Source organism: Camelus dromedarius, chromosome 31 (assembly GCF_036321535.1).
Source record: "Camelus dromedarius isolate mCamDro1 chromosome 31, mCamDro1.pat, whole genome shotgun sequence".
NCBI classification, from domain to species: domain Eukaryota; kingdom Metazoa; phylum Chordata; class Mammalia; order Artiodactyla; family Camelidae; genus Camelus; species Camelus dromedarius.
In genome coordinates this window covers 9,830,075-9,972,332 of record NC_087466.1, presented here as the reverse complement: position 1 = coordinate 9,972,332, position 142,258 = coordinate 9,830,075, and the positions used below count along the sequence as shown (strand labels likewise).

At 45.5% G+C, this 142,258-nt stretch overlaps 6 protein-coding genes across 15 annotated transcripts in view; 2 read left to right on the top strand and 4 right to left on the bottom strand.

Moving 5' to 3' along the window:
- Window positions 1–15,067, bottom strand: part of ACACB (acetyl-CoA carboxylase beta) — a 110,570-nt gene extending 95,503 nt beyond the window's left edge. The window contains exon 1 of the mRNA XM_010999146.3: window positions 14,930–15,067. The gene's annotated coding sequence lies outside the window, so the exon portion shown is untranslated. The remainder of the gene's footprint in view (window positions 1–14,929) is intronic.
- Window positions 10,220–21,706, bottom strand: UNG (uracil DNA glycosylase). Its single transcript, XM_010999145.3, has 7 exons — window positions 21,506–21,706; window positions 20,623–20,829; window positions 19,880–19,975; window positions 16,729–16,826; window positions 15,972–16,060; window positions 14,930–15,108; window positions 10,220–11,388 (listed from the first exon to the last, which is right to left on the bottom strand). The coding sequence occupies exons 1-7, from the start codon at window positions 21,632–21,634 to the stop codon at window positions 11,248–11,250; spliced, it is 939 nt and encodes a 312-aa protein (XP_010997447.2). The 5' UTR covers window positions 21,635–21,706; the 3' UTR covers window positions 10,220–11,247.
- Window positions 21,707–23,940: 2,234 nt separating this feature from the next.
- Window positions 23,941–26,908, top strand: ALKBH2 (alkB homolog 2, alpha-ketoglutarate dependent dioxygenase). Of its 5 annotated transcripts, none has more exons than XM_031442907.2 (4): window positions 23,941–23,989; window positions 24,550–24,987; window positions 25,394–25,592; window positions 26,584–26,908. In XM_031442907.2, exons 2-4 carry the CDS (start codon window positions 24,711–24,713, stop codon window positions 26,888–26,890), a joined length of 783 nt encoding a protein of 260 aa, XP_031298767.2. In that variant the 5' UTR covers window positions 23,941–23,989; window positions 24,550–24,710; the 3' UTR covers window positions 26,891–26,908. The 5 variants fall into 5 exon arrangements, with proteins under 5 accessions (XP_031298767.2, XP_064337211.1, XP_010997445.3 ...); XM_064481141.1 differs by having other exon boundaries at window positions 23,961–23,989; window positions 24,689–24,987; XM_010999143.3 differs by having other exon boundaries at window positions 23,973–24,133; window positions 24,689–24,987.
- A 952-nt stretch (window positions 26,909–27,860) lies between these two features.
- USP30 (ubiquitin specific peptidase 30) lies at window positions 27,861–54,746 on the bottom strand. 2 transcript variants are annotated; one of them, XM_031442904.2, is made up of 13 exons: window positions 54,527–54,746; window positions 51,271–51,380; window positions 49,947–50,129; window positions 47,090–47,193; window positions 43,801–43,899; window positions 43,168–43,213; window positions 41,952–42,046; window positions 33,555–33,614; window positions 32,973–33,059; window positions 32,263–32,343; window positions 31,950–32,169; window positions 30,208–30,328; window positions 27,861–29,467 (listed from the first exon to the last, which is right to left on the bottom strand). In XM_031442904.2, the coding sequence occupies exons 1-13, from the start codon at window positions 54,607–54,609 to the stop codon at window positions 29,203–29,205; spliced, it is 1,554 nt and encodes a 517-aa protein (XP_031298764.1). In that variant the 5' UTR covers window positions 54,610–54,746; the 3' UTR covers window positions 27,861–29,202. The 2 variants fall into 2 exon arrangements, with proteins under 2 accessions (XP_031298764.1, XP_031298765.1); XM_031442905.2 differs by having other exon boundaries at window positions 43,168–43,210.
- An 8,182-nt stretch (window positions 54,747–62,928) lies between these two features.
- SVOP (SV2 related protein) lies at window positions 62,929–123,794 on the top strand. Its single transcript, XM_010999141.3, has 16 exons — window positions 62,929–63,172; window positions 76,888–77,048; window positions 79,236–79,321; window positions 80,405–80,503; window positions 83,213–83,284; window positions 92,098–92,222; window positions 100,309–100,372; window positions 102,281–102,406; window positions 104,284–104,412; window positions 106,765–106,838; window positions 109,858–109,934; window positions 113,730–113,837; window positions 116,406–116,517; window positions 117,409–117,490; window positions 120,792–120,881; window positions 122,188–123,794. The coding sequence occupies exons 1-16, from the start codon at window positions 63,138–63,140 to the stop codon at window positions 122,392–122,394; spliced, it is 1,647 nt and encodes a 548-aa protein (XP_010997443.1). The 5' UTR covers window positions 62,929–63,137; the 3' UTR covers window positions 122,395–123,794.
- A 2,599-nt stretch (window positions 123,795–126,393) lies between these two features.
- On the bottom strand, window positions 126,394–142,000 carry DAO (D-amino acid oxidase). Of its 5 annotated transcripts, XM_064481137.1 has the most exons (12): window positions 141,810–141,939; window positions 140,202–140,306; window positions 137,816–138,018; window positions 136,615–136,729; window positions 135,266–135,342; window positions 134,560–134,625; window positions 133,140–133,194; window positions 131,784–131,888; window positions 130,821–130,903; window positions 129,536–129,653; window positions 128,778–128,876; window positions 126,394–127,664 (listed from the first exon to the last, which is right to left on the bottom strand). In XM_064481137.1, the coding sequence occupies exons 3-12, from the start codon at window positions 138,007–138,009 to the stop codon at window positions 127,533–127,535; spliced, it is 1,044 nt and encodes a 347-aa protein (XP_064337207.1). In that variant the 5' UTR covers window positions 138,010–138,018; window positions 140,202–140,306; window positions 141,810–141,939; the 3' UTR covers window positions 126,394–127,532. The 5 variants fall into 5 exon arrangements, with proteins under 5 accessions (XP_064337207.1, XP_010997439.3, XP_010997442.3 ...); XM_010999137.3 differs by lacking the exon at window positions 140,202–140,306; XM_010999140.3 differs by lacking the exons at window positions 140,202–140,306; window positions 141,810–141,939 and adding an exon at window positions 141,715–141,767.
- Window positions 142,001–142,258: the final 258 nt, after the last annotated feature.

Here is a 142,258-nt window from a genome sequence, read left to right as displayed (position 1 = left end):
TTCGAGTCAATGGCCAAGCCTGTTTCTTCATCCAATTACTTTACCATATGATTGAGAAAATTAAATGAAATCACATGCAGATGAGCTTCTACCATGGTGGCTTGCTCAAAACAGGCACCTAATAAATCTTATTTTTAGAATTGTTTTTGGGGGGAGGTAATTAGGTTTAATTAATTAATTTTTCATGGAGATACTGAGCATTTAACCCAGGACCCTGTAGAGGCCAAGCACATGCTCCATCACTGAGCTATACCCTCCAACCAATAATATTTTTTTAATGAAATTTCTTCCTCTCAAAAAGACTAGAAACACTTCCCCTCCTGCTCCACACACACAGGAGAGCTGTTTCTGGTGGTTCAGTTCTCCCTGGATATTCTGTTGATGGCATAGTATTTTTCTAGAAACCAGAGCCCCCCTCTTCGTCACCCCAAATGCCACTAAACTGAGAGGGACACGAGGACACAGGAAGTACAGGATTGAGAAGCAAAGTATTGATCTCTTGGTCCGCTCCATTCACCAATATTTGCATTTCCAAACATACTTCAAAAATTTAAAAACTGGTTCCCACTGAGATGACCAGCAAGGTAATTTTTGTTTGTGAGACCCAGAGTAAAAATGTCAGAGGACTCCAAATAGGGAAAGAGGCTGTCCCCAGCTGGAACACGTTCCAGTTTTTTCTCAGCTGAGTCACCACCAGCCAGCACACCAGGAACCTCCTCCAAGTAGCCCAGAGCCTCCACAAGTTTTTTCCTTGTACGCCTCGAAGGTTTGACAAGGATGAAAAGCCACTGTCACACACACATACACGAGAAAGTTGGCTTCTCCAATCCAAAACTCTAAGACTTTTTATCCTGGGAACAAACTGAAGCAGAAGGGGAATTTCAAGATGGAAAGAATGTCCTGTCTAATAATGGAAACATCCTAACAGCATGCTGAAGTCTAAAAAATAAAATTCACACTCCCTGACCTTGCCCTGCTGGACCCAAATCACAAACAAGATAGTGGCTTTCATGGGCTTATTTTATAACTTGGGGTTCCCGGGACAACATTGTGCATAACTGAGTATCCTGTGTTTCCAAAAGCCCTCAGCAGATACTCCTCTCCTTGCCTCGGAAGGGAATAATTTTTCGGCCAGAATTCTAATGTGCTCCCATGCAAGCCACACAGAACTGGCCGGGCAGTGGGAGTACACAGCAGATGGGCTCTCTCTGCTGACATCTGAGTGGAAGCACTAGTGTTAGAGCAGGCAGATAGCTAGATATGAGCAGAGAAAGGGGGACACAGACCAAATGGCAGGAACTGGGCAGAAAGGAGGGGCACAGGCCAAATGCAGGAAACCACACATCATGTGAGCAGCAGGGATCCCTGGGCAGAGAAAGAAAAGCTGGAATCATGGAAACAGCCTAAATGTCCATCAACAGGTGACTGGATAAAGAAGATGTGGTATATTTATACAATGAATACTACTCAGCCATAAAAACCGACAACATAATGCCATTTGCAGCAACATGGATGCTCCTGGACAATGTCATTCTAAGTGAAGTAAGCCAGAAAGAGAAAGAAAAATACCATATGAGGTCGCTCATATGTGGAATCTAAAAAACAAAAACAAAAACAAAAACAAACAAACAAAAACAAAGCGTAAATAAAGGACAGAAATAAACTCACAGACAGAGAATACAGACTTGTGATTACCAGGGGGGTGGAGGATGGGAAGGGATAGACTGGGATTTCAAAATTGTAGAATAGACTACACTGTATAGCACAGGGAAATATACACAAAATGTTATGATAACTCACAGAGAAAAAAATGTGACAATGAGTGTGTATATGTCCATGAATAACTGAAAAATTGTGCTGAACACTGGAATTTGACACAACATTGTAAAATGATTATAAATCAATAAAAAATGTTAAAAAAAAAAAAGAAAAGAAAAGCTGGAATCTTTGGGCTGATAAGGGGCCACACCTTTTGGCTTGGAGACCAACAAAGGTCAGAAAAGGCAGGAATTTCCAGTGACCGAATGTAACCTTTTACTCATCATGCCCTCATTTCAATAAAATTAGCCTTGCAGATCAGAAGTACCCATCATGCACTGACGCCATGACACTTCCGATCCAGACTAAATGAGGACAAAAATCCCTCCTCCCTTTGGGAAGGTGGAGTTGGATGATAATCAGGGAATACGATCTCAAACCCTTCCCTCCCCAATGAATATTCCGCCCATTCATTTTTACACCCTATGTAACTAACTTGCCAAAGAAACTCAGGGCAGCTGCTCACCTGAGCCTGCCCGCTCTCCCCTGAGAGTGTACTATCCATCCTTTAATAAATCCTCACTTTACCTTTTTAACCTCTAAGTCTTGTCTCTGAATTCTCTCTGGGACGGGACAAGAACCTAGAACACCAGTTGCACCTATCAGCGACATCTTTGGCGAGCTGCAGCCAGGAGATTGCAGATCTGGTAAACCAAGGCCTCTCGCCTCCCTTGCGCTTGAGAGGCACTAACTCTTTCTCTCTCTATTACTCTCTTATCATCTGTCACTTCTAGGGCGCTCGCCACTAAAACCAGTCTCTCCGGTAAGGGGATCGTGGACTAAAGATGCGATAGTTCTGTTCTGATAGTTCTGTTCTTCATCTACAGCAAAACAATTTTCTATGCCGCATTCTCTAGGCACACAGTTAAGAGCTTAATACTACCCCCTCCCCGAGGCTATCCTTGTCTCCTCTCCCTGCCTCCACCTCGCTACACTTTCTGGTCTTTCTCTGCCAAAGGGAGGAGGGATGGGTGCATGATGGGTACTTCTGATCTGCAAGGCTAATTTTATTGAAATGAGGGCATAATGAGTAAAAGGTTACATTCGGTCACTGGAAATTCCTGCCTTTTCTGACCTTTCTTTGTTGGTCTCCAAGCCAAAAGGTGTGGCCCCTTATCAGCCCAAAGATTCCAGCTTTTCTTTCTCTGCCCGGGGATCCCTGCTGCTCACATGATGTGTGGTTTCCTGCATTTGGCCTGTGCCCCTCCTTTCTGCCCAATTCCTGCCATTTGGTCTGTGTCCCCCTTTCTCTGCTCATATCTAGCTATCTGCCTGCTCTAACACTAGAACAGAGGTCCAAAAGCTATGGCCCATGTTGGCTGTTTTCCTATGGCTCCTGAACCAAGAGTGGTTTTTACAGTTGTCAAATGTTTGGGGAAAAAAGAATCAAAAGATTTCATGACACTCACAAATCATATTAAATTCCAATCTCAGTGTCCATAAAGTTTTATTGGAACACGGCCACATCGTTCATTTACGTTTTGTAACTGGCTGCTTTCTCTCCAACGAAGAGTTGAGTATTTCCCAGAGACGGGACAATTGCAAAGCCTGAAATATTTACTATTTGACCCTTTACATAAAAACTATGCTGACTCCTGACCTAAAAAGCCAAGGTCACCTTTGTGAATATTAGTAAGAGGAAACCTCAGCTGAAATTGGAGTCGGGAAGGCCTGTAGAGGGCGCTCTCACACCCTAGCCCTCCTCATCAATTACCCGAAACAGGAAGACATCAATTACGGATCCCAGCCGGAAGAGACGTACCTTGCACTTGAAGTGCAAGTACTTTACTACTCCAGCAGGAGGAAGATTTTCTTCCTGCCCAGCAGCAAGCCCAGCCCATGGAAACGGCCGCAGCTCAGCCAGTGAGAAGCTGTCATCACCTGAACCCCCGCTTTCCCCCAGTGAACTTTCATTTTTCTCTTGTTGACGATTTCCTTGTCCCACTCTCCTTTCTTCTATTTTGTGCAAACCCTTGGAGCATCTCTCTCCTTGCTAGGTGAGATGCTGTCCCATTCATCATTTAACAAGGCCAGTTCGATCGTCAAATATACGCGGTTGAATTTTGTGGTTTCTTTTAACAGTTTGGTGGCAGGGAGGGGATCCAAAGCAAACTTCTGATGACATTTGAGGACAGTGAGAAACCCTCTGAGTTAATTGCCTTTGGAGTGTGTATCTCTAAATAAACTTGCTTTCACTTAAAAAAAAAATCAGCCTAGAAAGCAAAGATTTTGTATTTTATCACAATGACTTCCTGTGCTCTTTGTCATCATGTCCCTGATTACTTATGAAAACTGAATTTTCTTAATAGTAAAAGAACTAAAATTTTGCTAATAGTTGTATAATCGTCTATAATTTGCCTGTTTATAATCTTTTGTTGTCACTTTGGTTAAATCGATAACTAGTGTTTCACAGTGACCTGTGATCCTATTTAGGCACGTGTTTTAAAACCTTTTTTGATATTTTTTTTTTCCACAAAACTTCCCCAAATCAAATTCTAAATGAAGTCTTTTTGACCTGGGAGAAACTTTGGGATTTTTCCACAGGGCCTCTGGAGCATTCCAAAATATTCATTAAGCTAATTAGATTTATTGGGTATGTTAAATTACATGAGAAGCATTGTCAAATAAATAGCATTAAGTCAGGGCGGGGAGGGTGTAGCTCAAGTGATAGAGCACATGCTTAGTATGCATGAGGTCCTGGGTTCAAACCCCAGTACCTCCATGAAAAATGAATTAAACCCAATCACCTCCTTCCTACCAAAAGGAACAACAAAAATACAACAACAAAAGATTCTGATTTTAAAAAAGAAAGAAAGAAATAGTACTAAGCTTCTTTATGTTGTATTTCTATAGGTGTATAAGTGTTCCAGAAATTATGTGAAATTCCCAGAAATCTGACAGGTTCTGGTATAATGTTATCACTTGTCACTCTAATTATTAACTTAAAATGTTGAATGAAGTCCTCTAGGACCCCAATCAGAAATGGGCAACAAATAAATGACCTTCTTACTGCTAATCTGTTACCTTCTGAAATTACTGTCATCAGAATTAAGACTCACACTAAAAGGACTAACCCTGAGTCTCTGGGGAAGGTCCTGGCTGATTCTCACGCAAAGGCAGCAGTAACAGAATCTATAAAGATTGCAGCACATGTGGATGAAGTCATTCTGCTTTTGAAAAAAATGATTCCTCATTGCCAGACTGTTGCCATCCTGATGTCCATGTAATGTGGCAACAATTTGCTCCTGAATCAGAGAAATTAAAGCAGGTAAACAATGGCTGTAAGTTAAATGAATCGTCAGGGCTATGGGAAACCCAAGACCACTGCTTGGTTCTTTCTGGATTCCTCGCAAGTCCCCCTCCCCTTTTTTACATTCTTTCATGCACCATAATGCATTTAATTTGGGGGGGCGGGAGGGGAAGAAATGAGGTGTTTTTTTTTTAATGGAAGTACTGGGGGTTGAACCCAGGACCTGGTGCATGCTAAGCATGCACTCCACCACTGAGCTATACCCTACCCCTCCACCATATGCACTTAATATGACTCAAATTATGAATCAGCGTTGGTGGGGAGACAGCTGTAAAACTGCAAAAGCAGCTACCAATGATGTCTCATCTGCCAGGTCTGTAATCCTAGAAAAATTATTCTTGTTTTCAGAGGCCCCAGACTCGTGAATACTTGCAGCTGGACTTCATTCAGCAGCCACCTGGCGTGGGTTATCAGGTTATCAATATGTTCTTGTTATTGTGTGTGTGTGTGTTTTGAAGGGGTGGAAGCCTTCCCTTGCCACAGAGCTGATGACCTCATGGTGGCCAAGAAACTGTTAGAAAATGTTTCCCACGTGGGATACACCTTCCACAGTCTCTAGTGATTGAGGCACCCAGTTCACTGGGCAAATCACATGGACCTTAACAAAAACTTTGCATATTTCGTGGAGTTACCACTATCACTCTCCGTCATCAGGCAAGGTCAAAAGAACTAATGGAAAAACTGGGTTCGGACAGAACAAGAATAATATGGGACTGAACGAACTGAAGAGGATGATTACAATTTTTATGGCTCTGTGTTTAAAATAAGGCTGGTTCTTTAATGTTTTTCCAGGTTGAAAGAAATCTTTTCTCTTAAGCCATCAACAATTTGGTAAAGTGTATCTTTGCAACAAAGGTAGAAGCATTTCTCCTCTTTCTTCCTACTTGATGGCTCAAAGGTTCTGAAACTCTTATTAAATAATCTTGCCTTTTCATAACAAGGTATTATTTACATAGGCTCAAAGGAGTCTGTTCTCCTTATAAGAGGATGATCAATGTACCTGGCTCCTGCATCCTTAGATCCACAGCTGATAAAAGGGGAATCTACTTCAGTGTTGTAGAAGCCTAATTGCTTCTATTGAAATGAACCATTCTTTAGTAGAACAATCTCTTCACAGCACGTACCTGGGACACAAATACCCCTAGACACTCTGCAAACTGGGTATTTTGTTTACTGGAAAAGACATCCTCAAAAGGGCACTTTCCAGCCTTACTAACTGTTGTGCTGCCAAACTCCAGGGAGTGAACTCTTGGATTCACGGATCACACCTAAAAAAAAATACCCTAATCCAACTGTTCCTACACATCAACTGGTGACCTGAAACTACAGATTTCCAGGAATTGAGGCAGACAGCACCTGACAGAAGGTTTTCCCAAGATGTCTGGACCAGGCACGTATATCTTCCAACCTCTGCTCACTCTCTCTCTGCAAGATAATGCCCTTATTTGCATCTCTCAGTCTGTTGCAATTTTTGGATCTGTCATCAGAAACCTCGATTTGCCCAAGACAGTAATGAGCCCTCGTTCACCCTATAATTTCGATAAAATCCCAAATGCCACTGTGTGTTTTCATTGTTCCAAGGGCCCATTTTATAAAGTGACAATACTAACCCCACCTAATCTTGTTTCTTGTTTCAGTCTAACCCAGCCCTGGGATGGGAAAATGAGATCTCTCGAGTCTCTATAGAAGAAACTCTGTGCGACAGCCCATGTAAATTGGGCCATTTGTCAGCTTACTGACCCACCCATCAATTTAGACAGACTTTTGATATGTAATAATACTGTCGGAGCCTTGGTTGAATGATGCTAATGTCTCTATACCAGTGAACGGGTCCATAGATACAGTCGCTTGTGCAGGAGCCTGAAGCACACCTCCTGGCTACATCCTTAGACGTGGAGGTCTTACTAATGGCCTTTATGCTTGGGCAGCTCATTGCCTCCACAGCTGGAGAATAAAAGAACAGTGTGTTGTTTTCACTGTTGTGTTCTCTCTCCATAACAAAGCAGAAGCCTCCCACTGGTCCATCCCACTTAACCTCTACAACTGCCTTAAATAAGAACTTCCAGGAGGCGTATGTGATGCTGGGTTTGCCTTCACAGGGAGAGCTTTCCTTCCGCGAATGGGAGTTAAGTGCCAATGAACACGTGATCAGAAATCTCTTCCTAACGTGATAAGAGTTGGCCAATTCCACAGCCAGAGAGGTTTTAGCTCAGCAACGATCCTTTGACTCATTGGCTGAAACAGTTTGGCATAATCGTATATCCCTTGATTATCTGCTTGCTGAGCAAGGAAGTCTCCGAAATAGAGAGCACCGCCTGCTGCGTGTGGATAACGGCCTTGGGAGGACTCGGAACCCAACTGCAGAAAATTAGGGAACAAATACATTGGCTATAACAAATTTCACCTGACAATCCAGTCGTCTGTTTAGCCAGTTACCCTTAGGTCTGGGTTTAGAACTATCATACAAAGTGGGTGGGGGTTGTTTGTAATTCTGCTTTGCATACTTGTTGAGTTCTGTACCTGCTGTTTGATGGACCTTGGGGAAAATGACGTGCTTGACAGGTGATGCTAGCTCAGCACTTCAAGGATGACTTCCAACATTCACAACCTTGACAAAGTATAAACCTGGAAATAAGAAAGGCCTGAGAGTTCTCCTTACTGCCCTCCCTTGTTACTCAAATGTGGTCTTGGGCAGTTTCTGGTCTGTGTACTTTCCCCCAAGGCAAGGCCCTTCCTGGCACTGAGGGACGAAGGCTACTGAATTCAGTAACCCATCTCTGCATCAGCGATGCTTTTGGAGAAAAGTCCTGAACAAAAGGGTAACCATGAAAATTCATAAAAGGAAACAACTAAAATTGGAACTGGCAGGTCTGTAGAGGTAGCTCTCATGCCTTCCGGTAACTGACTCTGGCCTATTACCCCAAACAGAAAGACTGTCAGTCACAGACCCCAATCAGAAGAGTTTACCATACTTTACCACTCCTGCAGGAAGATTTTCTTCCCGCCCAGCAACAAGTCCATCCCATAGAAACAGCCCGGCTCAGCCAACAAGAGGCCTTTGTCACTTGAACCTACTTTCCTCCAATGAGCTTTCATGTTTCTTTTGATGATTTCCTGGTCCCACCTTCCTTTCTTTAAATGCCTTCCATTTTGCACCGCTCCTCAGCTATCTCCCTGCTTGCCAGATGAGTTGCTGCCTGACTTATGAGTCTTAATGAACACAATCAGATCTTCAGATTTACTCAGTTGAATTTTTGAACACCTTTTATTCATTTTTGCATACCCAGAAACCCAGTGCTATTATCATAGCAAACCTGAAAACGTGAAAAAGTTACAACTACACAGCTGAAAGTTCACCAAAATTAAACTTTTTTTCTTAAAAATAAAAATCAAGTGATCAAATCTGTATGGGGGGAGTGGCCATAGACCATATAAGATGCTGTTTCTGTGTGTTCTGTTCAAAGCGTGACTATGAGACTGGATGGAAGAGGGCAGGGCACAGCCATTCAAGGAATGCCACAGCAATTAACATCAAAATGGTGTAAGATTCAACCCCCAGTAGGCCTTGAGGCTCAGGGTGCTGAGACTTAACTTCTAGCAGATCCTGAGCTTCATTATATGCCTACTATACTATATTAACATGGTGGATAACACGCCCACAGGCACCATGGCAGTCCCAAGGCTAGCCACAAAAGGTCAAAGAGAGGACAATGGCCAACTTCCTGGGAATCCCAGCCCCTTCCCCTTAGACTGGTCCTTCCACTTATTAGCACATGAAGCCACCAAGCCTGTAAAAACCAGCAACACGGCGTCTCGTGGCCGCCCCTCTCTCTCCCTCTTCAGAGAAGGCCCACACTCTGTCTATGGAGTGTGTACCTACTTTTAATCTGAGCACCCAACCCCCACACCTCGTGGCCTTTCTCTTGCCTTTCAATGTGTCTCTCTGAATAAATCTACCTCTACTCAACTGTGGCTCGCTCTTGAATTCTTTCCTGGGCGAAGCCAAGGACCCACGCCTGGCGGGGCACATCCCAGGGGCTCAACCAAAGCCTGGGACACAGCCCTTCTCGTGCCCCACATCTGTTTTCCTGTGTCAACTACACTTCCAAGGTTCAATATAATTTTTTAAAATTTAGTTTGCCTTTTGCAGAGAGCTTGCTGCTGCCTCCCTACTCACAGCAGTGCACTGGGAGACACCTTCAACCCCAACTGATACCCTTGGATAAGGAAGTCCCTTGAATGCTTAGGGGCGGACCCCAAAGTTACCAGAGGGCAAATTGCAAATGCATCTTCATGCTTATTTTGCATAATGTGGGATCAGAAACCCTTCTTTTCATTCAAATACTCCCCCCAAAAAAGAGAAACCCTTCTTTTCAGACATAAATGAGTGCCCAGAGGAGGAACAATATTCCAGCCAAAGTTTCCAAATCTCTGCCCCGTAAGAAATGTGCTGGACTAGACGTTCTCGCTGGGTGTGTTCTTCGTCGCCCACTTGGACAAGACCCGGCGTTACTGAGTCTTCCTGGGCTTTTCGCTTCCCTCATCAGACAGCTGGGGACTCCATCTTTCATCCAGTAGCTGGGCTACTGGAGCCAAGCGAGTGCTGGCTGGTCAGTGGGCCATCAGGGCGTCTTCCCAGTGCCCTGGCCTTAAGCTTCCAGTCCAGATTCCCAGGCAAGAGTCTGGAAACACCTGCTGAGGGGGAAGATGCTCGCGCACTGCCACAGGGCTTGGCAGGACACGCAGCCATGAGGGACGTGCCAAGATCCTGGGATAAATGTTTCCCAGTCCGAGAGGCTCCTTTAGGGTCTCAGCAGACCCTGCCCTCCTCTAGCCACCTCCTACCCCACAGCGATTGGGGTGCGGTTTGGGGCCCAGTTCAGAGCACACCCACTCCTGCTCGCACCCCACCGGGGAACCGGGCCCAGGGCTCACGTATGCAGTGCAGAGGGGCCGAGGCGGGAGGAAGGGCGGTGCTGAGGAGGCCCTTCCGGCCCACAACGGTTGTCATTATGACTGAGGCCGCCCCGGCCCCTGAGCAGCCCGAGGGCACCCACGTTTGCCCCCGCCCAGAGGGACAAGGCACCAAAATAAACTTAAACAATCTTTTATTATCAAACTCACGCGGTTGGTCAGTCCTTTAACCCAGCTAATAGCAAAACAGCCTCTCTAACAGGATCTAGGGTGGAGAACACTTAAGATGGTCTCTTAAGAAAAATAAAAAATATATACACATATTTGCCTAAGTATTTTTTTAAAAAGCAAAATTCACCATGGTTGTTAAAAAAAAAAAATCCCAAAGTGGTTTCAGTCCCAAAACAAAAAGCCAACCCCCTGCCGCAGCACCGTCAGTCTATACTGCCTTGAAAACCTCAATTCAGGATGCACCTAGGGAAAAAATATTTCCTCTTAAAAAAAAAAAAAAAACCCTTTCTCCTCCTTCCTCTTCAACTTTCACAGCTTATTCGTAGAATAACAACATAAACAAGACCCAGCTCACTTTCCCCAGCCTCCGCCTGTTGGTGAAGTTTCACACCACGGGCTGTTCCTTGGCAATGTTCACTTCAAGTGCAGTCAGGAAATTGAACCCTAATTTTCAGGAACTTGCAAAACATCCTGAGGCTTCCTGAGGGCGCCGTGAAAGATCACGGGGAAGGTGTACCTGACGAAGACTGGAACAGCAGGCTGGGCAGAGGGCCTTTCCAAATAAAGACACCTAACATCTTAAAACCTAGAGTCTAACCTACCAGCTAAGAACAAGTAGCAGCTGGCTCTACCAAAAAGGTGCTTGTCTCCCTGCTTTGACTGAAAGTAATACTGAAGGGGAGGCCAGTCCAGAGGATTTGACCCCTTCTCCCTTCTAAGAACTCTGATCCACAAATAGCGTATTCCAGCCAGAGGTCACAGGGGGATCGTTGCTGTTTCTGGCTGGATAAAGCTGCCACTCCGAGCAGCCTGGTTCAAGGCTGCTATCCGCTCACCGTGTTCCCTTGTGTGGGTGGGTGCTTAAGAATTATGACGGAAATTGTTTTTTCAATTCGACTTCGTAAAGGACAGGTACTTTTAACGCAGCTTCCAGAAAACGGCTCGGAGATCCTGAACCCCGCCAGAGATCAGGGTCACAGATCCTTCCAATTGATGGGCCCTTTGCCGGACTTCCGCAGCAGCTCGTTGGTTTTAGAGAAGTGTCTGCATCCAAAGAACCCTCTGTGCACTGAAAACGGGGAAGGGTGCGCGGTCTGCAGCACATGGTGCCGCTTCTGAAAGAGAAGGGTGGGGAAGAATGAAACCGTGGGGGCACTTTGGAGACTTGTCAAAAACGACTCCAGCTGGGGCACTTGACGACAGCTTCTGCCACTCCTCAGTGCTAGCTCTGAATTCTCCCGTTTTCTGAAGTGTCTGCGTGCGGCATCCACACAGGTCGGTGTGTTCACTCCTTTGCTGGCAGAGTCGCCACCTGTGCCAGGCTCCAAAGATGCAGAGGGCCTGTCTCTGCCTTCACCACGGCCCCTCAGTGGAACCTGTAAGTACCCAGGTCTTCTGACCCAGCAGTGCCCCTGCTAAGACAGCAGTTGCTAAGGGACAGCACGATGCGCAAATCTACACAAAGACGCGGGGACAAGAAGGTGCAGGGCAGCCCGGTTCACATCAGGTAAAACTGAACATAAATACAGTGTTATGCAGCTGAGTATAAATATTTCCCTAAGGTTCTGACAATGCAATACCACAGAGCTACTAGAAGAACAAGGTCAAGCTATGCATGCTGATACGGAAGACTTCTAAAATATATCAAGTGGGAAAAAAAACAAGGAAAAGTGGTAGTTGTGTTAAATAAAAAAATTTTTTGGCGGGGGGATAATACCCAAGATCTAAGACGCTATTTTATAGTAGCTCCTTTAGTGGAAACAGTGGCGTGGAAGGCATGTACTTTCATTTTGTACCTTTCTATGCTGTCTGAGTTGTCACACCACAAAAATGGAATACTTAAAAAAAAAGTTTAATGTCGACCATACTTAACTGAGCAGGAATATTCTGGACCATTTTTGTTTTCTTCTCTATTCTTTTCTGCATTTAAGTAAAAATCCTCCAACAAGGAATTCAAATAGTTGTTTTTCAAGCCATCCCTGTCCTCAAGGAGCTAGGTCTAGGAGGGGCCAGGTGGCTTGGGTTCAAGTCCCGGCCCTGCCACGCAGGAGCTGTACAGGGGGAAGCCGCTGAACCTCCCTGAGCCGGACTTCACTTTTCACCTGCGGCCTGGCAGTAATGAGAAGAAAGGCTGGGCCGCGCGGACACCAGCATCACGGGAAGGAACGCAGGCCGGCTGGTCAGCACACGGTCCTGCACGCAGGACTGGCCCCTGAGAACGGGCCGGGAAGGGAAGGGAGATACCTCCCGGTGCTGGGACAGAGGCGGGATGTCTGAAGAAGGCAGGCAGGGGAGTGGGGCGCGGGGGACAAGTTCAGGTGGTTCAGGGGCCTGGAGTTCCCAGTAGATATAAGTTGAGCTGAGAGGCAGGCCAGGGCCACCCTGAGACCCCAGCTGTCAGCCCAGGTCAAGGCCGTCCAGGGAGAAGGCATGTGAATGCCCCAGGCAAGACGAAGATGGGGCTGGACCGAGGTGAAGTGGGACAGGTGGGGAGGGTCTGAGAGACAGCAGAGAGGAAAGGCTGTGAGTGACTGGTTGGAGGAAGGGGGAAGAGGGGTACAAGGCGGAGGAGGGGGAGGGGAGAGGAAGGGAGGCGGGGGAGGGGAGATCAGGAACCAAATGATTTCTGGTTGCACAACTGGGGAGATGGCGGTTTTTTTAACCACAGGTAGTCCAGAGGGGCAAGATTAGTCAGGGATGGATGAGGACAGGAGCATCTCACTTGGAAAATACTGCTTATGACGTGCTTCCAGGTCCCTAGGAAGGAGGCAGCTGAATACATGGACCTACTGCTCGGGAGACACCCCACGTTGGAGATGGGCGATGCGGTTTTAATGATCAAGCTACTTTAATGCCTGTTTACTTTCAAACCAAACCATGTTTAACAATAGTAAAGATTACACATATAATGAGAAAGAGCTCTGCTGACCGTAGACCTCCCCGAAGCACAGACTGGCAATTCCCCCCATACAGTTCATTCCCTAGACATCAGATCTCAGCGGTGAGCTCATTCACACCAGACCGTATTCCTGCTGGTCCCCCTTCCCTAAAAGACAGACCCCCGAAAACACCTTGTTCATTCACACAGAACCTTTACGGAGAAAGGAGCTTTTTCATCTGACTTATATGCTTTTTGCTGTTTGCTTGTGTGTGAGTGAATCAGGACACTGGAAGGAAGGGGGAGGGTATAGCTCAAGTAGTGGAGCATATGCTTAGCATGCACAAGGTCTTGGGTTCAACTCCCAGTATCTCCTCTAAACATAAATAAGTTAACCTAATTACCTCCTCCAAAAAAAAAAAAAAAAAAAAAGACACTGGAAGGAGATGTCAGACACTAGAAACCAGCGCTAACCCAAGGCAAGGAAGACACTGAACAGATGGGGACTAGGATGGGAGATGTCTCACCATGTACCTTAATATTCTTTATTTTTTACTCATGTGACTCTCCTGAGTCACATGAGTGAAAAAAAACTAAATTACAAAATAATGACAAAACTCCATTTAAAAGAAAATGGAGTAGACAACTGACCTGGGAGTAAAGTCTATACATAGACCTGCACTGGCTTGGCGGCCTGGACTCCTGACACCCTCCCCCCGTGGCCAGCATGGGGCGCAGGGCCGCAGGCCCGCCCAGGTGAGCAGGCTGCTAGGATCCCAGTCTGAAGCTCCAAGGCAGGCACCAACCTTGGCTCTGTCATTCTCTGCCACTTTGGGCAAGAGACCTCATCCCCTGGAGCCCTGGTACAAAGCAGGGTCAGTGTATCCCCACCCTCCCAGCCTTTGTGAGAAACCAGGTAAGAATCCAGGTGAAGACGGCCGGACTTGGCGAAGGGGAGGGGTTCAGCATGTTTGCACGTTTCTTACACCCCACAAACTACGGCCTCAGTTAACCCCTTTACTTCACTCACTGAACTTCACTCATTGAACTCATTCACTCTGATTTCTTCCCCCACCCCACCCTGTCAATGCCCAATTCGGTGTCTCCCAGCAGCCCAAGCAGAACGCTCCTGGCCACCTCCCTGCCTCCCTCTCAGGTCCCTCCTCCCCTCCACCAGCATCCCAGGCATATAGGCAGGCAATTCTGGAAACAGTAGAGAAGGATGGATAAGGAACACAAGAAGGATGGAGAAGGGACAAGTTGGGGGAGGATGCGGGTAGGGCAGGGACTGAAGAACTGGGGTGGTGGTGTCGGGGGTCGGCAGGAAGAGCTCCAGTTTAATAATCATCACTGGTGGTGTTTTCATGGTGGGGTGGGGAAGCTAAATTTGTGATTCAGTGGAATTCTTCATGTCTTCTGTATACAGTCACACTTCTTGGAAACAAGAAACTTACCTCATTCTTCACTGACTGCATGTCCATTATGTGAATGGAACCTGGGGACCCTGTGTATCTTCCTAGGCAGACGGCAAGTTGATGCCAGGATTACTAACTGCATTTAATCAGAGGTTGGCCAGCTGCTTCCCTCATGAACAACTAATCATTTTGTCTGAGTTCTGTTCAATTTTCAATGGGAAACCTAATCCTAATGATCATAGTCTGATGGGAAAATGAGCTTCATGTTAAGACCTGGACCACATTAATGAGGATGCCTAGAATTCTCTAACCTGGCTTAACCTGTTTAAAAAAACAAAAACCAGAAAACAAAAAACCACATACCCGATCAATGGCACTGCCTTTCTTCTGGGCATAAGAGCCCCAGAGCAGGAAGACTAGGCCGCTGGAGTTCTGATTAAGCCAGGACACAACTGCATCGGTGAACTGCTCCCAACCTCTCTCCTTGTGAGAGTTGGCCTGGTGAGCCCGGACGGTGAGGACGGCATTGAGCAGGAGGACACCTGCCAAAACACAGATGGGAAATGGGTTAAGAGGAAGCAGAAGCAAGTCAGCCCAAACCCTGGACGATTGTTCAACATCTGATGCAACCACCCCTGTGATGCAGTCATGGGCCACTGTCTGAGATCAGGACCTGGACAGAGAGAGCATTGCCACACACCTGGCAGGTGCCTCTGGGCAAGATTCATTCTCGCCATTCTCACCTCTGCACTTTTCAATACCTTCTGCATTTGCAACAGCAAATGTGCATTACACCCGTCATCGGAAAGACCCACTTAAAAAAAATATATCCTAAGGGATAGGAAATAATCCCAGAAAAAGAACATAAGGAGGCCAAGACGTTTCACTAAAGCAAAAATAGGACTGCAAGACACGGGGAGGGTATAGCTTAGTGGTAGAGCACGTGCTTAGGGTGCGGAAGGAACTGGGTTCAATCCCCAGTACCTCCATTAAAAAAAAGAACTGCAAGAAAAGAGAGTAAATATTCTTTCCTTATCCTGATTATAGCTTGTTAAAAAAGAAAAAGTCTTTTTTAAAAACACAGATAGGTGTTAAACACACAACACAACCTGTATGACAAAACGAGAAAACTGAGGCCACCCTCTGAATGGTCAGAGTTGGGTTAAGTAAGTGGGCAAAAGGCAAAGATGAATGAAACCAGCTTTTCCCTTTCATGTTATAATTAAAACATGAAATAAAACACTGGCTGCTGGATAGAACCAAGATACATTTTTTGACTGACATAATTTATCCATTTTATTAGGGCTCTCTCGTCCTTCACGGGTATCTTTTACAAATATAAGCAAGCTGGACAGAAAAGACTGTTGAAACCCATCCAAAACCCACCTAGCAGGGGTTGGTTTACCTTGCTTGGCCCATCCAGATAAATCTCCGTGACCAGGATGAACGAAACCATCTATGTCAGCAGACAACTCTTTATAAATGTTTTCCAAACTGAAAGCAAGCCGGAAAGAAAAAACAAAAACAAAAACAAAAACAAAAAGAAAAACAAAAACAAAAACCACAGAATCTGAGGCACAATTCTCAAAAGTCCAGGCACCGACAGCACACATGTGAATTACATACAGCCTGCAAAGCCAGCCCCTGGAGGGGACCATGGGACAAACCACATTGACTCATGAGGAAACTGCCATTCCTTGTGACAGGTACACTGCCAGACACCTTTGCTTTGGTTTGTGCTTGGATTTAAGAGAACTTAAGAAAATCTAAGTAAATCAGCCCAGGAGTTATCACCCCCACCCCCAGTGATGGGTTTACAGTTTATATCTTTAATGTTTATTATATTTGTAATTCATAAAATCCTCCAAAGCAAGGGTTCTCAACCAGGGGTGACTCTGCCCCCCAAAGGGCTTCTGGAAATGTCTGAAGACATCTTTCATTGTCACAGCTAGCACTGCTGGCATCTAGAGGCCAGGGTAGTGCTAACCATCCCATGATACCCAGGTCAGCCCCACACCATGGAGACCCAGCCCCAAACATCAGAAGTGCCAAGTCCAAGAAATCCTGCTCCAAGGGCTAGAGAAGTCCCATCAACAGGCGTATCTGGAACTTACAAAGCAAATGTCACAATGGGAGTCAAGCCATCTGAAAAGCAACCGTACCTGGGCGGGGGCGGAACGGGTCTTTGGACACTAAAGCAGAGGCCATGAGCTTGATTGGGTCCGTGATACGGATCCTGTCCCAGGATGACAACCTTCACCTGCGAATACAAGTTGGCAAGGATCAAATCCTGAAGCACAGGCAGCCTGAACGAATACCCGGCTGGCCAGTAACTCCTACAAAGGCACACTGGGGACGAGAGCAGCACCCCCTCCTGACCCAACTAAGAATGCCCCCCAGAAGGGAGTACGTGATATGGCACCCTGACTTTACATCACCAAATTATCACTCCCTCAGGCACCTGCCCCACAGCCCCCCTTCTCTGACCCGGGCATTTGAAACAGGTCGGGGTCAACTTTGCTTTTTTTCCCTTCATCTTCCCAATTACAAAAGGCAATACCCCTTTGTCACGAGCACAACCATCCGGAAACAGCAAGTGGTTTACTCATCTCCTGGTCCTCCCTACCCAGCCCTGGCCCACACATTTGTCATCACCTATATAATCAGGGTCATTGTACTCGTTACCCTACAGTTTTGTGTTTTTCACATCACACATCGTGGGCATCCTTTCAGTCAGTGGAGCCCTCAATCGCTGACTGGCAGTCAGCCATTTCCCAGTTTTTTCCATCACAAAAAAATAATGCAGTCCACAACCTACCACGTGTATCTTTACCTACTGTTGCTTTTATGTCTATGGAATAGATTTGTAACAGTGGAGATGCTGGTCAAAGGCTAAGCGAGTTTTAAATTATCGTGAATATATACGCCAAATTGCTTTTCAATGAGTTAAAGAAATTCAAATTCCTCACCAGCAGCACACGAAGGTGCCTGTTCCCCTGCACAGGCAGACAGCGGAGATGCTGCGGGTTTGGTTCCAGACCATCTCGTAAGCAAACATGGCAATAAAGCAAGTCACATGAATTTTTTGGTTTCCTAGTGCCCGCACTGTACAGTAGTCTATTGAGTGTGCAACTGCATTATGTCTAAAAAAGACACAAATCTTAATTTAAAAATGCTGTGTTGCTAAAAGATGCTAACCATCACCTGACAACACACGGTTGCCACAAACCCTCAATTTGGAAAAAAACGCAGTGTCTGCGGGGTGCAATAAAACCAGGTCTGCCTGCATCCACTTAAAGGGATGGGACCGGAAGAGAATGAGGTCACTGTCACGGGCAGTGTTAAAACACAGCTGGGCCTTTTGATGTGGTGCTGATCCCTTCTTCATCCCCATGCTTCTGCTGTGTTCCTGCTTAGACTCTTCCACTACAGCTGACACACTTTATCCTTCAAAATCCAGTTTCAGACGTTCCCACAATCAGGCAGGTGTTGTGCGCCTCTCAGTTCCGACACTGATGTTCACACTGCCCCCAGCACATTCCCCATCATGAAGCTACCTGTCCCGGCAGGGAAGCTCTCCGGTTCTGGTCCTTGATGAGGGCCTCGGGGGATCCAGGTGGTCCCAGACCCTCCAAATGCTCATCTGCAAAGAAGCCCCACTGGGCCATCGGATCCACAGGAATTCCAGGCTCTTCTGATTCTCCCATTTTTATGAACTTGACCATTGATATTCCAAACAGGACACAGTTCAAACAAGGAGCAAACTCCTACTGAATTTAATAGGATTTAGTTTTGTTTTGTTTTGTTTTTTTTAACTTGATAAATAAGGAGCTGTGCTCAAAGTGCTCGCTTGAAAATGGAAATTGTGAAGGCTGCTGAGTGTTAGGTGAGGCAGCCTCATTATGCCATGTCACTCTTCTGATTTAATAGATCCTTATTACATCACAGGACTCTTGCCTTCGGCTTACCAAATCAGTAAGGGAAAAAGGACAATAACAGGATGGAACACCTCCAATGCAAGCAGATAGGAAAGGTTCAGAGGAAACCCACAACACAAAGGCAGTTGGGGACAGGCTTCAAGGAGGTGCTACAGACAGAACTAGTTGGTTTTCAAAATACAGATGAGGCAAGAGGGTTGCCACTCTGTCTGACTCCCAAGTAGGAGAACGGGGAGTTGGGGTGAGGCTGGGAAGGAACGTGGCCACGTTCACACTCAGCTTTCATAGTTTGTACTGTGCGAAGCCACAGACAAGACTCTCAAGAGGAGTCTGATGTGACCAGAGCCACCAGTGAGCAGCCATGTGTAAAATAACCAAAAGGGATTTTTGTTTACGTTAAGGTAAGTCATTTTTTAATTTTAAACTGAAGTATAGTTGATTTACAATGTTGTGTTTGTTTCTGGGCTCAGCATAGCAATTCAAATATACATGTGTATGTTCCTTTTCAGATTCTTTTCCATTGTAGGTTATTACAAGGTAATGAATATAGTTCCCTGTGCTATATATACAGTAGGACCTTGTTGTTTATCTACTTTATAAATAGTAGTTTGTATCTGCAAATCCCAAACTCCTAATTTATCCCTCCCTCTCTTTGCCCCTTCGGTAACCATAAGTTTGTCTTCTACGTCTGTGTTTCTGTTTTTGTAAACAAGTTCATTTGTGCCATTTTTGTTTAGATTCCACATATAAGTGATATCATATGATATTTGTATTTCTCTGACTTACTTCACTTAGCATGATCATCTCTAGGTCTATCCATGTTGCTGCAAATGGCATTATTTCATTCTTTTTAATGGCTGAGTAGTATTTCATTGTGTATATAGACAAACTACAGCTTTACAAAGGGATTTGTTAACAGGAGATTTGTTCAGGCCAGAAGCCAAGAGCTTGACAGCATCAACTATAAAAGACGGTGTGGTCAGACAGCAAGAAAACTGAGCTCCAAGTCAAGGTGGGGTTGCCAACAACCAGCTGAAGAAGACTAAACTGCCTCATGCCTCAGATTCCTCACCGTCACAATAATACCTCACACTGGCCTGGGATCGGTTTCAGGATACAATAAAATACAAGAGGTAAGAGCATAAAGACACACAGTCTATGTACACACATTTCTTTTTTTGTGGCATAAACAGCACAAAAAGTTAAAGAGAGCACATAGAGGCTAAAATACAGCCTGCCAAATCTCAGGATTCCAGCATTTTATTTATTGCTGATTTATGAACAGTGGCCTTAGCTCCTGTGTCCCTAACTAAGAAACACCATTTCAGTCCTATTTCCCTCTGAGTCAAGAAATTCATCCACAATTTGTACTTACATCTCTTATGTCACACATTTGGGTCCATGTGAAGACTTGGTGCGCGGGTGGATAGACAGTGTGATGTTTTCTTTCTTCTGCAACAAATCCCATAAGCTGATTGAAAGATAAACTAGATTTAAACTCAAACTCTCACTGGAAAGCATAAGAATTCAATAAGAAAGCTTCTAATGCAAGCTATTCGAAGACCTATTACCGAGCTCTTTGCCATATTTTAGACCTAAATTCTGCGGAAAAACAACTTTGGGGTGGGTCGAAGTTGATTGGCCTCGCCGCTTTGGTTTCCTGTGGGTGCTAACCCCTCTCTTTTTTTAAAGGCCAGGTTTCATTCAGTCTGGTTTGTGGTTTCACTGGGCCACTCTTTCCTGGAGAGCAGACTAACTACACAGGTTAAAAGAAGCTAGAATATCATTTTATAGTCTTTTAAAAAACTTAAACTGTGCAGATTCAAAACACAACGGCTGAGGGAGGAGGGTATATAGCTCAAAAGGTAGAGCGTATGCTTAGCACGCACAAGGTCCTAGGTTCAATCTCTGGTACCTCCTCTAAAGATAAATAAAATAAATAACTCCTCCCCCCAAAAATTAAAAAAAACAAAAACAAAAAACCCCACTACCGATGTATTTTACTCTCAGCGTAAAAAGGACGTCGAAGGAGGGAAAATGGGAGTTCACGAAAGCAGTATCCCATTAGCTTGGGCGGCTATATTAACAAGACAAAGTGCCCGCAGCCTCCACGTTTACCTTTATAAAATATGGTTTCCCGAACTCTCCGCTGAGGGGCTTCTTCCAGCTCTCACCAAAACCCACGGGCACATTGCGAGCTGCGAGTCTGAGCAGCGCGGCGGCCTTGTTCCTCTGGATGCGGACCAACTGCTCGGGGCTCAGCGGCGACGAGGGCGGCGTGCCGGGCTCCTCCTGCTCGGCCCGGGTCTTCTTGGCGGGGCTGGCCTGCAAGTGGTCCCAGCAGAGGCGAGTCACGAGCTGCAGCGGGCCTCTCCCAGGGGCCCGCAGCTTCCGCCCCCAAGCCAGCGGCCCAGGGAAGAGGACGCCCATTCCTGGGGTTTCTAGGCCCACTCGGCAGGTCCGCGTAAAACCGGACTCGGGGAATCCAGGGCTGACCCCAGTCCGGCACTAGCAGGCCGCTGCCCCAAATTCCGAGTTTGGGACCAAAACAGGGCAGGGAGAAGAGCTGTGAGCAAGACCCTGGCGTCTCCTGAGGGGTTGGCGGGGAGGGAAGCACAACACCCAGTCGCCCCGCCCCGCAGGTCCCGCCACTAGCGTCCCCACGTGGTCTTTTCGCGGCAAAAACCCTCCCCCCGAGGACCCGCCCCCTCCTTCCCCTGATTGGAGAGCGCGCCCAGGAGCGCGGCCCCCTCGCCTCTGATTGGTGCCGTGGGCCCCAAGACTTGCCCCCATTGGCTGACCCCTCAGCATGGCCGCCAACAAGGCGCGCGGCGGCTGTTTTGAACACATGGAGGCCACAGGGTATTCAGTCAGCGGAAAATTCCTGCAAGCCCTCGGTCGCGCGGGGTCCGCCACGCGCCTCACTCGCCTCACCCTCACCCTCCTCGCTCTCCCCTCCCCCCAATCCCTGGCCCCACAAGCGGTCTCCTCCGCGCCTCACCGCCGCATCCCCGGTCTCAGCTACCGCCGCTACGCCGGTCCCCGGGTCGGCCGGCTCAGGGCTGCAGGCACGCCGCTTCCTAGCGGGGCTTGGGGAGAAGAAGGAGTAGAGCGTCTTCTGGCCGATCATCCCGGAGCCGAGGAGGGAGCGAACGCGCGCAGCCAGGAGACCCGCGAAGTTGGCGCCAGCCGCAGCAGTCAGCAATTGGCGCCAAGCGGCCCGCGCATGCTCCGACAGGGGGTCTGGGTTGGGGGGCGGTGAAGGACCTAGTGCGCATGTGCGGGAGGGGCTCCTGCGTGACCGCCCTGGGGCGTAGAGGGCCTTGAAACAGTCTTGGAGGGGGCAGGGTTCCTTAAGTCAGTTCACTAATTTATTTACTCTTTCATTCATTAGTCTCACCCATCATACCTCTGCCTGGCCCTTCCACCTCTCAGAAGTAAAAAGAAGATAAAACTACCCGCCCCCCAGTGTTGTTGTGGGGCTGAAATTAGCGTTAAAATAGTATTTGTTTTGCTTTTAGAAACATCCAATTTTCACAACCTATGTTACTGTCGACTAACCAAGGCCAAGAGGCCTAACCTGTTAAGGTTTGGGGAAGACTTTAATAGAAGTCATGAAGGTTAAGCTCCAAACAGGTCATCCTGGGAAGGTCTCCACCCGACCCCCTAACAGACCCGGAATTCGTCTCTTTCCCTCCCAACCTCCCTCCCCACATCCAGACGATCAACAGGTCCTCTTGGTTCTATCTTCAAAAATATCTCCAAAATAAAGCCCGAATTCAAATGCTGCTCTCAGCCTCCTGGCTACAATCCTAGCGGGTCTCTTCTGAAGGAATAATCTTTTTTGAAATGTAAATTATACCTTAAAATCCACCAAATATGCTTAGAATAAAATCCCTGTTTCTTACCCTGCTGGCTAGGCTGCTTCCCCCTCTCACGAAAGCCCCACTACTGTGACATGACCGAGTCTGGGAGTCTGGCTCCCAGCAGATTCACGGGACACACCCAGCCTGTCACTTGTATGGTCTTTGCACCTTGCATGCGCTGTCTCCCTGCCTGGAAAACTTCAGGTCTCAGCTGGAAACCCTTCCTCTGCAGGGCCTTCTCCTCCTGCCTCACTTTCTAGCAGGATGCTCTATTCATACCTTCTGTACTATCTAAAATTACCTTATTTATTCTTTCCTTGTTTATTTCTGTGTCCATCTCCAAAATGTAACCTGGGTGAGGGCAGAGACTTTATCCTTGTCACTGTTCTCTTCCAGCACCTAGGACAAGGAGCTTGATGTATTAGGAAAGATGCTCCTAATTTTAAATTATGTTTTTAAATAATAAAATAAAAGCCACTTTGAAAAACAGTTTGGCAGTTTGGTATAAAGTGAAAATACATTTACCATGTGCCCTGTGATACCACACCTATGTATTTACCTAAGTGAAATTAAAATCTATATTCACACAAGAGCTTGTACATGAATGGATATAGTGACTTTATTTGTATTTTCCCCAAACCGGAAACAACGCAAATCCCCTCCCCCTACCCCCACCCCACCCCACCCCCACCCCCGCCCCGCAGCCGCAAGTGAGTGAACAAACTGCAGGGCATGAGTACAATGGCCAATAAAAAGGAATAAACAACTGATGGGAACAACATGGATACATCTTGAAAGTGTTAGGCAGAGTGAAAGAAGCCAGACACAAAAGGATGTATATTGTCTCATTCCACTTATAAGAAATTACGGAAAAGGCAAAACTACAGGGACAGAAAACACAGCCGTGGTTGCCAGGGGCTGGGAAAGGGAAGGAGAGTTAGTATCTAGGAGGTTTGGGGGAGTTTTATGGGATGATGGAACTGTTCTGGATCTTGATTGTGATGGTGGTCACACAACTGTGTACCTTTGTCAAAATATGCAGGGCTATATGCTAAGAAGATTCAAAACAAAGCCCTGTGCCTCTGGGAGTTTTCGTTCCATCTGGGGAGAGAGCAAACAAAAATTGGTATTAATAGAAGCTGACATTTGTTTGGGGCATAGAAGCACTTCTCACACATCCTCCCATTTAATTCTGATGGTGCTCTCATGGCACAGATTTTGTAGTCTCCGTCGTACAGAAGAGGCAATGCAAGCCCAGAGAGGTTAAGTGACCTGCAGGAGCCACACAGCTCAAGTGGAGGAGACAGAAATGGAAGTTACAGGGTCTGGTTGCAGAATCTGTGTTCCTACCTGCGACAATATTCTGGTGGCCCAACTCCCTGTCAGGACAGCAAATTAATCCCTAGGGAGAGGGGACACCGAACAACAGCTCCCAAACCACCCGTGATCCTCCCTGGAGGCCGAACAAATAACGTTACACTGAAACACCGTGGTGCTTGCAACGCGCCAGAGGGTCAACAGGTGGCGCCCGGCGGCCGCCCGCCGTCTTATTTTGCAAATTTGCCTGCATTTTCTCCGGTTCGCGGCTGAATCTACCCGGAAGCAGTTCTGTGGTCGGGGTAAGTGTTTTCTCTTTCCCTCCAGCCCTTTCTAGAGTGTGTCTGCAGGATTCGGAGCTTCTCGGGTGCTGAGATTTGGAAGAGAACCTTCTCCACCCCTACCATACGTGTTACAATTCTTTTCTATCAGAACTCGGCGTGCGTGTGTGTGACCACGTTTAATCGTTAATACATTTAGATTCCGAATCATATCCCTTTAAGGCTCTCAGTACTTACCTATTTAACTTACTTGTTTTAATACTTACCTATTTTAATAGGGCCGATCCGTTATCCATCCCCCCTCCTTTGCAGGGTGGAAGGGAGACACGTGCTTTTCTGGGTGACTTTGGGCAAACCCCTCCCCCTATCAGGGTGTCAGTTTCCCCATGTGTAAAGTGAGGGTGTCGACTGTAGTTTACAAGTTTGCCAGCGGCATGCGAATTCTTTAAAAATTCTGATGTTTGGGGGTGGAGGGCAGGCCCCTGGGTTTTGCAAGCTAGTCTGCTGATTCTGATACCTATGCAGGTGGGGGTGATCTTCCCCGGGGATCCTTCCCGCCTTAACGTCCTCTTACTTTCTAGTAGAAGGTGCTAAACTTTAAAATGGAAACTTAAAAACAGGAGGAATGCCGCTGTGGGACCACTTTGCAGAGTAGGCTTCAGCAGTTGGGACGGAATCCAAGCAATCTCTCTCTCTCTCCTGCTGACCACTGGCTCCCAGGTCTTTGCTTGGTGAAAACAGGATGGACAGATTCCTGGTGAAAGGGGCTGTCAGGGGCCTTACGGGAGAGAGCGAAGGAGAGCAGACCAGAGGAGGCCCAGCAGGGGTGGGAGAAGAGGAGGGAAACAGCAGGAAAAAGCCCAGGAGAGCAGCCCCGGGGAATGGAGTCGACTCCGCACGCCCCAACTGGAGGCACATTCGAGCCGAGGGCCTGGACTGCGATTACACGGTCCTGTTTGGCAAAGAGGAAGCAGATGAGATTTTCCAAGAGTTGGAGAAAGAAGTGGAGTATTTTACAGGTAAGCAGAGGATGGCAGGGTGTGTGTGTGTGTGGAAAGCTTACTTGATAAAACTATTGGCCATGTTTAGGGAAATCTGAAGCCAGGAGCCACGTATTACTGATGAATTTGTTAATTGACTCAGCATGTATTCTGGGCACCTCTGGGCCAAGCACCTTGCTGGGTGCTTGGGATACAGAGGGATTGCCTGTCCACTGAGAGCCGTTTCTCTAGGTGTAGGACAAGAATCACTGTCCTCACGGGAACATTTTGGGGGAGCCACAATGATTTTTGAGGAGGGGGTCCTCGGTCAGGGTTCTCTACGTTTTTCCTGTTTTACTTTCTTTCATGAATACTCAGGGAACCAGTGTCGGGGGACGCTCACCTCCCTGGATTTCTAAGGAGCTGCTGTGTTTTGCCTGCACAGGTGCACTGGCCAGGGTCCAGGTGTTTGGGAAGTGGCACAACGTGCCCAGGAAGCAGGCGACTTACGGCGACATTGGGCTGACCTACACCTTTTCAGGCCTTACTCTGTCTCCGAAGCCCTGGATCCCCATCCTAGAGCGCGTCCGGGATTGCGTTTCTTTGGTGACTGGGCAGACCTTCAACTTTGTGCTTGTCAACAGGTGACCCCCTTACCATTTTTAACATTTTTCTTTAGGACGGTGGACTGAATTTTATAAATCTTCTGTCTCTTCCCAAAGAGACAGAAATACATCGTATTTTGCTCATTTGCGCAGCAAACAGTTCTTTAGTTAGGGGCACAGTAGTGGAAAAGAGCAATTGTTCTTTACAGAGCCTGGGCTGCTGACCAGGTGAAAGAGATAATTTCACCCAGTGGTAAATGTCCTGAAGAAAATTAAACAGACTGATCTAAGAATGGCTGGGAGGAAGCGGTCTGGGTTTCGGCCGTGTTTCTCAACGGCAGCACTGTTGATGCTTTGGGCTAGATAATTCTGTTGTCCTGGGGCCGACCTGTGTGTTGTAGAATGCTGGAGACATCCCTGGTCTCCACCCACCAGGTGCCAGTAGCACCTTTCCCTTTGGTTGTAGCAAAAAGAATGTCTCCAGACATCGCCTAGTGCCCCCTGGGGGCAGAATCGCCCTATTTGAGAACTCTGGGTTTAGGGGACGGTGGTTAGAGGAGGGTTCACCGAGGGAGTGACTAAACAGAAGAGTTTGTGTGAGCCACACAGGCATCTGGAGGGAGAGCAAAGGGAGCTTGGAGTGTCTGTGGTGTGGAAATCCCACTGATGGGGCCGGAAAGCAGTGACTGAAGGAAAGAGGGGAAGGGGATGAGCTCAGAAGTGGGCAGGGGCCAGACTGTGCGAGGAGTAAGGGTTTCAGTCTAGTGTAGGGAGAAGCCATCTCATTCGATAAAGGGTTGCCTGTACGAAGCAGAACTCTCACACATGTGTTTGGCTTCTCTTGCTGTGCTGTTTCACAGCGTGTGAACAGACTGGGCTTCGGGCTGGGCTCAGCCCTTGCAGAAACACGGCCAAGCCCCGTGCTCGGGGCCCCGTTTCCCGCTGTAGGAAGATAAGGACTCTGCGGGGTGGGCGGGCGAGTTTCCCCCAGGGGGCCGTTCGGTGAACTCTGCCTGGTTCCTCACCGCAGGTACAAAGACGGCTGTGACCACATCGGTGAGCACAGGGACGATGAGCGAGAACTGGCCCCTGGGAGCCCCATCGCCTCTGTCTCCTTCGGGGCATGCAGAGACTTCTTTTTCCGACACAAGGATTCCCGAGGGAAGCACCCCTGCCGGAGGCTCAGCGTGGTCAGGCTTCAACTGGCCCACGGAAGCTTACTCATGATGAACCCCCCGACCAACACCCACTGGTATCACAGTCTCCCGGTCCGCAAGAAGGTTCTGGCTCCCCGGGTCAATTTGACATTTCGGAGAATCCTGCCTGCTACCAAGTAAAAAACGTTTTTAACAGTTGGTACTTCTGTTTGCATCTTCCGTCTCTCCTCCCAGGAGGGAGCTGGCGTCTCCTTTACCACCAGGGAATTTGGGAATAATAACCCAAGTGCAGGGCTTATCCTCACAATGCAGAATTCAGAAAGAGGATGTTGGTATCAAATCGGTGAATTAGGACAGAATACCGGTTGCTTTTTTTTTCCCTAGCAAAACGATTCTTTTATTGCTATAATACACAGCAGATACAAAAGGTGCCTTTAGCAAATACATAAATCAGCAGTTGTTATGCCAGAAACTACTAGTGTAATGTACGTTTTCGCAAAAGGAAGCAACTCTGTAAATAACTTAAAACCGGAAATAAGATGACTTGGCTGCTACTTAACTGCCTAATAATTTACAAAATGAGGAAGTCAGGAGAAGAGACTTTGCATGGATATCATTCACATTTACAGCTGAGGCTCTGCCCCTGACCTGTGACCAGAGATCTGACAAGGAGACGTCCAGAGGATGAGGCACCCAGCATCTCTTTAATGGCAGATTTCAAAGAGGAGGCAGTGGCGGGACAGTGGTACCCAGAGCTACAGCTTTGCAAGGCAGCTGGAGGTCACGCAGTCGAGCACTTGTTCCCCCGGACTCACACACAACCTGCCACCAACAGATCAGAAGCTCCACGCCTCTCCTCTCACCCTGACGTTCGCGGCCTCGAGAACCTTCACAGGACAGTCTGTTGGGAGCGAGTGCTCTGGGTCCTCGGGACGCACGCCGGCCGGTGGGACGGTGGTCCCCTGGGCCTCTGGCGCTTACGCCTGACCCTAAGGCACTGTCTGCAGGCGTCCGCCAGCTCGCGCCCACCAGGGACAGAGCAGTTCTTAGCCTTACCCCTAGTGACCTTTCGGATGCGTCTGATTCCAGATCTTATCTCTGAAGAGTCTGTCTAAATTTAGTATCTTTTTTTTTAAATAAAAAATCTCGCTAAAACACAGACCGCTGTGATGTCAAAATTCTTTTGGCCCTGGGCTGCATCCGTGAGACTTACCTGGAGGGGGAGGAGACGCTCAGTAGTCTTTTTGTGTGAGGCTGCCGGAACTGAATGCACTGGGAGTGTGGACCTGCGACAGAGCGACAGTACTAGGTATTAGCTGGAGTTCTATGTTTAAACGGTGTTTTTCTAAAACTTCTTTCTTGTTCTTTGTGGGAAGGCCTGGAACTCCGATGGTCGTCGAGTTTAACTCTTCACTTTACAGACGAGGAAACTGAGGTCCAGAGAGGCTGCAGCCCTGGGGCCAGGGCCCTCTGTTCTGAATCTGGCTCTCAGAGGGAGGCCAGGATTGTCTTTGTGGCCCAGCCCCTGCTGGCCCCGCCTGTAAACCTTAAGAGCTCTGCGTGGGCGGTGAATACATGGATGAGAATCACTGTCCATGGGGGATCTGTGTGTGAGAAAGGGTTTCCCACGGAGCAGAGGAGTCGTAAGCGAGACAGGAGGCCGCTGAGTTCCGGCTGTTCACATGCCCGATGGGACGCGGTACCCGCATCTCCAAGTCCGCTGTACGAAAAACAGGAGCAGCCAGAAAGCGGTTCACCGGTCACTGACCAAGCGGTGAGAGGCCCTCCTCGAGGGGCAGATTTGGAAATGAGCTTTTACTATATACGAAGAATTGAAAGGTTATAAAAAGACATACAAAAAGGAGGGAAGGCGGTAGGCTTTAGGCATCTTTAACTCTTCTTTCGCTCTCTGTTCAGTTAACTTTGGGAGGAACAGAGCTTTCCAAAAACTTGTTTCTGTGACTCTCTGACAATGTGGATTTTTCCAGAAGGCATGTGCTACAAAAGCGATTGAAAAGTGAAAGGCACTTTTTCTTCGAAATTGTTGCCTTTAATAATTTCACTAATTCAACCATTTTTACGGGCCAGCTTATTAAAAGTAAGAGATCTATGCTGAAACATCAGGGGCTCAGACAAAGTTAACTCCCCTCTGAGAACACCTAACACAGCGGGGTACAAAAAAGGGGCTTCCAGAGTCTGGTTTCTTTAATTACCTGTATCAGTTGAGTAACGAGACGCTCTATACAGAAGGACTGCCTTCCTAACAGGGCAACAGTGCCCTCCAGCGCACACCAGCGGGCAGTGTGGGGAGCCGGATTGGGTTTGAATCGGGGCCTCTGGCTCCCGTGTGAAACCTGCTCTAAGAACACACCAGGAGGCTGGAGGAGTCTAGTGGAGCTGCGTACAGTACACACACTCGCAGGCACACGCACACGCACAGACACACACAGTTGGACAGTGCCATCAGCTCTAGCTTTGGGGCTGGCGCAGGCTCATTCTTCGGACTTGTACTCCCGCCCCTGGTGCTGCATCTTGGAGAGAACGCGCTCGTAAAACAGCAGGTATGCACTGGACGACAGGACCTCCTGCAGGCTGGCCTTGCGGACGGTGTCGTCAGAAACCCACAGCCACTGGTTGCTGGTGGACAGAGGGCTCTTGGCCGAGGGCGGGGACCGCCGGTAGGTCACGAAGTGTCCGGAGTGCATGTCTCCGTGGTGCACGACAACCGCCATCAGCTGGAAGAGGTACGTGGAGGAGCTGGACGGGAGGAACAGACGCCAGGCATTTACCAGTACGGCAGGGCGGCTTACGGGCAACAGCAAAAAAGGACAGGAATCCTAGAGGTCCGACAGGAGGGGGCTGAAACAGTGGTACATCCGTACAACGCAATACTGCTCAATACTAGGGGGAGGGTGTAGCTCAGCGGTAGAGCACATGCCCAGCAGGCACAAGGTCCGGGGTTCAACCCCCAGCACCTCCATTTAAAAATAAGTAAATAAATAAACCTAATTACCTCCCCCCATTAAAAAAAGTACTGTACAGCTCGTAAAATACACACGTACGTTTACTGGCATGGTGAACTGTCCATCCTGCGAGTATGTGTATGCTGTGGGGTACACACACACACACACACACACACAACTTTGCAGAGTGGAAGGCCTTAGAGATTTCACTGGTGATCTCTAGGTGGTATCCCAAGAAATTTTAAGTTTTCTTCTTTATACTTTATTTACACATACTTTCATATACACGTGTAAACACATAACACTGAAATGTTATGTACCCTTTTTTAAACTGAAGTACAGTCAGTTTACAATGTCATGTCGATTTCTGGTGTACAGCAAAATATTTCAGTCGCACATATACATACATATATTCGTTTTCTTAATTCTTTTTCATTACAGGCCATTACCAGGTATTGAGTATCGTTCCCTGTGCTAATTCCTATTTGTAAAGTGGTCAGTGAATGAAGCACGTACTCCTGGAGAGCGACTCACCTGTAGTCGGGAACGGCTGGGAGAGGGAAGGGCACCGGGCTTGGCAGGGTGGGCAAGAAAGGCGGGGAGCAGGCGCCATTCATGAAAATCTGTGTTTTGCAGCCCCCAGGCTGGTTCCGACCTGCAAGAGAAAAAGGCCCGAGGCAACTGAAATGAGCAGTGGCTTTGGGGAAACAAAGCATGGCTCCGATTAGCTTGAAGTTTTAACTCCCCAATGATGCTGCAGAGAAAAAACAGATAGTTTATTTTGTATTATGTTGATTCATAAAACTTCCTACCTTTTGGTCCCTGCCTGTTTTAACCCCGAACAGGAAAATGTACCCAGCTCCTGGTCTACGGCTCACCTGGACAGCTCTGAGAGTCTTGGAGATGCCTGGCCCTGTCTGCTAAAGACACGCATCACAGTCAAGCAGTAGCCAACTTACTGGCATTTTGCCCTAAACCCAGGGTTCTCAACCTTGACGCCATGTACATTTGGGGCTGGAGGTCGAGTGGCATCCCTGTCCAAGCACCAGGATGAGGTGCAGTAGCTCCTCCTCTCCCAGCTGTGACAACCAAAAAGGTCCTTAGCCATTGCCCAGTGTCCCCTGGGGGGCAAAACTCCCTGTTGAAAACCACGGATGGAAACATTCTCTCCTCTTTGTCAGCTCCCAAGGAACAACAGCTGTCAACAGCATTGAGACATGTTCATGGATGTAGATAAGATAATTAAGGAGATAGTTACATCTCTTTTCCTTTCAAGGGTCAAATTTGGGGGCCTTTAAGTACTAAGTACTTCACTGTTGGCCTCTTGGACCACAATGCTCTGAACATGGGCAGACCTGCACCCGCCCCGGCAGGAGGAGGAAGCCAGAGTGAAGAGGTCCATGATTTAAAACTCTTCCCTGAGCCCTCTTCCCACCCAGGCTGTTCCTGACATTAATCTACTGATCTGTAGAGAAAGGATGACACTTGGTCACCCCATGAATGATGTCCGGCCAGGCCACACAACTGTGCACGTAAGAAAGGAGGGTGCTAGGGAGGGGAAAATCCGGGGTGCGGGGAAGACTCTTGGTTTGATGGTGAGCGGTACACAGGTGGTGAGTTCAGGCCTGAAGCCTTGGAAGTCGGTGGATTCTCTTTACCTACAAAGAACTCAACACACTACATACGCACCTTTACAAGATCACCCAACACTCCCCTCGAGTGCCAGTTCCCACATCTGCTGTTTGCCCCTGGACCAGTCACTCAGCCTCTGGGAGCCTCGATTTTATCTTCAGTGAGACTGAGGGTGATAACAGCTACCTGGCTTCAGTGGGACCCAATTCAGTAACCCCAAGGGAGGACCGTAATGAGATCAGATAAGTGAGCAATTCAGTAAAGAAGTATCAACCCAAACGAGATGTTCGGGGGTCCTCAGCCAGGACACTGGCCCCCCACGTTTCCGTATAAATAAGCTGACTGTGTTGCGGGAGAGAAAAGAGAAGAAATGCACTGGAGGGAGGTAAGCCAAATACTGTTTAGTCAGAAGACCAGAAAGCAATCTTCGACTTTCCGGCCAATACTTTGCCACCTGTTTTAAAAATCAGACATCTCACTACATCATTTTAACTCTTTTACCAAACTTTCCCTTGCCCACCCCGACCCCGCTGTTCTCAAGAACGGAAGCCACCATGGGACAAGCCCTGCCCTGGTGGCACAGGGGACCCAGAAGCTTCCCTGCTCTGCTGCAGATCTTGGCCGTGTCGACCCCTCAGGCGCACCTGGTCTGGGGGCCGCCGGCCCGTCCTGCAGGTCCAGCGAGGGCCCCGCGTCGTCGCGTGGCTGGGGGCTGCGGGGACCCGGCTTGTGTCCGAGGAGGCGGTATTTGTAGATGTCCATCATCAGGAACTCGTTGAACTGCACGTGCTCGTGCCGCTTCAGGGGCGCGCCGTGGCTGGACCAGCTCAGCCGCTGGAGGTGGATGCACAGGCACTGGGGGAGCTGCGGGAAGGAGAGAGGCCGGGAGGAGCCGCATGTCGGCAGCGGGACAGGGAGCTTGGGGGCCAAGCCAGCCGGCCTGAGGCAAGGGCTCACCTTCCCTAGTTTCAGCTGTTTGACAAAAGTGGTCCTTTGGTGTTCCACCTTCTCCCCGCTCAATGTCCCTTGCGCTTCAATCTGAAATAGAGGAAACCTCTCTGTGTAGGATTTCTGGAGCCAGGAGCTCCAGGGGGAGCTGCAGGTCAGGCTGGTGTCCCATTGCACTCACCTGACCCTGACTCCTCCCTGTGGGAAGAACTCCGCTGCCCAACTGTGTGCCAGCTGTGTTCACTGTTTTAGTCGTTAACAGGGACAGTGGAGGCAAAAGATAAAGGAAGAGGCCCCACTGAAACTCTGAACTATCATGTCATCTACTTTGCTCTGGGTCTTCAAAAACTGTGCTCTGCAGTTCCTCTTAATTCAGAGGATGAAATTCCATTGCCTGGGGGAGTCAGGCAGGTCACTGCGCTAAGGCAGGTGTGAGACAGGTGGGCGTGGAGGGGACTGGAGAATACTGGAGTGGGCATGTCCCACCACAAAGTGCAGCATTCTGATTTGTTCTTTAAACATTTCATGGATGAAACAAAACTCATCTGGGGGACTTAGTCCGTGGGCCACCAATTTCCTAACCAAGTTAGGCAGAAATGGCTGTGGCTGAAGAGAGCCTCTGGGTAGTGTCACAAGAGCCCAGGGCCAAGCGCGTGGGAGGCGCAGTGCTGGGACACACGGGCCAGCTCGGGAGGTGGCATCTGGGGTTAAAGCCATACCTTCGTACAGTTGTCACAGACGACGTCCCGCACTGATTCCGACGAGATGAAGTGGTGAAGGCAGTGGTCCAGGGTCAGTGGATGACCCTACAGCACAAGAAGAACATTCAGGATTACAGTTCTGGGAGAAGTACTCTGAAACTGCTAACAGGGAGAACTGCAGAGCTCCATTCTACCTGGGTAGGCAGTAAAGCTTCACCGACACGAGTGGGTGCTTCCTGAACAACACGAAGCTCAGAGCAACCGAGATTTGCTATTATGAGTGGATGTTCAAGGCTTTGAGGACCTAACACTGCAGAAAATTATGGGCTTCCACACTCTTTAGATATGTCTGAACTTGAGTTAATGTGTGTATGTGTGTGTGTGCTCAAAAAAGCCAAAATTTCTGCAGCCAGGAAGAAACCGGCCACCTTTTTCTCCCCTCAAACCAAGCCATGCTTCCACAGATTAAAACTAGGACAGGTTCAACCAGCCAAGTGTCTGAGTAACGTGTACTACTGAGCTACGCAAAATGTCTCAAAGCCCTTTCTGATTCAAATGTTTCCAAAACAGACCCCAGATCAAGCACAGATCAGTACGTACCCATGTGGCAGCTGGAATACTTAGTGAAAGGCTATCAAAGGTATCAAATCGAACGGGACTCTGAAACACATATTGCAGAAAATCCAGAAAGGACTTAGGTTCAATTCAAAGCGTTACAGGTGGGAAGACACATGCCTACAAAACAGTTTAATATTTAGATGCCCCATATTAACACACTAAAACATAAAGTACTTACCTAGAAGCAAATTCTACTAAAAACAACTTTGTAAACATAAGAAGCACAGTAATACTAAAGGACAGCTTGGAAACATTGTACAGTAAATACATGCCTCAGCAGTTTGGGGATTTTATCCTAAGGAAATAACCATGGATAACATAACTACCAGGATGTTCATCACAGCATCATTCATCATGGCAAAACGTGAGTGGGTACAACTTCTAGGGAACAATTAGATAAATTGTATCATGTCCATGTGGAATGGAATACTATATTAAAAATGGTGTAGAAGAATACATGATTATATGGAAAGAAGTGCATGTTATGTTATTAATTGCAAAACAAAATGATAAAATAAGGTGAAGAGTTCCTGCTCTTGATGATGGCAGAGTAGCCTGGCCAGACTAACTCTCCTTGAGATGATCGTTGTAAGATGTGGCCCAGATCAAAACACTCTCAACGACTGGAGGGCTAAAGAGCAGGGAGAAACTGAAAAGAAGTCAGCTCTTGGAAAGATAGGAACTCTGTGCGTGAGATTTCCACTGTGTGGCTTTTTTGCCTGAGGGTATGCCCCCCCCACCGCCCCCCCCCCAATCCATGCAGTTCAGTGTTGGGTGGGACAAAGCAGCAGTCTTACAAGGTTGAGGGATCAGAAGGCAGTTCAGGGCTGGTACAGAGGCTTGAGGAAATTCCAGAAAGAGAGGAGCTAAGAGAGGATAAGCCCTAAAGTCTATGTATAAACCCCACCCAACTCCATGGCTGAGCCCTGAACCACACAGACACAGAGGAGATGCCAGGGAATCTGGCCAAAAGCGGCAGCTGGAGGCTGAAAACACTGAGCAGAGATTCTGCGGCCCAGGGCTGGGGAGATGGAGTTCGGAGTTTGGGCTCACCCAAGTCAACTGCCTGCTAGAACAGAATTCATTATTTCTCAGAGAAACATACCAGAATCCAGAGTCTTTACTACAATGTCAATATGCAATAAAAAAAAAAAATGACTAGACGTACAATACAAAGAAGGAAGTGTGACCCGGGGCGCAGGGAAGAGGAGATGGTGATCTGGATGGTGAAATCCGCACAAGGACCTTTAAAGGAGGATTATAATGTGTTCAGGGATGTAAAGGAAGAGCTATTTAGATCTGGGGGAGGACTAACGGAGAATGTCAGCAGAGAAATGGAAATTATAAAGAACCAAATGCAAATTATACAACTAAAAGGAACAACAACTAAAAGGAAGAATTCACTAGGCAAACAAATTCAAGATGGAAAAGAGAGTTAAACTTGAAGATAGGTCAAGAGAAATGATCTAAATTGAAGGACATGGAGGAAAAACACTGAAGGAAAAAGAACCAAGCCTCAGTGACCTGTGGGACAATATCAAATGGACTAACAAGTGAAGAACGGGGCATACATTAAAAAAAAAAAATTAGCAGCCAAAAAATACACAAACTCGGTGAAAAACATAAATGTACAGACTTAAATTCAGCAAATTCCAAGCAAATACAAAGAAAACTGTAGCTATGCACCGCACGTACAAACTACTGAAACCCCAAAACAGAGAAAATCTTGTAAGCAGCCAGAGAAAGTAATGACACTTTACATACAGAAGAAAGAATGCTTAGCATTAGAAACACTGGAGGCCAGAAGACAACAGAATAGTGTCTTTAAAGAGATGGATTTAAAATAAACCAAACCTAAACAGCAACACTGTCAACCCAAAATTCTATATGCAGCTGAACTATTCTCCAAAAAAAAAAAAAAAAAAGGGCAAAACAGGAACATTTTCATATAAATGGTATCTAAGTGAATTTGTTAATAGACCTGCAAGATACTAAAGGAATATTTCTAGACTGAAGGAAAAAAACATCAAATGGACTTAGAGCTACAGGAAGCACCGAGGTATACTGAAAGTGGTAAATATAAAAATTTTTTCTTTTGAACACATGTAGCTGTTTAAAGCTAAAACTATGACAGTGTTGTGGGGTTTATATACGAGAAAAGCGAGCAGAAAGGATAGGGTACCAGAACCATACTTTTGTAAGGTTCCTTTATTTTACACAAAGGAATATGATATTAACTCAAAACAGACTGTGATAAGTTAAAATTGCAATAAAATGAAGTTTATCCCAGAAACACAAAGCTAGTTTAACATTAGAAATGTCAATCACATTAGAAAAATCAATCACTGTAATTCACCACATTAACAGAATAAAAGAAAAATTTTATTCTGATCATCTGATCATTTTTATGCCCGATCATCTCAATATATGCAGAGAAAGCATGACAAAATCCAATCATTATTCATGACAAAAACTCTCACAAAGTAGGAATAGAAGAGAATTTTCTCAGTGTGATAAAATGGGTATATGAAAACTCAAAGCTAATATTGTACCTAATTATGCAACACCAAATATTTGCTTCTTAAGATTTGAAACAAGGCAAGGATGCCTAGCACCACTCCTACTGAACTTTGTACCGGAGATCTTAGCCAGGGTAATAAAACAAGAAAAAGAAATAAAAGGCACAAAGATTGGCAAGGAAGAAATGAAACTGTCTCTATTTACAAACAACATGATTATTTACACACATATTCTAAGGAATCTACAACAAAACTTCTAGAACTAGTAAATTTTTGCATTATCTCAAGATACAGGGTCAATATACAATTATATTTCTATATACTAGTGGCAAATAGCTGGAGAATAATGTTTAAATTCCACTTAAAACAGAAAAATAAGAGAGATGAATGGGCAACTTACAGATTAAAAGATATTTAAGACAAATGAATTGTAATGGATGGACCACATATATTTTTAAAAACTTTTTAAATTGCAGTATAATTTACAATGTTGTGTTAGTTTCAGGTGTACAGCAAATGATTCAGTTTTCAGATTCTTTTCCATTATGGGTTTTTACAAGATATTGAATATAGTTCCCTGTGCTGTACTGCAAGCCCTTGTTGTTTATCTATTTTTTATATAGTACCGTGTATATGTTAATCCCAGACTCCTAATTTATTCCTCCCCCCAGCCCTCACTTTCGCCTTTGATAACCATAAATTTGTTTTCTATGTCCGAGTCTATTTCTGTTTTGTAAATAAGTTCATTTGTATCATTTTTTTAGATTCCACATGTAAGTGATATCATATGATATTTGTCCCTCTCTATCTGACTTACTTCACTTTATAATCTCTAGGTCCATCCATGTTGCTGCAAATGGCAGTTTCATTCCTTTTTATGGCTGAGTAATATTCCATTGCATATATGTATATGACAACTTCTTTATCCATTCATTTGTTGATGGGACATTTAGGTTGCTTCAATGTCTTGGCTGTTGTGGATAGTGCTGCTGTGAACATTGGGGTGCACGTATCTTTTCAAATTAGAGTTTTCTCTGGATGTATGCCCAGGGGTGGGGTTGCAGGATCATATGGTAACTCTATTTTTAGTTTTTTAAGGAATCTCCATACTGTTCTCCATAGGGATTACACCAATTTACCTCCCCACCAACAGTGTAGGAGGGTTCCTTTTTCTCCACACCCTCTCCAGCACTTATTATTTGTACACTTTTTAATGATGACCATTCTACCTTTTAATGATATCTCTTTGTAGTTTTGATTTGCTTTTCTCTAATAATTAGAGCTACTGAACATCTTTACATGAGCCTATTGGCCATCTGTATGTTTTCTTTGGAGAAATGTCTATTTAGGGTCTTCTGTCCACTTTTTGATTGGGTTGTTTGTTTTTTTGATATTAAGCTGTATGGGTTGTTTGTATATTTTTGGAAATTAATCCTTTGTTGGTAGCATTGCTTGCAAATATTTTCTCTCAGGCCATAGGTTGTCTTTTCACTTTGTTTAGGGTTTCCTTTGCTGTGCAAAAGCTTTAAAGTTTAACTAGGTCCCATTTGTTTATTTTTGTTTTTATTTCCATTACTCTAGGAGAAAGATCCAAAAAAACACCACTGCAACTTATATCAGAGTGTTCTGCCTATGTTTTCCTCTAGGAGTTTTATAGTATCTGGTCTTACATTTAGGACTTTAATCCATTTTGAGTTCATTTTTGTATATGGTGTTAGAGAATGTTCTAATTTCATTCTTTCACATGTAGCTGTCTGGCTTTCCCAGCACCACTCATTGAAGAGACTGTCTTTTCCCTATTGTACTTTCTGGCCTCCTTTGTTGTAGATTAATTAATCCTAAGAACACAGGTTTATTTCTGGGCTCTCTATCCTGTTCCATTGATCTTTATGTGTTTTTGTGCCAGTACCATACTGGTTTTTGTTTGTTTGTTTGTTTTTGGATTTTTTTTTAAAAATGGACGTACTGAGGATTGAACCCAGGACTTTGTGTATGCCGAACATGCACTCCACCACTGAGCTATTACCCTCCCTGCCCCGTGCCATACTGTTTTGATTACTGTAGTTTTGCAGTGTAATCTGGAATCCAGGAGCATGATTCCTCCAGCTCTGTTCTTTCTCAAGATTGTTTTGGCTATCTGGGGTCTTTTGTGTTTCCATACAAATTTTAAATTCTTTTGTTTTCATTCTGTGAAAAATGCCATTGGTAATTTGATAGGGATTGCACTGAATCTATAGATTGTCTTGGATAGCACGATCATTTTAACAATAGTGATTCTTCCAATACAGAAAAACAGTGTATCTTTTCATCTGTTTGTGTCATCTTCAATTTCTTTCACCAGTGTCATAGTTTTCAGAGTAGAGGTTTTTTGCCTCCTTAGGTAGATCTATCCCTAAGTATTTTATTGTCATGTATGGACCATATTTTAAAAAAAAAAAAAGATTCAACATCATTAGTCATCAGGGTAATGCCAATTAAAACCATAATGAGATACCATTTTACACACTACAGGATGGCTAAAAATAAAAAGTCAGATAATACTTATTGGTGAGGATGTAGAAAAGTTGGAAACCTCATTCACTGCTGGCAGGAATGGAAAATGGAAAATAGTCTGGCTGCTTCTAAGAGGGTTAAACACAGAGTCACCATCTGAGCTAGCAATTCTACTCCTAGGGAGATACTCAAGAGGAATGAAAACATGTTTACACAAAAACTTGAGCATAAATGTTTGTAGCAGTGTTATACATAATAACCAAAAAGGGGAAACAACTCAAATGTACATCAACTGATGAATGGATAAGCAAAATGTGATGTATCCATACAATGAAATAGTATTTGGTAATGAACAGGAAGGAAGTGTTGACATAGACTACAACCTGGAGGAACCCTGAAAACACTATGCTGAGAGAAAGAAGCTAGTCTCAAAGCACCATGTAGTATATGATTACATTTATATGAAATGTCTAGAAGAGGCAAATATTTAGAAATAGAAAGTAGATTAGTGGCCTCTAGACACAGCCCTACCCACTAGAGGTCCGGGACCAAGCTTCACCCAGCAGTGGGCAGGCACTGGCTCCTCCTGCCAGGAAACCTGCATAAGCCTCTAGTCCAGCCTCATCCACCAGGGGCAGATACTAGAAATAAGAAAACAATAATTCCAAAGCCTGTGGAAGGAATCCACAAGCACATAGAAAGACAGACGATATAAGGTGGCAAAGGAGTATTTCCCAGGCCAAGGCACAAGAGAAAATCCCAGAAGAAGTTAAGTGATGAGGAGATAGGTGATTTATCTGAGAAAGAGTTTAAAGTAACAATGGCCAAAATGTTCAGAGAACCCAAGAGGTGTATAGATGCACAGAGTGAAGTTTTGGAAAGAGTTGGAAAATACAAAGAATACCCAAACAGAGCTGAAGAATAAAATCACTGAAATGAACAATACACTAGAAGGAACCAAGAATAGACTAAATGAGGCAGAAGAATGGATCAGTAAGCTAGAAGACAGATTAGTGGAAATCACTACTTCAGAACAGAAAAAAGAATAGAAAGAAACGAGGATAATTTAAAGGAACTCTGCAACAACATAAAGCACACTAATATTTGCATTATAGGGGTCTTAGAAAGAGAAGAGAGAGAGAAAGGACCTGAGAAAATTTTTGAAGAGATAATAATCGAAAACTTCCCCAACTTGGGAAAGGAAACAGTCACCCAAGTCCTGGAAGTGCAGAGTACCACACAGAATTAACCCAAAGAGGAACATACCAAGGCACATAGTTAACAAATTGACAACAATTAAGGATAAGGAGAAAATATTAAAATTAGAAGAGAAAAGCAACGAATAACATACAAGGGAACTCCCAAAAGGTTATCAGCTGATTTTTCAGCAGAAACTCTACAGCCCAGAAGGGAGTGGCACGATATATTTAAAGTGATGCAAGGGGGAAACTGACAACCAAGAATATTCTATCCAGCAAGGCTCTCGTTCAGACTTGATGGAGAAATCAAAAGCTTCACAGATGAACAAAAGCTAAAAGATTTCAGCACCACCAAACCACCTTTACAACAAATGTTAAAGGAACTTCTCTAGTCATCAAACCATAAGAAAAGAGAACAAAAAGAAGAGAGAAAATAAAGAGACTTACAAAAGATTGCTTTGGCTGTTCAGCGTCGTGGTTCCTTATAAATTTTGGAATTGTTTGTTCTAGTTCTGTGAGGAATGTTGTGAGTATTTTGATGGGGGTTGCATTGGATCTGTGGATTGCTTTGGGGCAGTGTGGACATTTTGATGGTGTTGATTCTTCCAATCCAAGAGCACAAGAAATCTTTCCATTTCTTTGTGTCATTTTGGTTTTCAGAGTATAGGTAACCTCCTTGGTTTAGTTTATTTCTAGGTATTTTGTTGTTTTTGACGTAATGGAAATGTCTCTGCCAGTTATAAAATTCTGGTTTTTGAAGAGAAAAAAAAAAGTGAATGAAGGGCCACAAATGGAAAAATAGCTTTCTTTTTTATGAGTGAGTTGTATTCCATTTTATGTGTGTATATATATATATATATATATATATATATATATATACTGCATCTCCATTATCTATTCAACTATTGATGTGCACTTAGGATGCTTCCATATATTGGCAATTTATAAATAATGTTGCTGTTAATAGCAGGGTGTATGTATCTTTTTGAGTTAATTCTTATTTTGTGGTTGGCTTTATTCCTTTGATAACTATGTAAGTTTAAAAAGCTAAAGCTCTAAATGTTCTTAGAAACAATGAACAGTACATATATGTAAATTTAAAAATATATGTGCAGTTAAAAAAAATGACCTATCAAGCCATGAAAGACATAGAAGAAACTTAAAAAGACATTATTACTAAATGAAAGAAGCCAGTCTGAAAAGGCTACAAACTGTACTACTCCAACCAAATGACATTCTGAAAAAGGCAAAGCTACAGAAACAATAAAAAGATCGTGGTTTCCAGGAGTTTGGGAGAGGGAGGGAGGGAGGGATGAATAGATGGCGCACAAGGGATTTTTAAAGCAATATAATTATTCTGTGTGATACTGTAGTGGTGGCTACATGCCATTATGCATTTGTCAAAACCCACAGTATGTACAACATCAAGAGTGAACCCTAATGCAAACTATGGACTTTGGTTGATAATAATGTGCCTGTGTTGGTTCATCGATTGTACCAAATATGCCACAGTGATGAGGGATGTTGAGGGTAGGGGAGTATCTATGTGTGAGTGGGGAGGGCTATGTGGGAACTCTGTATTTTCTGCTCGGTTCTACTGTGAACCTGAAACTGCTCTAAAAGAATAAAATCTATTTAAAAAAAAAAAAGTAGATTAGCAGCTGCCAGGGGCTGACAGTGTGGGGGAAATGGGGATGGACTGCTAATGGGTACAGAGTTGAGTTTTTGGTGGGGAGGGTGATGAAAAATAGTCTAAAACTGACTGAGGTGCCATTTGAACAATCCTCTATTTTTGCATCAAGGTAGAGAATTTCCATAACAAAAAATTATTTTAAAAAAATCTCAAAAGCCAAGGTGGGGGTGGGGGTGGCGGAACCATGCACAGAAAACAAAACTGGAAAAAAAAAAACAAACCAAAAAACCCAGCCCTAGAATCTGCTGCATTCACCGTGGGTACAGACCCCACCTTAGGATGCAAGACCCTGCCAGTCCCCGTCTGCTGCTCTTGCTGCAAAAGATACCGTTTGCGGATCAACTGGAATGTCAGCGCTGACCAAAGCAAGGCAGTCAGTCTACTAAGCGTACAGAGCCCAGAAAAATCACAAACCCCAAACACCAATCTTCACGAAACCTCGCCAGAAAATATCAAGTATCGCTATTATACGTACCTGGTGTTCACAGTGCTTGCAGACCATGTTACTAGTAAGTCTTCCGTGAAAAGGGTGCTGAGACTTCCAGTGATTAGATGTGGGATGAGGAGCGCCTGGAACACAGAACACCTTTTGACACGCCACCTCTAGCCCTTTGGCCCCAACCTCAAAATCCACCCTCCTTTTGAGTATGTGGCAGAAACGCCCTCTTAAGAAAAAAAAAAAAGTTCCTGAAAAGGAAATTGAAAGACCTCTCCTCATTGACTTCCATCAAAAAGACAACCCGTTCCCTTCACAGGAGAATTTGCACAGGTCTTTACATGTGGTTTCTGTATAATGGGTAAAGCCACATTTTAAAAAGGAAATTTGTTTGATGACGTCTTTCTACCAACATTTGCTTCAAATGTCTGAGACGTCACAAGATATACACCATAGGTGAACATTCCATGAAGGGAGATAAACTTCTGAAATCATTAGAATAAGCAAGTTCAGAAAAACTAGGCTTTTGGGGGATAGGGTGGGTGTGAGTGGAATAAACATGGCAGCGTGTATGCTGGTGAGAACCACAAGCTGCAGGTCAGGCCTGCCCAGGCTGGGTCCTGGCTTTGCTTCTCATGAGCCACTTGACCTGGAAAATCCCTTCATCTCTGTAAGCCTCAGTTCACTGGAAATGAGGAGAACTGTGACCCCATTATCCCTCACACCATCAACTTCACAGAGCTGTTGTGAGGCTTAAATGAGATATTTCAGGGCCTGGCACATGGTATGGGCCCAAAAGATAATCGTTCTTATCACTACTGGCGCCCAAAGGAACTGACATGTCATTTTTTTTTTAAGTCTTAAGAAAACAGTGTCTTTCTAAGGAGGATGGGGATCATTTGCAGTGACAGTGGCCAAAGTGGAAATGCTGAGAACGTGGCAGTTTCAGCCTCAGGAAGTTCCTCATAGGACCGATTCAAGAAAGAAAAGAGAAAACCCTTGTTGCAGGGAGAAGTAAGTCCGTTTCAGAGGAAGCTGAGCAGGGGGCCGGGGTGTTGATCGAACAATTCAAGATGTTCACCAGGGGAATAGTTTAAAGCTGTTGCCAAAACACAAGCTCCTTTCAAGTCCACACACTTCAAGTCAGAATAGATGGCACCAGGAGAAACGTAATTTTTTAAAAACATAAAGCAGATGACTGTCATATCTGAAAAGTACACATCTCATGGGTTAGAGTTCAATGGAAAGTGACTACCTCTGGTGCGGCAGGTTATCTGTCTGGGAGTAATTTCAGGTTGCTGCTGTAGAGAAAGAAAAAGAAACAGACTGAAACCCCGACTGCCGTCCCCCTGATCACCCTCACCCCACTCCTAACCAGTTTCTCACCAGTTTCTATGCCAACTGCACCACTCAGAATCAACTTTAAACCAAGCTTCCTGAAAGTCGCCTTAATTACGCTCTCTGGTTCATTAGTGTACCTATTTCATCACCAGATCTAATCGAAACACATTTCCTCTCTGGAATATTTTCCCCCTTTACTAGTTAACTTTTATCAACTCCCTAACACTTACAAAGTGCCCGGAAAATGAGATTCCCTTGGCATTCCTATGGTTCCTCATTCCTTTGTATTCAACAGGGGAAAAAATACATTTTTTCCTCCCAAGGCCAAGACAGATTGCAGCAACGAATCATTTTAAAGGGACTTGATTCCCACCCCCTCCACCAAAGTCACCAACCGCCAAGGGGGAAGTTTCAGGCACCCATTACTGGTTTTTATTGAATCTTACTTTTGAGTTTATAAAGTTGTACAAAAATTACACCAGCGTTCCTGATACCTATTAAACATGCATACACCACCTTACATGCATCGAAGATGTTAATGGTTTACCTCCAGGGAGTGCACGTCAAACAAATGTGTGACCCGGGGCTGGCGGTCCCGTTCATCCTCCAGTGACGAGGTGATGACATGGAACAGTTCGTGAGCGTCCTGTCAAAGGGCAGAGCAGGCTTCAGACAGGCCCGAGGAGCCTGGGGCAGCATCAGAACCCCCCCCACACACCCCCATGTGGATGACCAGGAAGACCCCTAGGGTTAATGTGGACAGGATTTGCCTTCACCTGCTCGGGGCCCCAGTGCATTAAATGGACACAGTTACATCCTAGACATTTTTGCAAAGAAAGACCCTTGACTGAGAGGCCCAAGGGGAGAGAGAAGGAAAGAAAGCTGGGGGGCTTGGGGGGCAGCCTTCACGCCAGATCTGAGCCATCTCAGGGCCTGTTTTAGCTTTACTGGGGTGGCCTAACTCCCTCTCCCCTCGATGACTTTTCTTTTTTTTAATCGCCTCCTCCTCATCCTTCAAGGTCCTCCTGAGGGGGAACCTCCCTCACCAGCCCTCCCTGTCAGCAATAGTCCTGCAGGCTCTGCCTCCAATTCACCCCCAGTTCTGAGGTCTCTCCATTTCCCCTGCTGCAGTCGCAGCCAGCCGGCCCAGGCCTGGGTGCCTGCAGCAGCCTCCCCGCAGTCCTCTCTGTTTCTGTCCTGCTCCCCTGCAGTGCCCCCTGTACACAGCAACCACCACTGTCTACACGTAAGTCAGATCAAAGCAGCCCCCTGTTCAGAGCTCCTCAGGGCTCCCCACCGCACACAGAGCAGAAGCCCAGCTCCTGCCCTCAGCCTCCCAGGCCCCGCACAACCTGCCCCCTGAACCTCCTCTCCTCCTCTGCTCTCCCCGCCCGGGCCTGAGCCCTGTGGGCCTCTCTGACATTCTCCAAATGCTGCGTCCCTGCAGCTGCTCAAAGCTTTCGCCCTGGCTCGCTCCACTGTCCGGAACCCTCCGCCCCTGGACCTCCCTCCTTTCGGGCTTCAGGTCTCAGCTGAAACCTCAGGTCTCCAGAGAAGCCGTCCCCATTTAGAGGAACCCCCGCATCGCGCTCTCTCATCCCCCACCCTCAGTCCTCCTGACACCTCATCAGCTCACCACGCTTATTTTCTCCTCAGCACATCTTGAAATTACCTGCTGGCTGGAGCCCCCCGACCCTCATAGGACAGGCGCTCCGGGGGCATAGGAACCCTGCAAGTCATGTTGGCTGCTACGGCCGAACACCCTCCACTGGCCCTTCGTGGGGCAGGCATTCAACAAACATTTTCTGCACATACAAATGAATCCCCTCCAAGACTATGACTGGCAGTTAGCAAGAGTGAAGGAGACTCAAAGATAAGTAAGGCAAGGCTCTGCCCTCGGGGGCAGCGGCAGACATGGCGGCCCAGCTGTCATCCACGAGCCCCGGACATGGAGCCTGAGGGAGGACCAGCTCTTCCTGACAGCCAAGGCATCCGGGCTGGCCCTTGAAGCCTGGGCAGTTGTTCTCCAGGGAGAAAAATCCCAAGACAGGATGGAGACAGATCCAAAACCTCTTCAGTCACCATCAGCCCTGTAAGTACCTGACCTTGAGAAAAGGATCAGGATCACAGAAGAGGGCGGAACTAAAGAGCACTCACCCTACCGCCAGACTGGCTCTGCCACTCAAACAGCCGTGTGACTGTGGGCCAGTCACCTCACGTCTCTGAACCAGTGTTCTCACCCGTGAAATGGGGGAGACTAACAGTAACTCCATGCAGGGCTGTTGGGAGGATTCAATCAGATAATTCACATACTTGGCCCAGAGCATCCCCAGCTCTGGCTTTAGACACCGAGAGTGGACGTGTGCTGCTGATTGACTAGATCGTGAATAGTGAAGAAGTGGACAAGGCCCCGTGCTTGTCCAGACGCTCTGGATGACTCCAAAGAGGAAAAGAACCACAGGCACACGTGCTTTCTCTTTCCCACGCACACTCCAGCGCTACGTGGCTCAGTGACAGCGATGGGCCAAAGACGCTGGAAATAGTCCCCAGCAGAAACTAGGACTTAAGTGTGTCCTTGACAGAAGAGCAGGACTTTGAGAAGGTATCTGACGTCCTCAGGGACTAAATCTCAGTCACTCTCTCAGTTTAGAGAAACATAAACTGTAGCTAAATAATTCCAGTTGCCAGAGGAGGAGTTACTTAAAAAAGTAACTTCTAAATGGAAAAACATTTCAACATATAGTGGATTAATGCAGAAGCATTGTGAGGAAGTAGAGATACTGGCGGCATCAGGGTCAAAAAGTAACACGTGTAAAACACGGCTTCAGATCAAAGTGGACACAGAGAGCATCTTTAAAGATAAGGAGAGCGAGGAAGCCTTCCCACCTCGCTTTGCAGAGTTTTAAAATGCCTCTCGCTTCAGCCCCACAGTTTTGGGAGCCCAAAGGCTCTGGTCCAGGGGCTGGATGGTGGAGGCAGAAGCAGCCCTTACCAACCCGGAAATGGTGGGGGGAGGATGTACCCCCAGAAGTGAACATCACCGGGAGCTAAAGTTTTGGTCCCTAGAACTTTACTCTCTCAGCCTCAGCCTCGTCCTCTGGGGAAGGGCAGAAGGGTGGCCAGAGTCAAGAAAGACAATAAGGCTGTAGTTGTGGAAAAAGGGGGTGGGAGTAGCTGGAGGAAGGCCGTGGGGCTGCATGAGGCAGCTGATCAAGGTTTGGGGCCACTTAAAGAAGGTATGGTCTAAAAAAGGATCTCACATGAACCTCTGAGCCTCTAAGGTGAAGCCACCTGCCTCTCTCAAAGGACCCAGATGTCCCCATCATCCGCTGAAATGCAAAGTCACTCCAGAACTAAAAAGCTTTCGGCCCTTTGGCAACTGTATGTTTACACCCTATCCTGCAAACCTTCCATCAGGAGAGGAGGAATGAAGTTCATGGCCTGGTCCCAGGACACCAGGGCTGTCTGAAACGGCACAGACATGTCCACGCAGGCCAGGCAACTGCAATAACTCATGTTGACTCTTCTGGCCACAGCATTACAGCTGTTCTCTTTCTCTTTTAAATAATTTTTATTTCCTGTTTTCCCCCATTGTCTTTAATTAAACCTTTTAAGCACATTTCTTTTTTGGGGGGGTAGTTAATTAGGTTTATTTATTTATTCTAATGGAGGTACTGGGGATTAAGGATGTCGTGCACGCTAAGAACCAGCCCTAGCACAGAGCTGTACCCTCCTCGGCCAATGGAGCTGTTGCCTAGCCAGCATGGCGAGCTCAGGCCCCAGCTCATCAGAGGGAAGGATTCTCCAAGCAAACCTGTTTCGAATGTTGTGTTCACCTGTTCTTCAAATGAGGAGATCTGCCATCTGTACATTCTTAAGACGTCCAACAAGCAGCTCGCATCCAAGACCTCATCATCAGTAACTTCTTGGCAGGATAAAGCTGGAAACGAAGAAGGCAGCATGGTCACTATGTGAACCAGCAGAACAGCTGACCAGAACACCCTCACAGCATGTCAAAGCTGGTTCAACGTCTAAGGACTGTAAAATGCACCTTGGAATTATGTATCTTTCATTGTTCTTCCCCGCAGCCTTACCCCATGCTTAGTATGCTATCAGACACTCTGCGTTTGTTGAATGAATGTAATGTTTCACGAGGCTGCAGTGTTTAAACAAAGTAATTGACCTTCAGATATCTGAATTACTATCATCAATAATTTACTGTTGTAAGATTCATACTGAATAAAATGATTTTCACTCGCAACTCAGGGACGAGAGGGCCCTTAAACATTCATCTGGTCCGACGCCACACTCGCTGCCTAACCACCCGCCACGGGGCTCTTTCCCATGGCCGGAAGGCCTTCACTTGTATTTATTTGCATTTCAGTTTCTGATTCTCATAGCAAAGCATCAAGCTCTAAGAGGCAGCCTGAAAGGGTCTTTTGAGTGGTTCATTTTTCAATCAAAGTAGAATCAAGCCTCATAAGTAAATATAAAAGTTTGACGGACTTATAAATTTATATTACAATTCCATCTGGATCAGGGGTGGGCCAACTTTTTCTACAGTGTCAGATCGTAAACATTTTAGGCTTTGTAGGTCTTCGTAGCAACTACTCAACTCTGCCACTGCAGCGCAAAAGCAGCCACAGATATATGTAAACAAGTGGGCATGGCTGTGTTTCAATAAAACTTTATTCACAAAAACAGGTGGTGGGCCAAATTTGGCCCAAGGGCCATAATTTGCTGATTCCTGATCTTGACCATCCTCCTTCCCAAAGCATATTATGATGGGCCAGTATATGACACCGGCCCAGTACTACTAGTGCACGGGAGATAAAAATTCAGGAGCCGGGTTTCTAGGAGTTCCGTGACTCTCCAGATAAACTAAGCGGGCCAGTTTCTTCCCTTTGAGCTGCTGTCAGTGAACTGGAGACTGCTTTGAATATTTCAGGCTCTGATCCTGGAAGTTCTGAACACCGCCTGCCCCACCCCTGTCAGAACACGGCTGGTGAAAAGGGGGGTGACCTGGGGAGAAGCAGCAGCAAAGGGGCTCTGAAGCTCAGCTTATCAGGGCAAATATACCCCCAGGTCAGACCTTTACCTCCAGAACAAAGGTAGCCTGGCAGGAGAGGCACCTCCCCTTCCTTCTTCCTCCTACACCTTGAGCTGCCCTTCTGGCTTTTTCCTTCCCAAGGAAAATTTTCAGGTCTCCTTTAGCCCAATTTTGCCTAAAATGCTATGGGGCAATGTGGCAACGTCTACTAATTTTCATGTCCTACAATCCAGCAGTTCAATTTTCTCAGGCTCCCCCTAGCTTATGCGCGTACACAGGGAAACCTTCACTGCAGCCTGCTTATCTGACGGCACCAGAAGCAAATGGCTAAGTAAACCGGCGTGTCTCAACATTGTGGACACTGTGCAGCTGCCAAAGTGACTGAGGTGTGCAAATCACATAGCTGATAAGGGACTGACATCCAAATGTATCAGGAACTCCTAGAATGACTGCTTAATCATTCTCCTGTTGGATAAACACATTCTTTCTTTTATCGCCCCATTACAACTAGGTGTTGGAGATCTTTGTGCATACAGCTGGCTCACCATATCCACTGGTTCCATATCCTCGGATTCAACCAACCAAGAATTCAAAATACTCGGGAAAAAAAAAAATTCCAGAAAGTTCCCAAAAACAAAACTTGAGTTTACCACGCACGATATTTACACAGCATTGACATTCTATCAGGTATTATAAGTAAAGCAGAGATGACTTAAAGTTTATGCAATGATGTGTGTAGGTTTCACTCTGCCATTTATAAAAGGGACTTGAGCATCCGCAGATTCTGGTATCTGTATGCACAGGTGAGAGGGGGTGCCCAGATGTCATGGGGGGAGAACCAGCTCTACAGTCAGAAAAGGTGGTTTAAAAATGAAGTTAGATGGGTGGCTTCTTAAAACCTTTACCAAGGACGTGCATATGGTGGCTCTCCAAGCTCGGGGCCGGTGTGCGGCTGTTCCCAATCTTGTTTGCCCTCGGAACGCCAATTCGGGCTAGTGTGAACCACGGTCCACCGAATCACTAGGTCAAATGGCTCTGGACATGTTGCAAGCTGTTACTCTGTGGTTCCAAACTGCTTTCCAGAAAGGCTGCCCCAAGTTACACAACCATCTGCATGTACGGACCTATCACCCAACAGGTCAGGATTGTTGGATTTGTTTTTTCAATGCCTGCTGACAGGCCAAAAAAATTGGTACCTCACTGTTACGTTATTTATATTTCTTCAATGACGGCCAAATTGAATATATGAGTATTTTGATTTTGTTTGTTAGATACACTCTGCATCTATCTAAATACACATTTGTATTATTTCCTTTGCGAATTACTGTATTTCCTAGGCTTAAGATTTTTTTTTTAACTTTAATGTTTTTGAAACCAGAGGACTTCCTACCATCAAAAATGCTTAAATGGCAGGGGATTTCTTTTCTTCCCTAAAAAGCTGCTCCTAAGCTGATAATTTTTTAAATAAATGATTACATCTTTGATTTTAAAAAACACCTGTTTGTATCTATTGACCCTTTAATGTGTTTTTCATCATGGTCTGTATGGTCTTTTCCTATACAAAGGCTGTCATCCCCTGGCCTGTCATCTGCGCTGCTGCTTTGAAAATGCACACAGTCCCCTTTAAATTCCCAGCGAGGTACCTTTCAGGAGGCGCAGCAGTGTTAAGGACAAACACTGGTGCTGGGCGGGGTCCTTCTGACCCCGAGCGTACTGGGTGGTGAACTCTTCCAGCCACTTAATGAAAGTGGGGCAGGCGGACAAGCCCTGCAGCAGGGAGTTCATGAAGCAGGTGTTCCCCAAGTTGACCAGGCCAGGCACCAGCCCTAGAAAAGTTGGGGGCAGAAGAGAACAGCACATCACCTTGGACCACCTCTTTTTTCCTCTCCCATTTGGGACCCAGAGTTCCTGCACCGCGGCCTGGGATCTGAAATCCCAGTCTCAGAAGTCCTCATCCACAGCGATCAGGGGGCCGGGGCTTCTATCCCAGCCGAGGCCCGGTCCTAGTATTGCTCCTGCGGGAGACTGTAAGCCACAGAAGGGCAGGTCCGGGCCCCGTGTGACTTTAGAAACTTTATCAGAGTGTCTGGCACAGCCTGGTTTACAGTGAATGTGCAGAAACACTTAGTAACTTCTCTCTCTCTTTCCCTCCCTCTGTCTCTCTCCTCTGTTAAGAAAGCAGTGTTTCTCCCAGCAGAAGGAAACCATTGTTCTGTTCCTGCTTCCCAGGACAATGATTCTGTTCTTCTCATCAGTAGAAAAGAACACCACTACTGCCGTTCTGATCACTCCTTCTGCAAAGAGATCAACAAAATCTGACACATTTCCCTCTTCTGCTGAAATTAAAACCAACTAACAAAACTCTTTCATTATGAAAGTTCTCAAACATGCACAAGAGAAGAGAGGGTATACAATGAACCCCAATTACAACCATCCCCAGATTTAACAATGATCAACATTTTGCTATGTCTGTCTCTTTTATTTATTTACTTATTTGCTTGGGCTGAATTTTCATCAATATGAGTAGAGCAACATTTATAAAAGCAAGCTTTTTTTTTTAAATCAGGAAATAGATCTTTGTGTTAATGAAGAAACTAACTTGAAACACTGACTAGTGACTAGCAGCTGTTCGGCGAAGGCACAAGTGCATCGCACAATTAGTCAGCTGCACTACTGAAAAACACAATGGCCGTATTAATGAGAACACTCAAGACAATTAAGTCACTTGAAATTTTTCTTTACAAAGCATGTCTCAAACTCAAGACTTTAGAGGGTGTGAAATGTAAATTGTTTTACTACAGGGTATGAAAGAATGAGTCATTAAAATTAACTTCTATTTAAAAGAAAAGTACTATTCACAAAATTGAAGATATAAGAGAACCAAAAATGCCCTGCCCTTTTGGGACTGTTTTTGGATAACAAGGGTTTGGGTCAGGTCTACAGACCATGACGCAAAGGTCTCCTTACCTTTTCTACGCTTCTTTCTTTCTGTAATGGGACCCCAAATCACGTATATCCCCGCTGCCAGGGCAGCGGCAATCCCGCCGATGACACCCCAGTTCTTCATGACTTTATATCTAAAAAAGAAAGATAAGTTTACTGTCTCCCCTCATCACAAATGCAATGTTACACAGAACTATATTCAATAGCTTGTAACAGCCTATAATGAAAATGTATAGCTCAGTGGGTAGAATGCATGCTTAAGATGCACGAGGTCAGGGGTTCAATCCCCAGCATCTCTGTTAAATTAAACAACAACAATAACAATAATAATAATAAATTAATAAAACCTAATTACTCCTCACCAAAAAACCCAAAAGAATAAATTAAATAAACAATAAATAAAATTAAAAAAAAAGAAAAAGAACACAAAAAGGAAATTATATATATGTATAACTGAATCACTATGCCGTGCACCAGAAGATAACACAACATTGTAAATTGACTATATTTCAATTAAAAACATTTTTCAAAAGACAGCAATTACAGATTGTGCTAAGAAAACATTTGCTTAAGGGTGAAGGTTAAATGAGATAACCTGTATACAAGAACAACAACAAAAATTGAAAATCAGGAAAATAAGGTGGATAGTCGATCACATGAAGAAATTATTATTCATGTTTTAAATAACTGATAATAGTTATTTGTAAAGTATGTTTTCTTTTCTTTAAGTGGAGGTACTGGGGATTGAGCCCAGGACCTCAAGCATGCTAAGCATGTCCTCTACCAATGAGCTATACTCTCCTCACCTATGTGTGTTTTCTTTTTAATTTGTATATAATAAAATACATGCAGGTGGAAAAAACAAAACAAAACAAATGCAATATGTGTATATATAGGTGCAGGTATACAGGGAATGGTGTTTTATCAAAATAAACCACTGGCTCACCAAATGTCTAGCTTTCAAATTAAAGTAACATACAGTATAGAATTATATCTCAAAAATCAGCACATTTGGACATTAGGATTTAAAACCTAAGTCAGAGCACAACCTCCCAAAAGCCCCATTTCACTCAGAGGAGAAGCCAGGGCTTTCCTCCTGCTCTGCCTCTCACTCCGCTGCCAAACTGGCCGCCATCAGGGCCATGCTCCCACCCCAGGGCCTTTGCACTGCTGCTCCCTCTGCTTTGGATGCTATTCCCCGAGGTCACACTGCTGGGCTTGCTCTCCCACCTCCCCTTCACTCCTAACAAACTACTGGAACCTGAACTCCTGGTCCATTTTACCCAGTTCTACTTTTTCTTTTTACCGTAGCACTTACCACCTTCTACCAGAACATTCACTTATTCACCACGTTTATTGTTGGTCTCCCTCAACTGAAATACAAAGTCCCAGGGCAGGGATCTTTGTTTTACACACTAACACATCCCAAGGGTTCAGATCGTGCCTGGCACACACTAAGACACATAGTAGATTCTTGATAATATGTATTGAATGATTGGGACTTGGAGAAATATAGAAATGGATTTATCTTTTAGATTATTAAATGGGGCGGGGAGATATACAACAGTATAAAAGGTCCTCTAAACATTTATTAAGTTACAAATTTCTTAATTTGAGTCTTGACTTGAACACTGAAGTTATTCTTTTACTACAAATAAAGAAATTTCACCAGCAATTTATTTTTTAAAATTTTTCCGGGTGGGTGGTGGTAATTAGGTTTATTTATTCATTTATTTTGTAATGGAGGTACTGAGGATTGAACCCAGGACCTTGTGCATGCTAAGCACGCACTCTACCACTGAGCTACACTCTTCCCCTCACCAGCAACTTAAAACATTGTCTTTACACAGTTAATGTATCTCCACTAAGGCAAACAGTAACATGTATGTACATACATATATGTGTAATATATACCTGAACATGTGTTGGATATGTATATATGTGTGTGTCTATAATATATTAGTACTGCTTCCATTTTTATAGAAAAGGAAACTAAGAGATGTAGCCAACTTTGTCAAAGTGCGTGAGGGAGTGTGGATCTGAATTTATGCCTATAGGGCTCTCAAGTCTGTGCTTAAAACCTTGAAGCTCATGGGGAAACTGAAAGACAGAATGTTAAAGGGATGGGAGAGAGGACTTGCCCAGGTTCTAAGCAGGGCGAGGACAAAAACCCCAGGGGTACATGGTGACTCTGGAGATCCCACAAGGAGCATAGTGGGGCCTGGGAGTGAAAAAAACCTGGCTTCTCCCCTCAGCTCTGCTGTCAGGTCATCTGTAGGGCCACAGGCAAGGCCATGTCAAGACACATTTCCCATCTACAGAACAAGGCCACTGGACAGGACAGCCATTGAGGACTTCCAGCCCTGGCATAATAAGCTCTTCAGACCTGCCCCAGTTACACGGGGAGGAAATGACCTAAGCAACGGGTCTCAGTCATTTAGGGTCAGTAAGGGGGAGGGGGTGCGCGCAGTACTCAGCTCTGAAGCCTGGAGCCCATGGGAGGATGAATAGAAGGGAAATAGGTACTCTGACAGGACTGGGGACCTACACCACTGGGGGTCCTAGCAGGACTGGGAGCTTTAAGAGGTTAAGAGATCCTGATTGGTTTAGGGGCCCTTGCAAGATAAGGAGTCATGAATAAGATTAGGGACACATACAAACTAAGGGACCCCTGGCATAACTAGAGGGTGGGGAAGGAATAGGGGTTCTGAAAAAATTATGGGGGTAGGAGGAGCGCTAACATGGCCAGGGCATTTTGCAAGGTCTGAGAAACATGGCAGGACTCGGGAGCTTGACAAGATTGGGGAACCCTAGCAGGCCAGGAACTGACATTACTGGGGAGTCCTGAAGGGTTGGAGGGTATCCTGAAAGAATTAAGGGGTCCTGGAAGGACTGCGAGGCACTGAGAGCTTCAAGAGGCACTGGCAGAATTTGGGGCCTTGATAAGCCTGAGGGCCCCTGGAAGTTCTGGGGACAATGACAGGATTGGGGGAGGCACTGGCAGGCAGAGGAGGGAGGTACAGGGGGCACTGATAAAATTGGAGGAGCCAGCAGAACTGGGGAGTGCGGACAGAACTGGCCTTGCCTAAGACCTGGAAGCCCTAGAGGCCCGTCGCTCCGCCCGCCCCAAGGCCTGGGCCTCCAACCCCTGCGGACGCAGAAGCCTCCAGAATGCTCACCCTAGCCCTGGGGACTCTGACTAGGGCGTGAAAGGGCCGCCCAAGGCCAGCCTAAGCACCCGGGTCCCGGCCTCCCCCCCGCCCCGCCCCCCGAAGCTCACCTGACGGCCGCCCCGGTCCGCAGGAAGCGCTGGATGGCCCTGTCCGCCGCGGTCATCGCCGCCTCCGCCCGGGAGCTCAGCATCGCGGCTGCGCGGGAGGCCCGCCGCCGCCGCCCCCGCCGCTACCACCGCGGCTGGACCCAGCGTTCCGAGGGCTCCCGAGGCGGCGGAACCCGCGGCCAACGTTCCAGCTCCTCCGGGGAAGGCAGGCCGAGGACGGGCTCCGGGGAGAAACGGAAGTGACTGCCACCGGAGGACTAGAGCCGACGGACCTCAGACTTGTTCTTCCTTTTCCCCCTTAGCAACGGGCGTCGGCGTCGGTTGCTAAGGGAGGCCTTGCGGCCGGGGGCCGCTTGGTTTTTTAGCTTTGCTTCGGCTCCGTTCGTAAATACAGATGTCCCACTTCCAGAAGGGATCCTGGGTCATTTTTATTTTTCAGTGTGAATAGGGTGATCCCCTCCTGAAAGCAGGGTCACGACTTGGCCACCGTTAGTTATTATTGCCTTCGGACAGTATTATTGTCTTATTATGGTTTTAGGTCGCAGAGGAAGGAACTTTAATGAGCATGTGGCCCATCTGAGGCATCTATAGAGCAATTGAGGCTTTAATAATAACAGCCACCAAATTTATTGTTTACTTAGGTGCATTGCTAGGTATGCATTATTCGTATTCATTTTTTTTTTTAAATTGAGGTATAGCCAGTTTATACTGTGTCAATTTCTGGTGTACAGCATCGTATTCATTCTTCACTCTAACCCTAACATTACCCACATTTTACATCCCAGGAAACACGGGAAGTTTAGACAGGTAATAAGTCTTTTGACACAGCTTGTAAGTGGTGGAAACAAGATTGGCAGGCAAGTCTGCGTGTCTCCAGAATAGCACTGTCCAATAGAAATATATGGAAGGCCAACGTTTTAAATTTTCCAGTAGCCACATTAAAGTAAAAAAAGGTGAAATTAATTTTATCAATATCTTTTACTTGACCCCAATATGTCCAAAATATTGTCATTTATATGTAAAAGTTATTAATGAGCTAATTTACATTCTTCTTTTGTACTAAATGCCTCTCAGTTTGAACCAGACATTTTTCATGTACTCAATAGCCACATGTGGCCAGTGGCTACCACAATGGACAGTATTAGAGCCAGAGAGAATCTGCCCTTCCATTTAACCAATTACCCCAACTCCAGAGCAAGCAATTGCAACTGCTTTAGTAAAGAAATGTTTTAGCTCAGTAGTTCTCAAAAGGTTTTGGTCTCAGGACCCTTTTACATGCTGACAAATTCTAGAGAGCTTTTGTTCATATAGGTTATTTCTAACTATACTTATACTCCTAAAAATTAAAATTGAGAAATAATTTGAGGGTTTTAAAAATTGAAGTATAACTTAAACAGTAAAATTTACCTATTTTTAGGGTACAGTTCTATGAACTCTGGCAAATGTATAGTCATGTAAACACCAACACAATAAAGATATAGAATAATCACCCCATGCCAAAAAAAAAGTGTTATTTCCTACCCCTTTGTAGTCAGCTCCTCCACCTACTCCAAGCCCCAGGAAACCACTGATCAAGACTGAGAAAAAAAATTAAAATTTTAAATCCAAGAGTACCAAAGCATACATCCCATTAGACATCAGAGCCATGACCTCATCACACACTGTGTAGCCTCTGGAAAATTCTCGGGTCCCAGTGCTAAAAGCTTCTCCCCAGCAGTGCTTGTCAGAAACACTTACAGGCAAGTGTTTCAATGCCACAGCTGCAATGAATAACAGATATGGCAAACAATAGAGTAACAAAAAGTTTAAAAGGGAAGGCCGAGGAATGAGACAGCCTCAGGGGCTTTGAACAACTCCAGTATATTTCTGGGTGTCTAGAAGGATACACACGTGAGTGAGGTTGTGCACATGCTCAGGAAAGACCTGAGAGGTGCTACGTTCTCACTCCTGGCTGATCTTGACATTCTGTACAAGCAGGGAGTGAAGGCTAAGGCAGAGTTTCCCGTTGCCTGGCTGAGTGTTGCAGATGTGTCCTAACACACACACACACACACACACACACACACACACACACACACACACACACACACACACACACACACACAGAGCCCCTTGGCAAAGACTGAGAGATTTTCATTTCCAGGCATTTAAGAAAATCTGTACTCAGTCATTAGCTGGTCACTATCTGAGTAGCTACTTCAGTGACCACACTTACAGACCACTGACTGAACTTACAGATTAGTTCAAAAAAGTCACAAAACAAACAACTACAATGAGCAGCAATAACAACAAATCCCAAGGAGGAGGGAGGAATTTGATTTCCAAATTGTATTAAAAGGTCCAGTTTTCAACAAAAAGTTATGATCCTTGCAAATCATCAAGAAAACATGGTCCACACACAGGGAAAAAAAAAAAAAAACAACAATCAATAGAAACTGTCCCTGAGGAAGCCCAGATATTGGACTTACTAGATAAAGATTTTGAATCTATTTTAAATATGCTCAAAGAGCTAAAGGAAGCCAGGTATAAAGAACTAAAGAAAAGAATCAGGACAATATCTCACCAAATAGAGAATACTAATAAAAAGCTAGAAATTATAAAAACAAAGTCAAATAGAAATTCTGGAGTTGAAAATAACTGAAATAAAAAATTCACTAAAAGGATTCAACAGCAGATTTGAGTGGGCAGAAGAAAGAATCAATGAACATGAAAATAGATCAACTGAGGGAGGATTTGATTTCCAAATTATATTAAAATATCTAGTTTTCAACAAAAAGTTATGAGACTTGCAAATCATCAAGAAAACACAGTCTACACACAGAAAAAAAAATCAATAGGCTTTTCAGATTCTTTTCCATTATATCTTATTACAAGAAACTGAATATAGTTCCCTGTGCTATACAGTAGGTCCTTGTTGTTTATCTATTTTATATATAGTAATGTGTATCCATAAGCAGTTTTTTTAAAAATAATATTGAAATTATGTATTAGTCCAAACTAGACTGTTATAAATGAAATGACAGTGGTAATCTCCAGGACAACCACTAAAAAAAACCCCTCAAAACTACATAATAAAAGAAATGACACAGGAAATAAATTGGTATACAACAAAACATATATTTAACACAAAACAAGGCAGTAATGGAGAAACCGAGGAACAAAATAGATGTATGATGTACTGAAAACAGATAATACAATGGCAGTGTAAATTCTACATGATCTGTGATAACATTAAATTTAAAAGGATTAAACTCTAATTTAAAGCTAACAGTTGGAAGATTGAATAAAAAATTACATGATTCAACTATATGCTGTCTACAAGAAGGTGATTTTAGATTCAGAGATGCAAACAGGTTGAAAGCAAAAGGATGGGAAATGCAAACATTAACGAAAAGAGAGCTGGAGCGACCATGATAATATGAGACAAGATAGACTTTAAGACAAAAATTATTCCTAGAGACCATCAATGATAAGAGAGTCAATCCATCAAGAAGATATAACAATTATAAGCATAGGTGCACTTAACACCAGAGCCTCAAAATACAGAAAGAAGAAATGGACAGAACTGAAGGGAGAAACAGAATTCAAGAATAATAGTTGGAGACTTCAATACCCCACTTTCAATCATGCATAGAACAACGAGACAGAAGATCAGCAAAGAAAGAGAAGACTTGAGCAACCCTATAAACCAACTAGATCTAACAAAAGTCCACAGAACACTCCACCAAACAACAGTAGACTACACCTTCTTCTCAAGTGCACGTGAAACATTCCCCCAGGTAGACCATATATTAGACCACAAAACAAGTCTCAATAAATTTTTTAAAAGATTGAGATCGTATGAAGTATATTCTCTGACCGCAATGGAATGAAACTAGAAATAAATGACAGGAAGGAATTTGGGTGATTCATAAATGTGTGGAAATTAATGAAAGCAGCTCTTTCGTCCCGTTCCTGTTTGCCCATTTCTGTTCCCCTGTAACCTTGAAAGAACCTAATTACAGGCATGAGCTCACTAGACAATTTAACAAAACTGCTGACTTAGGCTCTCCTGAATGCACACCGTGCCTTGCCTCACCTGTTGGTTCTTTTCCTAGATTAAAAGACGTGAGAATGAAGAATTAAGTAGTTAAAGAATGACTAACTCTCTACCCACAATGGTCCCCTAAGCAATCTTGTAGGCAGATCAGGTGGGGAAGGTAACATGTGAAGAGAAAGTCAGCAGTCTGTATGCAATGGAGAATTAAGAAGAATCCAATCTCCTGCATTGATGGTTCACTGAGATCATTTCCCCATTTGTCCCTTTAAAAACTGTTATGGCTGAGCAGACCCTTCGGACTTGGTCTTGGGAAAAGTCGACCTTCTCTCCAGATTACCTGCTTTTCTGATTAAAGCACCTTTTCTTTCTATTGACACTTGCCTCTTGATTATTGGCTTTTAACTGGCGAGCAGTTGAACCTAAGTTTGGTCACATTAAGACATTCCTAAATAATCAATAGGTAAGAGAAGAATTGACATGAGAAGTTAAAAAAAAAATACTTTGAAAAAATGAAAATGAAAGCATAAATCACAAGTCACGATGGTGTCTTAAGAGAAGACCAGCCCGTCTTAGACGGCTACTCAGACACTTTGAATTGCTCCTGCTTGATAACCTCTCCCCTAGTTCTGGACAGATTTACTGTCTGCTGATTCACCTCAACCTCTTGCTTATTTCATATGCCTCTGGAAACACATCATCTCAGTGATCATGGTTTTATCAGGAGAGTTTCAGAGTTTGTTTTTGAGCCACCTGCACACGTGTTCTCTCTGCTCTCTCTACAGTCACAGATTTGACATCTTGTGTTTCATGGCAGAATGGGACATGTGACCAAGGGACTCTTTGCAGTTGCATGCCTTTACATATTTAAATAAGAACTTAACTGCCTAGCCAAGACTCCCCTTTCTGCTGGCTCCTGTGGCCAGGTCACAAGGTACTTAACACCTTCCAGCACAAAGCCAGGAACCTGGGAGTAACTCTGGGTGGAGGTGCCTTCCCACTAGCACGGCAGAGCAGGGATCTACCACCAAAACTTTGTCTTTCTTTTTCAGTTTTTCATTCAATTTCAGTTCCAAAGGGGAAAAAAAAAAGACAAATCTCTTTTTGAATTTAAATCCATGGGCTTCCTTTTAAAAATTAAGTGTTATTTTTATAACTAGTAGAATATTGTCCTGATAAAAATAGGATTTAGAACATAGTTGATTGGAGAATGCTTTTTATATTTGGTATTTCAGGCTAAGGGGCATCCTCTATTCCAGCCTCTATTTTAAAATGTTCACTTTTGTTTTAGGAATCTGGGGGTGGGGGAAATCATGATGCATTACTCCGATGTGAAATAAAACCCATCTGTTGCGGGGGAGAGTATAGTTTAGTGGTAGAGCGCATACTTAGCATGCATCACGTCTTGAGTTCAATCCCCAGAACCTCCCTTAAAATAAATAAACCTAATTACCTCCTCACCCCACCCCAAGAAAAAAACCCACCTGGCTTTTGGCATGCCCCCATTTCCCTGACAGATGGATAATGTGCCTAGCTGGAAGCAACTGCCTTTATAATATTCCTATCTGTTCAAGGATGTCTCAAAAGATCAGAGGTATAAACAAACATGGGCCATGGTTTTTTTTGCCTGATAATCTCAGTCAGATATAACTTTAGAAGTATGGGCCCCAGCCAGCAACATAAGTCTCACCTGGGAACCTGTTAGAAACAAACTTGCAGGTTTCACCCCTGACCTGTGGGTGGATCCCAGCTATGTATGCATGAATAAGCCTTCTGGGGGATGCTGACCCACATTAAAAGGTGAAAAACTCTGCTTTAGGAAACTATAACCCTATTTCTAAGAAAGAAAAGACAACACTATAGCAATTAATGAATTCCTTAGGATTTTTTTCAATGCCTATTACATACTAAGTACTGTTCTTCCAGTTTTCAGGGGGTATACCTCAATGAGTCTCCAGAGAGCAAGCAGGGAGTATAAATGGGCAAAGTTTGCTCTGGGTGGACTGCAACCTGGACACCTCTTTGAGGCTCCAGTTGCTAGTGGCCAGAGAGAAAGGCAGACCCATTGGAAGAATGTTGTCTCACCCTTTGCCCAAGAAGCTGATAATCCTATGTGAAATTTCTCTATTTAAATGTTGAAAAAATTGGAAGCCAATTTTAAATGTAATAAAAAAAAGAACTTTATTGAGATAGTCACATAGCATACAATTCACCCTTTCTAAGTGTACAATTTATTGTGTTTTAGTATAGTCACAAAATTGTGACAGTATCAGCATACCTAATTTTAGAACATTTTTGTCCCCCCCCAAAAGAAATCTCACATGCGTTTGCAGTCAATCCCTATTCCCTGCTCCCCACTCTCAGTCCTAGGCAATGACTAATCAACTTTCTGTCTCCATAGATTTGCCTATTCCGGATATTTTACATAAATGAAATTATATAATATGTGGCTCTCTGTGTGCAGATTGTTTCATTTAGCACTGTTTTTAAGGTTCAGTCATGTGACAGCAGAAATCAGTACTTCATTCCTTTTTATGGCTGAATAATATTCCACTGTATGGATAGGCCACATTTTGTTTACCCACTCATCCGTTGATGGACATTTGGATTGTTTCCACTTTTTGCTATAATGAACAAGGATGCAATGAGTATTCATGTACAAATTTTCATGTGTGTGTTTTCATTACTCTTGAATATACACTTAGGAGTGGAATTGCTGGCTCACGCAGTAACTCTGTGTAAATTTTTGAGGAACTGCTAAACTGTTTTCAGCAGCAGCCGCATCACTTTACAGTCCCACCAGCAGTGTATGAGGGTTCCAATTTCTCCATATCCTCACCAACACTATTGTCTGTCTTTTTGAGTCTAGCCATTCTGGTGGGTGTGAAGTGGTATCTCATTGTGGTTTCGATTTGCATATCCCTAATGACTAGTAACATTATGCATCTTTTCAATTGCATATTGGCTATTTATATAACTTTTTTGAAGAAATGCCTACTCATATCATTTGCCCATTTTTTAAACTGGGTTATTTGTCTTTTTATCATTGAGTTGTAAGAGTCCTTTACATATTTTGAATGTAAGTCTCTTATTCGTTATATGATTTTCAAATACTTTCTCTCATTCCGTGGGTTGTATTTTCACTTTCTTGATGGTATCATTTGCAGCATAAAAGCTTTTAACTTTGATATAGTCCAATGTATCTTTTTTTTTTTGTTGTTGTTACTTCTGCTTTTCATGTTGTGTCTACAAAACCATTGCCTAACTTAAGGTCATGAAGAATTACTCCTATGAGTCTTATGCTTTTATCTAAGAGTTTTATAGTTTTAAATCTTGCACTTCAAAGTATTCTTGTAAACCTTTAGGCTACTCAAAAATCTTTATGTTGGATCTGGCTTGTGGTTGTAGAGTAACCGACTGTCAAAGTTTGCTTGGGACTCAGCACTGTCTAGGACATGGAACTTTCAGCATTAAAACTCAAGTCGGATACTTTACCAATAGACCTCCAACTTGCCAACTCTGATATAAATCATTATCTGTACTGTCCATGGCTTAAAATAGATAGTGAATCTCCTCATTTGAATGAAAGATGTTTGTTTTCAGTTTAATGAGCATTTATGAGTGCCCACAATGCAAAGCCCCAGGGTTGAGTGTAGTGGGGAATATTAAGTTCCAATTTCAGTGTCCATAAATAAAGTTTTATTGTTTCAGGCCCTTGGGGGCACATAAGCAAACCTTTATGGAGCTTAAGTTCTAAAGAGGAGCAGACATTCTAGTGGAAGGGGAATGGGGGAGTCATTGAGCTAGATGAAGAGGATTTTGAAGGAAGGGATTTGATTTTGTTAATCTTTGATTCCCCAGGACTGCAGAAATCACTCAACAACGCTTGTTGAATGAGTGAATGAATGATTTTGGCTTTCTCCTACTCAACGTATAGTTTTTTTCTTGATTCATTTCACAAGAGACCTTTAGCTCTGTGATGACAGCGTCATGTCTAACTTGTTCTCTGTCATATTCCCATTGCCTATTACAGTGCCTGGCACACAGTAGGTGCACAATAAACAATGTTTCAATGCATGAATACATTTAAATTTTTTCATTTCCTGCGTTTATAACAACAGCCTGGGTTTCAAGAATATTATGCTCGTAAGAACCTTAATGAATCCCTACAAATAAACATTTAGAGAGGCGTCGTCAACCAAAAGAGTGCTCACTGGTACCTGCAGAGCCATTTCCCAGGCTGGTGTGCCCTATAGGCACCCCAGTAAAACACCACCGGCCACAGAGAGCCTATAAATTCCTCTAACCAGAAGGGCTCTCCCCGCCCCCTCTCCCCGCGCAGCTTGCTCTGCCCTCCGCCTCCTCTTCTCCGCCCACTCTCGCCGCGGTCTCCTGGCGGCGGCGGCTTTGTCTTGTGGGCTGGTCCCTGGCGGCTCCCTCCCCCGAACAGCTGCCACCGAGGGAGGAAGCGGCGCGGGAGCTGTCCAGCACCCCGGTGCTGAAACCCCGAGCGCTCGTCATCCACCACCACCATGTAAGGGCCATGAAAAGGGCTCGTCCTGGCGCAGCGCGGACATGGAGGAGGACTTATTCCAGCTAAGGCAGCTGCCGTGAGTATCCTGGGGGCGAATGAGAGGCAGACAGGCGTTCCTTTAAAAAAATGAAAACCTGCAGGGGGGCATCTCTGCATGACTTCTTGAATTTAAAGAGAACTGTTTCAGAGAAGAGAATTAGGCCTGGAGGAGACAAGCCATTTTCCTACCCCACCAGCTCTGCCTCTGTATCTCTGACTCAGTTCGATTTTTCAGATCCGTCAGAATCTTATGGGGACCTACCCGTGTTATGTTTTCTCTTTGAATTGCTCTCAATCCTAAAGGGATTTCGAGGTCTGTGTTTTAAGAAAGCGTTAGCTGCTGTTTTGAAATGTGGACTGAATTGATGGGTCCATGCAATGACATCGGTCCTTTCCAGTCCTTCTCCTATGCTGTGAAATCCCTAATTTTTTTTTTTTTTTCTGCAAGGTCTTTTAGAACAGAATGATACTGATACTGCAAACTGGTTTCTAAAAAGCTGGGATTCCTTCCTAGAGAGGAGGCTTGGGCAAAGTCTTGTTTACGAAGTGTGTGAATGGAGAACTGTGCATCATCGCTGAAACCTCTTGCCTTCTTCTGAATGAAAGGCTATTGTAACAGCTAGCTAGAGTGAGACTCACTGTCAACCGCTATCCTTGGGAACTCAGGAATACACTTCTTAGAGGACTGGAATTTTTCAGGGATGTCAAATGTGCTCTGAAAATCTTGCGAGAATGCAATCAAGCAATGGAAAGGACAGGGGCCTTGTAGAGGAGCTTACACATTTCTCCCACCACAAGCTGATAGTGATTTTGTTAAGCAAATTCCAAGAATTGAGATGGGACATTAAAAAGAACATTAATGGGGATTTTTTGTTCTAATTTTTAGAAGCACTAGCCATTTGGATGGTAAAAGTAGACACCATTTGGAATTTTTGGAAAGAATACATTATTGTTAGAATGTGTGTATTTTCTTGACTTAATTTTTTTTTCTCTCTAAGCCACTGAGGCATTTTCCCTAGTGACTTTTAGTGTGACTGATACAGCTCTCTGAGGCTCTGAGTACTGAAGGATATTGTAATGTTTACTTCTCAATCAGTGTAAAATTAATTTTCATTAAAATGTTTAATTAATTAAATGTTTACTTTTAAGCTTTTATTAATTGATCAACAAATAGCATATCTTATGTAATACAGCATGTATTCTCACAAATGCTGAAGAATGATCAGCTATGCTATCTAGAGTTTGATCTATGACTACATAAAAATGTACAAATCTGAGTGCAAATCTCCCAAGGAAAACATACCACTTTCATTGAAAATAAATACCACATTCAAAAACCAACCTATTATCTCAAAATAAAAAATAACTCAGAAACTAAAATATGAAATATGAGACTCAGTACAAGAATACAACACATTTTGGAACTGAAACTGGGATAAATTTTCAAATGATGTCAGAACATGTAAACTTGGCAAATTATTCAAAGATTCATGTATACTTAATCTACATGAATATAGTGACAATTCTTTCCTTAATTAAAAGAGAGTAAGACTATTAAGAGGTTTTTACTTAAGTTTTTAAATTAATTTAGTTTTTATACAAGTCTATAATATATACATAGGGTAAATAAATTTCAAAAGGAAGCACAAGAATAAAAGTAAGTCTCCCTTCCCAAACCCCAGTGTAAATTTCTTGATTATTTTTTCTGATATTTTATACACATAAATAAATATAGTATCTATTACAGAGGACAAATTGTGTACTGGTTAAGAGCACTGGCTCTTGAGTAAGACAGACTTGGGTTCAAATCCTGATTCTGCTGCTTCCTGGCTGTGTTACTTTGAGCAAGTGACTTAACCTTTTTGAGACTCAGTTTGCCCAGCCATAAAATAGGAATCATAATAATATTTGATTCATAGGGTTACTGGGGAGATCAAATGAGATAACATATGCTAAATGCCTGGCAGATACAAAGAACTCAACATACGTTAACTATTATTCTTATTTCATCTGAAAAATAATTTATGAAAACAAAATATGTATGCTCCTCATGCTGGATGCCTCAAAAAATGTAGTCTCCAAAAGCCAAATTACATTTGAAGGATGTCAAAATTAATCATGAAACGTGCTGACCTCAATTTATTAAAAACAGTAAAATAAAATCAACAGCTGTGTGACTCTGAGTGGGTTACAAATCACGACTTGGGTATTTTTTAAGCCATGCTTTGTATGTATATTATTCAGAGATTGCTGGCAGCAGATTTCCTGAGAGCAATATGTTTTTTTTTAAAAAAAAATCAGTGTGCCTTGCAGAGAGTTGACAAAAGTGGACTTTGAAACAGGCTCAGTCCTGTGGGAAGCCAAGTGTTAATAGGTTATAAGCCACTAAGTAGTTTACAGGGTCAGGGGAGGGGGAAAGGAATGAGAGTGTCTAAGAAAATAGTCCTTTCTTGCATTTGGGGGCACCTTCACGCACCTCTAAGATGGATCATTTGAAACTACAGACAACCTCTGCCTTTCACCTGCTGTCCGCTCAGGCACAGCACCATACACAGGAGATTCAGGAGGCTGGGATTTTGTATCTAGTCTTGCCCTATTGTGTGACCTCGTGCAAGTCAGACTTTTCTGGGTTTCTCTTTTCTAGGATGATTTTTTGAAAGCAAGTTTTGCAGACTGCATTGACTGACTGATTCATTCATTCATTCAGCCATTTTCCCGGGCCCCATCCTAGGTAAAAGGGATTCTACAAAAATGAGATACATGGTCTTTGCCCTCAAGGAGCTCACAGTCTAAAGCTTCAATGGCCAGTACAGTGGTCACTGGTCACGTGTGGCTATTTAAATTTAAACTTGAACTATGTGATTTATGTATGAAATAATTTCTATAGTATAATATACAGTATGAAATATGATTTATAAATAAAATAGGTAATAATTGAAAAATCAGTTCCTTAGTTAGCACTAGCTACATTTCAAGTGCTCAGTAGCTGTATGTGGTTAGTGGCTGCTGTACTGGTCAGCATAGGTCCAAAACATTCCCACAACTGCAGAAGGTTCTATTGGACAGCACTGGTCTGATGGGAGAGGTGGACATTGAACACATTATTGCACAGTAATTATGAGAATTGAATAAGGGCCACAAAGGACAAGCGCAGGGTGTGACAAGACTAGTTCTAGATGGGGAGGGGACGACCAGAGAAGGCTTCCTTGAAGAAGTGACGTTGGAGCTGAACCCCCAGACATGCGTAGGAGCCAGCCAGGAAGAGAGATAGGCTGGAGCCTTTTAAACAAAGGGACTTATGCGGGGGGAAAAGCTCAAAATCAGGCCAATGGAGCATAAGGGGTAAGTGGCTTGAGGGAAGGATGCAGAGGATGGCAGGGACTAGGTCAAACAGGACCCTGTAGTACGTAGACGAGAAATGGAAATCTCATCCTGTATTTCCTCAGTCTACTCTGTCTCCTTTCTTACAAACTCTGTCTTTCAAGATTGAGTTTAAGTCCATCACCTCAATGAATCTTTTGACTTCTCCTGGGCTTAATCGTCAGCAGAGGTAAAAATGCGGGCTCTGAGTCAGGCAGATCTGGGTCCAATCTCCGGCTCTGCCATTTGCTACCTGGGTGGCCTTCGACCAGTGACTTCATCTCTTCAAGGTCGGAGGTTCATCTGTAAAGTCGGGATAATGGCAGAATCTGCACGGCAGGGCTGTTGTGAGGATCAGGGAGGTCATCACGGGGAAGCTCTCAGCACAGTGTCTGGCTCCACTTAAGGGCGCAATGAATGGTGCTGGTGTTATTGTCTTCCTCCACTTTGGACTTGTTTCCCTTGTCCTCCAACTTGTTCAGGCAGCAAAGCACCCAGAAGCCACAGTGTCCTTTTCTGAATCCTAATGGAAGCGCGTGTCCAGACTTGAACTCTTGATCCTTCCTCCTCCCTGCTCCTCCTTCAGCCTCACCTATCCCAGCTGATGGTACCTGCACCCGTCCCATTTGGGCCAAAAACTTTGGAGTCAGCTTCGACTCCTCTTTCCCTCATATTCCACTTCAATCCATCAGGAAATCCTTCTGGTCCTGTCTTTAAGCTGCATCCAGACTCCAACCACTTCTCTCCACTTCTGCTCCCATTCCTTGGTTCAGTTCCTCATCATCACTCACCTGAGTTGACTGCAGTGGTCATCTTGCTGGTCTCCGTGATCCCACTCTTGTCTCTCTGCAGCCCCTTCTCAACACAGCAGCCAGAGGGAGTCTTTAGAAGTCAGATCACATCCCTCCTCTGTTCAAACCCCTCCCAGGGCTCCCATCTCACATCATCTCTTCCACCCACTCATGCTGAGGCAGCCATTCTAGCCTCTTGTTGTCCCTCAAAACACGCCCGGTAGGCTTCTGCCTTGGGACCCACTGTTCCCTCTGCCTATAAAGCTCTTCCCCAAGGTATCTGTTTCACCTTTGTCAAGTCTCAAATGCCATCATCTACCAAAGCCTACCTTGATCATCTCCTTAGAATTCCAGTCCTCTCTCACAGCCATTAGCCATAAATTAAAATAAAAGCTATTGGTGAGGATGTGAAGAAATTAGAATTTTTGTTTTTGTTTTTTTTTTGGGGGGGTGGGAATTAGGTTTATTTGTTTATTTATTTTTAGAAGAGGTACTGGGGACTGAACCCAGGACCTCGTGCATGCTAAGCACACACTCTATCACTGAGCTGTACCCTCCCCCTGAGAAATTAGAATTCTTATACACTGTTAGGGAAAATGCAAATTGGTGCAGCTTCCATGGAAAACAGTATGGCAGTTCTTCAAAAAATTAAAAATAGGATTGCCATATGATCCAGCATTTCCACTTCTGGGTGTATATCCACAAAAGAATAGAAAGCAGAGTCCTGGAGAGATATTTGTCCACCCACGTTCATAGCAGCATTATTTGCAATAGCCAAAAGGTAGAAGCCATCCAAGGGTCCCTCGCTGAGTGAGTGGATAAAAAAAATGTGGTTGATCCATACAATGGGATATTATTTAGCCTTAAAAAGGAAGGAAATCCTGACACATGCTACAACTTAGATTAACCTCGAGGACGTTATGCTAAGTGAAATAAGCCAGTCACCAAAGGACAACTCCTATATGATTCCATTTATATCAGGTTCCTAAAGTAGTTAAATTCATAGAGAGAGAAAACAGAATGACAGTTGCCAGGGACTGGGGGAGGGGGGTATGGGGATCTGTGTATACATCTGGGTGCAGAGTTTCAGTTCTGCAAGATGGAAAGTGTTCTGTGGATGGATAGTGGTGAGGGTTGCCCAACACTGTGAATGTACTTAATGCCACTGAACTTGGACTCTTAAAAATGGTTAAAATGGTTAAGCTTTATCTTACATGAAAAAAAAAGGAAAAAAATTATCTTATGTGTATTTTTCCACAACTGAAAAAAGTTGCAGCCCTCTTTTCCTTTTTTTCATACACTTAACCACCTTCCAACATACCGTGTAATTTATTTATTTATTGTTTTTAATGTTTATTTGTTTTTCTTTTTTTTTTAATGGAGGTACTGGGGATTGAACCCAGGACCTCTTGCATGCTAAGCACACACTCTACAACTGAGCTATACCCTCCCTGCCACTTATTTATTGTTGAGTATCTATCTTCAAGTACTAGTATGGAAGCTTCAAGTGTCAGGGGTCTGATGTATCCCAGGGAAGTCTATCCTTCCTCCAATCATTCTTTATCTACTGTCCCACCGTATTTATTTCCGTCTCAGGATTCATTCATTTGCAAATGTATATTGATCTCTTTGATTACTTAGATATTAAACGTCTTCCCAACCAGGGCATCCACTTCAGAAGGGCAAGTGTGTTTTGTCCCCCTTTGTATCCCAACCCTCAGCACATCGTCAACACTCAATAAACACTTACTGAAATACTGAAGGATGGTGCCAGGCTCTTTGAGATGCTCTGTCTATTGACTCCTTTCATCTCCATGGCAACCCCGTGAAGTAGAAATTACCATCTCCATTCAGTCAGCAGGAAACTGAGACCCAGTGAGGCAAAGTAACCTAACCTCATAGCTACTAAATAATGTGGGCAGGGGATCCAAACCCCAATCAGTCTGTTTGCAGAGTTGAGCTCTTCTTTCTATGATCTCTCTTCATGCAGGACATTAAATACTCCCCAGTGGTAATCACAGTTAGGTATAAGCTTCCTTTTCAGTCTGATAGATACATGAACTTAGGGAATATAGGTCCAGAAGCTCAGATGAGAAGAGAAAAAAAATATATTCCTTATCTAAAATACCCTCATCAAGTCTCAGACCCTCATTTAGGTACCGAGTTGAATTACATGATGGTACAAGCAAGATCTTTAGGTTGACAGCTATTTCCTCAAGCTCTTCTCTTCCTTCAATAGCAAAATTATTTAAAATAAATGTTCCCTGCTATTTTGGTAAATTATATGCTATCTTTACACACAACAAATGCCAAGAAATTGAGAGCCAGCCCATTCTGAAACCCTCATCTATTTAACATATGCCACTGCTACTTTTCTTTTTCTTTCATATTACATCTTTTTTCCTTGGGAAATCTTGGCTCGTGTAGTTGGTAACTGTTTTTAGGAACCCAACTGATTCAAAATGCAGTCTGGTTATCTGAGTGTAATTTAATGTCAGAGGTCTCTCTTTATGTCGGTCTTAAAACAAGTTTTAATAAACAAGGAGCCCTGGCTTCTAGTGGATTGCCGGGGAAGGAATATGAACAGATCCTGGTTTAAAACTCCGGGGAGCTAAGCCATTTTCTCAAAAGTCGAATTTCACAAAGGTCAGTATACTCCACGCTCAAGGCAGAAAGGTGACTTGAACGAGGCTGGACTGGAGGGAAGTCAATATTTACTCAACGCCTGGCACTTTCCCGTTCATTAAGCTCAGTTAATCTTCTCAGTGATCGTGCAAGCCTGTTGTCATCCCGTTTCACAGATGAAAGTGTCCGTAACGTGCTTAGCACACGTTAATGATCAACAAGAGCTCTGTAAATAGTCATTATTGTAATTTATATTTATTCGTTGAGTAATAGATGGGCAGGTTAAAAAAATTCAAATATTATGAAATGAAAAAAAAATTTTAATGTCTTTCCCTCAAAACTTCCTGTTCCCATCCTGTCCTTCCCAGAAGCAACCAATCTTAGGCATTTTAGGTATCTGAATATTATTCGATTGTATGGATAGACTATAATTTGCTTATCCATTCATCCACTGATGGACACTTAAGTTGTTTCCATCTTTGGCTATCGTGATACAGGTGAACATAAATAAAAATTTTTGTAACGTTTTCTTTAGTGCGTGTGCCGTGCATCCATTTAGTGACGATCCATTTCGCCCGATGATGGTTTCTAGTTTTGCATTATCGCAGCAAAGCTGCAACATGCATGCTAGAACCAGAAGAGAATACCGCAGAGGGGCTGAGAGTGGGGACACTGAAGTCAGATGGCTTTGCCAAGGCCCAGCTTGGACACCTACTGTGTGACCTTGGACAAGCTCCCAGCCCCTCTGTGCTTGAATGTCCTCATCTGTAAAATGGGACTAAGGAAAATGAATAAGAGAATTGATGCAAAATGCAAACACTGGGCTGGATGCATGGGGAGTTGATAATCAATATCCTCCCTCATTGGGAGGGTGGATCATTAACTACCATGTCTGTAACTTCTGGATATATATTCCCCAAGTTCATGTATCTATCAGACTGAAAAGGAAGCTTATACCTAACTGTGATTATCACTGGGGAGCATTTAATGTCCTGCACGTTGAATTCCCAGCACAACAATTCTGGGTAGGAACACAGGGCTCTTAAAATTCTGAAAGCTGTCACAGATTACCTTTTCCAAAGGTTGCGGTGGTCGCTGTTAATCACAGAAGGAAGTACAGAGCCCCGGATGGTCCTGGAGGAGAGGATGTGTTGAAAGGGAGGGTATGAGGCCATGTAGCCATTTCCTTCTGCGATGTGACCCTCAGAGTAAAGGGCGAGCCATCAACCTTCCCTTCACCCTGGAGAGGAATTGATAATGCACGTAAATGTTCATGTCCTTCCTTCGCCTAATAATTCTCTATATTTTTATCTTCTGCGAACACCTTGGGGGACTCTATGTTTTTGACTTTGGGGTTGCTTCTTGGGGCCAGGGAGTCCTCCTCCTTTGTTGCTCCCTCCCTGGAACCCACTTCACTCTGCCCCTTGGTGGGTTACAGAGGTGAAATGTCACATCCCGGCTACCCTCTCACTGCACCCAGTCTATTTGCAGCATTTCTCACAATGTGCCAGATGTCTATGCAGTGATATGTGTGTCCACATGTATTATATGTATCAACATTTCTTTATATTTATAAATATCATATATAAATTAATAAATAATAAAATATATAATTGTTTACATATCTAAATATATATTTATACATAACTTTATGTAAATATACTTATATATTTATGTGATTATATACAATTATATATAAATAAATATATAATTATGTATATGTGGATATATACATACAATTTTTCAATTGAGGTGTAGTTTATATACAATATTATATAAGTTTCAGGTGTACAACACTGTGATTCACAATTTTTAAAGCTTACACTGCACTTATAGTTATTACAAAATATTAGCTATATTCCTTGTGCTGTACAATATACCCTTGTTGCTCATTTATTTTATATCTTGTGGTTTATAGGTCTTTTTAAAAAATATTTAATGCCTTTTTTTTTTTTGGTGGAGGGGAGGTAATTAGGTTTATTTATTTATTATTTTTAGAAGAGGTACTGGGGATTGAACCTGGGACCTTGTGCACGCTAAGCTTGTGCTCCACCACCCACTTAAGCTATACCTTCCCCCGCTGTATAGCTCTTAATCCTATACCCCGATTTTGCCCCTCCCCCGTTTCCCCTCCCCACTGGTAGCCAGTGGTTTGCTTTGTCTGTCAGTGAGTCTATTTCTTTTTTGTTATATTCACTAGTTTGTTTCATTTTTTAGATTCCCCATGTAAGTGATAACATACAGTATTTATCTTTCTCTGTCTGACTTACTTCACTGAGAAGTACCATCCATGGCAGTGTTCAGGGTTGAGGGTTTTGGTGGTTTTTGGGGGGGAGAGGGATGGCAAAATACACATAACATAAAAGTTACCATTTTAACCATTTTTAAGAGTACAGCTTTACAGCATTAAGTACATTCACCTTGTTGTGCAACCATCATCACCATCCAGCTCCCGAACTTTCTCATCTTCCCAAACTGAAACTCTGTACCTAGTAAACACTGAAGTCCTTATTCCTTCCTCTCCCAGCCCCTAGTAACCACCATTCTACTTCCCGTCTCTATAAATCTGACTCATGCAGTATTTGTCTTTTGGTGACTGCCATATTTCACTTAGCATTGCATCTTCAAGGCTCTTCCATATTATAGCATGTGTCAGAATTTCCTTCCCCTCCTTTTAAAAAAAATTTTTTTTAATTGAAATATAGTCAGTTGACAGTGTTATGTTAATTTCTGGTGTCCAGCATAATGCTTCAGTCATACATATACATGCATATATTCCTTTTCATATTCTTTTTCATTATAGGTTACTACAAGGTACTGAATACGTTCCCCACCTTCCCTTCCTTTTTGAAGTTGGATGATATTCCATTGTATGTTTAGACCACATTTTGCTTATTGATGGACACTGGTGTTGTTTTCAGCTTTGCGCTACCGTGAATCGTGCTGCTGTGAACATGGGTGCACATTCACAATGTTGTACCAGCCTCACCTCTATCTAGTTCCAGAACATTTTTCATCACCCTGAAAGGAAATTCTGGTCCCCTTAGGCAGTCAATCCCCGTTCCTCTTTCCCCAGCCCCTGGCAAACACTCATCTGCTTTCCGTCTCTATGAAGTTGCTTCCCATAGATGGAATCATACACATGTGACTCTCTGTGTCTGGCTCCTTTCACTCAGCATCATGTTTCAAGGTTCGTCTGTGCTGTAGCTTGTGACAGTGATTTGAGGACTTTTCACAGTGGTTGTGCTACAGACCGCTGGTACCAGCTCTAGAGAGAGCAGGTTGATTGGTAAATAGTCAGTCTCAGAGCCTGTTATTTAACCATTGAGAGATTAAAATTGGTCGTGGTGGGAGTATTTACCCACCGGATACTGGCAAATGTTATGTGTCAGCATGGGGGGTTTGTGTGAGATTCAGTTTGTAGGCATGTTGCTGGCTTTAGAGCAGCCTCTTAATCTCAACGAACATCTCCCCAAAGCTACCCCCAGGAAATACACACTCTGGATAACAAATGGTGCTTGCGTGCATGCTGGGCAAGTGTTGATTAAACGAAGCTCCAGATTCCCACTGTTCCCCAGGTTTCCAAGCCTAAAGCAGTCTGTCTCCCAGCTTTTGCTCCCCAGTGACATCTGCCTTCCACCTGCAAGGGATGCCCCAGCTCTGGACTGCAGGGGCGTTTGCCTGAGTCCTGTGTCACAGGGGGTCTGGGCTACTAGGGGGGAGGTGGGTAAGCTGCAGGCAACCAGCAGAGTCGGGGGCCCTGTCCCCCAGCATGACGGCTTCGTGATGAGGGATGGGGAAGGCGGGGACAGCAGAGTCTTTCTACTGCCTCTGACGCACTAAATCAGTCCCCGGATCAGCAAGAGCAGCAGCACCTGGGAACGTGTTAGAAATGCAAAATCTCAGTCTCTGATGGAGATGGAGGCCTTCTGAATCAGACCCCCTTGGAATGGGGCCCAGACTTCTGTGTTGTCCCAGCCCCGCATGGGTTTTGAGGCTCCATCCAGTTCAAGAACCCCTGCACAAACCTGCAGAGCTGTCTGCCAGGCTGGAACCGAGCTACGTCTTTTGATGCCTGCTCCAGATCACATCATTATCCGCTCTTTGGCAAACCCACCCATACAGGACAGCTGAGTTTGGGCTTCATTCATTCCCCAGACACACATGAATGCTCGGGAGAGGCACTGATGCTCAGTGATTGGGACCCAGGACTCTAATACCAGAGACAACCAGGCTGAAGCCTCAGTTCTTTCAAGCTGTGTCCATCAGCAGATGAATGGATAAATAAAATGTGGTCTATCCATACAGTGGGATATTATTCAGCCTTTAAAAAAGAAGGAAATACTGACACATGCTACAACATGACTGAACCTTGAGGACATGACGCTAAGTGAAATAAGCCAATCACAAAAAGACAAATACTGAATGATTCCACTTCCTTGAGATTTCTAGAGTAGTCAGATTCATAGAGACAGAAATCAGCATGGTGCTTTCCAGGGGCCGGTGGGGGGGGGGAGTGTTTAATGGGTACTGAATTTCAGTTTGGGACGATGAAAAATCATGGAAATGGCTAGTTGTGATAGTTGCACAACGTTGTGAATATATGTGACGCCACAGAACTCTGCACTTAAACATGGGTGAAATGTTGAATTTTGGGTTATGTGTATTTTACCACTGTTGAAAAAAGAATCCCATTTGAGACTCTGCTTCTAAGGAATTCGATCTATGACCAAATTATTACACCCAACTTATAGACAAGGTAAACTGAGGCTCAGCGAGACTATAGGTGTATCTTATCCAGTGGGGACAGTAATGGTCTCCCTCTTTGATTTAATCCAGTGAGGGTTAAATCAAATAACAATGATTGTAAAGACTCCTGATCAAGGAAGTGTATTTCCTATGAAGATCTGAGAGATGGAGATTGAAAAGGAGGCACGGTGGCTTCGACTGAATTATGGTCAAATGTTGGTGATTTCATGTGGTTCAACCTAATAGTTGTATCTAGTCCTTCAGCTGGACTGTGGAAGTTTAGATATTTCTCTCATTGGTACCTATTTAATTTTAGATGCTTTAAACATTTCAAAATAAAATATTTTTATGGAGAAAAAAATGGAATAAATGGGCAGTAATGGAAGAATCTGAGTGGTTTCCCATCTTTGGCCAGAAACATAAGGTTTTGATCAGACAGAAGTGGGGTTGAAACCTGGCTCCATGCCTCTTTGGCTCCGTGACCACGGGTAAGTCCTGAGACTTCCGGAGCCTCAGTTTTCTTGTCTGTAAAATGGTGATAATAATGCCAACCTCACAGAGCTGTAGTGCAGACAGAGCGTATGGAAAACAACACCTAGAATGAGGCACAGAGCACTGGCTCGACACTGCTAGACAGTGGTGGTGATGGTGGGAGATGGAATGGAGTGTTAGATCTAAGCTTCGGATTTCCCAGGGGGTCTGCCTGCAAACTCTGTGTCCTGCCCCAACATTTCCAGCCCTTGACAACAGCTGGAGGTTTCCGAGCCGAGCCCTGCCACCCAATGGTGTTTCAGGTATTTACAAAACTTCTGTGATTTCATCTGTCTTTTCTCCAAATTCACAAGCAGGGAATCTTCCCCCAGGCTTCTGGAATCGGAAGATTTACCCTTCCTATGCCAGACCATCAGGTGTTCTTTGGTGAAATATATGGAATGACACGATAGTTGATTGGTAATGATGGTGAGGGTGATGATATCAATATTTTTTATGTAGGAATGTCTCCATTTTTAACTTTTAAAAACGATGCTCACATTTGCCCTCCAGTCCCTCATTAGCCCTCCGCCATTCACACCCATGTCACCACAGACTTCTTTTTTCAAAGCCCTGGTAGAAATGGGCGTTACTCATTCAGTATGGCTGTCCGCTGTGAGGGCAGGGACACATCTCTCCTGTCACTGCCATGACCCTGAAATCCACCACCGGGCTGGCAGTTAGCAGGAGTTTTGCATTTAGGGGTGAGGAAGTTGGAAGGAGACAGGTAATTTTGCCTGAGTCCCAGATGAAGAAGATGGTGCTCAGAAAAACCAAGGCGTTTCCCAGAGTCGCAAGAGACAGCCCAGTGTGAGGGAGTGTATTGCATGGAGAGCGACGTCCATGGGGTCTCAAACTCAAATGTCTGCAGGGCCAGAAGAAGGGGGCCAAGGGAGAGGAACTCAGAGCAGGTGTAAAGATAAGTGGCAGGAGACCATCAGGGCGGAGGTTATTTGGAGAGAATGAGGGTGTCGTCGGCTCTGATTATGTGTCCCATCTATAGGGGGCACACAGCCCGAGTATAGCCACATTGGTCCCTTGTAGGAATGTGGGCCCTGATGGCCAGATATTCTATTTTTCTTTTCTTTTCTTTTTTTTTCAGTGGAGGTACTGGTGATTGAACCCAAGACTAGTGCATGCTAAGCTTGCACTCTACCGCTGAGCTCTGCCTGCCCCCCAGATAGTCTATTTTTTTAAGAGACATCAGGAATCTGGATTTTTATGTGAATTGTCCTAATTAAAAAACTTTGGCATCCACTTTAAATTAAAAAAACAAAACAAAATTCCGTGGGCAACTTTTTGTGGGTATAAGATAACCCTTAGATGACCAAATTGTTACTTCCATAGGATACAGACTGAGTCTAAATTCTGAAACACACATGCTTCCAAACAGTATTTAGGTCTAGAACAAAAGTCTCCTCAGTCACAGAGCCTACCATGTGAATAGGGTTCTGCCTGGAATTGTGCAGTGTCCAACCTGTCCAACTGTATGTGGCAACCCTGATACATAACTCTTAAAGTTGTCACCCACCCGATGGTCCAACTCAGCAGAAATGCCAAGTTCTCCCTCCCCCACCACCCATTCAACTTTCCAGACCATAAGAGAAAGCTTTTCACCTGTCTTGGGCACAAGAGCTATAGTGCAAGGCCGTCAAGGAGTTCTAGCCATCATGACCAGATTTGCTCTGTCCTCTAGGGTGGTGAAATTCCGTCGCACAGGCGAGAGTGCAAGGTCAGAGGACGACACGGCTTCGGGAGAGCATGAGGTCCAGATTGAAGGGGTCCGTGCAGGCCTAGAGGCCGTCGAGCTGGATGATGGGGCGGCTGTGCCCAAGGAGTTTGCCAATCCCACTGACGGTGAGGGGTCCCTGTAGTTGGGGCATCAGCCCAGACCACAGTCAGGGGCTCTGAGGTGCCAGGGTTGCCCCTCCAGGTGGCGTGCTCAGAGGGATCTTGTGAAGGGGCAGGGAGGAGGGCCTGGAGGACCCAAGGATGACACTGGAAGTTGGGACTGGACCTACATGGCTTTCTTCAGCCAGCAAGGTTACATCACAATCCCTGCCAGTCAACATTATTGAGTAACACTTGGCTGAGGACAGCAGCCACCATGATGATGATGGTGGCGATAGAGATGATGGTGGTGGTAATGATGATGGTGGTAGTGATGATGGTAATGCTGACAATGGTGGTGATGACAATTGTGGTGGTGATGATGATGGTGATAATGATGATGATGAGGGGGTGGTGATGGTGGTGGTGATGATGATGGTGAGGGGGGTGGTGATGATGAGGGGGGGTAGTGATGATGATGGTGGTGATCGTGATGGTGGTGGTGATGATGATGGTGATGATGATGATGAGGGGGTGGTGATGGTGATGGTGGTGGTGATGATGAGGGGGTTGGTGATGATGGTGGTGGTGGTGATGGTGGTGGTGGTGATTGTGAAGATGAAAATAGTGATTAGAGCAGCTGACACAGGCTGAGAATTTTCTCTGTGCCAGGCACTGGTCTAAGCACTTTACGCATATCACACATGTAATCCTCACAACTGTTCCAACTGGAACTATTATGATCACCTTCTCCGTTTTGCAGGGGAGGACACTGAAGCACAGAAAGGTTAAATACACTGCCCAGGGTCACACAGCTAGAACTTAGCCAAGCTGGATTTACACCTAGGACATCTGGCCTCAGAGCCCATGCTCCTTACCCATGATCTTGTGCTCTCTCTGAACCGAGAGGGTCAAACAAGAGACTTGAGGCAGTCCTGGGGGACCTGATCTCCCCTCACCACCTGACGCTGATGGACGAAAACATTCCATGCATTCCTGAAAGGCCCCAGATTCCCAACTTGAGAGAGGATTAATGTCTTGAGCCCAAAGCCTGTTGTTGGCAGATCTAAGGAGGCAATGACTGGGGAGGGAGGGGAGGCAGAGGTTAGAAGCAGGAGCTGATCTGGACTCAACTCCCATATCTACAATATACCAGCTGCATTGACACCATGTCCTCCTCTGTAAAATGGGGCTAAGACTGAGCCTTAACTAACAGTTGTGACAGGGACTCAATGAGATAATGTCCATCAAGCCCTGAGCGCAGTGCCTGACACACAGTATGCACTAAATAAACACACCATTATATTATTACTCTTACTTTCTTATTACTGATGTTGTTATAGGACTCACGCTGGTTAAATAAATTATTGGGGAAGCTGCATGAAGAATATACGAGAACTCTCTGTACTATCTTTGCAACTTTTCTGTAAATTGAAAATATCCCAGAATAAAAAGTTAACTGAAAAATGAAAGTACTAAAGGAGCGTGCTGGGTGGCCCTCCCATGAGCTGTGTCCGAGGATCTCATCAGCACTTGTCAAAATTAGGAAATTGACACGGATGGAACACTATTCGATAAACTCCAGACTTTATGCAGATTTCACCAGTTTTCCCAGCAGTGCTGTCGCAGGAACCAATCCAGCACACCACATTGTATTTAGCCTTTTAGGCTTTTTTCAAAACACTTATAAGCTTATAAATTATCTCCTTATTTTTTTTCTGAGCATACAAATAACATGTGTTTATTTGGAAAGTATCCAGATATGATCGACATGTACAAAAAAGTGAGGGCTATCCTCAAAGATGACCCTGTCGACAGTCTGCGGAAACTCAACCTTACTTCCCCTGGTCCATCTTGCTTTGTTTTCTAAAAATTAATTAACAAGGTATTGTTATACCTGCATTTTTTTAACAGACAGGTTGCATTTCATCATGTGGGTATATAATATTTTATGTATAATTTATGAAATAATTTATTTAACCAATTCACTGTTAGACATTCTAGGTTGTCCAATTTTTCCTTTTGTAAAAACAATGGTGCAGTGGACTTTGTAGCAAGATAAACCTTCACACTCGTTGGGTGAGATCTAGAAGCAGAGTGTGTGCCTTTAAAGAGCTTGGCCAGGGATGTGCCCAGACTTCCCTCCCCACCACATCCTAGGACAACTGCTAAATGCCCTGACCCCTTCCTCCACTTTCCCCTTTTCCTTCCCAGATACTTTCATGGTGGAGGATGCGGTGGAAGCTATTGGATTTGGAAAATTTCAATGGAAGCTGTCTGTTCTCACCGGCTTGGCTTGGGCAAGTATTTCCGGGCTCCCCTTCACTCTCCAGAAGCACCCTTGCTGCTCAACGCAACTGGGTTTCCATGGTTTACAAGGAAGGACACAGTACCCTCCACACAGATCTGTTGCTTTAATCAAGTTAATTTTGAGTGACCCTGGGTGAGAATGGTCTGCTTTCGGGGAGTTGGGTGTGGTTGGCAATTGTCCTCCAGGAGGAGTTAAAGCTTCTGGCGAATTAAGTGGTTCTCAACCCTTTGAGGCTCAGGGCCACTAGGAGATGATGACATCATCTATGAGATTCACCTTTGAAAAATACGCACAGATCAAAATGTGCCTCCTGCTTCAAAGGCCTCGTGATCCCTGACAAAATCCCCTAATGTACCCATGGCAAATAACGCATCTAAACTGTTGATACAACTGAAATGGATTTTTATGAATAGTGCGAGACTGCGATTTAAGTACATATTTTTCCAAATAGATTGTCAATCCCCTGCCCCATCATTTTCCCCCCAGCAATTAGCAAAGCCTCCTTTATCGTCCACCACATTCCCACAGCCACATGAGTTTGCTTCTGGACTCTCGTTTCTGTTGCATTGCTCTGTCTGTTTAATCCTGTAAAGGTACTACAATGTTTAATGACTGGGACTTCCTAGTATGTTTTAATACATTAAAAGGTCACATTTATTAACTCTCCTGACAATTCTACGTGAACAATGACGTATGAACCAAAGACAAACTAGTCTTTAATTGAGCTTTAGGAAAAAAGATCACTGTCTCTCTACCTCTATAAAAACGCTTTTCTCAGATTTTCAAAATACAACGTTTTCCCACTTCATTCAGGGAACACCCTTATTTTATTTCCACCACAGAAACATATACACACAAAGAATGTTACATGTCTAGTTGTCAGTTCCCGTGTTTGAATTCACTGTTTGAACCACTGCGGTTTTCAGCGTGTTGGATGTGTGGTAGGGCAGTCGGCAGGAGGTGAAGAAGGATTTCCTACATGCTCGCTTGGGGTTGTGGAGTCGGTGAGGGGCCGGCCGTCCCCGGCACCGGGCAGCATCCTGGCCTCATTATGTGTGCTTCCTCCCTGCAGATGGCCGACGCCATGGAGATGATGATCCTGAGCATCCTGGCACCGCAGCTGCACTGCGAGTGGCGGCTCCCCAGCTGGCAGGTGGCGTTGCTGACCTCGGTAGGCAGACTGGCGGCAGCTCTCTCCTGTTATTGCACGGTTCTGGTCCCCCGGGGTGTACTGTAGGATGTCCCCCTCCTCCTGCTGCTGCCAAGGGCTCAGCAGAAGACAATTAAGCCCTGAATGGAAACGCCATGACCTCAGCTTGCCTTCTCCCCTCTCCACCTCACACATCTCGTTTGCAGCCAGATTTACCCCATCCAGGGGTTCCAACTACCTGGGGATCCCAGACATCCTGCTCATTGGCTGGGAGGTTGGAACCCACCTGAGCATATCAGTGAAACCTTATAAGTCTCGCTTTCCCAAAAAGGAGATGCCAGTTCCTCCCACGTGAAGGTGACGTGAGGATTGGAAACAACATAGCACCTCGCACACAGAATATGTTCAATACATGGTAGGAGCTGCTGCTCCCTGGAACTGAGGCTTGAAGGAGGGTGAGGCAGAACACTTAATTTTTGCCAGAGGTAGTTCAATGGTGATCTTCTAACAGGGAGGGGAATGGCCAAGCTGGATAAGAGGGTAATAATAATAATACTCACAAAAACTAACATTTATTGAGCATTTACTATGAAAATGACTTTATATACATTGCTATAATATATGCATATATACATTGTGCTCTTTAAACCTCAGATAGGTACTATTATGAGCTGAGAAAAAAAATGAGCACAGAGAGGTTAATTCACTTAGGAAAGGTCACACAGCCTAGCTAGTGGCAGAGTTATTGCTAACTAGGAACACCTACCCGAACGCTGTTTTCTATGGATAACTGTTCTGGAATGGCCTGAGTGCCTCTGGCAACAAGACCTGGTCTGATATTAGCAAGAAGGTGATGCAGCTCAGGAACTTCACAAGCACATAGATCTGGAATTTTGTAGTTTAGTTACCTTGAGATGTGTGATCTTGACTGAGGCACTTTCTGGCTCTATTTCATCATCTGCATAATGAGAGTGATGACGCCTGTTTTTCTTCAGATGGTCAATTTGATTCAAAATAATAAAATGGGGGGTGCAGGGTATAGCTCAGTGGTAAAACCCATGCTTAGCATGCACAAGGTCCTGGGTTCAATCCCTAGTACCTCCGTTTAAAACAGAATAATAATAATAATAAAATGGAATTGGAATTTAGATGACTTGCCAAAGGATTTATAACTATGTCATTGGTATTCTTTTGAAGGCATCCTGGAGGGTAACCTCAGAACAATGCACTGTGATGTGCTCTTGAAGGACTGGGCAGTGACAAGTGAGGGTGGGGTGGTTGAGGAAGGGAACGCAGGGCAGGTGTTACGGAAACGACAGGCCAGTCAAGAAACAAGCACCACTCGGAGGGTTGGAGTACTCAGATGTATTACGCCGGCGGGCTCAGAGGGGCTTCTGCTCCAAAGCTCTGAGCACCTTCAAGATGTGCACATGAGGTTTTATAGGGTAAAGTACAAGTTTGGGGTATTCAGCCAATAGGCATGGAACAGCTTTAGCATCATTATCATCACAAAAGTGGAGGCGGGGAGGCAGCAAGCCAACATTCCAAAGCCAGATATGTATCTTTGAAAATCCAGCTGGCTAGCAAAAACACATAAACAGCAAACCAACACTAATTAACCTAGATTTACAAGTTAGTCTAGCAGAACTCAGATCAGTATTCCAATACTTAGATTTGTGAGTTATCTTGTTAAACCAGCCCAGCCTCTCCTTCACATTCCTAGACTTGTGAGTTATCTTGTTAGACCAGCCCAGCTTTTCCTTCACACAGGGAACAGGTGAGACCCCTAACCTGTTCTCTGGAAAGAGTCTATATGGAAATTGAGGACCTGGAAATTAATTCCTTTAAAATTATCCAAATCTGCTTCCCCCTTGGAACTCCTCAGTGTAACTAGCTAATTTGGAGCCTGCCACCTTAGGATGTGTCTGGAGAAATGCTTGTAGTTCCTCTTTGGGCTTCAGTTGCCTTATCTGTAAAATGGGCATAATAATGGCACCCACTCTTACCGGGTGGGCTGCTGTGAGTGTGCGCATTAGGTAAGACCAAAAGCATGCGGCATGGTATCCGGCATGTGGTGAGTGCCCTGCAAAGAATACGACTATAATGAACGCTCAGGTCATCCTGTCTGGGTTGAAGACCTGTCTCCACCCTCACGTCTCTAGGATAATGAGCAGGTTTCTTAACCCTCCTAAGCCTCGAGCTACCCGTCTACAAAATGGGTATGATCATTCATACCTCATCAGCTCTGTTCCAGGGTTAACAACGGAACAAGGACTTTGCCCAGCGCACAGTGAGCGCTCCATGAGTGCTTCCTCTTGCTGACACCTTACAGCTCCCATCCCAATTGCACGTCTTCTGTTTTCATATCCTCCAAACTGTACTTTGCAACCTTTAACATTTTTTTAAGCCATAGGGCAAGACATTTCTTGGGTTTGGTGAGAAATTGGTATAATACTAGCTCTTCAGCCACATGACCTCCCCTCTCTGAGTCTCCGTTCCTCCTCACTTTTGAAATGGGGATAATGGTAACACCTGCCCCATAGGATTGTTGTGAGGCTTAAACAGTAACACAAAGCGCAGAGCATGGTGTTTGCATCTGAACAAGATCTCAGTAAGCGTGGGTTCATTCTTATTACTAGAGTGTGACATCACGGGTTGGACTTGGCATTCCCTTTCCCTGCGGTGCTCTGTGTCACAGTCTAACAGAAACCGTCTTTCCTCCCCTCACAGGTGGTCTTTGTCGGCATGATGTCCAGCTCCACCCTCTGGGGGAACATCTCAGACCAGTATGGCAGGAAAACAGTAAGGCGACCTCTCCTGTGCATGTGTCCTCTGGGTCATCTCCGTGATGACCTTGACAAAGTAACAAAATTTATGCTGCTTGAGAACTTGGTAGGGGTCTAATTCTGAGCTGTGCTGACGGGCATAGAGAAGAGATTGCTCTGAGGCTGCAGACTCTTGAAATCCTACATTTCTAGTGAAGCCTAGGCATGTGCATTTCAGATCGTCGAAGATGCTGGTGGTGCCCACCCCAATCCCTTTGGTGCCCACCCCTCCTGGGATCACCACCTAAAGCAACTATTTGCACTAGATCCCCTCTCTCAAGGCTTTGGGGGAAGCCTAGCCTAAGATAGGACATGAAACAGGTTTGCAAACAAGAAGGAAGAAGGGAACTTACAGGTCTGTAATTGCATTGAGCATTCACTGTTTTATCTGTTTGTTACTTCGGGGCTTTGAGGGTCCCCTTTGTGTTTTACGTTGCTCTCAATTCCCTAGACTGCACCTGGGCTATTTGATTCTTTCCACGTGTGAAGCCATGGTCCTTCAAACTCTAAATGTGGGCCTTAAAGGAGACAAGATCTCTGTAGATCCAGGCAAGCTTTTGCTGGTTAAGTGCCCTATTCAGGAAGAGTCACTGTTCCAGTGGGGCACATTCTGAGCTATCGCACAACCTGACTGCTCTATTGTTCTTGGACTCTCCTCATCAGTCTTCAGTTTCTCCAGAGGCAGGATGGTGTAGTGGTTACATGCTTGGGCTCTAAAGTCCAGTGGACCTGGATTCAGTCCCGACTCTGCCACTCCTGGCTGTGTGACCTTGGGCGAGTGAATTGACCTCTCTGAGCATCAACTTTTTCACACATAGAAAGAGGAAGATCACAGAATCTACACTGGAGGGTTAATTGAGATGAATCACTTGGGACAGTGCAAGGCGCATCCTAGGCACAGGACACATGAGCCGACGTTGCAATTATTGCATTTCTGACAAGTTCCCAGGTGATCCTGATGCGGCTGGTCTGGGGACCACAGTTTGAGAACCATTGGCTTAGACTAGTAAAAGCCTACTCCTGGATCCGGGGAGTGGGTAGATACCTAAACAACCTTAGAATTCTGTTAGGAAGGAAGAAGGAAGATATGGAGGCTGGGTAGGTAACAGGCGAGGTCCACAGCAATCAGCATGCCACGAAATAAAAGTAAAACAGTGCCTGGTACGGCAGGCATTGTACTAAGCAACACAACACGCATGGGCTCATCCAACGGCCATAACAACCACTGAAGTAGGTACTACTTCAGCCTGATCTTGCAGAAGGGGAAACTGAGGCACAGAGAGTGTGTGCCTTGCCCGAGGCCACACAGTTTGTATGTCCCAGAGCCAGGTCTCGTCCCTTCTAACTCTACGTCCTTATTTTAACCGCAATGGTTGTGGCTGGACTCTGTAGGTGCTCAATACACGTATCTTGGCTCAGTGAATGAATGAGTGTTCGAACAGTGCTTTCCAGGAAGTAGACCCCAGCTGCAGCCCCTCCTCCTGAGAGATAGGAAACAACATGGACCAACATTGACAACTAAAACCTCCAGGAAGTGGCTGGGACAGGGCCAGAGAAGGCAGGGTTGGGAAACTGACGGCAGCCATTGTAGCCCAGGGGATCTTGGTTGGTTTCAGGGGCTGGAGAGGTCAGTTGGAAAGACTCCCCAGTCACCCAAAGTGAATAGAAGTTGGATTACTTGGATCTTCAGATTGGCAGCCTTGTAGACTCTGCCCCCAACCACCCATTTCTTGTTTCTGGAGGGGATGAGTCACTGCTGTACTGACTTTCTGGTTGAAACAAAGAGCAGAGTGAGAGAGCTGGAAGGGAGGGAGGGAGAAAGGCAGGGAGGGAGGGAGAAAGGGAGGGAGGGAGGGAGGGAGAAAGGAAGGGAGGGATGGAGGGAGAAAGGAAGGGAGGGAGGGAGGGAGAAAGGGAGGGAGGGAGAAAGAAAGGAAGGGAGGGAGGGAGAAAGGAAGGGAGGGATGGAGGGAGAAAGGAGGGAGGGATGGAGGGAGAAAGGGGGGAGGGAGAAAGGAAGGGAGGGAGGGAGGGAGAAAGGAAAAGAGGGAGGGAGGGAGGGAGGGAAGCACCTCTTAACATAAAAAGGAGCCATGTCTTTGGTGGAGCTAGCAGCGTTTAAAGAAACTGTGAAACTGCAGCTGTCTGAGACTGGACCTCATTAATCATCAGATAATCAAAGGAAGCAGCTCTCATAGGGTCTCAGTGTGGCTTCTTCCTGAGCGAACTGTGCCGGGGTGGGTGGGCAACCCCTTCCTCTGTCTCTGGCTAAAAACATCTTTTTATTTACTTGCCCTTGAGGCAAAGAGACAAATGCACAAAAAAAATGCGGGCACCCATAATAAGGAATTCTGCTGCGCCCTCAGTTCTGTTATCCAGTTGGTGAGCCTTGAAGCCATGAGGAACACAGCGGGGAAAGACATAAAAATACCTTAATTTGGGGCCTGTATCTGCAACTGTGTGTCTAAAGCAAGTCACTCCCCACGCATGGGCCTCAGGTTCCTTCTTTATAGTGAAGGAGGCTGAGGTGGGATTGGACACTAGCTGATATTAAGAGCTACCGTTTATTGAATTCCCCAAATTAAAGGGCAAGTGGGTTTTTGTCCCTTGGGTCTGTTCTAATCAGTTAGCAGGCACATGGATGTGAGGAGTCCGAAGGCCCAGTGGGACAGCACTGTGATCAATTAGTGATGTCTGCCACGGACACAGGCAGCAGGGTGGCCACGTGAGCCTAGCACACTCCACGAGGAAGGGGGCTGAGGTGGCCCCAGGCACCAGACACAGCACCTGGCCTATCGCAGACACTCAATAAATATTTCTTGAGTGGCTGAGCTGGATGGATGAGGATAAAACCTCCCTGTTTCCAGTTCTGCAACTCTCGCATCTGGTCTCCAGACCAGCAACTGATTTTACTGATAAACGTTCTTTGTTTGCCCCAAAAGTCAATGAAGGTCGTTAGCTTAGGATCCTGACTCCCCTTGGAAGAGGATGTTATCCTGCCACCAAGGGCAGTCATTCTTACGGGGTTCCCAGGAGGTAGCCCTGTAGAACGTAGATGTCTTCGTGTTTATAATGGATCTCAGAAGAGAAAGCTATGGATTTTAAACAGATTCATACATGGGTGTTCAGCCATTAGTGAATCTTGTGAAGTCTAAAGACATTTAGGCACCTTCTAGAATAGTGGTTCTCAATGCAGAGGAGGTAGTGGGGAGGATGTTGCCTCAACTCCACCCAGGGGACACATAGCAATGTCTGGAGACATTTTTGGTTGTCATGACGACGGGGAGGGTTGCCACTGATATCTACTAAGTAGAGGTCAGAGATTCTGCTCGATAACCCGCAGGACAGAGGACAGTCCCCATCATGAAGAATGACCAGTTCCAATGTGTACCTAGTGCCAAGGCTGAGAAACTAGGAACCCAGAATAAACACACAGACCGTGCCAAGTTGCAGTATTGTGAACAGTGAGTTTTTCAGCCTCTTCCTCCATCAACAGGGATCACTCAATACTCATTTTGATACTTACCTAAGGGGTCGTTTGGACAAATGAAATATTAATACAGCACCATTGGTACAGCATGGGCTCTGAGGCCTATCTGCTTGGGTTCAAATCCCAGCTTCTCCACTTAGGGGCTGCATGACCTTGGGCAAGTTACTCAACCTCTCTGTGCCTCAGTTTCCTCATCCGTAAATGGGATAACAATAGCCTTCCCCACGGGGCTGTTCTGAGGAGGAAATGACCTTTGTAAAGAAATGTTGGCACAGAGAACATGTTTCATCAGTTTCCTTTTTTTTTTTTTAATTATTGTTTTGGGGGAAGGTAATTAGGTTTATTTATTAATTTATTTTTAAAGAGGTACTGGGGATTGAACCCAGGACCTCAAGCATGCCAAGCATGCACTCTACCGCTAAGTTTTACCTTCCCCCTACAGTTTCCATTATTAATCCTATGATTCGCCAAGCTCATGGTGCCAACAAATGGCAATGCCAGTGTTAATATGCAGGTGTGTATGGTGCCTGAGTTCACATCCTTCTCCCTGACCTTGGCTGCTGGGAGACATAACCGAATGATTTCCTAGAATTCAGTGGGTCAGTTGAACATTCATCCGCCCCAAACAGATGAAGCCTGGGGCGGGGGCTGCCTGCTCTCTTGACCAGCTTGCTAAATTCCACACCCAGTGTAAAGTTGGCATGGCCATGACTGGAGAGAGAGGGAGACAGCCCCCCTCCTCCTCCACCAGATTGCAGAGCCTCCTTCTCCCCAGCATGGAATTCTGGCTCCACCTTAGGGAGCGTGGATCCGGCTCTGATTATAAAGCCTCCCCAGATCCCCTCCAGGACCAGCAGTCGAGCCAGACAGCCGGCGAGCCTTGGCAAACTCCGAGAACCTCCTCTTAGCTCCTTGCTCTGCCTCGGCCCAGCTGCAAGGTTTCTGAGGACGTCCACTGCGTGACTTTGCAGGAGAATCACATAAGGGGTTAGGACTCAGCGGGCCACTGGGATTCCTACGAAAGTTTCTTCAGCCTGGGGACTTGTGGCAGCCCCGGAAGGGAAGGGCGCCAGTGGGTGTGCGGTCTTGCAGGGATGGAGATAAATGCATCCAGGTTCATAGCCTAGTCCCTCCCTCCCCCATCAAGCAACGTAAACTTGGGCAGATTGCTTTGCCTCGCTGAGCCTCAGTTTTCCTATCTGCAAAATAGGACTGACAACAGTAGGAGCTCAAAGGATTGTTGGGAGGATTAAATAAGAAAATGTATATGGGGGAGGGAACTAGAGTGCAAGATCCTGGGTTCAATCCCTAGTACCTCCATTAAAAAAAAAAAAAGATGGAGGAGGGTATTGCTTAGTGATAGAGCATGTGCTTAGCATGCACGAGGTCCTGGGTTCAATCCTCGGTACCTCCATTAAAATAAATAAGTAAATAAATAAACTGAATTACCTCCCCCTCAAACAAAACCCAAAATGAACAAACAAAAAACACCAAAAACCTAAATAAATAAATAATATTTTTTAAAAAGGAGAAAACATATATAATACACCTAGAACAGTATTCACTGATACGTGGATAGCCCAAGATCAATGGTAACTACTACTGGTTGGGACTCAAAAAAAAAAAATTTGGAAAATGATCAGGTCACCATCTAGTTCAAAGGCTATATGTCCATGTTATCTCGAAGGGGGAGAAGGAGGTGGGTGGCAGGCACTTGACCTCTCATTCCAATATCTGAAAATCCTCGGATTTCCTTGCCCTGTGACTCTCTTCTTGGTACTTGAGCATCATTGGAGAGGTGCAGGGGGCTTGAGTCAGACAGCCCTGCAGGTGACTGAGCAACGCTCGTAGCAGTGAGGTCAGCACACTTCTTTGGGGTTGCCCGCCCGGCACCCAAGTGGCAGCAAGACTCTCTGCTTCTTGGAGCAGAAGCTTGGAGCCTTTCCAGGTGACAGGTTGCAAACTGCTGAGCCCTGAGCCAAATGAGGCCCCCAGGTGTGTTTCATTTAACCCCATGCAATGCTTCCTAGGGTTTTGAATCAGTTGCCTCCGTTTCAAAAGTGACATATTTTGCATCAAAATGAAAAGAGTTAAGGGTTTTTGAAAAGCTCAGTGCATGCGTGGATATTCTCTGCCAGAGGTAATGGGGAGCCATTGAAGGCCCTGGAGGAGGAGAGTGGCTCATTCCAAGTGTAGCTTTTAGGGTAGGGAATCTTGGCTTCAGTTTTGACTCTGCTGATCCTGAACAAATCGCTCACCTCCTTCGACCTTCCCTGTGCTGATTTGTAAAGTGGACCTGAAAATAACCACCTCTTCCCACAGGCCACTGTGAGGACCCAGTGTAAGGATGGGACAACAATTTTTAAAATGCAAATGAAAGGTCCACGAAGTCAGTGACTCTGGCTGTCACGTTTGCTAAGCACAGAACAAAGCCAAGTGCTTAGCAAACCGCAGGCCGTCAATAGGTGCATAGTAAATGGATGAATGAATGAATAACGTGTATTATTCAACTGGCAGGCACACAACAGGTGCTTGATACATGCATGGTGAACAAATGAATGAAGGGTACTTATCAGTACCTCTAGTGCCAGGCACACAACAGGTGTTCAGTACATGTATATTGAATGAATGTATAATATATATCCATATCTCGAGTGTCTGGCATACTGCAGGCACTCAATACATGCATATTGTTGAATGAATAACTGATGAGCAAATTAATGAATTATAATGTCTATGTGTCTATCTCTAAAGCCTGGTATACAGGGGATGCTTAATGAATATTGGAGGAAGGAAGGACAGAGGGAGGAAGGCAGGGGAGGGAGGGGTAACAATCTAAAAGACAGAATGGATATTAGGCAGAATGACAAGTGTAGTTAATGAGAAGCTGGAAGGACATTTCTGCCGAGTCCCTGAGCAGTGGTTGGACGAGGTTTCCTGGAAGTGCTCGTCCCTTTGCGATAGCCATGACAGTACTTCCAAATGGTTGCTGAGTCCTCATTTTCTGGGCAGCTGGAAAGCCCTGGCATCAGCGGGCAAATGCAGAGCCAGCTGCAGTCTGCTGTGACTGACAGAACAGGCATGGGGACACCCGGTGACCTCACCAGGATAACCCAGCTCCCAGGCAGCTTAGCTCCCATGCGCCAGTCTGGGCGCCCTCCTCTCTCCCCTCTCCTCCTCCCCTGCTCTGTTTTCCTTCCTTCCTTTTATGGTCTCTGCTGCTAATGATGTCTGGTTTCTGATTCAAGACTCTTTGGGTTCCAAAGAAGAAAGCCCCTATTAAGTTAGCTTAAGCCAAAAAAAATAGGAACTCAGTATATATGTGGCTGGTACCAATTTCATAGCCACGGGTTTAGGGGAACAGAAAAGTTGCTTTGTTATTGCAATAGATCCAGAGCTTCCTAGACTTTAATAATTCCTCCCCTACCTGGTCTCTTATGTGCTTAATAATCTTTCTTTATATCAGCATGTTTTCCTTTAAAAAAAAAATCTTAAATGCATGTTTTTGGAAAAGAAAACTTGACAAAGAGTCTCAAATGGGAAATCAATAGCAATTGCCCCTAAGTAGAAATCACTTGCAAAAATAAACACAATGAAAAACATTGTTATAGAATTCTAGCGGGTATGGTTGCCCCACTGCCCTCTCTGTTAAAAAGAGAAATTAGCAGGTGTTTAAAAAGTGGATATTTCCTTGTGGATATTATCAGCAGGATGAAAATTGAAAGGAAAAAGAAATCACTTTCTCACAAGGTGATGCAAAGTTATTTAAAATATTCTCTCACCTGAAATCATTTTCCAAAAGACCTGAAATCGTCTGGTAGACCTCCAAACTTCCTCTCTGGTCCCTTCTTCATTTTCACTTTAAAGCTGAAATTAGTATGTCTCACCTTCTCCCTGAAACATCTCTGGGTGGGCAGGCAGGAGGGTGAACTCTGGAGCTCTGGGAAGCGTGCTGCAGAGGGAGTGCTGCCAAGACCTCACGTGGCAGGTCTAAAATTCACATTAAATCTGCATTTTACTCCTGATACATTTGGTGTTGGCTGTGATATAAAAACTATTTTTTAACTCCATTCGCCCTTGATTTTTTTTCTCAGTCTCTAAGGGTAATGAACACTCCAGGACTATGCACCATAGTTTTTCCTGCAGTATTGTATCCTAGGTGGTTCTCAACCCCATCAAATACAATGTCCCCTTTATTTAAAAAAAATTATTAAATTTTTTATTGTGCCCCTCCTAATCCAGAAATAATTTCAAAGATAAAATAACCTAGCCACTTACACAATTAAAGAAAAAAAAAGAAATCAGAGGAGGAAAGATGTAGCTCAGTAGTAGAGTGCATGCTTAGCACGCACCAGATCCTGGATTCCATCCCTAGTACCTCCATTAAAAATGAATAAATAAACCTAATTACTCCCCCTCCCCAAAAAAGCAAACAAACAAGAAACCAAAACAAAATTAAAAACAAATAAACAAACAAAAAGAAATCAGTTATAATGCCCTAGCTAGGACATGAGGGAGAAATTTTTTAAAGGAGGTAATTAATAAAATAAGATTTACTTTCAATATGCAGATATTCACCCACAACTCTGCCTAGATACTAAAAGGAAGCCGTGAATATTTGCCCTGATGATAAATAAGTTTGGATTTAATGGAATCTCGCTGATGCTTCTTCTTTAGATCTGACATTTTGAAATAAGATTCAGATCAGTTTATTCATAGATACATATAGAAGCCCCATGACGGAAACTGACGTGTTCCCTCAGTCACTCCAGTATCACATGGTATCACAGTTTTCTGAAATGATGAACAATTTTTTAAAATTCTGGATAAAACAAAGTGTGCCTTCCTTTAATTTCCCTAGAAGTTGCATTCCTGAAAAAATAGTGTATTCAAACTATACCCACCCCCCAAAATCCTGTTCATCTGTAAACTGGAGTGCAGGTCTGGATGCAGATAATCACAAACCGTGTTCAGGTGCACGGTGGTCCAGCGGGAAGTTTGATCTGAGTCAGTACAGGACACAGGATAAGTCTTGATTGGGTTTCATGCGCTATGGGACATCTAAATTTCCTGGGACCTGTCTATTAAATGCCAATCACTGGGGCAACCAAGAATGCCCCACAATTTCCCCAGACACCCCCTAGGGGTTGGCACCACCCACACAGAGAACCCCAGGCACCCCCTTGGCTGAGTAGGTTACCCTCTAACATGACCCTCTTGGCGACTTTAAACAGGTGCAGGGGGTGTGTGCCCTGGAGGTGCTGAGAAGCCCTGTGACTAGATGTCTTCCTTCTCCGCAGGGGCTGAAGATCAGCGTGCTCTGGACTCTGTACTACGGCATCCTCAGTGCTTTCGCACCCGTGTACAGCTGGATACTGGTGCTCCGGGGCCTGGTGGGCTTCGGAATCGGAGGGGTCCCCCAGTCGTAAGTAAATACCCAGCTCTGGCCACCCAGCCAGGCAGCAGGTCAGCTATGTTCATGGCCTCAGAGGGATGCAAAGATGGTACCTACCCACACTAGGGCCTCTAGCCATGGTGTAGCCAGAGTATAGCATCATTGTCGGGATTGTAACAACGAACAGCCACCAAAGCAACACAAGAGCTGGAAGGTCATAGATGTAAAATAATAATAAAAATAACAGATCTAGCATTGATGGGACATTTATCTTTGACACAGCACAGCAGCTCCAGGATTTTGTGTCGTCAAATGATTGCAATCTCCATTTTACAGGTGAGGAAACTGAGGCTCAGAGGGTAAAATCATTTGTCCAAGCCACACAGAGTGCAGGTGGAACTAAGAAACTGACCTTGTGTACCTATAACATCTGTGTTCTTAACTGTCATGCTCTCTGCTCCTTCGTCCTTTCTCACCTGACCACGAATGAGACAGGGGATGGGGCTAATTACCTGTAAGTTATGTGTTATTTTGCTGTTGCTGATGTTCAGGTAGTGAGAGCAGCTGGACTTGCAGGAAGAAGTCACTGTCTCCTGGGAGACTGGGGAATTCTTTTTTTTCTTTTTTAAAGTGTAGTTGATTGACAATGTTAGTTTCAGGTGTCCATGTACATACATATATTTTTTTTTCAGACTCTTTTCCATTATAGCTTATTACAAGAAATTGAATATAGTTCCCTGTCCTATACCGTAGGTCCTTGTTGTTTATCTACTTTATACACAGTAGTGTGTATCTGTTCATCCCAAACTCCTAATTTATCCCGCCCCCTACTTTCCAACTGGGGAATTCTAAAACAGAGACTGGCAGATGGTGGCAGGTGGGCCGAATCTGACCTGCTCACTGGTTCTCTAAATAAAATTTTATTGATTGGGGGGGTGGGGGGTATAGCTCAGTGGTAGAGCACGTGCTTAGCATGCACGAGGTCCTGGGTTCAATCCCCAGTACTTCTGCTAAGTAAATAAATAAACATAATTACACCCCTACCAAAAAATGTTATTAGAAAACCACCACACAATGCACTGACAGATTATCTATGTCTGTTTCCATGCTACAGCCATTGAGTTGGGTAGTCTTGGTAGAGAATCTCTGGCCTGCAAATCTGAAATATTTACTGTTGGGTTGTTTATGGGAAAAGAGAGTGGACCCCACCCTAAAGGATGATGATTAAAGGCAATATTTAGTGTTTTAATAATTAACAGTGGCAGGTGCTATTCTAAAGAGTTTGCCCAGATTATCTCCTCTACTTCAGATTTCCACCCCTACTTCCAGTGGGTCACAGGGAGTGATGGCAGTGAACACTGTTCCTACTTCAGCCCTTTGATTTCCACAACCATGTGTTCTTTCTACAGAGCACCATATAATGGTCATTGATTGAAGAATGTATTTAGGGCACTGGGGGAGGAAGTTAGGTTTATTTATTATTTTTTTTTAAATGGAGATACTAGGGATTGAACCCAGGACCTCGTGCATGCTAAGCACGTGCTCTACCACTGAGCTATACTCTCCCCACTAAAGAGTGTATTGTGTCCTGGAAAACAGTGCCCTGTCCTCACAAGGCATCATCTCCAGGCTAACACCTCTGCAGGACCTACAAAAGGCTCTTCCATCTCTCAGGCCAGCAGCTCCAGGGTGGCATGTTATGTGAAAGGACCAGTGGATTCCATGGTCAGATGTTCACTGCCGCATCTCCTTTGTTTCATATCGGCTCCCTTGGTCCCATGCGCTGTGGGATCATGGGTCAATACATCAAATACTTTGAAAACCCTTGGCTAATAGTGCTGCCTGAAACCCTATGGGCAGGAAAGGCAAACCAATTCCCAGAAGATGTACCAGTTCTGTTCAAGTTGATTCACTGCTCCTTCCAAAATGGAAGATGTCCAATGTAAACAACTCGGTTTCATCCTGGGGGCTCCATGTTGGTCTCTGCTGCTGGCAGACTGGCTCTTTGGCAACAGAAATGGTGAGATTGGCTTTGGTGGGTGAGGACTAGGGTGTCGCACCGCAGCACCCCTGCCCTCCGAGGGTCAACAGTTCGGTAATTGACTTCTTGAGCTTCTGGAGTGTCAGGATTGCGGAGGGCTGGGAGAAGTGACCTCGAAGGAGAATGCTAATGCAGAAGCAGGGTGTTTAAATCCTGGGCTTTGAAACCAGGCTCCCTGGGTTCGAATCCTGGCTCTGTCACATAATAGCTGTGCATCCCTAGGCAAGTCACTAAGCCTTTCAACGCCATTTCCCCATCTCTAAAATGGGGATAATAGCATACCTACCTCACAGGTCTCTTAGAATATTAAATGGCAACACATATGAAGTGCCCAGGATAGCGTCCGGCAGGGCACTCAATATATGGTAGCATATGGTCTGCCAAAGTCTTTGACAAGAGGGTCAGGCGTCAGCGAGATGGACAATGGACTCGGTATGGAGGAAGGGAGATGTGACCACGTGGACGAAACACAGGAACAAATCCAGTCTCTTTCCGCCACTTTAAAGGCTGGAAGGACAGTGAGTGGCTTTCAGTTCAATTCAGTCCTTCCCTCCTGTTTTCGTTATCGATCTTCCAGGGCTGTGAAGAGTAGGCATTTGACTGGTACTCCTGGATCTGGGATGAGATTATAAACCACTGGAGCTTAAAGAAGAGGCCACTAAGCCAAGTCGATTAATCTGGGCTGGCAGGGGCTGTGGCCAATGTGGTCAGTCCACTGCTGCTGGCCCAATGCCAGGAATTCCTGCAGATACAGCCACTGCCCCATTCATGAGCCACTCATTGACGAGGGGACAGTTTTCCCCTTGTGGCTGGAAGGCGTGAGCTCACAGAAGTACACATTCAATTTCCTTCCCAGGGATGCCCAGGTAGACGGCAGCAGAACCAGCTTCTAAACAGCCACCTGGATTTTCTTTCCATATGAGGGAAGGGAAAGGAACCAGGTATTCAGAATGTCCCCAGTGATTCTTTTTTCTTTCTCTCTTATTTTTAAAAGGAGATTTTTGTGTATTATTATTAATGGGAAATTTTTTTTTATTGAAGTATAGTTGATTTACAATGTTTTAGTTTCCGGTGACAGAATATATTATTCTGTACATATATATTCTTTATATATACAGTTATGCATCTATATATTCTTTTTCATTATAGGTTATTACAGGGTATTGAATATAGTTCCCTGTGCTCTACAGCTGGACTTTGTTGTTTATCTATTTTATATACAGTAGTTAGTATCTGAAAATCCCAAACTCCTAATTTATTCCTCCCACACCACTTTGGTAACCATAAGTTTGTTTCCTATGTCTATGAGTCTCTTTCTGCTTTGTAAATAAGTTCAATGTGTCATTTGCACATGTAAGTGATATCATATGATATTTGTCTTTCTGTCTGACGTATTTCACTTAGGATGATAATTTCTATGTCCATCCATGTTGCTACAAATGGCATTATTTCATTCTTTTGTATGGCTGAGTAGTATTCCATTGTATATATATACCACAACTTCTTTATCCAGTCATCTGTCGATGGATATTTAGATTGCTTCCATGTCTTGGCTATTGTATATAGTGCTGCCATGAACATTGGGGTGCATGTATCTTTTCGAGTTAGTTTTCTCCGGATATATGCCCAGGAGTGGGATTGCTCTGTTTTTAGGTTTTTAAGGAATCTCTGTACTGTTGTCCACAGTGGCTGCACCAAACTGCATTCCCACCGGCAGTGTAGGAGGGTTCCCTTCTCTCCACACCCTCTCCAGCATTTATCATTTGTGGACTTTTGAACGATGGCCATGCTGACCCGTGTGAGGTGATACCTCACTGTAGCTTTGCTTTGCCTTTGTCTGATAATTAGCAATATTGAGTATTTCTTCATGTGCCTGTTGGCCGTCTCCACGGTGACTCTTGTTCAAGACGGTGGCCTGCAAAGCACTGTGTTCCCCTCCCTCTTCCACATTTTCTGGAAATGACATAAAAGGCATAGAAAAGAAAATAAATCTTACACAGTGCTGGAAAGCAAGAGAAAGGTGCCATTAGCTGAAGAGAAATTTCAAGGGACCTCTAGAAGATTGTAAGCAGATGGGATTCTAATGGCAGAGTAACTAGAGGAGAGAAAAAAACAGCTCCTAAAACCACAAAGGGAAGCGATCTTCAGGGAAAGAGGACAGGACATCAGGGAAATAAAATGAAGGAAACAGGGCAGCTGGGAGGGCCTTTCCCCCTTTTTCTATGTCGTGAGGGTCCTCAAATTGCCTACCTGCCCCCACACCCCAAATGTCATGCCTCTCCATTTAGCTGTTCATCTGTTTAATGCCGCTGTAGACCTTCTGCCTGATAATTGAGCTATTACTACATTCCAGGCACCAGATCACGTGCTTTATACACATGACCACTTAAAACCTCACCAAATCTTAAGACGTAGATTTTATTACCTCAATTTCACAAGTGAGAAAACTGAAGCTTTAAAGAAGCCCCGTGTCTAAGGTCTCATAGTAAGTGGTTCAGATTTAAGCATCACTTGACCCTCCAAATGTGTTCTCTTAATGACTCCATTTGGTAGCTCTTTTGTCCGTGCAGAGGGCAAATAAAAACCACAAACAAAATTACAGAAGAAATATTTAGCCACTCAAGAGAATCGCTGGTTTCCCAGTACTTTCCCTCCAGCGATTTACGTAAAAATAATTGTCTTAATTGTGCCATGCTCTTATCTAGCTATAAAAATGGCTCCCCTAAGTTCATGAATCAGAAACATTTAATTGAATATATCTTTTATGTAATTAAATAACTAAGAGTTTCCATTCATTTGGAAGGATTTTACCCAATTGTACCATCTCACAAAAATAAATGAATACTATCTTGCTGTATAGTTTTTAAAAGCTCAACAATCAGAAGTCCTTATAAAGGACTCTGAATTTTTAGTGTAAATTCAGATCATGTTATTTAAAACATTTTAACTGAGAAAAATGTCCTTCTTTCACTTTAATTGAGATGTAATTGACACTCAGTGCTGTGTGCGTTTAAGGCATACAGTGTTAAGACTTGACTTGCGTATCTTGTAAATTGATTACCACAGTAAATTACAGCTACCGATCATCAATTCATATGCAAATTAATAAGGAACCCATCCATCTGCCCTAATTTTTGCCTAACTCCTTGTCTCCCACTATTTCCTCTTTCTTTTCCTCTTCCCTTCCAAAGTAGGGGTTCACACCGGTTCTTAGTAATAACAACATTAATAGTGATGATAATAGTAATGTCAGTGGAGTGCTTCCCAAGTGCAGGTGCCGTGCTAGGCCCTCTCTTCACACTACCTCATCCTGTCCATTGAACAAGCCTACTGCTCCCATTTTACAGATGAGAAAACTGAGGCTCAGAGATCCTGAGTGACTTGCCTAAGGTCAGATGGTTATTCAGTGGAGTGTAGCGTTACCTTTTGCTTTGTAACAAACCACCCCAACACTCACGGCTTAAAACGACAACAATTTATTGAATTCATGATTTTGTAGTTCAGTGATTCAGTTGTTCTGGTCTTGACGAGGCTGACTCGTGTCTCTCGTCAGCTGGTGAGTTGGATGGGGACTGGCGACAGCTGAGTCATCTCTGTTCCACAAGCCTCTGATGCTCCAGCTGGCTAGCCGGGCCCCCAGGTCAGATGGCATCTGGGCAGGAGTCCAAGAGAACAAGCAGAAGCCACAGAGTCTCCTGAGGCCCAAGCTTGGAACTGGCACTCCTACAACATTCTCTTGATCAAAAGCAAGTCATGAGGCCAGATTCAAGGGATGGGGAAATGGACTCTGGATGGAGTGAGCAGCCAGCTCGCAGGCAGCACAACAGTGGGGCAACTTTTGCAAACCATCCCCCGAGTGGAGAGACTGGGTTCACACCCAGCTCTGCCTAAGGCCAGAGCACTTTTATCTGAACAAATACCATGAAAGTGTTCTGAGCTTTTAAAGTCCGGCTAAATCACTCATGTCCGCTGGGTCCCTGGTCCTGATTCAGAGATGATTCTGGGAATGTAGAACTGGTGGTTCTGGAAGGGTTCTGTTCCCTTTCATTGAAACAGGAAAGAGGAATCACACTTAGGAGGCCAAATAATTACATTTTCTGCCTCTGGGGTACATCAAGAAAGAACACACTTTAATCCAAGCAAGGGATCAAAAGTGGGTTGAATGTAACTTTATTTTTATCATTACAAACAATACATTTTTGTTTGAGAAAATTTAAAAAATGCAAATAGGCACCCCCCAAAATGATAATCACCTCTAATTGCATGTACTGCCTCACAAAAATATACCAAATACAGGTTGGCACCAGAGCAAATGGTTTATTTCCAGTAGAGAGTCTGTGTATTTCAGCAGAAATGCCACTTACCTGAGGGGCTGAGATGGACGCTGGCCTTCACTGGTATCCTATGGGTGTTTTAGCCGCTCTTAAAGAGGAATAGCCCAGGTGGCTGCCCCCCTGTTCCAAATGGAGATCACAGGTCACTTCTTTCCAAGCAGTTGATCCAAATGGCAAATCTCTAATTGCCAAATGCTGTCAGTGCGATTATTTGCAATGGGAATTTATTTACACCAGGAAAGCTGCTTCTTGGCTTCGCTCATTTCATTGCTCATTCTTGTGGTCTTCAGTGTGATTGTAACAATCACCGTACTTTGGATGAAGATCAAATTGCTCATTTTCATAATGAACCACTATAAATAATGACCAAATGTGGGGCAAGCCAATTCCAGGAAAAGATGTTTCTTGTGGCATATGTTGCGAAAACGAGAAACTGAAAACAATCTAAGTAATCGTCAATAGGGTTACAGCTGTTAAAAATAATGTGGTAAATTAAAAAAAATAATAATAATGTGGTAGATCGAGATATATTACTATGGAAAGATTTCCAAACTGTCTTTTCGGAAGCAGACCATGACCCAGAGACTTAAGAGCAGGTAGTTTCCTCTGGGAGACGCTGCAGCACATTCTCCAACGTTCGAGGGATGAGGGAACTGTCATTGGTTGAGAGCTGCTCCTGGGAAGTTTAAATTCCTCGGTTGCTTCTGGTCTGCCACACAGGTTGGCGAAGCAAGCTTTAATGACCAGAGAAAACACTCAGGGAAGGGTTGCAGGTGCTGGCGATTGGAAGTTGGGCTGGCATGCCCAGAGTGGTAAGAGTTGGAACACTTATGTGGAAGGATCGCTGGCAGGATGCTGCATGTGTGAAGAAATGGAAGGAAGGAAGGGAGGGAGGAAGGGAGGGAGGAAGGAAGGAAGCTCTTCCTTACAGTGGAATGTCAACTAATAAATGTAGAAGGAGTTATGGAAATAATAAATACCATTTGCCATCAGAGTAGTGTTGATTCAGGCAGAAATAGTCAATGGATAGAAAGCTAAAACTGGTGATTAGAGGTTCTCCTGGGAGCAGGATATTGACATAATCTCTGAGTGTTCCTCCACAGAGTACTTAATCACAAATGGAAAATGATAACTTTAGGAGAGAACTATCTGTCAGACAACTTGATCTGGTGATGAAAGTTCATATCACCAGTGATGGAATGAGATGACATCGTGTCCCTGGTGTGAGAACCTGGAAAGAGTTCAGCATCATTTCTGTGGGGTTCCTGCCAAGAAGACATGGGCTGAGTCTGGTCACCAGGAGACGTCAGATGGACCCCGGATGAGGGGCACCCCACAGAATGAAAGGCCTCTAACTCCAAGTTGATTCAGGACTTGGGCGATAGGGAAAACCTGAGAAATGGTTCTAGATGGAAGTTACCCATACTCCCACCACTCTTTTTTCATGTCGATTCACTGGGTTGTGACGAATGCTCAAGGATGGGTAGCTACTGAATGTAAGAATCATATGGGGAATTCGTTAAAAATGCAGATGCCCGGACGCCCCCCACCCGAGGGACTGTTTCTGAAGGTCTAGGGTGGAGCCTGGGGATCTACATATTTAGCCATCATCCCCAGAAATCCTGATGTAAGTGGTCTACAGACTACCCTTGGGGGATATTGGCCAAGAAGTTCAGAAAACTGTAGCAATCTTCTCACTCAGTCCTGACCTTCACCTTCTTTCTGTCTTTTGCCTTCCCAGGGTGACCCTGTATGCTGAGTTCCTTCCCATGAAAGCCAGAGCTAAGTGTATTTTGCTGATTGAGGTAAGGAGGTTGGTCTGGGTTTCTGGAGAATACCCATTTTCTGAGCAGGAGGTTCCCAGGCGTCTTGAACCATAGGACATGGAAAAGGGAGCTTGGGGAAAATAACAGACTTAGTACACAAGGATTTGAATGGATCAGTTATGTTGATTTCAATATGGTGGTCTTGCAAAATGGATAAATTTTTCCATTGACAAGAATATTCAGTTTATCATCGCTTAAAAAAAAGGGGAGGCAGGCAGGTAGTATGTCCTTCTTGAAATAGCGTTTCTCTGAGAGTTGGTGATGAGCAGTGTAGCTTGAGTGGACCAGACTCCTGCCCTTCACCCATATCATCACTCGTTACCTCTGTTTGCATCCAGACTCACCTGTGTCTCGTGTGAGATCTCGATTTGCGGCCACTTCTGTGGCCAATAGGCTGCCCTAAAACTCTCTTGGACCAGCCAGTCCCTTTCAAGCTCTCCCTCTGCCAGGGTCCTGTGACCCATTTTTCAACCATGATCCAGAAGGTCTCAGGGCAAATACATGACTGCCCAGTGGCCCTCCTCCATGCAGTGTTTATTTGTCCCTGCAGGACACTGAGGTCCACAGTGATGACTGTGATGCCACTCTGACCTCCCTAATCACCGTGACTATATTGACAATCTTGATCACGTTGACCCCACAGCCCAGCTTAACCATCCTGACTGCATCTACCCCTGACCAATCAGGGTGGTGGTCAGCAGGTCCACACTGGTTGTTTCATTATTGAAATGCGTCCGTGCCAGCTGATCCTGAACACTGATTGGCTCTCATTGCCTGACACCCTGTCCTTTCTAAGGACTCCCTAGAACTCCCCATGATCCAGCAGCTGAAGAGTTAACTCCTGGCACACAATCATGAAGGGGGGGAGTTGTGTGACCAATGTTCATTCTGATTGGTCAGTGCTATATGGTGTCCCTTCTGATTGGCCAGTGCTATAAGTTGTTAGACATTTTGACTGTCCCTCTGGTTGTCAGCAACTGGAAGGGACTGTGGTTCCTTTAAGAAAAAGGGGATTTAGGAAGGGTCTTGGGGCTCCCAAATTGGGAAGATGAAGGACGATGTTATGAAATGGACAATAGTTGTAGATTCAGGGTTGCAGCAGGAAACAGCGTACTCAAATTAGGATAATTTGAAGAGGGTTTCATAAAGGGACTATTTATAAAGACCCTGAAGGGGTAAAGGGAAGGAGTAATTAGCAGCCCAGAAAGAGAGAGAGAGAGAGAGACAGGGAGGGTGTGGATCAGCAAAGGCTGCTGGACAGGAGCTGTGACCTTCAGCTGAGGGATGCAGCCAGCCTGTCTCCACCCTGCAGAGAAAGAGCCAGAGGAATAGGCACCCCAATCTCTCCTCCTTCCCATCTCCTGTGGGGCTCCCCTTTGGCTGCACCCAATGTGAAGCCAGGGAACAGGGAGCCCGTTGATGCAGTCCATACAAAGAGCAAGGTGGAGAAGGATGAAGAGTGACACAGAGAAGCAGAAGCAGATATTCAGCCCTATGAGGGAGAGGCAATTCTGATAAAGGATACTGGGGCGCTACTGGGCAAAGGGGGTGGACGTCAGTACACGAAAGTCAATGTGTCCACTGCTGTACTGACCTCACACAGTTTGATCATATTGATCTCCTTAATCAGAGCTGCCACATTGCCCACTCCAGTGGGCACCATACAAATACTGTACAGTGGGCGGTACCCTCGGGAGATGGACAACATGGAGGCTCTGGTCCAACCATGTGGACCATAGTAAAAGTGATGGCCAGTCTGACTTTCCTGATCATGCCCCCCCCAAAGGACCCCTTACCCATGTGGATAACCTTGTCTACAATGATCCAGAACTTGCTCACTGTGTTGACCAATGCTGCCCATTACTGACCCCCATTCTCCTGTGCCAGGTGTTCTGGGCCATCGGGACAGTGTTCGAGGTCATCCTGGCTGTGTTCGTGATGCCCAGCCTGGGCTGGCGTTGGCTGCTCATCCTCTCGGCTGTCCCGCTCCTCCTCTTTGCTGTCCTGTGTTTTGTAGGTATCTTTGTTTACGAGATCTCAGCCTTTGCTAGTTGGTCTCCTGCCATTCACTATATTTTGGTAGGGAGAGTGAGGAGGAGGGCACCAAAGCCACCTCTTAAGATTATCGTTTTAATCAGGTAATGAGATAAAGGAACAGGGTCTGGTTTTGGCCCAATATGGGGTGTCTGGTTTTCTCCAGATTCTGCTGGGATGTTCTTTAGGGAGATAGCAAGAGGGTGGGGAGTACCTTGCCCACCCACTGAAGGATCTACACTTAAGGTGACTGTATTTGGAATAGTTGGGATTCTTACATTGCAAGTGACAAAAACCCAGTTCAGACTGGCTTGAGTGAAAGAGATACATGATAGAAAATTAAATATCTGGCTTCAGGCATGGCTGGGTCCAGGGGTTCAAATGCTCTCTCCATCTCAGCTCTGCATAAATTAACGCCTCTACACACACACACACACACACACACACACACACACACACACACACACACACACACAGAGTGAGATCAAACCATACACTTACCATTTCATGTGTAGACCACACTCATGAAATGCTTTCTAACCAGTGGGCCCCAAAATAGGCCTATGGGTGGAAGGATGGATCTCATCGATGGTAAATAACGTAATAATTTCTGGTAATGATAGTAGGTAGTAATAATTACAGAGTATAACATTGTAGCAGGCTCTGTACAGGCTCTTTACATGCATTATCATATTTATTCCTCCCAATAACCACGGGAGGTGGGACATGATGAACCCGATATTAGTTAGGATGATACCAGCTGCTATAACAAACAAAGCCTACACATTCAGTAACTTAACATGATAGGAGTTTATTTCTCACTCACATAAGAGCGCAGAATGGATGCTCCTTTTGGCAGGTGTGATTCCGGACCCAGGTTCCTTCCAGCTTGTAGTTCTGCCATTGTCCAGGGCTTTGGAGTCTTCTACACGCAGACTGAAGAAGGGCAGGTAGAGACAGCCAGGAATATTTGTCTCATATGCCATTGGTGAAAGCATGTCACATGGCCTCACTGGGATGCAAGGGGTGCTGGGAAATGTAGTTCCTGGCTGGGCAGCCATATCCGAGTACAACTCTATGCTATGGAAAGGGAGGCATGAATTTTAATGGACACGAGCAATCTCTGCTACAGCCTCATTTTACTAATGAGGCAACTGAGGCCCAGAGAGGTTGATTGACTTGTCAAAAGGCACACAGCTAATAAACAACAGAACTTATTTGAACCAGATTTTCTGACTCCCAGCCTTACCTTCTGTTATTTCACAGATTGCTGTTGCTTTGTTTTATGAAGATATCTTTATCTAGTCACTTGGGGTTGGGCCTCTGTTAGGTCTAAAGGTCTTTCTGATTTCTTTCTGTCTCTTTGAGTTTGCAAGATGATGCTGAACACAGGTGAGGTGTAGTTTCTTGAGAGATGATGATGATGGTGAGAGTGGTGGACTTTTATATTTTTTCCTTTTCTAGTGTCAGTCAATTTAATTCAGCCATCACCTGGAACTCAGCAGTACCAAATTATAGTCATAGCAATGGCAACAGTAACACCTCCATTAACCCATTCCAGGCACTGTGCTAAGCGCTTTGACTGGAATATCCCATTTGATCCTCTCAACAACCCTAAGAAGGGTGATCCATTATTATCCCCATTCTATGGATGAGGAAATGGAGGCATAGAGAGATCAAGTTATCGCTCAAGGTCACAGAGCACATAATCAATGGCAGTGCCAGGATTTGAAGCCAGACTTCTGGCTCCGGAGCCTCCACTCTTAAGGACTCTACACACAGATAAGAGTGTATGTTTGGGACCGAGCATTCTGTTCTGCCCTAACTGGCCACATCTGGGTCTCCTGTCCCCATAGTGGCTGCCAGAGAGTGCAAGATATGATGTACTGTCCGGGAACCAGGAGAAGGCTATCGCCACCTTAAAGAGGATAGCCACAGAAAACGGAGCCCCCATGCCTCTGGGGAAACTCATCATCTCCAGACAGGTTGGTGACTGGCAGACTGATTCAATGCATGTCCCTGCACGCGCTGGGGAGCGTGTGCACATGACGGGGGCGGGGGGTGTCCCTGTGCTTGTGGGTATACAGCGAGTGGCTGGGGCGGGGCGCCGTTGACAGGACCTGCAAGGGGAATTTGGCAGCTGCAGTCTGTGTATTTTCACTTCCAAGTCCTTAAAGTGCCACTTGGAGAACTTAGCCAGTGACTAGAGAAATGGAATATAATGTCCCTTAATGGGTCCTGTAACTACTACTGCTTCAGTTTCATCTGTCAGCACCCATGAAGTCTGATTAGCAAATGTGATTGATTGTCAAAGGCTTGACAATAAAACCACATTAGAAAGTGCAGGGATAGGCTTAGATCCAAGGCGCCATACTGCGCCACCCTGCGTGCCCGTGTAGCCTGTCCGTAATGGATGGTGCATCGCTCCCCATGGCAACACCATCAGGGAATACGCTTCAGTGAGTATTTATGAGCACCTAGCACAGGAACAAATGGGAAGAAAGGAGCTGGATTAAAGGCAGCAGTTCCTGCCCTCAAGAATCATCCAAGCCCCTTAGAGAAACATCACAAATGCATGTAAGCAAACAACAGACCCGACAAGGAAATAGTATTTCTGATTATTTCTATACTATGCAAAAAGAACTGAGTGGAATTTCATCTGATTGAGAGGTAGTGTTAGGCAGGGGTCTCACAACGTGGAAGCCAGGAGACCCCCGATCCACTTTGGGAGGCACAGTGGTGGGGTAGGGGGGCATCCCAAAGAACCTGGGGTGCAGAAGCTGCCTTTAGTTGCCTTTGCGGAGAGGCCACGTTCTCCTCCCTGCCTCCTGGTTGAAGTTGCTCCGGGTGGAGAAAGCACACAGTGGTTTAAAGTGTGTTTTGCGAAGTGAAAGTGTCAAACGTGGATGCTCCAGTTGTGGTCTTCACCTTGGAAGGGGGCTGCTGCTGTGGGGGGCCTCACTGTGTTTCAGAGTGCCCTGCTGTGGGCCCCTTTTTCTTTTAATGGAGGTGCTGGGGATTGAACCCAGGACCTCCTGCAGGCGAAGCATGCACTCTAGCACTGTGCTATACCCCACTCCCAGCCCTGGGTTTTTTGTTTTTTGGGGGGTTTTTTGATGGAGGTCATGCGGACAGGTGCATAGCTGATGCAGCCAGGGGCAGCCAAGCCCACAGAGAGAGAGCTCTCTCAGGTCCAGGAAGGCTCCAAGGAGGTGGTGAATCTCCCACCACCAAAAAGAGGAGAGAAGGGCTTTCCAGAAGCAGACCAGTTCTCCAAAAGCCAATTTTCCTGAACTGACTTGCCAGTGTAACCATTTACCAAAAACTTATTTTAAGGGTTATTCTTTTTGAATATATTTAGTAAATAGGAATATATTTTTCCCATGTATATATGAATACATCTATTCCTCAATATATTCCCTCTAAAACTATATTAATGAATACATCCCTAAATATATCAATGAATGAATCCATTCTAAAATATATTCAATAACTACTAACATTCACGGTAAGCATATTAATGAGTATTGCTTTTTTTTTATTCACGAATATATTGAGGCGGGCGTGGGTAAGAGCTCAGTGGCAGAGCACGTGCTGAGCATGCCTGAGGTCCTAGGTTCAGTCCCCAGGACCTCCATTAAAAAAAAGGCTTGAAAAAGTTAAGAAACAAATAAATACATTACAAATATATTCTATTCACAAAGACAATATTCATAGATTAAACCACCTATAACCCATAATCTTAAAAAAAATTTTTTTAGCATGTTTAGATAAGTGAGCACTACTCAAATTGCTATGAAGAAAAATACATTCATTAAATATATTGAAGAAGAAGATAATCACAATCATAGAATATGTATATATTTTTAAACAGAACATTGCAAAGCAAAGATCTGGTAAGTTACTAAGGTATATAAAATCAGCAAATGGGTCATTTAGTTAATCGATCTTTTGGCAAGTGGGCTTTTGGCGAATTGATTTTCAGCACATTCATTTTGATCATCTTGACCAGCAGCTGGCTTTGGGTGGGGAAGGCATGAAATGGTCTGAGACATCTTGGACTAATTGTTTGCTCCCCGGGTCCATGGAATCGCCCAAGAGGGCTCAAAGGGGCCACACCGGAGGGGGTCTGCCTCCCGGCTCCAGGATTCCAGGTTGGAGTGGGGATGAGGTCTGTCTCCATCCTTCAGGAATCCCCTGGGTTCTCGGGTATTGAATGTCCAGCCCAGCAGAAATCCTGCCTCCCAGCCGCGGGTGTTCACTTGTCTCAGGCCACCAGCCGGTGTCCACACATCTGCAGGGGAGGAGAGTAAATGGCATTCTTTGTCTTGCAACAGGAAGACCGAGGCAAAATGAGGGACCTTTTCACACCCCATTTTAGATGGACGACCTTGTTGCTGTGGTTTATATGGTAAGAACCATTTGTCGATGCTTTGGTCCTCATCTGTGCCCTGTTTTGGGTTTTGTTCTAACTCGGAGCACAGAGAACTTTTCCATCTAGGGCAACATTTACAAAATTGAGCATCAATTTCCTGACTTCTGTGTTATGCAGAGATCGCCTGTACTATTATTTTCTTTGTCTTTTTCTTTAATGTGACTCACTTTTTACTCCAATAAATGTCTTTTCAAAGGGAACTTTGTATATCTGCTTTAAGGAAAATCTTTAATTGCAGGCCACAGATAGAAGTCGCTTTTAAAGATAAATATAGTCGATCCTCTCTAGCCACACATTTCACATCCAAGGATTCAACCAACTGCAGATGGAAAATATTCAGAAAGGGGGAAAAAAATCTGAGAAGTTCTAAAAAGCAAAATTTGAATTTGCTGTGCATTGATGGCTATTTACATAACGTTTATATTGTAGTTACAACTCTTTACATAGCACTTACATTGTATTGGGTGTTCTAAGTAGTCTAGAGATGATCTGAAGTATATGAGAGGATGTGTGTAGGTTATATGCAAATACTATGTATGCCATCTTATATAAGGGACTTGAGCATCCAAGGATTTTGGTATTCACAGGGCACCCTGGAACTAACCCCCTACGGATACCAACGGATATCAGTAGTACAGTAACAAGTAGCTAGATTGATGATATGCCAAGGCACTGAGCTGCTGTGTTTAAGAGACTGGGAGAGAGAGGAGGTGTTAAGGACTCATTAGCACCTAAGTTAAGACTGAGATATGAAACTTAAAGGGATTTTTTTTTAATCGACGTATAGTTGATTCATAATATTGAGTTAGTCTCTGGTGCACAGCAAAGTGATTCAGTTACATATACATATATATTCCTTTTCATATTATTTTTCATTATAGGCTCTTACAAGTTATTGAAGCTAGTTGCCTGTGCTGTACAGTAGGACCTTGTTGTTTATCCATTCCGTATATAGTTGTTTGCACCTGCTAATCCCAGACTCCCAATTTATCCCTTCCCTGCCCCTTTCCCAAAAGGGAATTTTTTTTCCGCAATGAGATTTACTATCTTTGCTGTATCGGTCCCCTCTCCTCTCATATTACCATGGGGACCACCAGTGGTACAGGGCCCATATTTGGGGAACCACTGATTTGATCAACTCCGGCATTCTTTTCACTTTCAGTTCTCATCTTGTTCCGCTTTTTCTTATAAAAGCAACCAGGGCGATGGCTGGAGTGCATCTGCCGAGAGTCATGACCTTACGAGCCACAACTAGTCACATTTCAGCCACGCTTTCAACTCTTTCTACCAAATTGTGTACACAGCATTAACAGTGTGCAAAACTGGCCCCGCTAAGGCTCTGTATTCTGTTTTGAACTTTTCCTGTTCACCTTCGAGCAGAGGTGCTAATCAGCAAGGGGAGGGTCCTCAAAGAGGTCGATTGCAGGCAAGGGGAAGGGAAAGCTTTGATAATAGGCAGCACTAGGCTCCACCTCTGCCCCTGCATTGTCCCCGAGACCTTAATCAACTCACCAAGCATCAATTAAACACCTGCTGTGTGCCCAGGACAAAGATGGAGTCTGCAGGATATTTTAAAAGATGAGGAAACAGAACTGAGAGTATCTGTCTTTGAGTGCATGTGATTCTGTTGAGCTGACACTTCTCGAATGCTAAGCAATTAATTAGAGGCTAATTTTAGAAGACTGTAGAAATCACTAAATTTGCTAGCACGTACCATCACCCAAGGAAGTTAATCATCAGCTTCTGATTATGACTGAGTTCTATGTAACTGTACTATAGGATGAGAATGTTCTGGCTCAGGCAACGGTCGAGAATTAATTAACTGTGTCATTCTGCTTTGAGATGCTCGTGAAGCCTGCAGACTCCACAGTTGACTGGGCACACAGCAGGCGTTTAATAAATGCCTGGTGACTTGATTCAGCTCTCAGGAATACCTGGGCAGAGCTGGAGCCCAGTTCTGCGCACAGGTTTCCACCCCCCACTATTCAAAAAGAGAGAAAGATTCTGGGGGGAGGGTACAGCTCAGGTGGTAGATTGCATGCTTAGCACGCACGAGGTCCTGGGTTCAATCTCCAGCACTTCCATTAAAAATAAATAAATAAATGATAAATAATAAAACTTAGCTACTCTCTCTTGCCAAAAAAAAAGTTAAAAAAAGAAAAAAGTAGAGAAAGATTCCAGTGAAACCTTTCATATGCTGAAATGGCATAAAGCGAAGAAGTAATTACTGGAGGACATATCTTGCTAATAAAGGAAACAAAATAAATAGAGATAAACCACAGATGCTGGCAGACACAGTTCAGGGCTCTGGCAGCTTGGAGGCTGAGATGCTGAGATGCTGAGTGTAGTTCCCGGGGTAGGCGCTGGGTGGCGTCACTCTGGCTGCTTGGGGCCTTGCTTCCTCTACAAAATGAACACAATGCTATTTTCACTTTTCATCCTTTTTTAGTAAAAGTCGAAATCCTCTTCGGATTTCTTCCGGTTAGCGAAAAGACGTACTAATGTAGGGCTTCCTTAAAAAAAGAGAAGTGGAGTAAAGCAAACTTTCAAAAACTGGGGCATACCTAGGTTATCAAAGCTTTCCCTCGCTCTTCCCTATCCAGGTGGACCAGCTCAACCCAGAAGCCTTGGCGTCTGTTGACATGGGTCAACGATGACTGTTTTCAACAAAATTTTGGTCCCCCCATTTTTTCCCTCCTTTTGTCAGTTGAGTAAACAGCCTTGAGGGTGGCATGTCTGTGATATAGTGCTGTTCCTGATCTTTCACAGGACACAGGATCACTTCCTATGTCCTTTGTTTATCACATCACTGTGCTTTGTACCTGCCACCCTCCTGCCCAAGGGTCCAGGAAAGCCCCCAAAGGCCGAGTGTGGCCTGAGCCCAAGGACTAGTCTCTGCTGCCACTGTAGATGCACATCCTTCCCGAACGGATGGGGAACGGGGACTTTCATTCCTCCGATCACTTCCTTACCATTCTTGCATCCTTCCTGGCAGGTTTTCCAACGCGTTTTCTTACTACGGATTAGTTCTGCTCACCACTGAGCTCTTCCAGGCGGGAGATGTTTGCAGCAGTAAGTATCACTGCCCTTTACCAGTTAACGAGCCCCACTTCCAACGCACAAGGTCATGCACACACTCCCACCCCAGGTTCTGCCCTTCCAGAGCCTGGCCTTGCGCAAAGTCTGGTGAATTTATCCCCACCAACTCTAGGGGGAATGTTTCAGAAAAAAAATCTGTGTAGGAGAAAGCTGGGCTGCGGTTTCCAAGGTGCTGTGGTAGCAACCTGGACCATCTTGTCATGATGATGCAGGGAAACAGATGTGGGGCATGAGGAGGGCTGTGTCCTAGGTCTCGGTTGAGCCCCAGGGATGTGGGTCCTTAGTCGCGCAGGAAAGAATTCAAGAGCGAGCCACAGTTGAGTGAAGGTAGATTTATTCAGAGAGATACATTGAAAGGCAAGAGAAAGGCCATGAGGTGTGGGGGTTGGGTGCTCAGATTAAAAGTAGGTACACACTCCATAGACAGAGTGTGGGCCGTCTCCGAAGAGGGAGAGAGAGGGGTGGCCCCGAGGCACCGTGTTACTGATTTTTATGGGCTCGGTGGCTTCATGTGCTAGTAAGTGGAAGGACTAGTCTAAGGGGAAGGGGCTGGGATTCCCAGGAAGTTGGCCATTGTCCTCTCTTTGACCTTTTGTGGCTAGCCTTGGGACTGCCATGGTGCCTGTGGGCGTGTTATTCACCATGTTGATATATCACAGTGAGCGTATAATGAAGCTCAAGACCTGCTAGAAGTTAAGTCTCTCATCATCTTGAGCCTCAAGGCCTCCTGGGGGTTGAATCTTACACCATTTTGATGTTAACTGCTGTAACATTTTTTGAATGGCTGTGCACTGCCCCCTTCCTGTCTCATTGATAGAGGTGATATTATCATGGAGTCACATTTAATGTCCCCTAAAGGGCTCCATGAAGTACAGCACTGAGTTCTACAGCTGTGACTCCGGGTAGCAATCCTGATGTGTGCAGTAAGTCTGAGAACCAGACTGGAGCTCAATGCTGGCCACACGACAGAAACACCTGGGGGAGATTTTAAACCAGGGTTGCGACCTTTAAACAATACCCAGACCAATTTAACCCGCATCTTTGAGGGGTGGGGCCCCGACATTAGTGAGTTTTAAAAGGTCCCCCGGTAATTCTATTGTAAAACTGGAGGACTGAATAAAAAGCAAAGTCTATCTATGATGTCTGGGCTTTCAAAGCATTGTCTTTAAGAGGATCCCAGATTCCTAGCACTGAACTCAGGCTGGGGGATCAAGCGATCAAGTCCTTGCCTGTTGGCAGGATTTGTCCAATTCTCTTTTTCATGGTAAGCCTGTGTAATCTTAGTTAATAGTTTTGCTTATTGGTATAAGGATTTAACGAGATAGCAGAGTCATAGCTCACAGGGAAGGGGTGGGACAGACAGTCTTCAGTGAACTGCCCTGAGGAAGCATCTCAGTTGTAGATTCGAGGTTTGGTATTCATTGAGCCTAAATCATGCGCCCCGAACAGTGGACATGCTTAAGCAAAGCAGGGGATCCAGTGGCATGTTATAAAGCAAGGGTTGGCAGAGTTTTTCTGTAAAGGGCCAGAGAGTAAATATTTTGGGCTTTGTGGACCAAAGGACTCTGCGCTTGTAGCAGAAAAGCAGTTGTGGACAAATATATAAACCAACAAGCCTTGCGTGTGTTCCAAGAAGACCTCTTTTATGACCACAAATTTGAATTTCATATCATTTTTATGTCCTGAAAGGTGGTTCTTCTTTTGATTTTAAAAATCATTTAAAAAAATGCAAGAAGCATTTTTAGCCTGCCGGCCTGGCAGAAATAGGCAGGAGACCAGATGTGGCCTGCAGGCAGCGGTTTTGCCAATCCGTGTTCAAAGTGCCCTCTGGGAGGGGAAGGGGGAACGGGAGAACTCAGCGGCAGAGTGGTTCAACCCCCAGTACAGTCCCTCCTTTAAAATAATTAAGTAAACATCAGGGAGCCTGGTTTCCAGCACCAAATCACTGTGAGACCTTGGGCAAGTCATTCATTCAATTCAATTGCAAAGAAATTCAGTTTCTACATGCCAGGTGCTGGTCTAGGTGTTTGATACAGCAGTGAAAACAAAACACAAATATCCCCACTCCATGAGTTTATATTTTTAGTGAGGGCAGAGAGAGAGAGAGAGAAAGAATAGCATAGTAAGTAAGGAAATTATACAGTCTGTTGAAAGGTGATAGGTACGTTAAAGGAAAAAATTTGAAGGTCAGATCATGCCTCTCCTACCAATATGAAATGAACACATATCAAAGGCTTTATTTTGTTTAACTCATCAATGAATGAATGAACTGGTTGTTAAGAACTGTGGAAAGTCTGAGATCTTACCTATTTGCCAGCTAACGAGCTAGCCTTTCCCAGTTTCCAGAGATGCTAGCGGAAGATGCGGCCTTCCTGGGTCAGAGACAAAGGACCGTTACTCACAGTAATAGCACTTGCTAGGGTATCAGCAGTTTCTGACACTTGTTCCTTGAGCCCCAATTCCTACTGGGCGATGTGAAGAGGGCAGGTGACACAAAAAGCAGGGGGTTGTGTTACAGGAGAGGAACCCTGAGCTTAGGACACCCAGACCTTTTCTACCATATGCTAAGCCCGCCTGCTCCTTGTTCTGCAGAAAGATGCTGTATCTTCAAAGACCGTAAGCAAACCTGCCCTTTGCACCAAAGAGAAATCCTCCCTATCTTTCAGTGCTGTTTGCTAAACTAAAATCCTTGAAAAGATAGTCCAGAACAAAAGTAGCCAGTGCCTCTGCTTACAAAACATGCAAAAAATGTGAGAGCTGCTTGGAGAATTATCTAACACCAGCAAGAGGTTACAACTGGTTCAAAGGAGAATTCAAAAAACACATGTATGTAGGAAATCAGAAAGGCTGAAATGGATTTACACCTAGAGGCAAAAGTCAGCTGTGTGCAGAAGGCAATAGTCAATTGCATCACCACCGGACACAATCTGCATTTTGATGGACAAGAATCATTTGCATTAGGATTACTGTGAAGAGTTGTAAACTAGCTTACAGATAATTGAAGATGAGAAAACCAATAAGGGTTCACCAGACAGGACATTTTGCCCATTTCAAAGTCCTTCACTCTGTTTCCTAACAAATGATATGGAGGGAAAAAAAGATAAAGCAGAGTAAGAGAGATCGGGAGTGTGGGGCACAGTAAGGGGCCATGGGTAGGTCAAAGTTTTACATGGGGTGGTCAGGGTGGCCTCAATGAGAAGGTGAGATTTAAAGAAAGGCTTGAAGGAGGTGAGAAAATTAGTCATGGGATATATAAAGTGCAGCTGAGGGAGAGAGCAGATGATGCAAAGGTCCTGAGGCAGGAATGTGCCTTACTTCACAAAGGAACAGCGAGGAAAAGAGTGTGACTGGAGTAAAGTGAGCAGAGGGAGGGAGAGAGAAGGTGGGATCAGGGAAGTAATGGGGGCCAGATAATATAGGTGGGGGCACAGAAGCCACCCTAGAGTCTGTCTGCCACCAAAACACCTAGTCTGTGCCATTTCTGGGCTAAGCACATTCATGTGCACAGCCTGGTTTCATTCCCTTGACCACCTTGCCCAGTGGTTTTATTAGCCCCAGTTTAGGAAGGAAACTGAGGCTCAGTGAGATGAAGCTGTAAGACCGCTGGGTAGGATTCACACCTGAGTCCGTCTCACTCCCGAGCCTGTGCTCCTTCGATGGCACCCCAGCCAAATCATCCTCAGGGACGGAGGTGTGGGGGAGCGGGAGGGTGTGATTCAAGAGGGCGCATGGCTCTTCCTCCTTTTCTCTCTGTCTCTCACCTCCCAGTCTCCAGCCGGAAGAAGGCAGTAGAGGCAAAATGCAGCCTGGCCTGCGAGTATCTGAGCAAGGAGGATTACATGGACTTGCTGTGGACCACCCTCTCTGAGTTCCCAGGTGAGGGACCTGTGCAAGGTGGGGCTGGGGCAGGGCAGCCTGAGAGCATGGCATCCGCTCAGCTGATGGCTTTAGCTGGTGCCGCCTGGAAGCAAATCCCATTTCTAGGGGAAGCCAGGGATTTCTTTCCCCCAATCCTTAGCTACAAGTTGTCAAGGGGGTGACGTTTTACTCTACTGAAAAGCTAACACGTTAAGCTGCCCACTTTGGGGCATGCTGGCTAAAGACATGAGACCCCTGGGTCAGGGACAAAAGACTATTACCCCACAGCACAGCAAGCCACCTGAGTAGTACATTAGCGCTGGCTCCCCGTGCCCCCAAGTCCCATGGGGATGACGAGGAAGGGTCCCCGTGAATCTTACACATGCAGTGGATTTGCAACACAGCTGAGGCATCTCAGCCGAATCTTTTATAATAGGCAGCCAGAAACCTGTTTAGCCTTTGCTCCAGAGAGAATCATCTTTATTATATTGGAGAGTAAACAGACCGTCCCCAGGCTCTAAGAGGAGATGGTATCTCTACCTCCCAAGGCTGTTGGCTCTACAAACAACCTTGAAATGCTAGCCTAGAACAAAAGGGCAGCTAGTGCCTCTGCTCACAAGATGTGCAGGAATACAAGAGACCCATGGAGAATTGTTCCCTGACACCAGTCATGCTGGAAAGGATCAGTGGGATGTTAAAACTCCAAACCTGCACCTAAAGCAAAGGTGATCTTTTTCCTTTAAAAATAATAATTATTACAACAATCATCATATCTGGCATTTATCAAGTGCTTACTGTATGCATGCATGTATACTGTGCTGTGTATTTTGCAGATATGGTCTCTTTTAATCTTGTGAAGTAGTCTAATTATTTCCATTTTACATCTGAAGAAACTGAGCTTGGAGAGATGTAGCAAAAATTGTTCCTGCCTCTTGCAGCTGCCAATGTCTGCATCTCTGTGCCTGAGGGCTCTCTCAGGAGGAGTGGAAAGAGTCGGTGTCTAAAAGCAAGGTGGCTGCAAGTGCCAGGGAGTTAACACCTGGGAACAGCCTTCAAACAGTAACTGTGGGAGTTGGGGGTATAAATACCCCAGCTTCCTCACCCATCAGGGAGGAGAATTTAAGGTGCATGTTCCACACTGGCTCCCAGAGTCCTCCAGTGGAATTCAGCAGCAATTGCCCACAGTGGTAACTTGTTTGATATGCACCCTGATTAGTTGTTCCCCTTTTCTGTTTCACTTCTCCACTCTCCTACTGGTGCCTTCTCAGATGACCTCCCAAGTAAACACCTTGCACTTGGACCCTTGTCACAGGGTCTACATCTGGTAAAACCCAACTAAGACAGTGAGTGTCCTACAGCTGACAGGGCTAGGACCTGTGTTCCTATCCCAGAGCCCAGAATCCACCCTTGTACTCCACTTCTGTCTTTCTTCTAAAACCCTTTCCCCATGTAGTTTAGCAGGTAACACTAAAGGTGTTCAACTCAGCATAACAGCCACCATTTCCACAATGTCAAGTGCTCACCATTTCCAGCCATGATTTTACCTTTCTGAAACTCAGATTCTTCTTCCTCATTTATTACACATATTCTTTTGTTGTTCTGTTCACTGATATACCCCCAAGATCCTAGAACAGCCCCTGACACACAGTGTAGGCACTCAGTGTATTTATTGAATAAATGTGAAAAATGGGCTATTTGCATTTCTTTTAGAGGTTTTGTTTTGATGACTGAACAAGATAATAGATGTAAAAGTGCTTGGCCCAGATATGATTATTATTATTAAGCAATATGCTAAACCACCTCTACTGAGGTAGAGAGTTTTATTTTTATTTAGTCCTACTTTATCAGTGAAGAAATTGAGGTTCAGAGAAGGCCAGGGACTAACCTAAGACCACATGGCAAGTTAGAGGCAAGAATAGGCTTTATAACCCACATGTTTCTGACTCCCCCAGGGATCTGCTACTTAGTTTTAGAGAATGCCCCTATTCAGGTCTCCTTGGTGCCTGTATTGGTTATCCATTGCTGTGTAACAAATTATCCCAAATTTTAGTGGCTTAAAACAACACATACTTAATTACAGTTTCCCAGGGTCAGGAGTCTGGGAGTGGCTTACTGGGTCCTCTGCTTCAGTGCATCTCACAAGGCTGCTATGGAGGTGTTGGCCCCGGGTCTGTGGTCTCATCTGAAAGCTCAAATAGGACAGGGCCTGTTTCAAACTCACTTCCCTGGTTGTTGATGGGATTCGATTCCACAAGGGTCGCTGAACCAAGGGCCTCAGTTCCCCATTGCCTATTGGCCAGAGGCCACCTTCCATTTCTTGCCAGGTGGCCTTCTCCATCAAGGCAAGCCCATGAGAAGAGCCAGGGAGAGAGAGAATGCCAACAAGACCCAAGTCAGTCATGTATTAAGTTCATCTCAGAACTGACATCTCATCATTTCTGCTGTGTTCTAGTCATTAGAAGCGGGTCATAAGGTCCAGCCCACCCTCAAGGGGAGGAGATTATACAGGGTGTGAATACCAGGAGGTGGGGGTCATTGGGGGCCACGTCAGACGCTGCCTCCCATGGCGCCCCTGCTCCCTTGCAGGTGTCCTTGTGACTCTCTGGATTATCGACCGCCTGGGCCGCAAGAAGACCATGGCCCTGTGCTTCGTCATTTTCTCCTTCTGCAGCCTCCTGCTGTTTATCTGTGTTGGAAGGTGGGTCGGGAATCAGCTCTCTCCAGCCAGCAGGCTAGTTTCTCCAGCTGTGGCCAGTGGCTCTTTGGGCCTGCAGGCTGTGGATGACATCCCCTGAGGGTCACCCACCCCTCACTAGGACCAAGACTCTTGGCTGCCTCATAACTGATCAAAAGATCGGGCTCAATGGTGGGGTCTCTGATGAGGGTGGGGGTAGGAGGGCACTTGAGTCCAAGTTTTGCCCAAACACGACCACATTTAGACTTTGGGCGTCTTGTCCCAATGACGTCATGCGGATAACGCTTCAATTCCTCTATGGGTTTCTTCCCTGGCAATATTTCAGGGTCCTGTTTCTAACCCCCTTTATACATTCCTCTATTTTTCCCGTCCATCAAGAGCTTCAGAACGTGCGATCGGCCTGTGCCTCTCTTGACCTCTGAAAGGCCCCAGAACAAACCAAAGATGAGAAATCTGTAGAAGGTCTGGAGATACAGCTTAGATTCAGAAATGCTGACATCCAAAGACATGATGGGAACAGTGGAACAGAGGATTGGGGATCAGGATTACCCCAAAAACACTGAATAGAAGTTACTTTCCCCGAATCAGCTGCTTCCTGCCCCGACTGGGTCCTTTCTGGATTTGGGATTACTCATCCCACTTCTCCGCAAACTTGCCCCCTCTCTGGACACCACAGATATTTCCATCTCAGCCTGGAGCTTTGGAGAATGATGAACTTTTAAAAGCAGGCGTCTGGGGAGGGCACTGCATGCTGGCATGAACGTGAGTGGGGCGGAGGTAGCCGTTGCCCATTTTAGGATGTAAACTCCACCCCGGCAGATGAGACTTTGCTGAAACAAGCCGACAGAAAAAATACTCCTGCTCATTTGATTTTTTTTTTTTTCCTTTCCCTAGAAACATGCTCACTCTGTTACTCTTCGTTGCAAGAGCCTTTATTTCTGGAGGTTTCCAAGCAGCCTATGTTTACACACCTGAGGTAGGATGGATGTCTGGGAGCGGTGGGGGCAGGGAGGGAGGAAGCTTTGCCGCCAGAAATACCCACCCACGGCTCCTTGGAATGAAATTTGTCCTGGAGCCTGAGTGGCGACTTTGAAGCCCTTCCAGGCTTTCCCCTCCTTTTTTTTTTTTTTTTTAAATTGAAGTATATAGTCAGTTTACAATGTTGTGTCATTTTCTGGTGTAATTCAGGCTTTCTTTCAATCATTGTTTCCTGCTTATAAAAGCTTATGTTCAATGTACTAGTTCCCAGTATTCTAGAACTGTATTAAAACCCCCAAACCAAAGGGCCCTTTGTTCCACCCTCCTAGAGGCAAGCCTCTTGACTGGTTCAATGTGTCTTCTTCCAGATTTTTCCCAAGCAGACGCGAACGTATGTTAGTGCATGTATCAAATTGGGTATCGGAGCAACTGAGATGAGTTTAATAAAGGAGCTAATTACAAAGGTGTTGGGTAAGGCTTAGGGAAACCAGAAAGTGATGGAGCAGAGCCCCAGAGCTCACGAGGGGGTGGAGGTGGCTGGGGACATGGCTAACCCCCAAGGCCTGTGGGGTGAGCAGAGGGGGCGTTACAGGGTCCCAGAGGGAACTGTGCAGAGAAAAGCTGTGACCTTTAGCTGAGAGTCATATGGATCTACTTTGTTCTTTTTAACAGCTGCTATCCTGTACAATACTGTTCTGTATTACATGCACACTATATTATTATATAGAACTCTTTACTGTATAATATATATGGTATATATTATATACTGTACTTTATTACGCTATATAATATAATGTATCATACTATATATTATGTACTATATGATACTATATCCATATATATACTATGTATATTATATACTATACTTTACTACACTGTGTAACATAGTATGGGCAAATTATAATTTTCTAACAGTTCTCCTCTCAATGGATATTTGAATTGTTTTCAAACTTTTCACTATTACAGTGCAGAGGTAAACAGCTTAACATATTCCTGTGTGCTTCCTTTAGAATAAATAAGATGTGGAATTGCTGAGTTAAAGCCTGTGATAAACATTACAAACATTGAGAGAGCCTGCAAAAGTCATCCTCTAAAACGCTGCATGAATTTTGTACTCCACTCGACAGCGTCTGAGCCTTGTCCATTTTCCCACACTCAGAGATGGTAGATTATTCGTTTTGTATTTATTGTATTTTGTCTCATCTTATTTTAGAGAGGGGCAAAGGGAGGGAGAGAAGAGTATGTACCAGGTTGTGTGCCGGGGGCGGGGCTGTCTAGATCGTCTGTCATGCCCTCTGGTCTGGACAGCCCTCCAGAGCCCTCACTCTGAGTCATCGTCCTGAGCCCTCCTTCTTCCAGCCCACCTTCCAGGCCCAGCACCAACTCTGCCTCCTCCAGGAAGCCCTCCTGGATCTTCCCTCTCCCCTGACTTCATTTCACCCCCAGTGTCTGTGCCCCTCTTTGGTATTTTTAGGCATGCCACATAACCTGCCCCCAAGGAGACCCCTCCTAACACTTCCTGTAGGCAGGGCCTGGGTCTCCTACTCTCTGTCCCGTCTGGCCTAGTGTCCCCTCAACAAAGGCTCATGGATTGAGTGCTGGAGCCTCTCAGATGGCATCAGTTGAAACTAGAAAGCTGCCTGCCCTGTGAGGACTCGGAGGCCCCTGGTCTACAGCGCCATACACCAGGGCCCAGCATACTATGACCCGCAGGCCATATCCAGCCCAAAAGCTAAGAATGGTTTTTATGTTTTTAAATGGTTGAAAGCAAAATCAAAAGCACATTTCTTGACACGTGAAAAAGATATGAAATTCAAAGGTCAGTGTTCACTCACAGAGCTTTATGGGAACACGCCACACCCCTTCACATGCTGCCATTGTCCACAACTGCTTTTGTGTTAAAGCGGCCGAGCTGAGTAGTTGCTGGAGATCATGTGTCTCGCAGAGCCCAAATTATTTACTCTCTGGCCCTTTAAGAGAAAGTCTGCTGACTCCTGACTTAAACTAATCCAGCTGGCTATTCCCAACAATGAAGAATTGGTTAAATAAATGATGATTGATCCAAAGGATAGAATTTTGTACAGCCAGTAAAAATCACGCTATTGTGGGGAGGGTAGAGCTCAGTGGTAGAGTGCGTCCTGGATTCAATCCCTACAAAAAATAAATAAGTAAATAAACCTAATTACCCCCCAAAAACAAACAAAAATCACACTATTGTAATATTACTGCATGGGTAGCTTTTCAGTTAACTTCTGAATCCTCCTAAATTCCCCTAATTGCCACTTTCTAGGCCCTAAAAAAATCTCAAAAGAGATCACTTTTTGCTAAAACTTCAATAAATGTCACTTCTCTATATAGTATATTTTCCTCATCTGCTTTAATTCATGGTTTAAACTGTAGGGGTGGAAAAAAGGAAATATTATTCAATTGTGTCATTTGGACTTAAGAAACTCCAGCTCTGACCATAATACTAGAAGAGTCTTTGTAAATTCTAAGATGCTAAGACTGATGACGCCAGTCCAATGTATTTTTAATGAAAGTAGAATAAAATATATTCTCCTAAAATGAAAAAAAAAAAAAAATCACGCTGTGGTAGAAGACCGAATCTGGACATGGGAAATGCCCGCCACCTTTTTCTAAGAGGAAAAAAAACAGTCTGCATGTATAGAAATAGCTAACAGATAAAGTTATATCACCTCTAGGATCTGCCTTCATATAATTTAGGAGGGGAAGGAAGTGAGAAAGGGTGACTGAAACAAACACGGGGGCTGGGGGATGGTATAGCTGAGTGGTAGAGGGTGTGCTTAGAGCCTACGGGTTCAATCCCCAGCACCCCGTAAATCAATCGATCGATCAAATTACCCCCCTGAAAACAATTTTTGAAAAAGAAACAAACACAGGGTATTATGTTTGGTCCTGGAAGATTGGTTATAATTGTATTTTAGTCTGTGCTAGAAATTCTCTATGATGGAAACAAACAAAGAAACAGGAATCAATTACTTATTCATTTATCTGCTTGGACATAACCACTCAGGGCAGGCAGGACCCCCTTACGGGGTTCCCACAGCCTGGGGTTCCCCCAGCCTGGCCTCGTGCCCTCTTTCTCAGTTGAGTTTCCTCATCCCGTTTAGGATGAGACTCTCCACCTGGCTCTCCCACCCCCCCTAACGGGATCACCAACACCTGAGGGGCTGAGACTGACTCAGGCCCGCCCACAGGGCTGATTCCCATCATTCCTGAGTCTGAGAGGTGGGAAGGGCCTGCTTTTTCTCGAGCCTTCTTTGGCGGCTGTGTTTCAGGTCTACCCCACGGCGACCCGAGCGCTGGGCCTGGGCACCTGCAGCGGCATGGCGAGGGTGGGCGCTCTCATCACCCCGTTCATTGCTCAGGTAGGTGTCGCCCCCAATATGGGGCCGGTGGGGAGGGGTTGGGGGGGTGACAAAAGCCAATGAGCGTGCCACACCATTACTATACCCCACCGAGCCTCTGCACTGCCCTCGGTGTGCATTATCTTAGCAACTCATCCTGGAGAGAAGCTGTATTACTTGCAAATGAGAAAACTGAGGCTCAGAGGAGTAAAGGGACTTGCCCAAGGTCACACAGCTGGGAAGCAGAGGAGCCGGGAATCAAACCCAATGATTTGGCTGAAAACAATTTGAATGAGAACAAACAAGCCACCATGCTTTCGTGGAAAATAAATATCCTGGTCCCCGCTTTCCGAGTTGGATAATTAGGTGCAGTTGCAGAATTTTATAGCTCATTGGGTCTTGACGCATTTCTATCCTTTGACAGGGGTTGGGGGAGGTTCTTACTATGAAATCTTTTTGCTTTTTTAATACCCATTTCCTTTTCTTATCGCCTTATTTTATTGAGTAAAAGTCGCACGACATAAAATGCACTGTTTTACTTACAGTGAATGATTCAGTGGCGGGAAGCGCGTTCACAACCTTGTCCAGCTGCCTCCTCAATCTAGTTCCAAACCTCTTCCTCATCCCAAAATAAAACTCCGTATCCATTAAGCGGTCACTCCCCATCTCCCCATCCTCCAGCCCCTGGCAACCATCGGTCTGCATGCTGTCTGTATGAATTTTACCTCTTATGGGCATTTCGTGTAAATAAAATTGCAACACACGTTTTAGCCAAGTAGTTCCGTTCCGAGCCATTGCGTTTGGCCATTGTAGGTCCCTGTTCACTAGCACTGGTTGACAGCTTGCCATGTGCCTGCCTGGCGCCAAGTGATCCTGAGTTTAATAATAAGTATCCTCTTATTAGGAGGTGGCTTCTGCCCTTCTGCCCATGCGGCAGATGAGGAAATGAGGGTTAGCTCTGTGGCATAATTTGCCCCGGGGTCATAAAACCAGGAAGCCAGCTGGTGTACTGCTCTGGGAGAGAATGTTGTTATAAGGAGTACAGACTCCTGAGGCTGATGGGGTCTGCGTTCAAATCCCAGTCCCATCCTTAGTCCTTGTAAGAACTTGGGTATGCTACTTAACCCTCTTTAAGCCTCAGTTTTTCCCTCTGTAAATTGGGGGTGGAGTAGGTAGCTCATACAGCTGTTGTAAGGATGAGGACTCCGTGGGACAGTGACAAAGAGGGCTTACAAGAGGGTCTGGCATTATCAATAGGATCTGAATGGTCAGTGGTGCCAGTGCTTCAGAAGCGATGCTCTCACCCGCGTGCATCTCTCTTCCCCAGGTGATGTTGGAATCCTCCGTGTACCTGACGCTGGCAGTTTATAGTGGCTGCTGCCTCCTGGCTGCCCTGGCCTCCTGCTTTTTGCCCATCGAGACCAAAGGCCGCGGACTGCAGGAGTCCAGCCACCGGGAGTGGGGCCAGGAGATGGTCGGCCGAGGGACGCACGGCACAAGTGTCGCCAGGTCAAACTCAGGCTCTCAGGAGTAGTGACCAAGGGGGGGACTGAGGCTGTAGAGCGTGGGGAGCTGGTGGCGCCCGGCTGGGGCATCGACAGTCACTGCCGACACCAAGGACTCACCCAAGAGTACCACCTGGACCAGGGAGGCTTTTTGTCCAGACTCTGCTCATGTTTATTGAGATCCACCCGGGGATGGGGAGGCGATTGCTCTGGGGGGTTCTCTGTACACGTGGGGGAGGTTTGTTAATAACCTGTGGATCTGCATGGGACAACTGCCACATCGGGAGTGCCCAGTGATGCCGGTAGCCAGCCGGACACCAGCCAGGGTCAGCCGGTCACACCCTCGGTGAACGACCACCAAAAGATCTGTAGATACAATCCAGGCCCGGACCCCTGTGAGACCCGCTGCCCAGTAAGGTGACACCTGCCATCTACTATCTGGACCGGTTCTTAGGTTTCTTCTGCACGCCCAGCCCCAGGCTTTCTTCCTGGAAATGGCAGGTGACTTGGGTGTGGCCTGAGCAGCTTTTTCTTGGGTCTGAGAAATGCTCCCTTGGAAGGGGCCCCTCGGTTTGCCTCCCCAGGGTCTGAATAGTCCTGGCAGATGGACATGCCTTTGAACCTGAGCCACATGCCTCCAGCTGGCCCCCTCTGGGAGTGGCTGTCCCTGGCTCCGGGGAATCCCAGTGGGTCCATGGGGACAGCTGGGCTTGTACCCAATGACAACCTCAGAAAGCTGTTACCCCCAGGAACTGGGGATGGAGATGAAAACCAAGCCCACAGCCAAAGCAGGGGACTCCCCTGCGGAAGCAGTGAAGGCCAAGCCAGGGGCTACTTTTCCGGCCCCCTCCTTGGTCAGGCTGATTGGCAGCTCTCGGGGCAAGAAAACAGTTAACTCAGGTTTCAGCGCCTTGGATTTTGAGCGTGGCGGGTGGCCGAATGGACAGAGTAATGGAAAGATGCTAAACCACCCACCCGCTCCCATCGGGGCCAGGGGACCGGAAGTCCTTCCTCCCTGGGATTCTCTGCAGGCCCTGCTGACCTGGCCTTTCGGCAGAGGCGGCTCCGGGGATTCCAGTAACAGGCCCCACAGCAGGGATGCCGTGGGTAGGGAGGAACGGGAGGGCCCAGATGTGTGAAACATGGACATTTTAAAAAGGAAGAGAAGGGAAGTCAACTGGGTTTGGGGGGTGACCTCAGAAGGAAAGGCTGATACCGTGTCTCAGCCAACAACATCCATCTCCAGGATCTGATTTCTGCAAGCCTTTTCCCCACCGTGGAGGCAGAGAAGGATGGAGGAAGCTACCAGATCCCATCAAAGGCCAAAGAAGACTGACCCTCTGCTCGGACATATCTGCTGGAAGTGAACACTGCGGGAAGCCAAATGTGTACGTTCATCTCTTATTAAAACATGTTGGTGATGGACCTCGCAGGGGTTGAAGTTTGTCTGTTTGTCCTAATGTCCTAATGACAGGTCCTAGCTTGACTGCAAATAATCCCACATCCCTGAGTATATGGGCTGCAGCCTCCTTGGCCTCAGGAGCTGGGGGGGGGGGGGCGGCTTGCCAGAACTTCCTCTCCCTGACACCCACGCTTCCTTGAACCCCGAGCGGCTAAAGCTCTAATTATTTCTGGTCTGCTGAGCTCTCCTGGGTAACACAGAATGTTTGCTTGTCTTTTTTGCCTTCCAGCTGGCCAGACACTGCCAGATGAGCAAGTCCACTGGCTTCACCCTCAAATAACCCAGAGGAGCTGGGGACCGCGGTCAGGAGAGGGTGCAGAAATGTTTTCCAGGGGCTGGAGTCAAAAGGCTCATGGTCGAGGGCTTTCTCTTCTTGAGAAAATGAAAGTTGAAAAATTCTTTGGCTTCTCACTTGCCTGCCCTTTTAGAAAATCGGTATTATTGAATGATCTGAGGGCCGCCACAAAAATTCCCCAAGCATCTGAAATGCACAAGCAGCAGACCTTTGTATCTAATTTTGAATTATCTAAAAGTTCCCCTTTCCATTAATGGAAATGTCATCTGTTTCTCTCAGTCTTAAGAAGGATTTTAGAAAAATGACCCAACACGTTTAATGTAGCCAGAGCCATGTGGTTTCCTTTTTCCCCTCACTTCAAGTATTCTCAGGAATCCGTAAATGAGATGTGTTGGCTGTGAGATAAGAGTGTCTTAGAGATGGCCTTTTAAGTGAATATGGATATTCATTATTTTTTAATAATGTTAAGCAACAGAGAGCCTTGAAAGATGACACCGAGAGTCTCCTTTGGTTACTACTAATAAAAATAAAAAGATTGGGATAACCTCGGGCTGCAAACAACAGTGAAACCAACCAATGGTAGCTTAGCCCATTAGAATATTAATTGTCCCTTTAACAACAAGCCCAAAGTCAGACAGTTCCAGGGAAGGTCAGCAGCTCAACAATATCAAGGACCCAGCTTCCTTTTGCTTTTCCTCTTCACCATCTTTTGACCCTGTGTGTGAAACCTCATGGTTGCAAGATGGCTGCCAAAGTGCCTGCCATCATGTTTATTTTCAAAGGAGGTTGAATGGGGAAGGAGCAGTCACAAAAGCTTTTCTCTCTAAAGGGTCTATTGGTTTTGGATGGAAAGGGAAGTCCTCCAGCAGATGGACCATTGCTTGGCATCGGGCAGACCTAGGTCACATGCCCATCCCAGCCTGAGTCCTCCCCTCCGGCTGGAGAAGGAAGGGCCTCCCTCCCACAGGATCGAGCAATACCCATAGCCTCTTGAACACAAAATTGGGGTTCTGTTAGCACAAAGAAGAAAGGCGATGATGGTGAGATGGGAGATGGTTGAGAGAAGCCCTTGACAGAGTTCTCCTCAAGGCTGTTTAAGGTGCAAGGAATAGAAATCATACTCAGACTAATTCAAAATAAGTACAGCTCTCTTACAAGGCTGGGAATAGCAGTTAATTCCTGAGATATGAATGTGCGAAATGGAGGTGTAAAGAGCAGCAGGACAAGGGGAGGACTGTGGCAGAGTAAGGGAGTGAAGCCTACTGCAAAGCCACAGTCATCAAGAGAGGGTGGTACTAGCATCAGGACTGATACGTAGATGAACAGAATAGAATAGAATTGAGTGTCCAAAAATAAACTCGTGCATTTATGGCCAACTGAATTTTGACCAAAGGGCCAAGATAATTCAACGAAGAAAGATAAACTTCTGTAAACTCAGCAAGCGGCCAAGAATTCGTGGAAAATTTGGTTGTAGATCGCCTTCAGGGAAGGAGGAGGAATGTTAGGTCAAGGGAAGTGAAGAAATCAAGCCAAATGTCACACATGCATACACATCTATGTGGACTGCGGAATTTCCCTACGCACCTTGCATTCTGAATTTTAGAACAGAATCAAGAGGAAATCACATTACAAAGAGGTCCTTACTATTTTCGAAAGGGAGGGTCACTTTTTGTCTGAATGTGGACTTTCCTGGCTCTCTAAATTTTTTTCGAGTTCACCGTGTTGCCATTTAGGTTTCCTGCTGACAACTAAACTTGACTGGTAGGGGTCGTTGTCCCTGGAGAGTTTGAGGTTGGGTAATCACCTTGGTCAAAAATTAAATGTTGTGTTTCATTCGAAGCACCAGGAAGCGCCCCCAGCTGCAACCTGGTGGGAGTCCCCCGGTATTGGTCCAAATGTGGCTGTGAGGAGGAGAGAGCTGGTTCTTTTCCAGTGTGTTTGCAGAAAGAGTTGGGGAGGAAGCCACCCGATTCCTTCATAACTGTATATTTCCCCCAACCCCCGCCACCCGCCCAGCCTGGAACCCAGTGTTGCATGGTGGTTGCAAGTAAGGCACTGGGATCACATAATTTCTTGCCCCAAATCTCCAGTCCACCCCTTCCCAGCTGTTGACCTCTGTTGCTTCTCTGTGCCTTGGTCTTCCCAACTACGAAATGGGGATAATTAGCTACTTCATGAGAGGGTGGGGGTAGGTTGTAAGGATTAAATGAGTAATGTATGCAAGAGTTTAGCACTGGTACCCAGTTAGCATGCAACAAATTATAGCTGTCATGATAATTACAATCATTATTATTAGGACAGGAATTTTGAGATCTTGGACTGCTTCACCCCACTTAGATTAGTGCCAGCCAAAATCATGGCAGATGCTTCACAAAGAACCCATTGGTTGAAACGACATGGAAAGAAACAGACAGTAATGGCGTGGACATAGATGGTGTGGGTCAACCAAGACCTCTTCACAGCACTTAGGGTGCCACTGGTCCCAGACACAGGAAGACTTCTCCAATCTGATCTTTCACAATAACCCCAGACAGATGAAAGTTCAACCTCAGAGGTGGAGGCAGATAATTAGGGATGAAGATGCTAAGGTGCCTACTGGGCTCATTCATAAACATCTGGAAGCCAGTCGGCCATCTCAGAGGGTTCCCGCCAAAAGATAAAGAAGATGTTACATCGACCCTCCATTGCCCTCTCAAGCATGGAGTATGCTTGGTGAGTTTAGTTCTCTATGAAGGGGATCCTTGTGGGATCAGCCCTCCCGGGACCCCTTCTCAACGGTCACAGGGGCCACTCAGTGGGCAGCTGATGCCACTAGGAGTCCTGGATGTGGAAGAGACGTCACGTGTGGCTAGTTCAATGCCTCACCTCTTCTCCCTCCTCTACCTTCTGGTCCTACCTGTAACTTATCGTGATGAAATTGGTTACAGCGTTGCCTCAAGTGCATTCTGTGGTCATGGTGCTCTGGGCAAAAGGGTTTCCATAGCCAGATCTGTTTAGGAAGACCAGACTAAACAGCATAGGTTAGGTGTCTTTGCTGCAGGACTTTTCAGAGCCTTTAATGTGTTAGTGTGACTTGTCATCAGGTTTCTTAACCTCAACTATCCTCAGTTTTCTGCTCACCTCTTGGATTTTCTGAGCTTTCCTTCCTTCTGAGGACCCATAGGACCACAGCCTCCAGCTGTTCTTGGTAATGTCGGGCCCAGAGAGGGTGGAGAGACCTCAACCATCATAGGGGCCCCCAAGTAGAGCCAGACTCGCCTCCAGGAGTTGACCTTGTGTTTTCCACTCATCTTGGGCTTCTTGCGGAAAGGAGCCAGGATAGGGGTGGGGAGTAAGCAAAGGAGCACCTTGATTAGTTGGCCGAGGGGAGCAGGGGGTTTCGGTCAGGGGAGTGGTGGTCACTGGTGTCTTCAGAGGTGGGATGGTGGCATTTTGAGCAAACTCCTTTCTTCCAGGACTTTCCCAAAGAGCTTGGCCACCTCCAGGGCACAGCCCCAGTGGATGGTGAGCCCGTAGCCTCCATGGCCGTAGTTGTGGATGACCTGGGAGAGGCAAGAGAGAAGGTGGCTGGGTCTGCACTGGAAGACTCAGGAGCTTCCTAAAGAATCCTGGGCCAAGCCCAGTGGTACCAGAGCTCCTCTGGGTACCCTGGTGGGGATCCTGGGAACAGCAGTAAGGGGGGTGTTTGGGGAGCTGGAGGTCAATACCCTAGACTCCCCTTCTGCTTAGGAGATGGACTTGCGTTAAGTACTCAGCACAGGAAAAGTAGAATCATCTAGAACTTGAGGTCAGATATTTCCCCCTCATCCCAGCATCAAACTATCTGAAGTTCCATAAATCCCCTTCCTGGTTCCCATCCAGCTGAACCTCCTGTGTTAATAGACAGCCCCTTCTCCCCACCTTGGGAGGGAAGAGCAGGGGCCACAGTATGGGTGGACTCTGGAGAGAGGCAAGACCCCAGGGACCTTTTTCAAAGCTGAAACCATCAGCAGGCAGTTAAACTCTGTATGTGACTCTCCCCCCAGCACCACCACACACACATATGACCTCTATATACACACATCACATACACAAAACTCCTCTATACACACACCTCACTATATGACCAGAATAAGGGAGGAAAAGTGACCTAGACTCCTTCAGCCATTTCGATAAGCCCAATCCGTACCCTATGAGAGAGGACAAGAGAGGGGACTCCAGAGAGATGATGGGGCAGCCACAAAATGGACATCTGGGAAATGGCTTTGGACTCAAATTCAAACCACATCCCAGCCTTGGCCCTTGCCAGTGATCTGATTTAGCCAAGTGACTTCTACTTCTGGGAATCCCAGTTTGCTCATCTGAAGCATGGGGAGAATCTATCCCAAAGAGCTGTAGGGGAGATTCAATAAGGTCATTCACATCATAGACACAAAGCAGATGCTCAATAAATGCCCCCTTTCCTTCTACTGGACCAGAGGGTCTAGCAAATTGAGGTGTTTCCTTCTATATAACCTTGAGCAGGTCCGTTACTTTTACTGAGCCTCAGTTTCCCCATTTATAGAGGAGGGGATACCAGCCACTGCTGCTCCTGCCTGAGGTCAGACATGATGTTTCCCTGGAAATAACTGAGCCCTCTCAGGAGTCGGGAGAGTCTCCTTGCTAGGAGACCATACCTCTGTGTTTGAAGATCCAAAGTGAAGTTGTTCTCTTTCTAGTCGAACCTGGGGGCGTGCTGGCCGGAAGCCAGTCCATTCACCAACAATTTCTGCATCCTGGAAAGAAGAGTGTTAGTGATTCATATCTGAATTTTTTTTTCTAATGCCATTTTTAGGTGATAGAGAGATAGCTTTTGGAACCTCATTACCATCACCGCCGCCACCACCACCACCACCACCATCATCACAGTCACTTTTCTTAATGACCACTACACTCTCTACCGACATCCTTACTACCATCTCACTACCAATGCTATCAACTATCCCATCTTTATTGGCCACCAACACCACCAGCCACCACCATAATATCACCTCATCAAATCATTATCATCACCCTCTGTGTTTTCGTCACCGCCAACACCAACCACTACTTTCATCCCCACCCTTACCACCATTACTATCATCATCACCATTAGCAGGCAAATGTGAAAACTGAGATTTCTGCACCCAATACATCTACTCCTTGTGAAGACAGATTAAGGTGTTTGGGAGATGCCACCTCAAGAGAAATCAATTCTGAGTCATGACCAGATAGGTTTCACCAGCTCACAGTAGGACTTCCCTGTACATGGTCAGATTCTAGTGTCTTCCACTGTCCCTTGTTGGAATTATTTTGCCCAATTACCCCAGTCATGATATCTTCCCATCCTCAAGTGTCCTTATGATCAAGCTGCCAGGATCCTGGTCTAGGGCACTGATGTCTCTCCCCACCTGACCTTCAGTGTAGGCTCCAATCTGCAGCAACCTTCCCAGATGGTGTTGTGGTCCTGGATATTGTTTGTCTCACTCCAGTTCCCCAGCTGGAAGATGCCTCCAAGAGTCACTGCCTGGATCCTAGATAAAAGTGAGCGGGATGACAGATGAGGGAAAATGAAGACTTTGAGATGAAGCAGGGCGGGGGATCATTGCTATGCTCACCCTTAACACCATGTCTACCTAAAACACTAAACATTGACATTACCATCCTTGCTAACAATACCATCAACATTACTGCAATAGATGTCATCATCCCCATCAACAGCCACCTCCACCATCACCACTAAGATCACTGTCCACATTGTCATTCCTTCTATGGACAACATGGTAATGACAGTTAACAACACTGTATTATACTCTTGAAAGTTGCTGAGAGTAGATCTTAAATGTTCCCCCCCCGACCCCCACCACCCCCACACATACAAACTGTGATTATATGAGTTGTTGGATGTGTTAACTAAATTTATGTGGTCATCATTTCACAGTATATACATATATCAAATCATGTCATATATCTTTTTTTTTTTATCATGTTGTATATCTTAAATGTACACAATGTTATATATCAATTATATCTCAGTAAATCTGGGGAAATATTGTCATCTCCAACAACAACATTATCTTTACTACTGTCTTCCTTGCTACCATTAATATGTCATCACCATCGCCCTCACTCACCATTTCCACCACCACCATTAGCATCACCATTGATACTGTCACCTCCACCACGCCACTAACATCGCCATTGAGACAGTCAGCACAGTCACACCATTAACATTGCCGTCTCTGCCAGCTCTGCCACGCTATCAACATCACCATTGATGGTGTCGTCTCCAGTAGCACCAACTACCACCCCCACTCCCAGTCACTACCCTCATCCACACGGATCTCATCTACAACAATCCTATCTCTACTACCACCGCTATTCTGTCAATAGTTAGCATCGTCAGCTCCACCACCACCCCATTATTGCCACTCACAACACTGCTGGTCTCATTGCCTGATATCATATCAGCTACCTTTGTCTCTAGCATCACAAGTACTGTCACCCAAAAGCATGTTCAAGATAGAGCCGGGTTAAGGCTGAGTCCTGCTTTCCCAGAGATTTAATGGTTCAACCTCATTTAACAACATTGGAAGAACAAACCTGAAAAGACTAAGCAAGGGACCTGGGGCAGACAGTGGCGGTGCATAAAGAGGGCAGGAAGGTGCCCCCACGTCTGCCCTAGGATGTCAGATTTTTACCCCGGGATGATGTACGGGGACTTGTAGATGCCTCTCTCTGGGTCATGGGTGATGATGAAGTGCTTCATCCAAGGAGCATCCACCTGTGGATTGAGGATACAGAAGTTTCGTCAAGAGGGTTAGATCAGTGGGTTCCCCTCCCCTGCACCCCTCTATCACCAGATGTTCTGACAAGAGTGGCAAAGCTGATTCCTTAACCCTCCCAAGTCTGCACCTCCCTGCTTGCTTTTGCAGGAAGAGCTGCCCTAACTGAGAGCCACCCCTGCTTCCCAAAGCATCACACATTCTCATCCACAGAAAAGCTCAGCATACGTGTGTAAACACACACACACACACACACAAGAGCCCCCTCTCAGGAACACGCACCTATGAATGCACTCATGTACACTCAGTTTGGGCATACACGTAAGGCACACCCACAAATAGGCACACAGGAAGAGGTGGTGTGAAACGATGTATGAATCACGCAAGCTCTTAAACCAGGTTGCCTGGGTTATAATCCCAGTTCCATCACTTAACTGCGATGAGAACTTGTGCATGTTACTTAATTTCTCTGTGCCTCCGTTTCTCCATCTGTAAGATGGCAATAGTGAGATGATGGATAGTATTCATCTCAAAGGGTGACAGTAAGGGTCAAACTAATTAACACAACGAAGTGCTCAGGCTTGTGTCTGGCACTTAGTAGACACTCCATAAATGTCTGCTCTTTTGTGCGATACAGGCCTAGGCAGCTCCTACATATGGACAGACACACACACGATTTACTATTAAGAAGAACCCCGCCCAGAAGAGCACATTTGGAAGGGTCGTTTGGTTCTTGTTTCTTTGACATGTCCGTTCCATGAAGGCTAGGGGGTTCCTCTAACAGATGTCCCCGATTCATCCTCCATCTCTGGAGATGAAATAAGCAGGCAGAAACAACCTTTCTATCAACAAAAGCTCATCCCTCACCTTCAGACTCACCTTAATGATCTGCCCCCGGCCTGGCTGCAGCAGGGGGTCTGGTTGCAACGCCCCAGCCCACACCCCAGTGCAGTTGATAATCACATCGGCGCCTCCTCTTGCCACCTGGTAAAACCAAGAGGGCATATGGGATGAGAGGAGGTGAGGACCCTAAAATCCCTTGCCTCCTCCTCCTACCCTGCAGCTCTCTGCTCTCTGTGGAGCAGCTGGGAGGAGGCTCAGTGAGGAAACCATGGGCCTGCCTCCAAATCTCCCTCTGCCGTTTACCCACGTTGTGACCTCAGAACTGTCCCATCACCTCCTTAAGGCTCAGCTTCCTTAGCTATAAAATGGGCCTGGTAATACTTGTTCATAGGCTGCTGGGAGGCTCCAGTGGGACTCTGCATGTAAAAGAGTTTGGAAAGGAGTAGTGCAGAAGAAGGAAACCTTCTTGGAAACTTCCAGAAGAAGTTAGAAAGGATGCAGAGATATTTTCCGCCCTCCTTCCGTCTCCTTTTTATTTCATTCTCTTGACTCCTACTCAGCCAAGACATCTGCGGAAGGCATGTTGGAAGCCCCAGCTCCGTGCATTGTATGGGATGTTCCACAGCTCAAGGATGTGGCATCAGGGGTACCAAACTCCCAGCCCAGCCCCCGTGCTCCTTCTACAGGTCAGTCCTGGGACGCACACACACCCATCACAAGGCACTGCTATTGTTCATGAGCCAGCGTTTGCCAAACTGACTGTGAACCCCTTGAGGATGAGAGCTGTGTCTAAGTCAACTATGTATATCAAGTGCCCACCGGGGCTTGACCTAGAGTAGATGTTCATATATGTTAATGGCTGCAGGTGCCAAGTGTCTTCCATGTGCCGAGCACTGTTCTAGGGGCTGGGCTGGAGTGAAGTCATACAGCACAGCCCCCAGTACATAGACAGTGCCTGATGACGGTAGCTGCTAGCATCATCATTACTGGGGGTGGTGTTTCTCTGGAGGTAAGTCAGTTGAGGGCCTTGACTTTGTAGGAACATCAACTCAGATGTTGGTAAGAAGCAACCAAGTGTCAGGAACTTGGGGTCAGGTGCAGCTGACATTGAGAAGGGACAGCCAGCTCTCTGGCCCTAAAACTCACACATAGCCCCTAATGGCAACCGTGATCCCACTGTCTTTTTGCTCCTGCCACCAACATCAAGGCAGAATGCCTGAGTCCTTCTGAGATTTAAAAAAAGAAAAGGTCTAGAATCTGGAGCAGGACTCAAAGGGAACCTGGAAGCCTGAAAAGCACCCCCCCCCAACCCTGCAACTGGAAGCAAAGGCCTCCCCTCTGCTCCTCTGTCCTACCTCCAGCTCCTCCAGCCCCTCTAGCCCTTCAGCTCACCTCCTCAAAAGACTCCACCTTCCGCAGGAAGAATTTCACTCCCCTCTCAGTTAACCTGGGATAATCAAAAACATTGAAAAGTCCAGTATTCAGTTCTCTGTCCCATCCTTCCAAGAGGATGGCCTGGGGGACATTTCCCAAAGAATCTTCTGTGGATGTTAGTCCCCCAGGATGCTCCTCGAGCATATGGCTGTACAGTCCAATGAGCTCATGAGCACCTTGAGGGACTAGTGGTCCATGAAATGTCTCTTGGGAAACCTGAGATGGTCCAAGCCCCTCACTGGGCAGATGGAGATGGAAGAAGGGCCTTTCTGAAGGTCATACAGTGAGTTGATGATGGAATTGGGACTCTTACTACCACCATGCTGATTTGTAATATCAAAGGGGATGAGATGCTGGGCGGAGGAAGGATGGGCTTGGACCAATGCCAAATGCTCTTTTGGAAGAAGCAGAGCATGAGGAAGGAAGTGGGCTGGACACACCCACACTTCCCCCTAAATTTCACAGAGGGAAAATATAGGTCACTATTATGAATATAATAGAAACATTAAAAGAACAGGAAGTAAACCATATACAAGCTGAAGCATGATCTCAGGATTATTTCATCTGCATGGTTTCCTCAAGGTAGAAAACCTGGGAGCATTCTTTTCTGGGTGAGACTGGACAGGAGTCATAAGTGTCCCAAAGTTAGGAGAAATAACCATGTTTTAATACAGTGGTTTCCAAACCTGGCTGATTATTATAATCCCTCAGAGAACCTCTTAAAATACAAATTTCTGAGCCTCACTCCAGAGAATCTGATTCAGTAGATATAAAGTGGGGTCCTGAAATCTACATTTTAAATCCCAAGTCACTTGATAAAAGCCACTGTCCACTCCAGAGTTTTAAAAATCTTTATAAAATAATAATATGTAGGAAATATATGGAGTCTTCCTTAATAGAAATATATGTGACTGTAAATACAAATGTATCTCTCAAGCTAATGTTTGCTAATTTAGAACACTACAAGATTCCTATCAACGTAAGAAACAAGACAGGGTCATCCACTATCATCTTTTAATTTTCTGGAGGTACTGGCCACAGCAGTTGGACAAGAAAAAAAATGAAGTTCAAAATAAAAGCCAACTTAGGTTTTGTAGATGATGTAAACATATCTGGAAAAATTAAGAGAATCTATCTAAAACTATTACACAAACATCACAGATTTTAGTGAGGCCAACAATAAATGCCACATGTAAAAAGTTCCCAGGTAGTTTCAACCAGGTGTGGGAACCATTGTCAGTGCACAGAGGTGATCAGGACCAAGGATAGTTCCCACCAGACTTAAAGGTTTTCACCATCATTTGGATTTGGTCAATATATCCACTATACCCCTGGTCCCTGGGAGGTGCTTTCCTCAAAGTGAAGCTGGAAATCTCACCTTTCAGTCAGCCACTGCAGATACCTCCTCCCCTCCAGAATCAGGCTTGTGTTGAACCAGCCATAGCTAGAATCACCGTGGGCAAAAGGTAGGAATAAAGGATCAGAACCAGAGTTATATTTGAAGGCTATCAAATGCAGGTGGGAGTTGTCACATTCTTGGGCTTCACCAAAGGGGAGAGCAAGGACCACTGGCTGACATTCAAGGGGGAAGTGGTGTTCAGCTCAAAACAAGGAAACATTTTCTATCAGACAAAGCCATCCTGGCATTGAGATGTGCAAGTGGAGATTTAGGTGCATTTGTAGAGGGGATTCAGACATGGGATGAGGTGAGGAGAGGGCCAGAGAGGCATCAGGCTGTAGAGAAAGGAATAGAGGGGTTTGAGCTGGGTTGGAATCCCATTCTGATCAATTGGCTGTGTGACCTGAGCAAGTGACTTGGCCTCTCTGAAGCTCAGTTTCCTCATCTACAAAATAGGATAGTGGTATGGAGCTTGAGATCCATCATCCTGTATGCCCTGCCTCCCTAGTCTAAGGTGCAGTTTGGGATGGTAGGCTCTCCAAAGGAGCTGGTTAGAGCAGTGAGAGACCAGGGTACCAGGGCCTCTAGGACTGGGATGGAACAGAAAATTTGGTGCCTCCATCTTCTGGACAAGTCTTTCTGAACTATGGGGCCTCAGCCCCTTCACCTGTACCAATACCCTTACCTATAATCGGGAAAGTTGTCCAGTTCTCTGGGAGTCAGCTTCCGAAATCCCAGAACTATGTCCTTCCAGTAAGGATCCTTTAGAGGAAGGAGAGAAGAAGGCACAGTGGTGGATGAACATGAATAAGAATGATATAACCAAAACCCACGTAATGTTTTCTGTGTGTAAGGCATTGTTCCAAGCATTTTACTTGTGCCAATCCATTTAATTTGCACAACAACCCATTGAGGTAGATACTATTTTTATTCCCATTTTACAGATGGATCTGTTGAGGCTCACAGAGGTTAAGCAACTTGTCTAAGGTCATACAGCTAATAAATGGTGGAACTGAGATTTGAACCTACAGAGTTTGGCTTCAGAGTCCATGTTTTTAACCATGATGCTATATTAAGGGTAAGAACAAGGCTGCAGATAAGTAAGGCTGTCACAAGTAGGGAAGGAAAAATGGGGTGAGGATCACCAAGGGATAAGAATGGGAGGTAACAGAATGTAGCTTCAGACAACCCGGGGGAAGATTTTGGCCTCGCCACTGACCACCTTGAATTCTCTGAGACTCAATTTTCTTGTCTGTATAATGGGGTTAATAATCACTCTTGGGGGGCTATAGCTGATGAAAGTAAGGCCCTTTGCATGTGCTAAACATTGGACAAATCTTGGAGAGCTGACATGGGGTTCTGGGCACCCCTAGACCACCCTTTCCAAGAAACCTGAGAACACTCCCGCTTGGCTCTGCCTTTCATAACACATTGGGCACCCTGTGGTCACAGACTGCCTGGGCTCAAATTCCAGCTCTGCCAGTTAGAGCTTTGTGAGCTCAAGGAAGTCACTCCATTTCTCTGAGCCTCTTAGATTCTCATCTGCAAAAGGAGGACAATGATAGCCCTTAACTTTCCGATTATGATGAGAACTGAACGAGTCGCTAGTTAAAAAGTAGTCAGGACAGGGCCTGGCACATAGTAAGCACTCAGAAGTCTGTGCCATGGTGAGTGTTTTAGTCCATCTTGATGGAAAGTCCTGGAAGCCCCAGGGGAGCAGGAAAACTTTTGGCTTCAGCATCAAGGGCGCACCACTATAGGATGTGTCTCAGTTTGACCTGTACCACTCAAAAAAGGGCTACACACACACACACACATAAAAGGGGCTACCTCCCCCTGTTCATCAGAAGCTTCTTTGGTGTCTGCCAACTTAATAACAAAGTTGAAAACAAGCAAAAAAAAAAAAATTTTAAGGAAAAATAAAATTTAAAAGAAATCTGTTTTGAATGCGGGAGTCTTTGCCTAAGAGGCTCAAAGGACTCCCCAGACTGGGGGCCCCAGCCCTGGTTTGTGGTCAAGGACCCCGTCACTCACCGGAACAGCTTCACGGAAGAGGTTGTAGCCTGAGACTAGGGCCAGGCCCATGTTTGCAGCATTGGGAGAATTGATGTGGCTCAGGAGATAGTTGAAGGTCTGCTGGTTCCAAAGCCTGGAAGGACGGTCCAGAGTCTAGGTCACCTAATTCCCTGGGCTGGATGAGAAATCTCTAAGGGTCGGCTTGTGTGGGGCTGTGAGCCGGTTGGTGGGATGTACCCAGATCCAGAAATCCACCACATTCACTCTGCAGTGTCCCAAATACTACGGCTCTCCCTACTCCCCAACTTTCCACCATTTCCCCACTCATAGGATAGAGAAGACCAGAAGCAAAGGATGTGCCATCACAGCCATTAGAAGCTCACATCTGGCTTGGGATCATGTAGCCGCTCATTTAAATAAAAGCTTTGACCTGCTTTGGGGACTGTGAGCCACATAGTTCAGGCTCACTCTGGGCACCCCGACTGTAAGTGCCAGGGCAGACATCACTTACTGCTTCCAAATGCTTCCTCTGCCTCCTGGGCACACAGCTCAACATTTCCCAGGCTCCCTTGCAGCTCAGGGTGGCCAGGTGGCTGCATCCTGGCCAACTGACCATAAAGATTCCACCCACGTGGGCTTCATGCTGTGCTCCTTCTGTGGACGCTGGCCCATGAGAATGGCAATGTTAGAAGCCACATAGGAGGATGGCAGAGCCACACGATGGAAGGAGCCCAGGCCCCTGAATTGCCACCCACTGATCAGGAATATTGGTTGTGGCATTGATGGGAGTGAGAATGAAACTTCTGTTCCAGCCATTATTCACTTGAAGGTTCCTTTTTTGCAGCAGCTGGTGGTTTCAAAACTAACAGAATGACCTCTGCAACTTCTTTGCTAAACCTGAATATCGATCCACCCATTTAGAGGTCTTCCTGATTGGCGGATGAATAGGGCTTCGGCAGCCAGCCACTTTAGGGGAGGAATGGACATAAAGTCTCTGTTTGTCAGGCACACATGGTGTCTCAACTTTTGGCCAAGATCAAGTGTAGCATTTATCTTGGCCACAGTAGGGACTTAATATTTATTACTATTTTCATCACAGCATGTCAGACCAGAGCCTCCATGAGGGGTTGTTCTTGGTGATGGGAACCCTGAGAGGGGACATCCTCCATGCAGACGCAGCCCCTCCAGCCCTGGACCACCCTCTGGGACCCTTACTCACGCCTCCTGGGGGTGGCTGGGATCGGAGATGTACGGCTGCCAGAGGCCGGCAGCCACATCGGTGCTAGTGAGCGGGGTAAAGCGGTCCGCGTAGACCTTCACATCCAGTGACTGCAGGACTGGGCGGTAGCGCTCATGGATGCAGAGGGCAGTGGACAGCCCGATGACACCTGCTCCGATCACCACCACGCGCATTGTGCCAGCCTGCAGGAAGGGAGGTTGGAGGCACACCATCATATCTTCATCATCACCACCATTGCCACATCCACTGGCGGCTTAGAAAATGCCAGACACTTGATCCTCTCAGTGACATGGGAAAATTGAGGCATGAGGAGGCAAAGCAATTTGCCCAAAGTCACACAGCTGGTGAGTGATGTGGCTTTCTCTGGGGAGCCTTCCTGAATGCCCTGTCCCCAGGCCAGGAAAATGCAAAGGACCTAGCAGAGTGCCTGGCCAGCTGTGGTCTAGTGGTTAGGGCTTCAAATCTCAGATCTCAGCTCTGCTGCCTGCTGGCCATTGACCTTGGGCAAGATGCTTCTCAAGCCTCAAATTCTTCTTCCAGAAAATGAGAAAAATAACTCATGCCTCAGAGAGTAGATGGGAGTTTTCACAAGATGGCAAATGTCAAAACTTAACAAACTGTCTTAACAGTACCAAAGCAGTGACTTACTGACATTTCTGGAGTGCCTGCCATGTGCCAGCCCCCATGCTCAGTGCTTCCCATTTCATCTAAGTCTCCCAACATTCTTACAAGACAGGGGCTGGTGTTAGTGGCCCCATTCTACAGATGAGGAAACAAAGGCTCAGAGAGGTCAAGTAAGCTACCTGAAGTCACACAGCCAGTAAATATTATTGCTGCTGGGATTTAATTTTAATTCAAGTCAACTTGACATACACTAACTGCACACCTACTGTGTGCCACGCTGGCAGCTGGTGGATATAGCTGTGAGCATGTTGGACGCAATGCCTGGCCTCAGAACTCAGGTCTTCCAGGGCATCCCCTCCAGGCCGGCCTCAAGGTACTAGGCCGGCTGGGTCCTCAGAAGTTTCGAAGACATAGGAGATTTTGACCTTGAAGCAGCTTGGGCCCCGCACAGCAGGGACATATTCTGCCGGCTCCTGCTGAGGCAGAACAAGGGGACTTTTTGTGCCCGGAAGGGCCAAATTCAACTTTCCCTCCTCTCTGCACACAGCTCTCCTCCCACAGACCTCGCCTCCTGGCAACTGCAGCCTGTGGCCCTGAACGGCAGGACATTCTCAATACGGCCTAGTTTTGTAAAGGGGAACGCGGCTCCAGCCCACAAGAACTGGACTCCGTTGGGTTTTCAGCAGCCAAGTTGGAGATAAAACCCCCAAAGGGAAAAGCATCATTCCTCTGGGTGATTCTTCTTTCAGCTGCGAGCCTGGGCTTGGGTGCAGGGGCGGACCCTCTCAGGGACCCCCCACCTCCTCCTCCATCCTTTGCCTTGGGAGATGCAACCTCCTCAGCTGTACAATAGGGTTAACCCCATCTCATGGGGTCATCCTGGAGGTTAAATGACTAGCTTGGTGAAAGTTCTGGTACAGGGTCCAGCCTCTTGTAGTGGCCTCCTATCCCCCAGCACCTTGAAAATAGCAATGGAAAGAACATCGGATGTGGAAGAAGAGACACAGAAGTCAGACCTGGCTCGACTTCTGGCTTGCTGTGTGACCTTGGCCAAGTGACTTCCCTCTCTGGGCTTTCTGACTGTCTCTGTATAACCTCTGGAGACTTGACCACTTTTGGACACTGACAAGAAGAAGGAATGGATAGAGGGCTTCATTTTCCAAATTCCCTGTAATGAAGCCAGGAGGTGGTATGGCATGGGGAGGTGGCAGTAACAGCCCAGGTGGGGAGGGGGAGGGGGCAGACCTGCTCACACGCACAGTCTGGCTCTAGCACATGCCCGCTGTGTGACCCTGGGTAAGTCACTTAACTTGACTGAGCGAGAGAAAGAGCCTTCACATGATGCATCTCTGATGACAAGGCTGGTCAGGCATGGCAAAACCGCTGATTAGGAGCAGTGGCTCGTGCCCGAGAAAAGAGCATGAGGGTAGAGGGGGAAAGAGACTCAGAGAAAGTTCTATAACCAACTGGCCAAGATCAAGAGGGATGTGTAACAGCGTGGGGCTCAGTTCCTCCAGCGTGTAAAATTCTAAAGATGCAAGACGGCATCGTGCAGAAGGGGAAATGGAGGCGCGGAGAAGCGGGACAGGTCTGCCCAAGTCACGTTTGTCATCAACGGATTTGCAGAGCCTTAGGGTTAAAGGGTTAAAAAGTCTCTGCGAAAGAAAAGACCTGATAACTAGTAACGTGGGGATAACAGCAGGAGCTGCTAGCGTTTCATCTCCTAGTAAGTGTCACTCACTGTGCTGAGAATCTGACACGCATCCTCTTCTTCAATCTTCTAACCATACTCGGGGATCTCATGATGCCCATTTCACAGATGAGGCAACTGAGGTTCAGACACCAACTGGTGAGAAGCAGAGCCCAGGCTAGCCTGCCTCCCAAGGCTGTGTGCTTACACACTGTGCTCTCCCACTGGCAAATCCCATGACTTGGCAAAAAAAAAAAAAAATCAGATCAAGCAGATGAAGAGAAACAGCCAATGCTTCAGGGTCTCGCATTGAAAAAAATAAAATAAAATAAAATAAAATAAAATAAAATAAAATAAAATAAAATAAAATAAAATAAAATAAAATAAAATAAAATAAAATACGAGTGTAGGAATTTTTAATACGTTGCTGGTAGGCATAGAATTGAAAAGGAAAAATGTGTGTCCTAAGTCGATTATCTTAGTAAACTACATGAATCAAACTTGATACTGATTATATCAACTCTGTGTGTGTGTGTGTGTGTGTATTAAAATGCAATATAAATGCGTAAGGTTCTTATAAGAATCGGCAGCCAGACTGTAGGATCTGACAGACCCAGCCTCGGGTAAAATCATCCATGCATGCAGGGCATGAGCTCCTGGACTCGTGTGCACACCGGCGTTATCATCAACCATTCTCTTCTTGCTGACTTTTTTTTTATTAGTGTTGCAGCTTTCTGTTTTACGCCATTACTCCAACCAAGCGTGCTTGGAGTGTTGCATTCAGGAAGATGCATACAGCTGGGGCTATTACGTGTGTGTATGTGTAATTATAATGTCTACGTACACGTGGAGCAGGAAGGGAATTCTGGCCGTCTGCCACTTGCTAGACACATATAGATACAGTGCAGACGCCCTCTTACTTAATCCTCTCACCTGCTCTTAGAGGGTCTATAGATGTGAGACTGAGGTTCAGGGAGAGGAAGTCACTCCCCCAAAGTCACATAGCCAGTGTGCGACAGTGTGCCAATCTGGGCTCAGTTCTATTTGAGCTTTCTGCACTGTGCCATAGAACTATTTAGACAGCCGGCAATAAACTGGCAAATGACACTTTCTGCTTACTTTTCAGTCTTGGCATTTGTTTGCTTGTAACCTCCCTTCTCCCCAGAACGGAACTTGAGGCAGCTCACGTCTCTGATTGCTACATGCGTACAAAATAGGAAAGGCTTGTTTTTAAAAAGAAAATCAGCAAGTCACAAGTGAGGCATTTGAATGAATATAATCAGCTTCTCCAGTTCCTCCGTGTGGCTAACTCTTACGAAGTTTCAGAATTGATCTTTAAAATGAAACATATTCTATAAATACTTGATAACCAGGCTATGAGTTCCCCACTCCCCAAAATAATAACAATTACCATCTATGGAGTACTAGCTTTGTGCCCAGTTCTGTGCTAAGCCGTTTATAGTCATTATCTCATTTGATACTCAGATTAGCCCTGTAAGAGATGAATTATGAGCCCTGTCTTCCAGATGAAGAAACTGAGGCTTGGAGAGGTGAAGGTACTTACCTGTGGTCCGAGTGTCAGGTTCTAACGTGGACCTTCTCTGTTGACAATGGGAGGATGCTCAGATGTGCTGTGCCATCATCCCCACCCCTACTCACCTGGCGTACCAAATTTTTGAAGAAAAAAGGCAGTTGCTGTGGACCCAGGGTCCTATCTCCTGAAAGGAGGCTCCTGGTTCTAGGGCCTCCTGTCCTCAGCTGGGACTGAAGTGCAGGGTCAAAGTCTGGAGTTACAGACAGGGCAGCGAGGGGTGGGGCTGGCCCCAGGCCAGGCTGGGAGACCTCACCTCCCCTCGCTCCAGTCCCTGAAAAGTTGCCTGACTTTTCTGGCTGATCCCAAGTCCCTGTGGACAGGCCTCAGGGGAGGAAGGGAGGGACTGAGGGAGGGAGGATGGGTGTTCTTGGAGGGCTAATGGGCACAAGGAGGTCTGTCTCCTGGGCCAGCTGGAGAGGATTCTCTTTCTTTCCTCGTCCTGCTGCCACCCTGGGGGAGGGGAGGGTGGCTCCCTGAGCTACTGTGAGTCTGGCCGGCAGGGTGGGGGTGGACA

Excerpts from the sequence above, each read along its gene's own strand:
- UNG (XM_010999145.3), bottom strand. The coding sequence starts at position 21,634 with ATGATCGGCCAGAAGACGCTCTACTCCTTCTTCTCCCCAAGCCCCGCT. Across the intron at positions 19,976-20,622 it reads GGAAACCATATTTTATAAAG|CTTATGGGATTTGTTGCAGA; the intron begins GTAAACGTGGAG and ends TCTTTCAATCAG. Across the intron at positions 16,827-19,879 it reads AAATGTGTGACATAAGAGAT|GTGAAGGTTGTCATCCTGGG; the intron begins GTAAGTACAAAT and ends TTGTATTCGCAG.
- ALKBH2 (XM_031442907.2), top strand. The coding sequence starts at position 24,711 with ATGGACAGATTCCTGGTGAAAGGGGCTGTCAGGGGCCTTACGGGAGAG. Across the intron at positions 24,988-25,393 it reads AGAAGTGGAGTATTTTACAG|GTGCACTGGCCAGGGTCCAG; the intron begins GTAAGCAGAGGA and ends TTGCCTGCACAG. Across the intron at positions 25,593-26,583 it reads AACTTTGTGCTTGTCAACAG|GTACAAAGACGGCTGTGACC; the intron begins GTGACCCCCTTA and ends TCCTCACCGCAG.
- DAO (XM_064481137.1), bottom strand. The coding sequence starts at position 138,009 with ATGCGCGTGGTGGTGATCGGAGCAGGTGTCATCGGGCTGTCCACTGCC. Across the intron at positions 130,904-131,783 it reads GCCGGGGGCAGATCATTAAG|GTGGATGCTCCTTGGATGAA; the intron begins GTGAGTCTGAAG and ends CTCAATCCACAG. Across the intron at positions 127,665-128,777 it reads TTGGATCTTCAAACACAGAG|GTCATCCACAACTACGGCCA; the intron begins GTATGGTCTCCT and ends TGCCTCTCCCAG.
- USP30 (XM_031442904.2), bottom strand. The coding sequence starts at position 54,609 with ATGCTGAGCTCCCGGGCGGAGGCGGCGATGACCGCGGCGGACAGGGCC. Across the intron at positions 33,615-41,951 it reads GCAAGCACTGTGAACACCAG|AGTCCCGTTCGATTTGATAC; the intron begins GTACGTATAATA and ends TATGTGTTTCAG. Across the intron at positions 33,060-33,554 it reads GTATTCCAGCTGCCACATGG|GGTCATCCACTGACCCTGGA; the intron begins GTACGTACTGAT and ends CTTGTGCTGTAG.
- SVOP (XM_010999141.3), top strand. The coding sequence starts at position 63,138 with ATGGAGGAGGACTTATTCCAGCTAAGGCAGCTGCC. Across the intron at positions 79,322-80,404 it reads TTCTCACCGGCTTGGCTTGG|ATGGCCGACGCCATGGAGAT; the intron begins GCAAGTATTTCC and ends TCCTCCCTGCAG. Across the intron at positions 104,413-106,764 it reads AACTCATCATCTCCAGACAG|GAAGACCGAGGCAAAATGAG; the intron begins GTTGGTGACTGG and ends GTCTTGCAACAG.